Source organism: Barbus barbus (assembly GCF_936440315.1).
Source record: "Barbus barbus genome assembly, chromosome: 41".
NCBI lineage: Eukaryota > Metazoa > Chordata > Actinopteri > Cypriniformes > Cyprinidae > Barbus > Barbus barbus.
Window position 1 is genome coordinate 3,857,912 of NC_136719.1, and position 111,684 is coordinate 3,969,595.

Sequence of the window (111,684 nt, forward strand, 5' to 3'; positions counted from 1 at the left end):
GTAAACACACCACGGATGGCCCAATCCATCCCAAGCACATGGTCCAATGTGCTTCTCATCTAGAACCAGCATGGATCTCATTTCTATCCTTAAGACCTCCAAAACCCCCCTTGGTTTTGCACATATATATTATGGACCATAAACTGTGGTTGATGTCCATGGGTGTTTGTTTGCAGAGTTTGGTGTCCCTTCATCATGCACACAAGGGGTTTGAATTTAATAGTTGCATTTGGAAAATGAGCCACAATTAAATCCATTGACGACCATTTAAGCAGCGCTTGCTATTATCATGTGTGTATGGCGAGTGGTAGCACTTGTCCACACAAACAAGTGCTTGAACAAACAGCTTGTCAGGTTTCTTGTTCTCTGCATTCTCCCCTTCATTGCTTCTCGAACACCGTTGAGACTTTGGCAGAGATTGCAACCACCTGTTCCTGTTGCCCTTGTAACCTCCCTACCCATGACTCCCTGCAACTCCCCATGCCACACTTTTTGTAATTTTGGACTAAATTAATTTATATGTTACGATAATTGTCCCTAATTGTTTCTTTGAAGGAGACCGAGGCGTTCGGGACATCTGGCCGACACATGCCATGCATCCGTGAGGCGAGCCGTGCTTCCAAATGGTTATGAGAGGGCAACTTTGTACCCAGCGGGAAATTTGTTGTCCCCTGGCCTTTGGGGCAAATCAACAGAGAGCATGGTCGATCTCTTTCAGTTGGGATGGTGACACTTTGACCCTGGTTAGATGATAAACATTGCATGAAGCCGTGGCCCCCCTCAGATCTACTGCATGCTGCCGTTTCAGGAACAAAGGTTCTGGGATAACTCAACCTGCTTACCCTGATAGTGAAAGTAAGGCGCTAATACCCTCATTGGGAATCATTGATTTTCTCCACGGGGAATAGGTGTCCTGCAGTCCATTCTTTTCAAACTCAGTTAGTCCTGATCCTTCTGAACATGGCCCAATCCATTCTGTCCACATAGTCCAGGTCTGCAGTTCTGGGAAAACTCAACCTTTTGACCCTTGATGCAGAAAATAAGGAACTAATGTTGAAGTCTCACTGCATGGAATGGATGTCTGGACCTGCAAAGCAACCTTCGGGAATGTACGGAAGATCTCTGGACTTTCCCGTGTGATTATCCATTCCTCATAAGAACTGACACTGACACTGAAACAAGCATTTTATAAGATCTGGCTTAGGCATACACCAATAAAGTGAGTATTGCATCCCTATAAAGCAAAACAAGTATGGACATGCAAAACATTATCAATGTGAGTCAGGATTTTTTTCCGTTAACATATAATTATGTGTGTACACCACAAACCCACCTACACGCACATTTACGACTACACACATGATCCGGGGGGTGCTGCACAATCATTCACTGAGTCTGAATGCAAAGAAAGTAAATATGAAGAGCTAGAAAAGCACACATGCACCCAGGCTCCTTTTTTGCTCTCTGACATACACTAACATGCTAATAAAACACTCACTCACAGGTTTGTTTTCTCTGCTGCTGTGTGTGAGTGATGTCTTGCTCCTCTCTGAGTGGCTGTCAGTCACTGGGCTATTTATCCTTCACTGATTCCCGCTCACCATCTGGAAATTCCACTCTTATTTTCTTTCCTGCAACACCTGCAGTGTTCTATTCTCTTCACTTATCTCTTCCTCACTCTCTTTTTCTAGTTTCTCCCTCTCAATGATTTCAGACCTCAGTAATTATTGGAAATTATGAATGAATAGGTTGGTGGATGGATATTTAATTAGATGGATGGACAGAGAGATGGATGGTTTGATGGATAGAAGGGAAGGATGGATAGATTGATCTTTGATTAGAGGTACAGACAGATCGATGGATCGATGGATTTTTGGGTTGATGGATGGATTAAGGGATAGATGGATATATGTATATTGGATGGAAGGAAGCAATGAAGAATGAATAGCTGTTTGAATGGATGTTGGATAGGTGGATTAATTGACAGATGGAAGAATGGATGGATGAATGGATGTTGGATAATTTGATGGATCAATGAATAAATTGACGGATGGATGGATGGATCTTAGATGGATGGATGGATTGATTGACTGATAGATTGATTGATTGATTGATTGATTAATGGAAAGACAGATGGATAGATGAATGCAGAATCGGATGGATGGGTGGTGTGATGACAAATCATGAATAGATGGATCTTTTGATCTGCGTATGTATGGATAAGTGGATAAGATCTAAGGATGAGAATACATGGATGATTACTATGGTGAATGAATGATGATGAAAAGTGAATGATTGATGAATCTTTGGATAAATGGGTGAATAGACATACAGATGGATTATGATGATGAATATATAGATCATTAGATCTGCTGGGTCTCTCTGATTTGCGAATGTGGCTCATTTGAGGTCACAAACCAGGACTAAAGTCATGATGTAGACCACAATCATGCACACATCTCTCCTCTAAAGCTCAGATCAGTTCATGAATTCAGGTCCCTCTCACTCCTCAACTTGCTTCTAATGAAACTCAATCCACCACACTAAAGAGAATTAAGATACGCCTCAAACCTGACAGCATGTGTGTATGTGTGTGTGTGTGTGATCTTATGTAAGCAAAACACTTTTTATCCAAAGCACAACCCCAAACAACCCTGGTCTCTGTTCATCTCTGACTCCAAACAGGTGGGTGAATGAAAGCCAAGAGCTTTACACAAGATCTCTCAAGTTACTAGTTGTTTTTAAAAACGCTATGACATCAACATATATTACAGTTAGGAGACACAGGCCTCCCTGAGTGAGGCATCATGGGTACGTGGGGGTACCGAAGCAATGGTGGCCCTTTGAAGATGAGAAAGTATTTTAAAAATGTATTAAACGAACACTAATCCTGAACAAATGTTCTCCCCAGTGCTCAGCGCTGATGACTTACCAAGGGCTTGGGTGCACATAAAAAGAAGCAAAAGAAAAAAGCGTGAAGCAATACATTCATTGTCTGGATATAAGTTATGAATTTTCAGCAGACTGGAGAGGAAGCCTTATAACTTAATTTGAAACATTCTTTTGTTACTGTTGAAAATAATATTTGCAGTGAGAAAGGAAATAAGGGTTTCTAGGAAATGAAACATCTTCTCTCACTATTATAAATCACAGAAATGTTTCCTTCTTTCTCAAGAACGGAAATGTATGGTACCACATTAATGCTACCCATGCCAACGCAAATACAATGTAAACATAACATTAACACAATGAAAAACCTACATGATGACTGTAGCATTAGTCAGATCACTGAGGCAAAACAGCAACTGAAGCGTGTCAGATTCTGCTTCCTGTGGCTCTACATTTGAATAACTTAGATTTTGAATGATGCACACTTAAAATCATTCTTCTGTGATGGACACTCGTAGGAAACAAAACTCACAAATGACATAACTTCAGTATCTCACTTGTTATAGCAACGAGGAGTGGCAGTCTGCGTGAGAAAATGAAAAGTAAAGAATGGAACTACAGACAGAAAATTATAATTTAAGAGGACCCAGGAGTGAACTCTGTGGAACATCTTGCCTCAAACACATAAAATTGAGAGTTAATATCACCTCTTTGGATTTTATAATATATGTTTGTACAAATGAGTCTCAGTTTTCTGAGATAAGTTAATTCAACTGAATTTTTTCTTTTATATATATATATATATATATATATATATATATATATATATATATATATATATATAACTTGTTTCTTCTAGACAATAAGACAAATTAAGCAAATTTAAATGTTTGCATTAGATTTTTCTCCTGAAAGAAATGAATCATATATGAGTTCCAGAGAGACCTCAACAATATCTCGAATTGTGAGATACCAAAGTCTATATGAAACATTTTTAATATGAACTCAAACATTTCTCTTCAAAATTCTTCCAAAAGTTGCAGTACAGTATATGTATATTTTTATAGCAATTTATAACAATTGATTAATTCAGAATTTTTAAAATCTCCCCTATGGATTTTAGAAGAAACATCTGAGACGATGTAAATACGTCAAAGAAACATAAATGAGATTTCATTGAAGTCCCCTGAGCTAAGAAAAAGCAATTCTGAGCACTAATATTTCCTCTGGGTAAATGAGAAAACAGTTTCGTTGAGCTGCAGATGGATTTAGCGTGTGTTTGAGCGAGTAAATGTTTGTGTGAGTGTGTAGTGAGATCATATCACACTAAAACGCTGCATGGCTCAGTGGAGCAGTTCAGAGAGCAGATGAGCGGGTGATGAAGGAAAAGTTTGAAGAAGTTCCTGTGTTTGAAAAAGAGATATATACAGGCAACCCGCATACATATATAACACTCAGATATGCACACAAGTCATATCTCTCCTTGTTTGGAATAGAATGCTATGCCATACTATTTTTGAAAGCATGTAGTATGTAGTACAAATACAGTGGACAGTATGCATATTTTGTATGCAGTACCTTAAATGTTTGCTGAAATGTACAGTATTCAACAGGGAACAATGTATGAGATACTGTATCCCACAATGAAATGTGCTGACTTAACCTTTCATTTGCAATATGACAGTGCCTTTATAATTTATCTACTATTATTGCATTTATTAATATTTTGAACTAGCTTTTTCAGGTTTCATTTTAATTTTTAATTTAAAAGTTATATGTTTTTGTCATTTTTTAAACTATTTTCTATTCAGCTTTCATTTATTTTACAGTATTCCAGCTGTAGTCATTTAAGTACTTCAACACTTCTTATTATCATACATGTTTTTTAAGTTCTAATATTTAGATTTTATTCTATTTCAGCTTTATTGCAAATAACTTAAACAATTGTTAATTATTTTAGTTAACAGTAACAGTAACTGGTGACTTTATGAATGAATTATGATGTAATATATATTATCTAATTATACCGTACTCTGCAGTATGCAGTAAGCAGCATTTAGTTCCTGACAAAGCCTCTCTCCTCTATATGCATGCAGACTTATGTCAGGTTCCAATCTGAGCAGTGATTAACGAGAAGAGTGATAAAACGAAGATAAAAACAAGCGAGGATGAAAGAGAACAATAAAATGCTCTAAGTGTCTCTATACAGAAACAGAGATTCTTTCATTCAGTGTTAGTGATTCACATGATGGTCCATCCTGCTGATTTCCCAGCACTCACAGCGGTTACAAACCACAGAATGAACCTGAGATTTACACATTGTCATGTCTGTCCCAGTGGACAGTCTCTTTCAGCCCGATGTCCTGATGCAGCCCAGATCCAGCCTGGATTCACACTGATGTGGTCGTGTCAGATGGTGAAAGAGGTTTCTTTTTATCAGGTTGGGCTGTAAGTGTGTGAGATATGCGCTCTTCTCTGAGTCATGGTGGAGGCACTGTAATCTGTTAAACTAACCAGGGCTGGTATGGGATGGAGTGTTTCAGATTGCATACTACATACTGGAAACATTACAAAGCTTCAGAGAGCCCAAACTTTTACACTGTGGATTATATATATATATACACTCTTAAAAATAAGAGTTAAAGATGCCATTTTGAACAGTGAACAGTTCTTCAAAGAAAATTAGTTTTTCTTAAGAGTGAAGAACACTAATAAAGAACCTTTTCCCTCTATAAAGAACCTTTTGTATATATTTATATTTATACCATTAAAAAGTATTTTTGAAATAAGTCTCTTATGATCACCAAGTATTTATTCTTTCAAAAACACAGTAAAATCAGTACTGTTGAGAAATATTATTACAATTTAAAATAGCTGTTTTCTATCGAAGCCTGTTTCTGCCACTGAATTAAATATATATATAGGCCTATATAAAAAAAGGTAATTGCAACTTTTTATCTCACAATTTTGACTTTTTTCCAGCAATTGACATATTTTCTCAAAATTGTGAGAATATGAACTCGCAATTTCGAGTTATAGTCAGAATTGTGAGATATAAACTCGCAATTGCAAGAAAATCGCGTTTTTACCACAGAACTGGACTTTATAACTCACAACTGCAAGTTTATATCTGAAAATGTTGAGAAAAGAAGGAAGTCACAATTCCGAGAAAAAAACGGAGAAATACAAGATAAAAAGTCTGTTTAATATTATTATTTAATTTTTATTTCATTTCAGTGGCAGAAACAGGCTTCCGTAGTTTTCTATTTTAATACAGTTTATAGTGTAATTTATTCCTATGATCGCAACTGAATTTTCAGCAATATGAAACTTTAGTGTCATACAATCCTTCAGAAATAATTCTAATATGCTGATTTCCTGCTCAAGAAACATTTATTTTAATAAATTTAATGCGTCTTTGATGAATAAAAGTATATATAATATAATATGTACATATATCATCGTTTTTCCGTATGCTAACAACTTGGAACAACTGAAATATTTTATCCTCACATGCTCAGCAGGGAAAGAGAAGCATTGAGAGATGTTTCCGCTGGTTCAGAGTCACCTGTCCTTCCATGTGTTTGAGCAGATGCAGGTTATAAAGCAAGCTGTTTACCATGGGTAAAGAGAGAGCATCCTTGTGTCCGTTTGGCTGAGTGTGTTTTGGCTCAGCTTGATAGGTGTAGCCTTGAGATAGACACGGAGCTCTAGCCACACACCATGTGAGAAATGTGTGCGCACACAAACTCTGATGGCCGCATATGAGTTGTGGTTTCCTGTCTGAGATATATGCTGTGGTATATTAGTGCAGCACCAAGTATGCACTGACACCAAGGCCATTGATTTTGTTGAGTGTGTATGTGTGTGTCCACATGCATGTGTGTGGTCCAGCAGGTTCAGTGTGACTAATTGAGGGGTTTCAGACAAGTACTCTGTTTCCCCCTTTTAAGAAACACACATGTACACATACACTAGAGGGTATTATCTTTGAATCCATCCGTTGAGGAGAAGATGGTTACGCAGAGTTATAGCAACAAGGACTGACAGAATAGCGGCTGTCTGTTTGAGAAAATAAAAGTAAACAAATGGAAAAACAGAGAGAAAGGAGAAAAGTGAGAGAAAATGAGAATTTAAGAGGACCCAGGAGCGAACCCTGTTGAACATCTTACCTCATAACAAGCAAATTAAATGAGAATTATCAACATCTCTTCAGATTCCATATGTTTGTTCACATGTGTCTCAATTTTCTGAGCTAAGTCAATTCAATTTATAAATTAATTACTTAAATGTACTTTAAGTAATTTTTGGTTGTACTTTATTTTCTAGTGTCCTTTATCTATCTTTGGTGAAGTCAAAAAAAAAAAAATATTCTGCAGCACCAAGGGAGCTATGACTGAAAAAAAAAGGACTGTATGTTTGTACTCCATCTACTTCACTCTCACTATGATGTATGGTGGCCAGACATGACTCTTTCAGGGTGACATCTCTCCTTTATTCAGCATGCATGATGCAAAAAAACAAATATTATAAAAATTGTCTGTCAAACAATCAATCAATCAATCAATCATTCATTAATCAATTTAATTGTCTATTCTGTTAATATATAATATAATATAATGTATTATTTTTTAAGCCTACATTAAATACATGCCTTCCATTCATTCTCCAATTGGAAAATGGGATTTAGCTTTCTCCTGTTCATACCCACTGTTCTTTTCTTTCAGTGAAACGCAATTCCCATCATTCCCTGTGTGTTTTTCTGTCAGCATTCGCCTGTCGAGTGTGGACAGCCCGGTGTGTGTGTGTGTGCATGTGCAGGAGAGTGTGTGAAAGGCTATACGTTTCTGCACGTGTGTGTCAAGTGCGGACAGGTTTGTGGTGGAGTGCTAATATACTTTGCGATGTTTGTGATGTGTGTGCTGACAGACCTAAAGGTTTTTCACCACACCGCTGTGCTCATGTGTCTCTATTTCTCCTTCTTGCCTTTACCGGAGACATATTATAAATTCAGTCAACGAGTTTCTATCATTTTCCTCCATTTGGCTCTTTTTTTAAATTCCCTTTTGACACTCTCTCTCTCGCTCTGTCTCTGTCTTCCCTTATTGTGGGGAAACGTTGTGAAATGTGTTTGTAGGTTTAGGATAAACCACTCTGCATTTGCTGGAGACATACCAGGAGAGTGGAATTAAATGGCTGCTCTTTTGAGTTGGATTCCCCTCAGAACAGGAATGTTGGGCTCTCCAGCAACCACTAATAATCCTCAGAGCGGCGGGCTGGCCGTGTGTCCCGCGGCCTCTCACTGCCTCCTTCATTCTGCTTTCTGACAAAGCTATGAGGGAGAAAACTCCAATATGTTCTGTTTTGTTTTGCACAAGGATTAAAGCATGGAATTCCAGCTCTAGGATTATGTGCTTGGCCTGGCAATCCATGTCATGAGAGATAAAACATGAAAAATTCAAATAACTTTCTTAATTCTGCCTAATTCATAAAAGACAGTAATCAAACTTCCAGCTTTTTATGAGACGAAAATGGATCTGAGTGAGAAAAATTCACAAATTTCCCTGATGGTTGGCTAGACATGGAGGCACTATAAAATCACACAGCCATAGGAAAACATCAGGATAAATGTTTGCTTTGGCTAGACATAAAGCCGTGGAGAAAAAGCCTTAAGAATGGTTTGGATGAAGGACACTAGCAGTGTCTGTTCTCGACATCTCTGCTGATGTAATTGTCTTAGCAGACATGTTTGAAGAAGTGTTTGTGTTTGGAAAGATCTGAGGAGTTGATGTGAGGGTAGTAATGAGGAGACCTGAGAACTAGCTTTCATTCAGCTTTTATGTCTGAACACAATGCACAAACACACACACAGTACAACTCATTCAAGGACTTGACCTTTCGCGGTGTCTGGAGAGGTTCTACAGAGGCTTCTCTGACAAAACCCACACCCCCTGCCACTCTGTGACACAGAGCGACAACTGGAGCCCCAGCTCATACCGCGATGGAGCTACCGCCACCAAGAGAAACAGAAGAGCCTAACATCGCACAGGAGCCTGAGCCCTTTACATCTGACCAGGGATTTGAGCCGGCTACAACATCCAAGCCAGTGGGAATATTGGTGGAACTGGATACTGAGGAATTGCTGGTCGACTGGGAAATGGAGTTAGTGACCTTGGTCGGTCATCTCCCTGGTGTCGCCTAGTACATCCACACAGGCTCCTCCCTCCTTCAGTTCCGGTGTGGGTAACCTTACTCCTGTCTCATAGGTCACTCTACTCATAAGGCTCTACTCCACCATCCACTCTAGTATCAAACACCTCCTGTTCGACCGTGACCTTATCTGCCTACCAGATCTCATTCTTCTGGGTTTTCTGTCTTTTGATCATTTAGTTTTCGTTTCATGGACTTTTAGTTTGTCTTGTTTCATTTCCTGATGTCTCTGGCAATTCATTTGATCATCACACCTTTGTTCATTATCAATGACTACTTAAGTTCTTTTGTTTCCTTAGTTCACCGTTGGTTGTTGTGCACACTGTTACTTTGCCTTGGATTACCCTGTGTTTATTCTTTTATTAAATACCTTTGTGTTGTGTTTGACTCTTCATCCCATTAATTTGTAGGACTTTTAAAACTTTTACAAATGAGATTAAAACAGACCAATATTCAATAAATTGTTAATGAAAATAACAAATTAGCAATTAATCTATGCAATTGCTAAATATATATATATATATATATATATATTTTTTTTTTTATAAAATGTTTGCTAAAGATACATTTTTTAAAATAAAAATATATAGATTTATAAAACCAAAGTATATATTCTAAAAATAGCAATTTATCTAAATTATTAACCATTCTAAAATAATATTTATAAATGTTAAAGAACATGTTAAAATGGAGTAATATTCAATATAAATAAAAAAAGTAATTGTTCTCTCTTTTACACTAGCAAGTAAAAAGAAATATTGAAAAAAATGATACAAATGATAAATAAATATATGAATTATTAAGCAGCATTTAAAATAGTACTAAATATGATAAATTAGACAAATATTCAATAAATAAAACTGTTATATTAGTAGTGCTGTTTACAGCTTCACATTCATTTACATGATTGTGTGATAGAATTGATTGGCCATTTTAACACTTAGAAACATCCAATCACATTTTAGAGACAAAATAATCTGTTTTGTAATAGTAGACTAAGGGGCAGTTTCACTAAAAGCTTGCGCCAGCGCAAACCGTCTTTTGGCATTAAAATAGTACTATAAGGTTTTACTAAAGATGCGCAGTGAAAAATTAGTGCTGAAAAGGCGTGGACACCGTTATTTCTGCGCCTGACCTTATTGAATATGCATTTCTAGGAGTTTCCCTTTCAGACGCAGAATTTATGGGAGGAGAGTACTCGAATCACGCAACGAGTTTTACTAACGTTTGCGCTCGTCACATTACTGGTATTTGCGTCATTATTTAACAGCCAAAAAAAGCATGTCTTAAACTAATTTGCGCTTGAAATGGCTGCAATTTGTTGCTGAGGAGGCACAGCAGAGATGAGAGAGTGCGTGGTAGAAGGGAGAGGATTTTTTTTCCCACACGTAATTTATTTGGAATGCAAAAAGAACATGAAAATATAATTTGACAAACCATGGCAATTTTAATTTGCTTCGGGAAATAAAAGACGACTTGGAACCCTCAACTAGGAGTCACGCAATATCAGGTCTATCAAAACTTCTATTGCAACTAGGTCTATTGCAACTTCTAGCATTTTTTGGCCTCCGGTTCTTTTTCAACGTACTATGGTTTCTTTATTCTTTATTTGCAACTGCTCTAATTTATATTGTGTTGGTCGGTGTGTCAATGACATGTTGCCTCTGTGTTCTTTAATGTGCACGTTGTTGGTAATCACCCATCTGCGTTTTTTTGGAATTGTGCTCTCGCTGTATTTTGCCATGTTTAGTAAAACTGGCCCTAAGCACTGTCAGATATGGGTTGAACATTGAACACGTTCTGTCTGTTCTGTTTAAAATAGTTATGCTTTCTGGCCACTAGGGGCTTCAGCTCTCAGGTAAAAGCAGCACACAAAATTCCATCCTCTTTTCTTTCAACTACTGTCTCTTTGTGATTTACCGCCTCCTTTTCTGTTCCTCGCTGTGGTTAAGGGCCTGGGTTTCCCTTCTTGGTACCGCTCCCTGTTTTTCCATACAAACACACATTAAACACACTCCTTTCCTTAGATTCCAGAGCCACAGGATTGAATCTGGACAGCCATACTTTACATTCCGAGGGTCAGGAAGGCATTCCACACTACCTGTTACTGAGGTGACGGCGGTCCTGTCTGATTGGACGGTTTGTGTGGTGAGAGGTTAATGATACTCCTGAAGTCAGGGCGGAGACCAGTGTCACCATCCACACACACACACATCCACATCCACCGAGGGGCACAGGAAGCCAGCAGAGTCATAAAGAGAATAATTAGAAACACACATGTATACACACTGTGATACTCTGTGTGTGACGTGGTGTTCTCCATCACCGCTGATAAAATAAAAAATTCCAGGACGTTCTTGCAGTCTGCGGTCAGCGTGTGCCGTGGATTCGGCTGCCAGCATGGGTTGACATGGACCGGGATGTTCAGTCACGCCCATGGGGGTTGCCGCAGGAACTCCTTTTTCCCGAGGGAACGCAGCCAGGCTTGGGGCGTCAATGTAGGCATTTTGGGAAGGTTGAGGAGATGGGGAGAGATAAACAGAGGATGCGAGATCCCACAGTTGGAACGGATGCAGCAGATACTGATTCAGAAGCCTCACACACACCACTTCAAAACACCTTCTCACACACACACACACGCCCTCACAGCTATGCTGATGAAGCCGAGTAAATCACTCATGTGTGTGGACGAAACTCTGTGACTGAGGACAAATCTAAATGTAGAAAGGGTGTGAGAGAAACAGTCCACACTCTGAAGTGGTTTGGAAATGGTAAATTAGCTACTGAAGAAACCTGAGGTGATCATTTCCCATGTTTGAGGGTAACAGGTTCAATGTCGTTCTCAAGCACATCCACATAATGACTGTCGTTGTCCAACAGAACCAGACTTTTGTCTTCTGACTGAAAGTCTGGTCAATTTTGCAGCTTATTTTGGTCAAGAAAAGCTACTTGAACAGGAAACAAATATCTGAACAATGTCTGAAATGCCAAAGTTTTTTGGGCAATAAATTGTGAAATTGAGCAGCAACTTGTCTCCGCTAATCATTGTGCTCAAGCTACAGTACCTACAGTTGGAGTCCCAACCCAACCCAAGACTTGGACTCAAATTGAGCTGGTCTTGACTAAAACACTGAAAGATGTTACCAGAAATTTTACCATGGTCAAGAGATTTTCTGGAAGTCTTCAAATTTCTGGAAAATCATCAAAAGAAAGAAAAAAAAAAAACTGAGGAGGACAGAGGGCAGAAATAATAAATAAACCAAAAAAATTAAAGGAAGAGAAATTGAGAAACAAGAGGCATGTAGGATTGTGTGCAAAGATTATGTCATATTTCAGCCTATAGCATGATTGCTCTACACTTCAGGCCCAGTTACATACTGAAAACTAATTTCAGCCGACAGGACATGAGCAAGAGAGGAGATATGGTCAACGGCCCAACTTTGCAGCTTATTTTGGCCAAAAGAAATGCTCACATGAACAGGAAGCAATCATCTGAATGACATTTGAAAGGCCAACCACAGTTAAATTGAGTTTTTCCGGGCAGCAAATTGTGAAATTAAGTAGTAACTTGTTCAAAAGTTGTATCTATTAATCATTTTATTAAGCCTATTTATGTCTTGATCTGGCTTTGGACTCGGATTAAGCTGGTCTTGACTACAACACTGGTAGATGGTACCGGAGGTGCTACCATGCTTAAACGATTTTATAAAAGTCTTTAGTTGGTGCTTTATGATTCTTCGTACTAGAAAACTCTAGGAAGAATACAAAAAAAAAAAAAAAAAAAAATCTGCCCTTCTTCCATGAGTAAGACAGATGATAAAAAAGTAAAAATAAACAAAAAAAAAAAAGCAAAAGAACCAGAAATCGAGAGACAAGAGGGATGTACTGCAGGATTGTATGTGCACAAAATATCTCATATTTTAGCCTATAGCATGATCAGGCCCAGTTACATACTGAAAACTTATTTCAGCTAACAAAACATGAGCAAGAGAGAAAATATGGTCAAATGGTCAACTTTGTCGTTTATTTTGGCCAGTGAAATGCCCATGTGAACAGGAAACAATAATCTGAACGATGTTTGAAACGACCAACCACACTTTTTTAATGAAGTTTTTTTGGGCAGCATGTTTTGAAATGAAGTAGTAACTTGTTCAAAAAAATTGCTCAGCAGTCTCCGCTAATCATTGTAGAGACAAACCAAAGAAACCAAAGCTTCCTGCATTTGCAGATCAATCCTGCTCAATGGTCAGGAGGAATTTTGTGCCACTCCCCTGTCTCAACGCTGCAATATTCTTGGGATGTCTGGTGTGAATTGTTCTCTTGAAGTCACGCCAAACCATCTCAATCAGCTTGAGGTCAGGACTCTGGGCTGCTCCAGGAGGAGTATTTTCTTCTGTTGAGGCTATTCTGTTGTTTAATTACTCCTGTGCTTTGGGTGGTTGTCTGGTTGCATCCCTCTACGTCTGTTGAGCTGTGATTGGCAGACAAATTGTCTAACATTTTTCATCAAAATGTCTTGATGAACACAGAAATTAATTTCTCTGTCAATATTGGAAAGCTGTCCAGGCCCTAAGGCAGTAACCCAAACCATGATGGTTCCTCCACCATACTTCACACTTAGGATGAGGTTTTTGCGAGGCTTTCCTGTAGCTCAAATAGTAGAGCATGGCGCTAGCAAGGTCATGGGTTCGATTCCCAGGGAAAGCAAGAGCTGATAAAATGTAAAAACTGTAACTTGAATTCAATGTAAGTCACTTTGTATAAAAGCGTCTGCTAAATGCATAAATGTAAATGTTTTGATGATGTGCTTCGTTTTTTCCAAACCTCTCAACTTCAGTTACATCTGTCCACAGGGTTTTTTTAATACTAGTGGTATGGTGGGACATCCAGGTATTCTTTTTTTTTCTTTTCTGGACAGCATAGGCTTCTTGCAGGATTTCCTCCAATGAACACTGTTTTTGTTTAGACCATATCTTCATGGTCTTGTTATGGACTCTGAAATATTTGGACTTGGACATTTGGAATCCTGACTTGGACTTGACCCTCTTCGGGTTTTTTGCCTTGACTCAGATTCAACTCTTTTCTGGTCTCAGTTTTGGCTCGAACTTAACTACTCGGGTCTTAACCTAGACTTGGACTCAAACTGAGCTGGTCTTGACTAAAACACTGGTAGTTGTTCCTATGGTCAAGAGATTATCAAGTTGCCACTTTATTATTCTTCAAGGTAGAAAATGGTAGAAAGAATGCTAAAAACATGAAGAGAAGGAAGGAGGAAAAATGATAGAAAGTAGAATAAAAAAATGGAACAGAGGAGAAAACGAGACAAAAGAGGAATGTAGGATTGTGTGCAAAGAATATATGATATCTAAAACTTATTTCAGCCAACAAGACATGAGCCAGAGAGAATATATGATTTGAAAAGTGTCTAAGAGAAAATCCTCAGCTGCGATTCATTCTTCATTTTTTTTTCGTTTTTCAGAGACAAAGACCATTTGAACTTGACTCTTTTAATCCCACAAGAATTCTCTCCCACATGCTTATAGAGGTCACAATAACACAAAGAGACACAAAAGCGAGGAATGGCAAAAGGGAACGTCATGTGCAAGAGGAAATTCATTCTCCACCTCAAAATGAAAGAGAAGAATTAAAGTCCTGGAATAATCTAGAAATTAGAGAAGATGGTGCTTGAGCTCAGCCTGAATTAAATAGCGCAGATGGTTAATATTCAAACTAGAAGAACTTTTGTAGAGGAAAGGTCTGATTTTAAATGTCTCACCTTTACTTTGCTCATCAAATGAAATGATTTTGAAAACTTGCTTCTAAAATGTTAAGAAAATCTCAATGTAACATATTAGGGAACACTATTGACTATTAACTGGCTGTTTATTCATACTTATAAGGCATATATAAATCTTTTATTCTGCATGACCATATTTTAGATCCCTTGATCCTAACCCAAACCTAAACTTAACAACTACCTTACTAACTATTAATTAGCAGCAAATTAGAAGTTAATTGAGGGAAAACTCTTAATTATAATGAATAGTGACTACGACCAGGTCTCCATCTCATCCATACTTATTTTCATACTATTAACCCTACGTAAGGGGTAAAAGTCCAAGAGTCCAAAAGCAGAATTTGTGCAATTGGCTCTGGATCTCAGACTTAATGACTAATTATTTTTCTATCCAAACCCACACTAAGGTTTTAATTATGCTATAACCAATGGTAACCAACTTTAGAGCACAATCATCAACCGAGCACGTCTAATCAAGCATCAAAGCACATCTGATTCCTCCGACACCATCCATTTACCAAGAATCAAATGTTTATAATTAAGTAAAGGGCAGAAGCACTGTCTTTTGAATCCCACAGAGCACTGCAACAAGTCTCCCACAGAAGGACGGGGCAGGGTCGGAAAAAATTTTATTTAACCAAAAAAACAACAACAGGCTGACCAGATTAGTGATATCAGTGATTAAATTGTTCATTCATCCAAATGAAATGCAAATTTATTACCGCAAGATGTTAATCTGGTAATCAAACACAAACCTCATGTGAGCCTGAATGCTGAAAATATAAAACGATAAATATTGGATAATACAGTTAAATGCAAACCGACAAACTTTCTTCTCAAAAAGGTTGTAGAAAACTGGCTCGTCATGATCTTTGGTCACGCAACATCTCTTAACAGCGGTGTAAAAGATCTGAAAAACAACCGATACTCGCATACAAAAGGACAAAAATCAACAGAAAAAAGAAATGGATCAATTTGATGGATATACTTTGCTCTGTACAATTGCACATTTTCATGCCTTCCTCCTATTTAAATCTGAAAATGCAGCCATGATTAAATAGCATTTAATCAGTCTGATGAGTCTTGTGATAGAGTGTTAAATGCCTGAAGGAAATAAACTGGTTCTGTACATGTAGATAACGCAGATCTTTGGAACGAGTGTGACCACTTAAAGTACATCAATGCTGGTTTCTGCTCTGTGTTTATGCATTCTTTATATATGGCTTGTGTGAATATGAATATGTTTGACTGTCTATCCCTCTGTCTCTCCGTGGACGTTCTCCATGTGGACTTTGAGGTAGTCGTTGCGGGTGAACTTCTTGTGGCACAGGGAGCATTCAGCCATGGGTCTGTTGGGATTATGGGTCAGCTTGTGTCTGATCAACATCTTCTTCAAACTAAAGGACAGGTCACACACCTAGAAATCCGTAAACACACAAAAAATTAACATTCTCAACACACTGAGAAAATATTTTGTTTTTTAATGTTTAATATCTTTATCCCAGTTTAAAGTCAAAATGAAATTGACCCTTAATACATGATGTTGGTCTTTGCAGGACTCATTGGTGCACATCAATCAGTTAATTCTCAGCGCATAGAGACTCTTTCACCTAGATATCACACTTTAGAGACTGTGTCTTTTCCCCGAATTAGAAAATACAGAAATCATCCAAATTAAGAGTAACAATCTAACTGATGTTCAACAAATAAAAAATGTTTACAATACAGAGAAACAATTTACAAACCTTGGCTTACTGAATATCAGGTCCCTTTCTACAAAAGCACTTTTTGTAAATGATTTGATCAATGATAATAATCTAGATTTGCTCTGTTTGACAGAAACATGGCTAAAACCAGATGAATACATTACTTTAAATGAGTCTACCCCCCAAGATTACTGCTATAAAAATGAGCCACGTCCAAAAGGTAAAGGGGGAGGTGTTGCTACAATTTATAGCAATATTCTCAGTATTTCTCAGAGGGCAGGCTTCAAGTATAACTCGTTTGAAGTTATGGTGCTGCGTATAACATTATCTAGAGAAACACATGTTAGTGATAAATCCCCTGTGATGTTTGTACAGGCTACTGTATACAGGCCACCAGGGCACCATACAGACTTTATTAAAGAATTTGCTGATTTTCTATCTGAGTTAGTACTGGCTGCAGACAAAGTCTTAATTGTTGGCGATTTTAATATCCATGTCGATAATGAAAAAGATGCATTAGGATCAGCATTCATAGACATTCTGAACTCTATTGAGGTTAGACAACACATTTCAGGACCTACTCATTTTCGAAATCATACTCTAGATTTAATACTGTCACATGGAATTGATGTTAGTGGTGTTGAAATTCTGCAGCAAAGCGATGATATCTCAGATCATTATCTAGTCTTGTGTAAACTCCATATAGCTAAAACTGTAGATTCTACTCCTTGTTACAAGTATGGTAGAGCCATCACCTCTACCACAAAAGACTGCTTTGTAAGTAATCTTCCTGATTTATCTCAATTCCTCAGCATATCCCATAGCTCAGAACAACTTGATGATGTAACAGAAACTCTTTTTTTCTAGCACTTTAGATACAGTTGCTCCTTTACGCTTAAGGAAGATCAAAGAAAAGAGTCTGACTCTGTGGTATAATGAGCAAACTCACACCTTAAAGAGAGCAGCCCGGAAAATGGAGCGCAGCTGGAGGAAAACAAAACTAGAGGTATTTCATATAGCTTGGCAGGAAAGTACCCTATCCTACAGAAAATGATTAAAAACTGCTAGATCTGATTACTTTTCGTCATTCTGTACTATAGGAAAGGAAGAATTGTATAAACTTGTTAAATTATCTAAACCAACAACAGTCTGGCAGTCAAATGAGTGAAAATATTCCATAACACTCTTCAGAAAGATGAAGCAGGACTTGCATTATTGGCTTGGGCTATAATATAATTTTTGGGATAACAATCATTAATGATGAGAAGAGTCAGTTGCTTGTACATAATATTTTACAATTTTACTTAATATACTTTAATATGGAACAGATAATAAAACATTTAATTTTCTTTAGGGTTATTATAGTTGAAATTAATAATAAAAATACTATTGTTATTATTGATTATATTAAAATAAATATATGAAAAAATATAAATGAAAAGTAAATGAAAATTAGTAATGTCAAGTAACTGTTGAAGCACTAAATTTACTGAAAATAATCGGGAAAATGGAAATAAATAAAAACTACAACTGAATACATTTATAAATTAAGCCTAAATAAATAAATTAAACCTTAGTAATATATAAAAAATAATCATCATAATAAAAAAAATTACAAAAGCACAAAGCAAAATAATAAGAAAATTAGAGTAAAATAAAAAAAACAATAAACAAAAATATATAAATAAAAGCTAATTCAAAGTATTAATACAAACTATAATAGTATATAAAAACAATACTAAAATAACATCATCTTCTTGACTTTAAGCTTTTAAGTTAATTTTAATTATTTATTAATAATATACTTTAATAATAATATTTAAAAAACATTTTTTAAACATTTAATTTCCCACAAAAATAGAAGCATCAGAGATCAAGCAATTTTTGCAGGTGCCTCTGCAAAAGATGTCAAGTTTTGAAGCATTAAAATGACTTACAATAAACTGAAAAATGGATATACATAAAAACCACAACTAAACCTAAAACAGATTAAATGCTGAAGACCCTTAACATAGGCTTACATTGAAGAAAGGTCATATTTAGAGACTCGAATATCATTGATATAAAGTTCATTGGCGTGAGCTTTTAACTTAAACTAGTAATCATTCATCAAGCAGCCATCCAGAAACCATTTAGCGACACACTAAAATGCATTTTAGCCACTTCATAAGCAATGGCTTGGCAGATCTACATTGTGGCTGTGACTTTTGTAGACTTTTTTTTCCAGGACAGGACATAATAAATTAGTCTAGTAGCCATAAGTGGATTTGTTACATAACCCATGAAAAATATCCATGAGAGGATGGTTTTTATTTTGGCATTTCACATTTCGTGAAACAGCACTTGTTTACAGATTTCATTCTGTAATGTTGTGTGTGTTAGCATGACTTCATGCCCTGCGACCACAGAGAGGATGTGAAGGCAAAGCTCAATACATCAGAGCAGACACACAAACAACCAATAACTGAAGGAATAAAAACACAACAAAAGAACTGCAAGCCAGGGCCAAATCTTCTAAAGTTTGCCATATGCTATTGGTTGAGACCTTAACACACACACACACACACACCAGAATCATTGGACGCAACACTGCCAACAAAACAGACACTAAGAAACAGCCAGTTAGCAAAGTGAAGCCAAACCGAGCAGTAAATCGCATTGAGTTAAATCCTGCAGCGGCCTGGTGCCACTACACACACACACACACACACACACACATGCACACACACACACACTATCAAATATGCATCACTAATGGCACACAAATCCATTTCACATGATAAATCAAGTTGATCTCTCCAAGAACACTCAATATTCTTTATCACCATGAAGAGACAGTGAAAAATATTGCAGCTGTCACTTTCTTCATAAAATGAATGTAATTTTTAATTTAAACAGCATGAAAAAGCATTTAATGCCTTGATGGACGACTTATTAGTCTCAGTCTCTCACTGTGACATGAAGTGCAGAAGTTAATGGCTGTGGGCACATGTGAGGATGGAGGTATGCTGGCCATGTGGTGGCAGAAATGCTGGTATAGAGATGCTAAACCATTTATACTCTGATGTACAGGTACATTACATCAATTAGAATATCAATAGAATACAAAAATTAGAATATCATGAAAAACTGCAATTTTTGTAACTTATTTCAAAAAGTTAAACTTTCACATATTTTAAATTCATTACATGTAAACTAAGATATTTCAAAAGTTTTTTTGTTTTAATTTTGATGATTAGAGCTTATAGCTAGTGAAAGTCAAAATCCAGTATCTCAAAATATTAGAATATTTCCTAAGATCAATCAAAAAAAGGATTTGCAAAGCAGAAAAGTTCAAGTTATTTCAAGTATGTTGATTTATGCACTGAATACTTTGTTGGGGCTCCTTTAGCACAAACTCCAGCATCAGTGAGGAATGGCATGGAAGCGATCAGCCTGTGGCTCTGCTGAGGCACTCTTGAGCCTTCAGCTCGTCTGGATTGTTGGATCAACTGTTTCTCATCTTTCTCTTGAAAATATCCCATAGATTCCATATGGGGTTCAGGTCAGGCATGTTGGTTGGCCAATCAAGCACAGTAATATCATGGTCAGCAAAGCACTTGGAAGTGGTTTTGGCAGTGTGGGCAGGTGCGAACGTCCTGCTGGAAAAGCAAATCAGCATCTCCATAAAGCTTGTCAGCAGATGGAAATCTCCTGGTAGACGGCTGCATTGACTTTGGAATTGACTTTGAACACAATTGACCAACAATCTGGCCAGCAGACATCACAGCACCCCAAATCATCACTGACTGTGGAAACTTCAAACTGGACTTCAAGCATCTTGGGTTCAGTTTTCCTGGAGAGGCACTTTGCACCACTGAGCAACAGTCCAGTTCTTTTTCTCCTTAGCCCAGGTAAGATGATGCTTCTGACGTTGTTTCTGTTTCAGAAGTGGCTTAGTAGCCCTTTTCCTGAAGACGTCTGAGCGTGGTGACTCTTGATGCACTGACTCCAGCTTCAGTTCACTCCTTGTGAAGCTCTCCCAAGTGTTTGAATCAGCTTTGCTTGACAGTATTCTCAAGCTTGCGGTCATCCCTGTTGCTTGTGCACCATTTCCTACACAATTTCTTCCTTCCAGTCAACTTCCCATTTAATATGCTTTGATACAGCACTCTGTGAACAGCCACTCCTTTCAGTAATGACCCTCTGTGATTTACCCTCTTTGTGGAGGGGTGCCAATGATTGTCTTCTGGATCATTTCCAAGTCAGCAGTCTTCCCCATTATTGTGGTTTCAAAGAACAAGAGATACCCTGAATTTATACTGTAGGGATGGTTGTTTAATGAAAAGTATTCTAATATATTGAGATGCTGGATTTTGACTTCCAAGAGCTGTAAGCTCTAATCATCAAAATTAAAACAAAAACACTTTTGAAATGTCTTACTTTACATGTTATGAATGTAAAATATTTATGAAAGTTTCACTTTTTGAAATAAATTACAAAAAAAAGTTTTTCACGATATACATTTTTTTTTAGATGTACCTGTATCCATGGCCAAAAAAAAAAACACTAAGCAGAAAAAAAAAAAAAAAAATACTTTGCAAACTGAACAGCACAGCCTGTGTAGATTCCTGTTTGAAGTGTGTAGCTGCATTTATGTATATATATATATATATATATATATATACAGTGGGTACGAAAAGTATTCAGACCCCCTTAAATTTTTCACTCTTTGTTATATTGCAGCCATTTGCTAAAATAATCATAAGTTCATTTTTTTTCCTCATTAATGAACACACAGCACAGAATTGTTGACATTTTTGCAGATTTATTAAAAAACTGAAATATCACATGGTCCTAAGTATTCAGACCCTTTGCTGTGACACTCATATATTTAACTCAGGTGCTGTCCATTTCTTCTGATCATCCTTGAGATGGTTCTACACCTTCATTTGAGTCCAGCTGTGTTTGATTATACTGACTGGACTTGATTAGGAAAGCCACACACCTGTCTATATAAGACCTTACAGCTCACAGTGCATGTCAGAGCAAATGAGAATCATGAGGTCAAAGGAACTGCCTGAAGAGCTCAGAGACAGAATTGTGGCAAGGCACAGATCTGGCCAAGGTTACAAAAAAATTTCTGCTGTACTTAACCTGTTAACGTTTTACAGAGTGACGGCGCACTGAAGCGTTTTTTTCCCCACTAGTTTAATGTTTATGAATGAATTTAACGTGAAAGAATATCATTAATTTTGACAAACTATATATCATTCTGAAGGTCTAAGCCTCAAGCATCGACGACAGATTGCTGTTTTCTGATAGAAAGCTTATAAGGAATGTATTTGCTACATTTGTGTAAGCAGTACACATCAAAACAGGCAGAATAAAAAATCAGTACGTACCAGATTCATTGTAATAACGAGCCACAAACGCGTCCACTGCTGAAATCCCAGTTTAGTTAGAGAGGTAAGGGTCCACAGAACAACATCCCAGCGAGCACTTTTAGTCCAGCGAAACAATAACGTTGTAATAAGGATGAATATTCCTTTGTTTACGTTTCATTTCTTCAGAGAGTTATTGTTCGCGTCCGTTATGGAATAAATTACGCTCAAAAACAGCGTCTTGGTGGTAAAAAACAACACGGTGCTGTAGCATACAGTTTTACAAACATAATGAGACCGTCCACGGAAAAAAAAGTCTCAGAAAAGCGGAATATAGTTTATTTGAATTTGGCGCTCTCTCCAGCCAGCTCTGACGCACGCTGTGACACTCACGCTGTCATCTGAGCGGGGCATAACTTAGCGATCTGCTTTATCCATAAAAAACTGTTTTTATTTTTCTTCTACATTTTTTATATGTGTGTGTGTGTATTGTGTGGGGAATGTGGCCGTATCTGCATGATTATAATCTGTATGGAAGCACATCAGCGTGTTTATTACCGACTCTATGACGGCTATCATTGTGATTCATTGATCAGCTATTATTGATTATATGGCCCATCTGTTTGATTATCATCTGAATGGAGGCACATCAGCGTGTGTTTACTGACTCTATGACCATGTCTGGCAATATCACTTCATGCCTGGCAATCAGAATACTTCATTATACATACTATTTTTTTTTCTATTTGTTTTCCTTTTTTATTACTCAAATAATTATTTTTGTATTTTTTAGTGCTCAAATAAATCTGTCTATTATTTTATAATTGAAAAACTATGCAGGAACATGTATAATGACTAAAATAGTTTGTATAATTCTGCAATCCATTTGGTGGTTATTTTTCCTCAAACAGGGGGGTGGGGGGGACTATAAATAGTTTCAGAAAAAATATTGCAGGAATCTAATTTTTCATGGTATCTTCTTCAAATTTGAAATATGAACTCATGAGACACATGGCTTTCGATCCATTACTTGTCTGGATTGCTCCAGGACTTATTTCATGTATTTGTATATGAAATAAAAAAATATTCAGTGTGGAAAATATTTTTCAAGGCACGTCAGTGTCTATAACTTTTTATATTTTTGAACATGATCAACTCTGGATGATAGATAGTAAAGCCTAGAGTGTCTTCTTTCCAAAGATACCTAATTTGTTTGTGTAGCACTCTTTGTCAGGAACTGTTACCATTTTAATTTAGGTAGGTTATTTTCACCTGTGAGGCCCACAATGGGGGGCAAAGGTTAACAGGTTAAGGTTCCTAAGAGCACAGTGGCCACCATAATCCTTAAATGGATGACGTTTGGGACGACCAGAACCCTTCTTAGAGCTGGCCGTCCGGCCAAACTGAGCTATTGGGGAAGAAGAGCCTTGGTGAGAGAGGTAAAGAAGAACCCAAAGATCACTGTGGCTGAGCTCCAGAGATGCAGTCGGGAGATGGGAGAAAGTTGTAGAGAGTCAACCATCACTGCAGCCCTCTACCAGTCGGGGCTTTATGGCAGAGTGGCCCGACGGAAGCCTCTCCTCAGTGCAAGACACAAAAAAACACCTGAAGGACCACAAGATGGTGAGAAATAAGATTCTCTGGTCTGATGAGAGCAAGATAGAACTTTTTGGCCTTAATTCTAAGCGGTATGTGTGGAGAACACCAGGCACTGCTCATCACCTGTCCAATACAGTCCCAACAGTGAAGCATGGTGGTGGCAGCATCATGCTGTGGGGGTGTTTTTCAGCTGCAGGGACAGGACGACTGGTTGCAATCGAAGGAAAGATGAATGCAGCCAAGTACAGGGATATCCTGGATGAAAACCTTCTCCAGAGTGCTCAGGACCTCAGACTGGGCCGAAGGTTTACCTTCCAACAAGACAATGACCCTAAGCACACAGCTAAAATAACGAAGGAGTGGCTTCACAACAACTCCGTGACTGTTCTTGAATGGCCCAGCCAGAGCCCTGACTTAAACCCAATTGAGCATCTCTGGAGAGACCTAAAAATGGCTGTCCACCAACGTTTACCATCCAACCTGACAGAACTGGAGAGGATCTGCAAGGAGGAATGGCAGAGGATCCCCAAATCCAGGTGTGAAAAACTTGTTGCATCTTTCCCAAAAAGACTCATGGCTGTATTAGATCAAAAGGGTGCTTCTACTAAATACTAAGCAAAGGGTCTGAATACTTAGGACCATGTGATATTTCAGTTTTTCTTTTTTAATAAATCTGCAAAAATGTCAACAATTCTGTGTTTTTCTGTCAATATGGGGTGCTGTGTGTACATTAATGAGGAAAAAAAAATGAACTTAAGTGATTTTAGCAAATGGCTGCAATATAACAAAGAGTGAACAATTTAAGGGGGTCTGAATACTTTCCGTACCCACTGTATATATATATATATATATATATATATATATATATGTATATATATATATATATATATATATATATATATACACACACACACAAAATGTTGCTTGAAAGTTTGTGAACCCTTTAGAATTTTCTATATTTCCGCATAAATATGACCCAAAACATCATCAGATTTTCATTTAAGTCCTGAAAGTAGACAAAGAGAACCCAATCAAACAAGTGAGAGAAAAATATTTTCTTTGTCATTTATTTATTGAGAAAAATTATCCAGTGTTACATACTGTATATGTGCGTTGCAAAGGTATGTGAATCTTTGCTTTCAGTATCTGGTGTGACCCCTTTTTGCTGCAGTAACTGATGGTAAAGTTTCTTGTAAATGCTGATCAGTCCTGCACAATAACATGTAGTAGTTTTAGACATTCCTTAGTGCAGAACCACTTAAACTCTGTGATGTTGGTGGGTTTCCTCCTATGAACTGCTTACTTCGGTCCTTCCACAACATTTTAATTGGATTAAGGTCTGGACTTTGACTCAGCCGTTCCAAAACTTTAACTTTGTTCATCTTTAACCATTCTTTGGTAGAATGACTTGTGTGCTTGAGGTTGTTGTCTTGCTGCATGACCCACGTTCTCTTGAGACTGTTCTTAAACAGATGTCCTGACGTTTTCCTTTAGAATTTGCTGGTATAATTCAGAATTCATTGTTCCATCAATGATGGCAGGCTGTCCTGGCCAAGAAGCAGCAAAACAGGCCCAAGCCATGATACTACCACTACCATGTTTCACAGATGGCATAAGATTCTTAAGCTGGAATGCAGTGTGTTCTTTTTTCCGAACATAATAGCTTCTCATTTAATTCAATAAGTTCTATTTTGGTTTCATCCATCCATTAAACCTTTCTCCAATAGTCCTCTGGCTCCAATAGTCCACATGATCTATAGCAAGCAATTTTCTTTTTGGAGAACAGTGGCTTTCTTCTTGCAACTCTGCCATGCACACCATGGTTGCTCAGTGTTCTCCCGAGGGTGGGCTCATGAACATTAACATTAGCCAATGTGAGAAAGGCCTTTAGTTGCTTAAAAGTTACCCTGGGAACTTTTGCAACCTTGCAGACTATTACATGTTCTGCTTTGGAGTGATCTTTGTTGGTCGACCACTTCTCGGGAAGGTAAAAGTGGTCTTGAATTTCCTCCATTTGTACACAATCTGTCTGACTATGGATTTGTGGAGTCCAAACTCTTTGGTTTTGTAACCTTTTCTAGCCTGATGAGCAACATCAACTCTTTTTCCGAGGTCCTCAGTAATCTCCTTTATTCGTGATATGATTCACTTCCACAAACATGACCATACTTTGATAGATCCCTGTTCTTTGAATAAACAGGTCACGTACTGACATTTGATAGTCGTTGCACTGACTGAAAACACCTCTGCACAGACAGACTCTAATTTCACCTTTAAATTAACTGCTAATCCAAGAGATTCACATAATTTTGCAACACACAGATATGTAACTGGATCGTTTTTCTCAATAAATAAATTACAAAGAAAATATTTTTCTCTCACTTGTTTGATTGGGTTCTCTTTGTCTACTTTCAGGACTTATATGAAAACCTGATGATGTTTTGGGTCATATTTATGCAGAAATATAGAAAATTCTAAAGGGTTCACAAACTTTCAAGCAGCATTGTATATATATATATAAATAATAAAAAGAATAAAACATGAAAATAAGAACTGTAATTGACTGTTTTTAACTAAATTTTTTACAGCATACACAGCCATTCTGTAACACTTCTATTGCTGCATTTATTTGATCAAAAATGCAGTAAAAACAGTAATATTGTGAAATATTATTGCAATTTAAAATAACGTAATTTATTCCTGTGATCAAAGCTGAATTTCCAGCATCATTACTCCAGTCTTCAGCGTCACATGATCCTTCAGAAATCATTCTAGTATGCTGATTTGCTGCTCAAGAAACATCTTTTGAATGGTAGTGTATTTTGGGGTGAATTTTCTGTTAAAACTGACTATATAGCGGCCACTACAGGACAGCATACAAAAATAATTCAACACTAATACACTGGAATGCAGGTTGTGGAACGAGGAGTTTTAATTCTGTCTTCAGTGCATAGAACAAACAAACGGCCAAAGCATCGACAAATGCTTATATTTTAATGAGAACAAGCTTGTTTAAATACACTCAAATATAATGTGATTTATTTATAACAGGTTTGAATGGTCCTTGGTTGCTATATTGTGAATTTTGGTGCATTTTAGTAAATCTAAAACAGAATAACTAGATCTGAGCCCATTAAATTTCTTTAGACCAAAAATGTGGCAAAATTGTTTCAGAACGTTAAATCATCATTTTGACACAAAGTTCCTGTTCTTTAACTTCAACAGGAGCCGTAAAAGACAGGCACGACCACCCCACAAACCACTTCAAATGCAGTCAAATACTAAGGGAAAGCGAGTCAAAAAATAAATGAATTTGGAGTATGGATGGTTTCTGGCATGCTGCACTTCAAAAATGCTGCGCATGAAAGAAGTCCCGGGGTAATTTGCCATCATCAATGGAAGCCATTCTAACAACCGTCATCAGAACGCCAGATTTCAGACCAAATCACTCCAGGCTTAAAGGACTTGTCACGTCAAATGCGTAGAGAAAAAAACTGAGGAAACAGCCAATTTCATTCTCTTATGCTCTCTAAAACAGTCAAAACTTAGAAAGACATGCTTGCAGCTTGCCATAGAAATCAAATAAATACAGGAGGAATGTTTCTCATTTTCCTTAGTGAAGTGAGTGTGTGTGTGTGTGTGTGTGTGTGTGTTTAGATCCCTCAAGAGTCTCCTGCAGAGTATGTTCACTGCTGGCAAAGTGTTTCAGATGGAGAGGAAACTGCATTTGTGGAAGTGAGTATCTTTATATTGCACTCTCCTTCACACACTGTCTAAGAGAGGACAATAATAAAGCATTATTGTAGGCCAGATGGTGAGGAATAGTCAGCACTCCTGTCCTCAACATGTTATGTGATTTGAGTAATCATTCACATCTGTAGCACAATCAAATCATGTGTCTTTTTGAGGTGTGCTAATTTACTGTAAGTGGTCACACAATTTTCATCTGACAGATGTATAAAAATATAAAACAGGTAATGTACTTAAGATTTGAGTAAGAAGACAATTTAAGAACCTTTTTTTCCCCTATTCTAATATTTCTGTATTCCATTGTAATGGTTTAAATAAATGAAAAAAAAGTCTCAATTTAATTCATAAAACTTTAAAAATTGAATCATTTATTAATTTTTTTACGAAAAAAGAGCCCTATGAAATCTTCCTTCCTTACTGCCTCCCCGTCCTCCTTTTTTTCTGGATTTATGATTTAATAGAAAATGTATTATTTAAAAACGGTGGTAATCAAAGGCATAAATCATTAACTTTTTAATTCCTCTTTCAAAATGTAATGCAAAAGAAAATTTAACAATTCCTTTAATTTTTTGGCAAACTGTTAAAATTAAACCATGGAAGAAAAATTGTGAAACCACATACTATGCACTAATGAAAAATGCTCAGTAAGACCAGGAGTCAAATCTTTGAATTGTACTGGTTAATCCAGTTCACCAGAAGCATTTATATGATTTGCTTATGAGTGACCAGGATCTTGTGTCAAACTCACTGACAGAGGAAGATCATCAGTGAAGAACAACTTCACTTTGGTCTGTCCTTCACACAACGCTGTCACATGACTTGGAATCTGATTCATTTGAACCACTTTTATGATGCTTTTTTTATGGTGTCTCTTTGAATCTTGAAAGCTCCAGTCGTTTTTCAGTGTAATTGCAAGGAAAAAAAGGGATAGGTGCATTATTCATACAAAGAAGGACATGAAAGTGTGTATGATGTTGACTTATGTAAACTGTTCCTTTAAGAAAGAAAAAATACAATTTACGTATATTGATTCAATGAAGTGTTTAATCACTAATGTATGCGCTGACTGGCTGGACTGTGTGTGCGTGTGTGTCCAAAGAAACCGATGGACACAAATGTCTTTTCAGGGACAGTGAGAAAATAGAGAGGAGTTCACAACTGCTGTGGGTGTCTTATGGGTCAGAGATGGGTCAGTTTGCTCAGTGCGGTTTCGTCCTTGTGTCCGCCTGGCAGGACGTCCTTCCACTGCGGCTTTGACACCACAGTAACATCCTCACACACACACACACACACACACACACAGACAGACAGACAGACTGTGTGAGTGTGTGCTGATTAATGTGCTGCAAGGGCATTCTGCTTCGTGGTCTGATGCGCGTCACGGTGCTGATTATGTAGACGCAGCGTGGGCCGCAGGGTTAAACTCAAGACCGGCTTTAGCTCTTAGACTAAACCCTGCTGAACGTCACACACTACCCACAAGCCACCTCTCTCTCTGCTCTTCCACTGGGATGTGGCTGTGGTGTGTCAAGAGCGGTTGTGTGATAGTCAGCCAGAATCAGACATAAAAAGAGCCCGTGTTTGTGTGTTAGAATGCAGCATTATGCAATGTGGTCTGCGTGTGTAACTCACGTCGCACTGGAAGGGCTTCTCTCCAGTGTGTGTGCGCATGTGCTCATCCAGGCCACGCTTCTGACTGAAGGCCTTGTTGCACTCACTGCATTTATACGGCTTTTCCTGTAAAAGAGAGAGACTTTGAACACACAATACTATAAAAGGCAGTATCCTCTCAGCTATGTTCCTTCTTAGAGATAAATGGTATCTGTGAGGATTTCCAGTCAGGATTTAGACCGTATCATAGTACTGAGACTGCTCTCATAAGATTAACAAATGACCAACTCTTATCACCCAATTGTGGTTGTATCCCTCTATTAGTGCTGCGTTTGACACTATTGACAGCAACATTCTCTTGAGTAGACTACAAAATTATGTTGGCATTTGTGCATTGGCATGGTTCAAATCTGACTGTCATTAATTTCTAACAGTGAATGACAAGGTATCATATTGAACAGTACAGCATGGATCAAGTACATTGACATATTTACATATATACATTGATCAAGTACAGTATGGAGTATCTCAAGGCTCAGTACTAGGACCATTACTTTTCACGCTTTACATTACATACCCTTGGGAGATATCATCAGGAAACATAGCAGTAGCTTTCACTATTATGCTGATGATTCTCAGCTCTATATTTTTTTGCGGCCAGATGAAACATACCAATTCGCATACTGCTAAATTCGGGAAAAACAGAGGTTTTAATTATTGGACCAAAAACCTCCGCATGTAATAACCTGAAATGACTTTAACTGAAAAAAAAATCTCCGTTATTGTCCTTTTGCATTATTCACAAACTATTTTCCTGTTTGACAATGTAAAGCTGCTTTGACACAATCTGTATTGTATAAAGCGGTATAAAATTAAACAAACTTGACTTGAAACAAAAATAGGGGAAGATTTGGGGAAGATGGCCACCTTAAAGGGATAGTGCACCCAAAAAAATAAAAATTCTGTAATCATTTATTTACCCTCAAGTTGTTCAGGTTTGCAATAACTTGAGGGTTGGTAAATGACAGCATTTTCTTTTTTGGGTGAACTATCCCTTTAGAAGCAATCAGCAATGTAAGTTTACTTTTAAATTGTAACATTTTTAGATATAAGTTTAGCATGTGCAAGATGATTATGAATCAGCCAATGTGGTATTAAGAAAAATAAATGGAAACATTTCCTAATTTTGTTTTTATAGTACAAAACGAAAAAATAAGGACGCCATCTTATCCCTTATTTTGAAGTAAAAAAAAAAACAAAAAAAACTTTAATGTACCACTTAGGGACGCGAGGAAAAGTACCGGTATATATTATATTTCAAACAGTACGATATCATAATTTTGCTCAATCCAGTATTTCGTACGCTACAGTTGCGAAGTGCACGTGTAGGTGGCAGTGCTTCCCAAATTGCTGTGCAACCGGTAAATGTGACAACAGAACAACGCGATGGATCAAACAGATGAAACTCTATCAACGCACCCGAAATGAATAAATAAAGAGAACAATAGAAGTGAAACGTGGTATTACTTTGTACCACGATTTCCCAAGTCAATCTCCAGATTTAAATCCGATTGAACATGAATTTCACCAGCTGAGTCAGTTCACCAGTCAAAACTACAGAATGTCACATTTTATTATTAGCCATTTCAACATATATATGTTTTACAAGAACAGCACTTTTAGATTTCATCCCACTCATTGATGTGAGCATAAGTATTGGGACAGTTGAACATAAGGCAGATATAAAAGATTAAAAGCTATTATTTAGTTGCAGATCCCTTGCACACAATCACAGCAGTGAGTCTGTGACCCATAGACATCACCAGACTCTTGCTCTCATCCTTTGAAATACTTTTCCCAGCCTTTAATGCAGACAATTCCAGTTGTTGCTTGTTTTGGGGAGTTTCTGCATTTACTCTCATCTCCAACTGACGAAATTCATGTTCAATCGGATTTAAATCTGGAGATTGACTTGGGCAATCTAAGACTTTCCATTTCTTTTCCCTTATACATTCCTTGACTGAACTGGCAGGGTGTTTTGGGTCATTGTCCTCATGCAATATGAAGCACTTCCCAATGAATCTGGAGGTATTTTCTTGAATATTGGTAGGCAAGATGGTTTTGTACCCTTCCAAATTCATTCTGCTACTGTCATCATACATTAAGTCATCAGTAAAGTTGAGAGGGCCTGTTCCAGAGGCAGCCATGCATGCCCATGCCATGACACCACCTCCACCATGCTTTACAGATGAGGCTATATGCTTGGGATCATTGCAATTCCCTTTTATTCTCCAGATTTTTGCTTTCCCATCACTTAGATAAAGGTTCATCTTTGTCTCATCGGTCCATAAACACAGTTCCATAACTCTTCTGGCTCACCTTTGTGCTTTCTTGCAAACTTTAATCTTGCCTTTCTATTTTTGGTGCTGGTCAGAGGTTTGCATCTTGCTGTGTAGCATCTGTAATTCTGTGTCAAAGTCTCCTGAGGACAGTAAATTGTCAGAGCATCACCCCAGCTTTCTGGAAATTGTTGGTGATTTTACAGACACGTCTTTTAGGATTCATTTTCACAGCTTTTATGATTTGTCTGTCATCAACTAATGCTGTTTTCTCAGCTGATCAGGTAGTTGTTGGTTGCTGGTGTCGCTGGTGGTTTCCAAACTCTTGATTTCTCCATGCCCTTTGTTTTTGCTAGTGCTCTAACTGACTTCCTCTTTTCTTTTAGCATCCAAATTGCTTGCTTTTCTCTCAAAGTCAGCTCCCTCGTCTTCATCCTGGTGTGTCATCATCAAATGCAAGATTCAGAATGCAGAAGTAATGGATATAACTGATACGACACATTTCCTGCTTTTAATATCTGAAGAATTAATGCAACAGGACACAGCTGATCACTTAGAAAGACCTGAGAGGCAACTGCTCCAATACTTCTGCTCACATCAGATAGAGGGATGAAACTCTAAAAGTTCTGAACTTCTTAGCTGGTAAAACATCTATGTGTTAAATCACCCAATAATAAAATGTGACATTCTGTAGTTTTGTCTCGTATTCATCTTTTAATCATATTTGTAAATATCTTGACTCCACAGCCAACAGAGCAATTTTGTCTTTACTGTTCCAATACTTTTGGAGGGCACTGCATATATAGTACAAATGATAATAAATAATAAAAGTATAATATAAATAAAATAAAACCACTGGGTTTATACATACACATATAAACAAAAATATATAAATAATGTATAATATATAAACCCGGTCATAATTTTTTATTATGTTGTTTAAAAAAATGGCTGCATTTATTTGACTGAAAATACTGTACATTTGCTAATATTTATATATTTTACATTACAAAATATAAATTTTTATACATATACATTATTATTATTATTATTATTTTTATGAACAAAGTTCAAAAGAACAGTATTAGAAATAGATTTTTGTAACATTATAAATGTCTTCACTTTGACTTTCAATCAATTTAATGCATCCTTGCACAGTAAAAACACACAAGAAGTGTGTGACAGCAGATGTGTGTATTAGAGATAATATGTGTGTACGCTGAGCAGGGTGGTGAACATGCATACACTGAGAGTCTGCTCACTCTTCCAACACCCAGCTGTCACGGGAATGGGTGGACACAGGAAGAGAGGATCCTGGGAAATGGAGCAGGCCAAGGTGTGGTCACACCACAAAGGATATGCAAGGTGCTGCAGATCAAGTGTGTGTGTGTGTTTGTCAGAGACAGACGTAATCAATATGGGCCTGGGCCAACATAGACACGTGTGTTTGACAAAGAGATACACAAAGATTTAGTGTAAGATGAGAGTTCTGGCGTTTGTTGAGCATAATACATCCAGCGTGTAGCTGTGAGACTCCATCGCTGAATCAGATCAGCAGTAAAACCGTCAGCTGGGAGAATCAGCAACACGACCCCCACAAAAATATGTAAAGGTCAAGAGTCACGCTCTACGACATACATTAGCACAGATGGACGAGAGTGGATGGCCCATAATGCCTTGCAGCTTTGTCATTTTACCATTGTCACCTTCATACGGTCGTTTTTTTTAATGCACGTACCCTTCGCTGCCTCTGAACAATCCAACAAAGCTGTTTTTGCATGCAGCCAGATAAGACAATGCTATATTTTTTTGGTAACACTTTATTTTTATGTGTCCTTATTATGTGAAGGTGAAGTGACGTGTGGCCACTCATGGTGAACCATACTCGGAATTTGTGCACACACATAGTAGTGAACACACACACACCGTGAACACACACCCGGAGCAGTGGGCAGCCAATGATGCGGCACCCGGGGAGCAGTTGGGTGTTCGGTGCCTTGCTCAAGGGTCTCACCTCAGTCGTGAATTGAAGGTGGAGAGAGCGCTGGTTATTCACTCCCCCCACTGACAATTCCTTCTGGACCTGAGACTCGAACCCTGAAGATCTGAAGAAGATCTGATCGGAATTTGGTGAGTTTGAAAAAGTAGATTTTCAACATAAATCAAAATGGTGGACAAGAAGTTTGGCCGATTATGGCAAAATTGTTATCAGTGCTCCTGGCATGATCCAAGGAATCTATCAAGACCAGTCACATGGCAATAGGCAAAACTATTCAATAGCTATTTGCATTTATTTTTTTTTTATTATGATTTTTTAACAAGATGGCACTTTCCCGAAAGTTTTTGAGTACCTTCAGGGCATGTTGGTCTGATGTCACATACCGAGTTTTGTAACGATACGGCAATATGTTCAGAATAGCATTTTACATCAAATTTCAAAATGGCTGACATGGGACAACTCTGTATTGTGCGACTCAGTATTGTCTTGTTATATCAAAAATAGCCATTTTTCATACATCTCCTGACCACTAGGTGGCACTGTGTCAAAACCATGCAGGTAGCCTCAGGTCATGGTTGTCATAACACCCACCAAGATTGGTTTGAATACCTTAAAGCACTTCAGAGATATAGTGTCACATCCACTTTGTCGTGCTATTCATCAAATTCATTCACGCGTTATTCAAGAACGATTTGACTAATCAACCTGAATTCCATAACTTGCCAGCATAGTCTGAAGATGATCTGGTTTGATTTTTGTGAAGGAAGAAGTAGAATAACAACTAAGAATTACAAGCGGTGTCTACCTTTGGTGCTTGTCCCTAATTTAATATGTGGCTCTGTCAATTCAGTATTAGTGCCACGCTGCTGTTGAAAAGCAGTGCAGGAAATAGTAGCATCAGGCCAATAGATGGCAACAGTCAGTTCCAGAAGTAAAAATCCCTTTTGTTTTGAATGGGAACAGATTTTTACTGATAATTTGTAAACCTTTAAAGACAGACCTACTGTGAGCTATGAGGTTGTTAATGCTATATATGCTATTGTTAAAGTTGTCGGTCCACATTATTTTAGGTGAAAAACTACAATACCTATGATTCTGCAATCAGAGAACCGAAACAAGCAAACTGCACAAAAATAACATTTTAGCACCCCCCCCCCCCATTTAATAGTCAGTCTCCCTATGTTCTCAAACTACTTAAATATTTGGATATTTATGCATATTTTGCCAACGAGATCTTTACGATCTCAATCAAAGAAACGTTTTCTTGTTCCTCTGTCTAATACCCCTTTTCAACCAAAGCAGTTCCAGGTGCTAGTTCAGAGCCAGTGCTATTGCCGGTTCTTAGTTGGTTCGACTGGTGAGCCCTTTAAGAACCGGTTGCTTTTCCACTGGCTAGAGAGCCAATACAGAGCCAGGGCTTACGTCACTGAATACGTTTCATGTTTCGGTTCACTAGCGCGGCACAACAGGCTTGTTCGAGGTGCATCAGCGCCACGCAGATCGATCGATCGGCACAGAACACACTAAAGCACCGCGAGAGCGACTCAAAAGCATAAAGAGCCGTCTGCTTTCCAGTCGCTCCCACAGCACCCCGATATGCCTCGCACCGAACGGTCCGCGCAGCGCCGATCTATCCCGGACAAGCCTAAACAAACTATCAGCAATGGCGGACGTTGCATTGCTATTGATGTTCATGGCTTTGCGAACCTACATCGGCATCCAAACACGGAGAATCAAACGTGTTAGCGTTTAGCTGCTATTTCAAATGTGACGGTCCAAGTTTCTGTTCGTCTTGTTGGTCACGGTAACCCCGCCCCCAGCTCCTGACGCAAGCGGTTCTTCCTTCTAGCCCAGCAATGTTTTGGTGCTACTTACGAACCGCTTTTCCTGGTTTGGAGCTGGTGCTTTGGGTGTCGAAAAACAAAGAACCGGTTTGAAACTAGGCTCTGGCTCCGAACCAGCACTGGAACTGCTTAGGTGGAAAAGGGGTATAAGATGAAATCTAGAGTGAATCACGCAGTCGTAGCCCCTAAATTTTGGCCTGCTGCTATACATTAGAGACATACCGATGCTCGGTGAGTTTAAAAGCCATCTGAATTGTTTTTTTTTATGATAGCATTTGATCAAAGATAAGTGCGAAGGTTGCTAGTGCCATATGTGTCTCTTTTGTCTTTATTTAAAATATATTTTGACTGTTTTTTAAGGTTTCTCTTTTTATGTTTGTTAAATTAGATATACAGTGGGGAAATTTTTTTTGATCCCCTGCTGATTTTGTACGTTTGCCCACTGACAAAGAAATGATCAGTCTATAATTTTAATGGTAGGTTTATTTGAACAGTGAGAGACAGAATAACAACAAAAAATACAGAAACATGCATTTAAAAAAAGTTATAAATTGATTTGCATTTTAATGATTCAAATAAGTATTTGACCCTTTCGCAAAAGATGACTTAGAACTTGGTGGCAAAACCCTTGATGGCAATCACAGAGGTTAGACGTTTCTTGTAGTTGGCCACCTGGCTTGCACACATCTCAGGAGGGATTTTGTCCCACTCGTCTTTGCAAATCCTCTCCAAGTCATTAAAAGGGCCATCGGATGCACATTTTGCACAAGTTGATATGATTCTTTAGGGTCTTAATTAAAAGTCTTTAACATACTTTGGTTAAAATTTCTCAATGGCAGTGTAAAAAGCAAATTTTTTCCCGTCAAAATCAGCTGTTTTCAGCATGCCATTTTTTGGTCCATATTGCTTTAAATGCTAATGAGCTCTGCTTACTCTGCCCCTCTCTTCCGTGGGGTGACGAGCAGACTGTAGCACATTATTAGGAAAGGTGATTTGCAAAGATTCATAAAAAAAACCTTGTACTCACTTCTTCTGTAGGTGAGGCTGGATCATGAATGATTTGCATGAACATAGACGCATTTAGGTAGATTGGGGATTGGCGCATTCCCTTCAAAGCAAAAGTAACATTAATCCTCTGCGTCTTCAGCGGCTCAGATGTCGGGAGTTAATGACGACTAGGGATGTAACGATTACCGGTTTGACGATTAATCACGATAAAATTCCCCACGGTTATTATTACCGTTTCATATTTTAATTATCATTAAAACCGTATTCGATTACCACGATTTGAACAACTCACGATAAATAAATGCTGTCCAGCATAAAAAACAGTTTTAAGTTTAACAGTCTCATGTGCGCACAGCGTGCAGAGTAGTTTCGTTTTGAGTGAAAATAGGGCGGAAAAGCTGGGAATGAATTATGAATGAATGAATTAATTATATGAATGTACCTCTGAAGGTTCTGACCGTCTTCAGAAACGATTCGATGGCATTTTGTTTTCATCTTCGCTCCATCTTCGTAATACCTAAAGGAAATGTTTTTAATCGCAATACTGCTTTGTCCGCGGAGGTTAAGGGAAACAGCTGTAATTCAGCTTTTCCATATAAAGCGCCACCTGCTGTCAGTGAGTGAATTTACAGAGACTTATATTTACACTCAGCCTGTGTGCAGCAGTTTCTGTCTGGCAAGAAATGGAACGAATTTGCATACCCTGCTGTAAATTTTGACCGGTTGATGAAAAACAAGCTTATGTGGATTGTACACATTTAAACAATTCACAGATTTTCTACGGTATTAAGGGCTGGAGACTGGCTAGGCCACTCCAGGACCTTAATGTGCTTCTTCTTGAGCCACTCCATTGTCATGCTGGAATACCCATCCCTGACCCATTTTCAATGCCCTGGCCCTGACGGTACATGGCCCCGTCCATCGTCACACTGATGCGGTGCAGTTGTCCTGTCCCCTTAGCAGAAAAACACCTTAAATGTTTGAGGGTGGGGATGGTGTTCTTGGGTTCATAGGCAGCATTCCTCCTCCTCCAAACACGGCGAGTTGAGTTGATGTCAAAGAGCTCGATTTTGGTCTCATCTGACCACAACACTTTCACCCAGTTCTCCTCTGAATCACTGGCAAACTTCAGACGGGCCTGTACATGTGCTTTCTTGAGCAGGGGGACCTTGAGGGCGCTGCAGGATTTCAGTCCTTCACGGCGTAGTGGATTACCAAATGTTTTCTTGGTGACTATGGTCCCACCTGCCTTGAGATCATTGACGAGATCCTCCCATGTAGTTCTGGGCTGATTCCTCACGTTCTCATGATCATTGAAACTCCACGAGGTGAGATCTTGCACTGAGCCCCAGTCCGAGGGAGATTGACAGTTATTTTGTGTTTCTTCCATTTGCGAATAATTGCACCAACTGTTGTCACCTTCTCACCAAGCTGCTTGGCAATGGTCTTGTAGCCCATTCCAGCCTTGTGTAGGTCTACAATCTTGTCCCTGGCATCCTTGGACAGCTCTTTGATCTTGGCTATGGTGGAGAGTTTAGAATCTGATTGATTGATTGCTTCTGTGGACACGTGTCTTTTATACAAGTAACTCCCTTTAAGAGAGTGCTCCTAATCTCAGCTCCTTACCTGTATAAAAGACACCAGGTAGCCAGAAATCTTGCTGATTGAAAAGGGATCAAATACATATTTGACCCATTAAAATGCAAATCAATTTATTACTTTTTTGAAATGTGTTTTTCTGGATTTTTTTGTTGTTATTCCATCTCTCACTGTTCAAATAAACCTACCATTAAAATGATAGACTGATAATTTCTTTGTCAGTGGGCAACCGTACAAAATCAGCAGGGGATCAAATAATGTTTTTCCCACTCTATGGTTATGATTTTTCAAATGATTCCCTCTGCTAATGGCTCTATTGTTTGTACAGCACTATGGTCAACATTGTTGTTTTATTCAGTGCTTTAGAAATACATTTGAACTTTGAACATATTTTGCAATAAACATAAAATATGGTGTTTCTATTTATATAGTTTTACATTTCTCCATTGTTTTTATTTTGATTATGTCATTCACAGTGCTTCATGTCATTGTAGGTTTTTTTTCCCACTTGTTTGTTTCAAATCAACATTTGTAATGTTATGATTTACCTCGTAGCTAACTGGTTTTTGGTTCATGGTTTATAACTCTTTTAACACATACGTTTTTGAGATCCCTATAGGAGAAAAAAAAAATGAATGGAAAAATACTTTTGTAACAAGGCTGCTGGAAAAAATGGGAATCTGATGCATTATACACTCTATAAAATAATGTTGTTTTTTTATTAGCATGTATGGTTCCACAAGGAGCCTTTAACATCCATGGAACCTTGCCAATGTTCTGAATCTACAGATTATGTGGCGGAAAGGATTTCCATTGGATATAGAGAAAACTCACTCGTGTATTTAGACCCTAGTATATAGCTTTTTTAGTTAGGCTACATTCACACTATTATTTTTAATGAACATTGCAAATTAATGTGTGCATGTATGTATGCAGTCTTACCCGAGTGTGTGTGCGTATGTGCATTTTAAGGCCGTCGTTCTTGCTGAAGGCCTTGTCACAGTATGGGCACTGATATGGCCGCTCACCTGAAGACAAACACAACAAACATCAGACTGTCACACAACTTTCTGATACACATCCATCATTTTGTTTTTCTCAAATGCTTTAAAAAAGCAAATGTTTCATGTTTTGTATCATATTTGATACATCAGGCTTATATAATATGATATAGTGAGAATATGGAGCTCAATCTCAAGGAGGAAAAAAACTCCTCAATTTTATCCAGAGGCCCAAAGTAAATATGCAATTTGAGCTGATATCTATATGGTGAAAAAAAAGATAAAATTGATATTATGTAATGTAAATCAATGAGTTCTTTAAAACAATATATCAGACTACTTACATAAAATGCATATAAATATCTGAATCAGAATCAGAATCAGAATGAGCTTTATTGGCCAAGTATGTTTACACATACAAGGAATTTGTTATAGTGACAGAAGCTCCACAGTGCAACAGAAAGACAGTAACAGGACAGGACACAGGTAATGAAACAAAATAACAGGAAATAGCCAATAACCAATGTACAAAGCAGCAAAAAAAAAAAATAAATAAATAAAATAAAAAATACATAATATATAATATAGGCGACTATGTATGTACAGGTCAAGTATGTGCAAATTAGAAATGAGAAAATAAAAATAAAATAAGTGAGTGTGGTGAATGGATAATGTATTAGTTGTGTGTTCTACGTTTATTTATTGAGTGTTCATGAGATGCATTGACTGAGGGAAGAAACTGTTCCTGTGTCTGGTCGTTCTGGTGCACAGAGCTCTGTAGCGTCGACCAGATGGTAACAGTTCAAAGAGGTTGTGTGCTGGATGTGAGGGGTCCAGAGTGATTTTACCAGCCTTTTTGCTCACTCTGGATAAGTACAGTTCTTGGAGAGTGGGGAGGGTTGTACCAATGATTCGCTCAGCAGTCCGGACTACCCTCCGTAGTCTTCTGAGGTCAGATTTGGTAGCTGAGCTGAACCAGACAGTTATTGAGGTGCAGAGGATGGATTCAATGATGGCAGAGTAGAACTGTTTCAGTAAGTCCTGTGGCAGGTTGAACTTCCTCAGATGGCAAAGAAAGTACAACCTCTGCTGGGCCTTCCTGACAATGGAGTCAATGTGAATATCCCACTTCAGGTCCTGAGAGATGGTGGTGCCCAGGAATCTGAATGACTCCACTGCAGTCACAGTGCTGTTCATGATGGTGAGTGGGGGGAGAGCAGGGGGGTTTCTCCTGAAGTCCACGATCATCTCCACAGTTTTGAGCGTGTTAAGCTCCAGGTTGTTGAGACTGCACCAGACAGCCAGCTCCTTAACCTCCTGTCTGTAAGCAGACTCGTCACCGTCCTGGATGAGGCCGATCAGTGTGGTGTCGTCTGCGAACTTCAGGAGCTTGACAGAGGGGTCTTTAGATGTGCAGTCGTTGGTGTAGAGGGAGAAGAGCAGTGGGGAGAGTACGCAGCCCTGAGGAGCTCCAGTGCTGATGGTTCGAGTGCTGGATGTGAATTTGCCAAGCTTTACTAACTGCTGTCTGTCTGTCAGGAAGCTGTTGATCCACTGGCAGACGGAGGTGGGGACGGAGAGCTGAGTTAGTTTATTTTGAAGGGTTTCCGGGATAATGGTGTTAAAAGCAGAGCTGAAGTCCACAAACAGGATCCTCACATAAGTCCCTGGTCTGTCCAGATGCTGCAGGATGAAGTGCAGTCCCATGTTGACTGCATCAGCCACAGACCTGTTTGCTCTGTAGGCAAACTGCAGGGGGTCCAGTAAGGGTCCAGTGATGTCCTTCAGATGAGCCAGAACCAGTCTTTCGAATGATTTCATGGCTACAGACGTTAGGGCCACAGGTCTGTAGTCATTAAGTCCAGTAATTTTGTGTTTCTTTGGGACGGGGATGATGGTGGAGCGTTTGAAGCATGAGGGGACTTCACACAGCTCCAGTGATCTATTGAAGATCTGTGTGAAGATGGGGGCCAGCTGCTCAGCACAGATTTTTAGGCAGGCTGGTGACACACCATCTGGACCAGGTGCTTTCCTTCTTTTGTTCTTCCTGAAGACCTGGCACACATCATCTTCGCTGATTTGAATTGTAGGTGTGGGGGAGAGAGGGGTTGCTGGAGGTGTGAATGGTTGTGTGGAGGGGTGTTCTGGGCGGGTGTGGGGTGATCGTTCAAAACGACAAAAGAACTCGTTTAAGTCGTCTGCCAGGTGTTGATTCTCCAGAGTGCTGGGGGGTGGTGTTTTGTAACTGGTCATGTCCTTCAATCCTAACCACACTGAAGCCGGATCACTGGAAGAGAATTTGTTCCTGAGCTTGTCAGAATAATTCCTCTTTGCCACTCTGATCTCCTTTTCCAGTGTGTATTTGGCCTGTTTGTACAATACATTATCCCCCTTTCTGTGAGCATCTTCTTTGGCCTGACGGAGCTGTCTGAGTTTGGCAGTGAACCATGGTTTGTCATTGTTGTAGAATAGATGAGCCCTGGTAGGAATGCACATGTCCTCACAGAAACTGATATAAGATGTTACAGTCTCTGTGAGCTCGTCCAGGTCATTTGCCGCAGCTTCAAAAACAGTCCAATCAGTCAGGTCGAAACAGGCTTGTAAATCCCGCTCTGTTTCGTTAGTCCATCTTTTAACAGATCTTAATACAGGCTTTGCAGACTTAAGTTTCTGCCTGTAGGATGGAATAAGATGAACCAAACAGTGATCAGAGAGTCCTAAAGCTGCTCGTGGAACCGAGTGATATGCGTCCTTTATTGTTGTGTAACAGTGATCCAATATATTACTGTCTCTGGTGGGGCATGTGATGTGCTGTCTGTATTTTGGCAGTTCACGGGAGAGATTTGCTTTATTAAAGTCCCCGAGAATGATTAAAACAGAGTCCGGGTGTTGTTGTTCACTCTCTGTGATCAGATCAGCGAGTTTCTGTAGAGCTGTGCTCACGTGCGCTTGCGGTGGAATGTAAACACTCACGAGAATGAACGAGCAGAACTCCCGCGGCGAATAGAACGGCTTGCAGTTAACGAAGAGCGCTTCTAGATCTGAACAGCACATCTTCTTTAACACAGTTACATCTGTACACCACCTCTCATTGATGTAAAAGCATGTCCCGCCGCCGCGCGATTTCCCCGTTGATTCTGTGTCCCGATCTGCTCTGATCAGCTGGTAATTGGGCAGATGAATCGCGCTGTCCGGTATGTCGCCATTCAACCAGGTTTCCGTGAAACACAGAGCAGCAGAGTTAGAAAAGTCCTTGTTTGTCCGGGAGAGCAAAAGGAGTTCGTCCGTTTTGTTGGGTAGAGAGCGGAGATTCGCCAGATGGATGCTAGGTAACGCCGTTCTAAATCCGCGCTGACGAAGTTTCACGAGCGCGCCGGCTCTCTTTCCCCGTCTGCGCCTCCTGTAGCGTTTGACCAGAGCTACGGCTCCGCCAACTACAATGTCCAGCAAAACGTCCGAAAAATCAAAAACCGGTAGAAGATTTTGTGGTGTGTTCTGCCGAATGTTCAGCAGATCATCCCTGGTAAAACTGATCTTATTTGAAAAACAAAAAACAGGAAAAACAAACAAAAACAATACAAACACTGAGGAGCAACGCACATTAGCTGCCATCAGCGGCGCCATCTGTTGTCACTCTACATCTCAGTAAGATGATATTTGCATATTCAGCTATATGACCACCACTCTGAAAAAAAAACATAATACAATGCAATGCAAAGATAATTAAGAGATGAACAAATAAATATTCCTTAAAAGCCTGATGATCATATTTGATACTCATTTTTCAACATGAAAATAAAAAGATGTACGGATAATCAAGTAAAATTGCTTTGGTCTAGTAAGTGATAATCTTCAAATATTACTAACAAGATAAAAAGCCATTCTTATTTACTTCATAAAAAAAATAAAATGAAATAAAAAAAATCACACCATAAAGACACGTGAACCACAAGCTGAGGGAGGACAATTTTTTTTTTTTTTTTTACATTTGTTATACTAAAATGCCTTTCACTTGCTAAAAAGTATGAACTATCAAACAGAATACAGAAGACATATAGTAGATTGTGTGCAACAGATTTTTCAGCAATGTGTTGGTCATGGTTTTAATTAGAGTCCTTAAAATGACGTTATAGAATTAATAATCAATGGCCGGAGAAGAAGAGAAACGTTTTACACCTCATGACACATACAGTGCTGGACCACAGCAATATGCTGTGAGAGCATCAAACAGAGGTCAGTTTTCCAAAAGGCAGTGGCCACGACTTTGAATTTCAGGTAATTAGACTCTTAAAGCCCTTTGGTGCTCTCACGGAGCTGATGACAAAACACCACTGACAGCAATAAAAGGAACGAGGTGGCACTGATATGAAGAGAGATGGTTGTTCCATCATAATATACACACATACATAAGATCTGACCATGACAGCAAAGCCAATGATGGCACTTAATTCAGTTATTTGGTTCCATACTCAAAACTAGGAGCTAGACTGGTAAACATACTGTGATGTGGCATGTTTATTTGCTTTTTTCGTAACATAGTCCGTTGCGTCATTTCTCAAGTCAGTTGGTTTTGAAAGAACGCCACTGATCCCCATCCGAGCAGCAGTGCCAGGACAGTTTCATTGGAAAATGAACGCTCTAATTGGTGATCAAGGCACATTATGGCTTCATCGTCACTCCTAAGGTTCTGCACCACTGGAATCAAAGCTTGGAAAAACTGGAATCTTCTGCCTCTTTGGATCAAGAATGTTTTGATGCCAGGCATAATTCGGCTTTGGAACGGTGAACCTGGCACAGGACACAGGAATCTGCATAATATTAAAGGATCCAATATGTTGCGGGATTGAATGCAGAAAGTAACTGTGTCATGCACAGAACCAGCAAAATGAGACGGATTAGATGACTTACTTTGAGGGTTTCAACACTGCACCTTCAGGCTGGATATCTTTTGTAAAAATGTGTTCCGCGTTTTTGATCACAAATCCCTTTTTTAGCCCAAGATCAAGTACAGCTTGACTGGATACATGGATACAGCTGCATATTGATATTTCATTCAGATATGTATTTATGCAAACAGAGCAGTCTTTAATCTTTATGAATGGGAATACATATATTTACGATTTGGCCCATAGAGGGTCTAGATATATGCTTTTTGATCTTTGACTACATGAAGTCTGGAATAACGTGTCCACAAGGAATCTAAAATATAAAACAGGATTTCCAAATCAATACTTCGTGTATCTTTAGATTGCCAGTCTTCCTCTCCAGAAACGTAAAACCAAACACACAGGGTTTTTGTGTCTCTATCTCCACCATCTTGAACCGCAGTGACCTGCAGTGGGTGGAGCCGGTTAAGCCCCGCCCCTCCGCGGATCAAAGCGTCGCTGGGCTGAATGGGAGAGATGCTATCTGAGCACGCTCATTATCAGCACAAAGGAGGAGTGACAAGCTGTCAATCAGAGAGTGGACAAACACGTGGGTCTGCTTTAGATAAAGCTGATCCTGGTTGCAGATAGCAGAGCGGTTATGATTGCAGCGCTACAATCCAGCAGTGTGAGGTAACAAACACCGATGCACTGGAGGCCCAATTCAGTACTTCTGATTTTGTTTAGTCGGAAAAATGCTACTAATTAACATAATATGAAAATTGCATTGCAAGGTCAATATATTATACATTAAGATAATTTAGCACAATAATGTCTTAGTGTTGTCATAGTTAACTAAAATTAAAGTTATTAAAAATCAACTGAAAAAAAAGCTGAAACAAAATAGAGAAATATTTGATTAAAACCTTTATGAAATATTAAAATAAAACAAAAAAAAATACAAAATTACTCAAACCTAAAATAAAATGAGCATGAAAACGGAAAAATATCAAAATAAAAGCTAATTCAAAATATTAATAAATACCATATAACAGCAAAAAAATAATACTCAAAAATGAAATGGTCCTCAAGTCTTTTTTCTTCAGGATATAAAATGCACACTGGATATCACTATAGCGATATGAAAACTGTTTATCATGCAAAATAAATGTACAAAAAAATGTCCATATTATTTTGATCATAAATCATCCAAATTTCTTAATATAACCATGAACTGCAAACACCTATAGCAATATGCCAAGATAATAACATTATTGACAGGTTTCAGTAGAGAATGTAGCTGTATATTTTCTTTAGTCTTAAAAAAATGCCTTATTCCAATAACAATGTTGTACTCTCTGCACAGTTTAGCACATTTAAAGCCATTCCAAAGAATTACATTGATTTCTCATTTTATTTATTAATCCCCCAACCCCCCCTCACCCCCCAAAGGAAAAAAAAATACCAAAAAAGATGCACTGATTTTGTGTAATTTCTTGAGTGTAATTACATCACGGACACTACAATATAAAGTGTGATCAGACAGTGTCATACTTTAAATAATCTTGTTGAATTTGCAATAAATGAAAATGGGACATCTCTCCATAGATTATGGCCTGTTTCACATGGGTGTCTGCAGCACATGTAAATGACGCCTTATTAATTTCAGTGCCAATATTCAAAGAACAACATACAGTAATAAAGTTACATTTTGCAACAAAATATTTTTCCTATAGGATCTAGCGCTTTACATTAGTATACTGTATGCAAATATAGCTGTATATAATATATGTAACTATATATATGTGTGTGATCATACAGATTTTACAGATACTTTACTTTATGTCACCTATAGTAACCCTTTCAACCAAGCAGAGAATAAGTACACTGTGCATTATATATTATGAATTGTGGTCTGACTGATTTATTTCTAAAATCAAGACTACGTAGCGTACAAATCAAGTTCTGCATGATGTCAGCACAATAATTTCCAGCATAAAAATCTCCATATAACTGGAACAGCGAGAGATAAAAGTCAACTCACTGGCACAGCTTCTGTTGCTTTGGCATGTCGTATAGAAATTATTTCGGAAAAGACGTAAAATATCAGGCTCACAGAACCGTGAGATCCAGCCGTCACCAGCAGGAAGCAGAGAGAAACCCAGGCACGCGAAACAAAGCTCTATTCTCATTATGGGCCTTTCTGGGCTAATGAAATAAGGGTTTTCTGGATGGAGAATGACTCCCTTCGGAATAAGTAATGCGCCTGGCAATTGGGGCAGCCCCACAGAGAAACGTGAAATGGCAAAACATAACTTAATAAGACACTGTCTTCAGAGAGATGCCAATTTCTGTGTTCCTGTGTGTCCTGATTGTGCAACAATCCAGTTTCTAATTCGCCTTCTTGTTAATGCAGCCTCTTGAGGGAATAACTGTTGGATTCAAAAAGTCGTACGTAGATTAATTAGATAAACGAAGAGATTGGTGAGGAAAACTTTTTGCTGCCCTTTGAATAATAAGGTTAATTAGCTCAGCTTCAGGGGGAATGCACATGTAAGATGTTCATTAAACATGAGAGCGCTCTCCAAACGAGTCTGCCGAGACGTTGCAAAGGAGACGTTGTGGTGCTGATTTGATGGTGACAAGCTTCCCTAGTACTTCCAAAATCTGGATGCAATGCACAGTGCAAAACCCATGTAGTCCAACAAGCTCTTCGTAATGGAAAAATGGCGCCTTCCACATCCTCCAAAGCATTTTTATAAATGATTTTAGGACAAATCTTGAAACTGGTCTTCACAGCTGCATCTCAAAACCACGTATCACATCCCCATCAGTCTCTCAAGATCAAGTGGTTTTCTCCTTTGGTTTTGGTCTGTATTTGGGTGTGTATTTTTGCCATCAGGAAGCATCCTCACCCTGTAAAGCTATTTATCACCACTACATCCGTTGCAGTCAAGTTGATGTGTCTTGCATGGCTTGATGCCAATTTGAAACTTTCATGAAGAACGTTGGTGTCGGTTTACAGGTCAGCATGTTGACAAACAAGCAATGTACTTCACAGATGTTCCCGGGTGCATCAGGAGGAGATCCGTAATTTATGTAACAAGTAGGGTATTGGGTTAGAGCTTGTCTTAGGTCCCTGTAGAAGACATTAGAAGAGGGATCCAGCGAGATAGTGTTGAGTCTGGACCCTGGATGGAGCTATTTGAGCATCTGTCAGGTCTGTAAAACAGGGATTAGCTCAAGACAAAAAGAGCCTGTGCTCTCACGAGCAGATGGTATTGAGGAGGACCGTTCCTGGCTGAAGTTCTGCATCCTCTTCCATGGTCTGATGCAATATTGTCTTATAAAAGGAGTCTCCAATACGTGGCGACTCCTTCCCTTAGGATGCTGGTCTACACTGAGCGCTGGGTTGAACTCTGATGTGAGAGCAGCATCCACTAAATAGTGTGCAGGGGTGTTCATAGTTTTTAAAAGAGCCTTCATTCTGTTCAGTTTGCGTTAAAGTTATTTTCGAATGCAAAAATGTCTTGTGTGAATGTCCCTAAGAGTGTGAGTTGTCCCTAGTGAAAAAGTAATTTAAAATACATTTATTTTGTGCTAATTATACTACAAATACATCTGTATTATGTAAGTAGTTGTTACTTAACTGGTAACAACTAAATTGGAACAACTAATGTTGTGCTTAATTGACATTAATTGTGCAGAAATATGCTGAAGTCCAAGTAAAGATATACTGAAGCATATTTGATTGTGCTAAAGTGGAACTATTGCAAGTATACTTCAGGTATACTTAAAATATCTTGCATTTAAAGACAGAGGTCACACAATCCTCATCAATAGTGACATTAAAACACATTTTAGGCTTAATATTAATTAATTGTGCATTGTGCATCAAAGAAATACTCTAAATAAAATTTGATATCAGTAAGTCTTAAGTGATATGTTAGTAAATATGTTCACGGATTTAAAGTATACTTAAATGTATTTTAGATAAATTACAGCATTGTATGTGTGTATGTATTTATTAATTAATTATATAATTATTATTATTTTAATGGGGACAATTGTTATTTGATTTAATTTAATTAAGTGCTGCACTGATATTAAAATTCTAGTCAGTAATGATAATCTGTTAAGCCCTTTCATGTTTTAGATGAAGAGAGATACATGGAAGATATACAATCTAATGTTGGTTGATAACAAACTTAGTACACCAATGCATTTAATAAATATAAATGCATATTATACTGTATACATATCTTTAATTTAAAAATGAAAAAAATTTCCCTAGGGGCCTCACTAGGGGCCCGTGATGCAAATTAGCATATGCTATACTCTTTATGTACAATGCATATTTTTCTTTATTTTTTTTCTGGCTGGTATAATGCTTTTTGTACTGTCCTTATCCAAAAAAAAGCACAAGCAGCACCTGAGCCATATGTAGTGAACATCACAATATGCATCAGGGTGGTCTCTTCTGACATGGGCTTGTAAGCATCCATATAATATCATGCTAAAAAATACCGCAAAAGACTTTAGTGCTGTGGCGGTGAGTTCATGTATCTTCTTCCAAAACTGTGAAAATCTACTTGCTATTTTGATTTATCGAAAGGATCACTATTCGAGTTCCTGGTGTGTGTGCATGAGCGGAAAAGCTGCTAACTGATTTAGCATGTGCTGTAATGCGACACTGTCTTTGTGTGACCTGAGTGTCTCTGCTTTCTTTCCAGATCCCCGGCGGTCCCCTGTGGCCCCAGACACCCCCGTCTGCTAATCGATCCGTTTGGCACCCCCCTCGTGTGAGTGTGTGTGTGTGTCTGGTGAACAGATGGTTGTCCCTGTCACATGCCGAGCATTGTACTGGTGTTACGGGGAGATCTTTGTAGCTCAGGGCCTTCAGTATGAAAGACATTAGGCCTGTCCATCACACAGTCCATTCTGGCTTCCTCTTTCTCATTCCAACATTTATAGCAGGTTAACACATTCATACACACACGGACTGGAAATGTAGGCCTGAATGCCGCCGGGTATGGACCAGCAGACTGGAACGGTGCGGTAATACAATATTGATCGGTTTTGACCGATAAGTGATTGACTTTGATCAGTCACAGACGCACCCAATCACTTCACACTTGACCTGGTGATTACTGACAGACCTCCACAACTAATGCTGCGGCCGCCACACAGGCTTAAACTTTACCATGTATGCGCTGTGTTCAGTACATGTACACGCATGCAGTCGAACACACACTGAGATGTGTCAGGATGGTCATTATTTTTGGCTGAAGGTGATTTAAATTATATGAATTAAGTGTCTTGCTTAGTTGGCCAGCTTTTTTTTTTTTTTTTGCAGGGCAAAAACATTAAATAAAATCTGTCACACTGATGGAAAATTAAATATTTGTGCCCGTCTGAATAGATGATTTAACAGCTGTTCATTCAAATGAAAAAGTTTATTGCACCGAATTTTTGTGCCAAAACATTCATTTTGTGAACAAGCCTCAATAGGTACAATTGCAATTATTACCTACACATCTTGAAACTCTTTCAAAGAAGTTGCATTGTTAAATTAATCACTTTAAAGCTCCATTATTATGGTAATTAAACCATTTAATATTAAAAAAATGTAATTAATTCATTGGCCGTAGCATTGAATTTCGCCACTATTCAGCATCTCACTAATGTTTACAGGAGTTTCGTTCCATTCTGTTACGTCCAGCTGTGTGAACGGCTCCCAAAACACTTCTGATGTGTCTACTTTGGACATTATCCTCAAGCAGCATAATTATATGTTAAACAGTTTGATGAATCCTGACCTACTTCTACTGATTCAACATATGATTCATGTACTGAACTGCAATTTCTACATCAGTGCATCATTACAGTACTTCAAAGTCATACGCCTGCTTATACTTGCTGTGCCACTAACAAGGCAAAAAAAAAATAATGGTAACACTTTACTTAAAGGGGTCATCCGATGCAAAATTCATTTTACAAGTTGAACATAAATGTGTGTTGGAAGTGTGTGTACACGTCCATCCTATAATGATAACGGGGGGGTGAAAACTTTTGAACAGGATGATGTCCAAATTGTTCTTATTTTGTAGAAATATAATTTATTTTTCATTTAGTACTGCCCTTCGGAAGCAACAGATGATACTAGCATGTTTCCCGGAAAACAAATTAAGTACAATTTACCTTGATCTTCAAATTCAAAAAGTTTTCACCCCCCTTTAATGCATCGTATTTCCTTCTGGAGCATCAGTGAACGTTTGAACCTTTTTTAATAGTTGTATTTGAGTCGCTCAATCATCCTCAGTGTGAAAAGATGGATCTCAAAATCATACAGTTACTGCTGGAAAGGGTTCAAATATGCAAAAGATGCTGGAACACTGAACAATTTGCAGGACCTGGAGGATTTTTCTGAAGAACAGTGCTCAGTTTAACTGCTCAGAACAAACAAGGGACTCATGAACAACCATCACAAAACAAAAAACAGTTGTAGATCATCCAGGTAACCACACACTTAAGAACCAAGGGTTCATAAACTTTTGAATGGGGTTATATTACTATACCAGATTGGGGACTAAATGTAATCATCTTTTATGTAAAATATATTATTCAGGACAGTACTAAATAAAAAATAACATGCATTTTGTATGATCTCTCTCGTTTTGTTAAAATTACTCACATTTTCTGCAAGGGGTTCACAAACTTTCAAGCAGGACTGTATATATGGCTCACAATAAGTCTTATAGCAATGCAATGCAATTGAAAAGTAGGCCTACCCAGTGACAAGGACATATTAATTTTTTTTAAATAAAAGGAAATTATAAATATGATTAAATTAAAGAAAAATGAAAAATTTGAAAGAGAATGTGTGTGTGTGTTCTCTTTCTTCTAATAATTCACTTTACATTTTTGGTGGGTTGAGATTGACCATTATTTTTCCTAGCATGAAAAACTCTGGAAGCCCCTAATTCAAACAACTCTCCAAAAAAAAAGCATAGTTTTGCATAGTCCTACTTACAGCGCTGTCGTCAAATCAATCAACAGTGGCAGACACAGTAACTGAGGAAAAATATTTCCCAAACACATCTTGAATCTGAATTTCATTCAAGTGGAAAAAGCTGCTCTTCTTCTGTTGTTTGGTTCCAGCGGTAGGCAGCTCAGTAGAGATGTTTATATCACACACATACATAGTCTTACTGGACTGGATGGGTTTCACTTTCCAGATGTGGGCGGACAGTGTGTGTGTGTGTGTGTGTGTGATTGTCTAAGTATGCGCTGTTAGACTACTGTGAGGACACAGGCTCCTGCAGCGAGAACATCCCAAAGAATTACCCATCACTACAAACACATACGCGTGTGCCTTGGCTTCCATTAGCATTACTAGATACATGTGCAGAACTTCCTACAGCTGTGCTGTAACATTTCATACGACTATCCTTCCACATCTGAGCACCATAAACATGTCACTCCAGCCCTGAGATAGTACCACTTTGTCTCCTCAAGATATAATTGTTGCGTGAAACCATTTATCAGATGGAAATCAAGTGAAACCCTGTCCTAAATCAAGTGAAAAACTTTTAGCGTTTCATCGACAATGTCTGGTTCACTGTGGAGCTTGTTCTGGGCAAGAATGGCCCATTTTGACAGGAAGAGATCGTCTGACTGACCAGGAGTGCAGTTTCCATAACTATCGTTCTCCAACAATGGTTGCCAATTCTGTTGTCAGCAACAATGATTTCCTGTATTTCCCAAAAACATAGCACCAACAATTCAAATAGCAAAAGTTTATTGCAGCAAATGTTTGCACCCGTTAACATTTTGAAACCATTTCAAAGTTGCATCACTATATTAATCAGCTGCATGACTATGGCAATTAAACCGTTTAATATTAAACATTCAATCAATTCATTGGCAGTAACGTTACAATTGTTGTCAGTGTCTCTTGAGTTTTGAAGTCGTGACTAGCCAGATTTAAACAAATGGATGCTATTAAGTAGCAAGTTGTTGTACAGGAAACACATCACAACTTGTTTTGTTTCAAGTGTTATTTAGGGCTTAGTTTATTTATAAATCAGTCGTTTATAGCAATCTCTGCGTATGGCTTTCCACACAACATTGCATAAATGATCGGAAATTGTGTTTAAACTTTGTGTCCAGAAGTAGTAAGCTCTGACTACTTTACGAACATTTGTCTGACAATGTGGAATATGTTGTATGACTAAACTAAGAAATACCTTTCAGAGATTTCACGCCATGAACCTCGCAATCTGTGACAAATCCTGGGATCAGTTTTTCCTGAGAAATGCTTATTCTAAGACCAGTATCCTGTAAACACGACTTTGTTTTCAAGTGGACTGATTACAACCTGTGCCCGGTGCATCCTGACCAGCGGAAATTATGTAAGGCCAGCCTATTAGAATGGAATCAGACTGGATTTTAATAAAGCTATTGTGATTATTGTGTGCGGCATCCATCAAGTGGTCAGTGAGCGGCCCATGGGCGGAGTGTGGAAACTCACAATCCTGCTGTTTTAAATGGATTGCAATCCAACTATATTGGTGTAGTACCTCCCTGACCCAGTTCTCTAAAGCTTCTTTCACACAGCTATTCCGGGAAATACACGGATAATGTGAGCCGTGATTTGTCCCGTAATCGTTTCATTCACACTGCTAGTGATTTTCCAGAATCTAAAGACACGTGACATTAGGATGTGATGTGTAATGCAACGCGTACCATTCCACTAACTGGCGAATGATCTCTGCTTCATTACAGTTTGCACATATTTTTTTCGTCGGGAACATTGATCTGCCTTCAAAACACCTGGTAAATGAGTTGCATGATAATGCGCGTCATCAGTCTTGGTTCTGGCTTTTGTTCACTAAGAGCTTGTTCCGGGACTGAACCTGGCAATGTTACTAGGTCCCCAACCCGGGATCGATCCCAAAATTAATGCCGGGGCGTGTTTGCGTTCACACAGAAGGCACTCTGGCAATTTTCCGACAATTTTACTGGACCAACGTGCAGTGTGAAAGGGGTTAATAGAGAAGTGCATGATACAGAGTTCTGGTAGAAAAGAAATGTGGATAAGGAAAACATGAAGCCTTTCATCTGGAAAGGCTTTCACCAGATTATTATTTAGAGACTAGACAAGTAGAGACCACAGTGATATATTTGTCAAATAATAATAATTATTTTTAAATCTAAGACATAGGTCTTCAGTCTTGCTCCTGGAGGGCCACTGTCCTGCAGAGTTCAGCTACAGCACTAATCAAACACACCTGAACCAGCTCATCAATGTCTTCAGGATGGCTTGAAAAATCACAGTGCAGGTGTGCTGAAATAAAATCTGCAGGACAATGGGTCCCCATGAACAGTGCTGAAGACCTAGAGCAGGGGTGTCCAATCCTGACCCTGAAGGGCCAACATCCTGCAGAGTTTAGCTCCAACTTGACCCAACATACCTACCTAGAAGATTCTACTATTCCTGAAGACATTGATTCATTTGATGAGTGAGTTTGATTGGTGAGTTTAATGGGGGTTGGAGACTGGCCCTACAGGAGCAGGATTGGACAGCCCTGACCTAGGGTCTAAGAGCTTTTCAAACTGGGGTCTGAGGGTGCTAAATAGTCCTTGAAAAATGTAAGAAAAAATAACAAAATAGTTTTTTTTTTTTTAGGACTGTCAAAGATCATGTATAAACTTTACAATTTAAAGCTGAATTACTATTATTTGGCCCTCTAATGGTTGAGGCGTAAAACTTCAAGTTACAATGTTCTTGTTCTTGTTCTTACTTGAGTTGGGTTTCAGCTCAGTGAGGAAGAATATGAAGGTTTGAGGCATACTGCTGCACCTATGGTTACACATGATAATTTTATTAGAACAAATATCAATAATGACATCAAAACTAATTCCTTCCTAAAACATCTGTAAGTAACGTAAAAGAGACAGATAGAGATATAGAGAAAGATATCTGCTAATAATTTAATTTGGCCTGGTAACTTCCACTTTTGTTCTAAAATAAATAATATAATAAATGGGTAACACTTTATTTTAGGGTCTCTTATCTAGTTGCTTATTAGCATGCATATTACTAGAATATTAGCCAACTGAATGTTAGCAACAAATGTTATGTAGCGCTGACATACGACATAACGTTCGAGGAAGAAAAAGGCCATCTCTGGGCTGGTTTAAATATATGGATCTGAGTTTCTCTTAACATCCAGTCCTATGTTGACACTTCGTTTACAATGATACCTCAGATGGTTACCTTTTTGAATGATCTATTGTGTCAGTAATGTTACTTATTGGTTCACACTAGGGATGCACCGAATCCAGGATTCGGATTCGGCCGAATCCTGGGCTTTTTGACGGGGTTCGGTTTCGGCCGAACCTTAGATTTATTTTCCACCGAAACCGAACCCTAGACTTGCGCTACGACGTCACACGGCCGTTGATTACGTGAAGGTGTTTACATAGGACCCGTTCGAATGTAGTAGGCTGTAAGAATCTGAAAATGGAACTCGTAAGCAAAAAAAGTTTTGTTTGGCAGTATACTTTCAACCAAAAGAAGGCGATTCAAGTCGAGCTTTATGTTCAATTTGCAATGCCAATTTGTCTCGTGGTGGCAAGTAGAGCCCTGCGCGGGACTGTTTTCTTCATCCCGCGCCCGCCGAATTTCTGACCATTACCGCCCGCTCCCGCAACGTGTGTGTTACACTCCCGCCCGCTCCCGCAATATGTATGTCCACTCCCGCCCGCACCCGCAAAACTCTGAGAATTTATTCCCGCACGATAATAGAGATGCATTGATTTTGTGTCTTCTCCCGTCCCGCAGGAAAAAAAAAACGTATTCTATTGCTATTATTAAAGAGATTCATGTTTGTTCCTTTCCATGACCTGCATGTATTCTGACGCACTGGTAGGTAAGATGAATATAGCCTGGGCTATCGGGGACATCTAAAACGCTTAGGCTACCGCGCGTTTCTTTAGACTTCAAGTACTTTGATTTTGTTGACAATGACATCATGTCGCTAGGTTAGCCGCCCATTCCCGCCCGCAGCAAAGTTCAAACCGCCCGCTCCCGCGAGATTTGCGTTGGGTCCCGCGGGACCCGGCGGGTCCCAATCCCAATGCAGCCCTCTTGGCAAGGACCCTAAGCAGTACACAACATCGCCGATGTTAAAACTAAGGATGCGAGTAGGATTCGGTATTCGGTTTCGGATTCGGCCGAATCTTAAACAGTGGATTCGGTATTCGGCCGAACCCCAAAAATCTGGATTCGGTGCATCCCTAGTTTACACTGATTATTTATGTACACTTAATAATTGATTCTTCTCTAAAATTCAAATTAAAACAAACATTTTTGTTAATTGAAATAAAACTGAAATAAAAAATAAATATTAGATGAAAAACTTTCCTTTGGCACAAAAAAACAACAAAAAACCCTCAAATATGTTTAAGCACTAAAATTACTTAAAATTGAAATTGGAAATGGAATAAAAATTTAATCTAGATAGTAATTCAAAATATTATAAAAAAATGTAAAAGTGTATAATACTAATAAAATAACACTATTCTGTATTGCATCTTCTCTACTGCAGCTTTAAATCGGCTTAACAACAATTTTATATATAGCAAATTTGAATATTACTTCAGTAGTGAATCTGAATTAAATAATTCTTTCCAAAGACAGTTTTAGAAAATCTACATCCAAATGGCATGCTACATTCAGTACAATAACATAAGAAACAGAGGTAGCCAGAAATTAGGTGGAAACAAAACCAGACAGGACGTAGTTTTGTGAAAACGTTTCTAGTTAATGTTAGAGAGGGTGTTCAGATCATGGCTAATGTTTTGTGTCACTTTCACCTACAACCATCAATAGCATGTGCACTGACCTCACGGCTGAACTACTTCACTGATGAGGGCACTAGACTAATGCGGCTTGATCTGTCCTGAGGGCAAATGCATAGGCTTTTCCACACACACACACACACACCTTACACATACACATCGTGACCGTACAATGGCTCTTTTCAGTTTTGCGTAAATGAGATGTAAAACCAGGGCAACTTTAGCTTCTTCCAGGCCTTGACGCCTCACATGATGTCATTCAGTCCTTCACATACCATAAGTGTTTCTTTTAGGTCCTCATGCATTCCTCCTGCCAATGGCACCACACTAACCCAGCAGAGCGTGCAAACCAAGACTAATACATACATGCAAACAGAACATCCATTCACGCCGGAGTCCTTGGATCTGTTTGGACAGTGTTTTTAGTTCAACCTTTAAAGAGAAACACCCATTCCGTCTTAAAACAGCCCATTCTCAATGCGCTTTGATGTCCTGTACTGTACTTGGCAATCTTAAGGCCATGACACATCAAGCTGAGGTCGCCTAATGTTGGGTCGGCATTGAGCATCTGTCGGCCTAGTTTTTGGTGTGTGTTTTGCACCAATGGCACAAGTCAGACCCTGTTGGCGGCTTTTTGAGACAGATCACTCTGATTGGCTGTTCAGCTTACCAAACCAGTGCAAAAGAAAAAAGGGAAGCTCAAAATCAACTAGTCGAGTCAAGATGGCACACATGAAGGATCTTCTGATTTTTCATATCGACAGTCCTAGTTCTGGTTTCTATTTTTGAATGATGAATACAGACTACTGCCATCTGCTGGTATGGAGAGTTATTTCGTTTTTACAGTGTTTTCAAGGACACATTTTTGACCCTGATGCCACCACAGTTAGCTTTTGTTGCTGCTCTTTGATGTCAGTTTGATGTGTCTAGGCTACCTGTTAACTCTCAGCTTTTTTCCTTATTACATATTTTAGTAATTATCCTAAATTAGATACCACTCCAAAGCTTAAACACTAAAATTCATCATGTGAAAACTTTTTAAATCAGAAATTACGTTACCATTGAAATTATACTTTAAATCCTTTTAAATTTGGTGACAATTTACTTTATATAAGATGGCGCCCGATGTGTGTGGCGGTAACTAACAAGACTTTCATTTTAAGTGACTTGTTCTCCTCCCGGAACTTGGATTTTTTTATTTCTCACTGAAACCTGGCTCTGTCCAGGTGATTTGAGCCCTTTCTCTGAACTTTTGCCATCTAAATGTTTGTTTGTTAATTCCCCACGCACAACTGGTCAGGGTGGCGGACTTGTCTCTATTTATAAAGATAATTTTATCTGTCGCTCAATGGCGAGTAACAACTACAGCAGCTTTGAACTTCAACTGTTTGTTTTGGAACTTGGCGATCCGCTTTTGATAGCGGTAATTTATCGACCGCCAAAATTTAATACAATGGAGTTTGCTGAGTTCCTGGGTGATGTGACTCCGAAATATGACAAGCTTCTTGTACTCTGTGATTTTAATGTTCATAATTGTTGCATCAATGATCACTTAGCTAAGGAGTTTACCCATTTACTGAACGCTTTTGATTTTTCTATCGGGGTTAATGCTCCCACTCAGAAGAGTGGCCACATACTTGACTTAGTGCTTTTGCATGGACTTAGTATCACTGATTTAGAAGTCTGTGAAAATGGGTTCTCCGACCACAAGACTGTTATGTTTACGGTCTCATGTTCTGCTGCTGCACCTACAGTCTCATTTTGTGGCTGCCTTTCTCAGCGTATTACTCACACTACCAAAGACCGATTTTCATAAATTTTTCATGAAGTGATGCCATCTATTGGCGATTTTTCCTGTGCTAGTGTCGAGGAACTCCTCTCCAGGTTTAATTCCACCTGTTCTAACGTTTTAAATGCTGTGGCTCCTTTTAGGACTCTTCAGTCTAAAACTCATTCTGAACCCTGGATTGATGATTCCATTCGTTCTCTTAGATGATGTTGTAGAAGAGCGGACGGAAGTGGAAAAAGGACAGGCTTCATGTTTCTTTTGAGATTCTAAAGGACACTCTTTTTAAAATATCAGAAAGTAGTGAAAAAAGCAAAATACCTACATTTGTCAGATATTATTAATAAGAACTGCTCTAGTCCAAAGAATCTCTTCAATATTATTAATGCAACTCTCAACCCGTCGGCCTGTCTTGTTCCTAGGGTTTCTTCTCCATCATGTGAAGAATTCTTTTTATTTTTAATAGGAAAATTAGGGATCTCCGGCTGGGGATAACTCCCTCGTTTTTTTTATCCGTCAAACCCCTCTATCTCTACTACCTTTTTTAGTCCGTTTAAACTAGTCTCACTTTCAGATTTGCTGGAAATAGTTGAGCAGCTTAAACCTTCGGGCTCGTCTTTGGATATTATTCCTCCTCTTTTATTTAAGCAAATCTTTATTGACGTCGCCCCTATCTTTTGATCATAATTAATCTCAGTTTAGAATCTGGCATTATGCCTGACTGTTTAAAGCATGCAGTAGTTTACCCATTGCTCAAAAAACAGACTCATCAGTTTTAACAAATTTTAGGCCCATTTCTAACTTGACTTTTATCTCCAAGATTCTGGAAAAAATTGTGTTTTTTAGCTGATAACTCAATGTTTGAAACATTTCAGTCAGGTTTTTGTAAATGCCATTCCACCGAGACTGCGCTTTTGAAGGTTCTTAATGATATATTAATATCATGTGATTCAGGGGATTTTGCAGTCCTTGTGCTCTTAGATTTGATGGCCGCTTTCGATACAGTCAACCATGCTATTCTCATTGATCGATTAGAACATTGCATTAGTTTAAGAGGTGTAGCTCTAGATTGGTTTAAATCATTTTTTTTGCAAATAGGAGTTTTTCAGTCAAGATGGGTGAACATTACTCGAGTAATGCTTTTTTGCCCAGTGGGGTTCCCCAGGATTCTGTTTTGGCTCCTTTGCTTTTTTCTCTCTATATGCTCCCTCTTGGCTCAATTTTTAGAAAACATGGACTGCCATTTCACTGTTATGCAGATGACACTCAGGTTTATCTGCCTGTTAAACTAAATTCTGTGGGTTTTGAGTCTCTTATGGCATGTTTGGCAGATGTGAAGGCTTGGCTTTCATTACATTTTTAAATTTTAATTTTCTCTGTGTATTCGGCATGAGAAAATGCTATAGAAGCAGCATCATGGATGATCGTATTCGCTTTTACTTTGATCAGGGACTCACTCAAACTGAAATAGCTCCGCGTCTGTCAGTGATTGACGACTTACACATAAGTGTTCGACACTTGAGAAGCAGACTGTCGGGTCTGCAACTTTATCGTCGAAGACAATATACCCTGATTTTCTCACGATAGCTACAATTACGTCGTGAGAAAACGGTTTTTACGTTGAGATCAACAACTTTCGTTATGTCGAGATAACGACAAAACAACTTTCGTTATGTCGAGATCACGAGAAAATGAAGTCGTGATAACGACAAAACAACTCGTTATGTCGAGATCACGAGAAAACAAGACAGAAAAATTATAATAATGCATGGCCGCTTAGAACTTCCGTAGAAATTATTGTTTTTAGCCTGTCTGAATTTTTTAATTCCCCAAAATTGGATTTGGGTGAGATGTCTCTGTGTCTGAAATCATGGGTAAAACACCTTAAATTTTTGATGATGGCTTAAAGTTTGACCGTGAAATAAATTCAGTAGTCAAAGCTTGCTTTTTTCAGCTGTGTTTGCTTTATAAAGCAAAGCCTTTTCTTTCTTTTAAAGATTTTGAAAAAGTAATTCACACTTTTATTTGGCTGGACTACTGCAACTCACTTTATTTTGGGATTAGCCAGACAGCTTTATCCCATTTGCAGCTTGTTCAAAACGCTGCGGCTCGACTCTTGAGTGGGGTTGAAAAGAAGGAGCATATCACTCCTATTTTACACTCACTACATTGGTTGCCTGTTTGTTTTAGAGTGCATTTTAAAATTTTACTCCTTGTTTATAAATCTCGAAATGGTTTGGCCCCTACCTATCTACTGAGTTACTGACTGAGTATGAACCCATTAGATCCCTTCGGTTTTCCAACCAGGATCTATTGTCTACCCCAAGGTCGAGGCTTAAGTGCAGGGGACATTGCTGCCCCCAGGCTTTGGAACGCCTTGACATTCTCCATTAGAGCTTCTTCTGTTAATATTTTTAAGTCCAAGCTAAAGACATTTTTATTTTCTAAAGCGGCTGATGGGATAGTTGTATGATTTTATAACTTTATTGTTTGTTTGTTGTGTGTTTTTCTGTTTTTAATGACTTACTGGAAAGCACATTGGTCGACAGAAGTTTAAATTAATTGTGCTATATAAATAAATTGTCAAATTGTCATGAAAAGGCCGCTCTGTCATCACAAAAATTAAAAAGAGTTGAATGAACGTTTTGTGTTTAGTTGAGCTTAAGTGCGGATCTGAGAAACAGATGGTTGGGTTTATGATTAGGTTTAGATGTTTTAATTAGGTATGATTTCATTTATAGGAAGTACTGGGTTGAGTTTAACTTTGGCAGAAGACTCTGAATCAAGCTTCTAATCAAGCAGGTAAACCAAACAAACAATCTTGAGATTAACCCTTTGAACCAGCGGAGAGGCTGTCAGCAAAGGGTTTTAACCCCATCGAGCAGAGGTGAGCTGGGGGAAGGACAGAGGAAGACACAACTGCAACAGGAATCTGTTTTGCTGCTAGATCTATAGCGGATTTCTTCAGTGGTTCTGGTTTTTCAACACTCGTCTTAAACTGCACAAACATTTTTATTTTATTACTACATTACAAGTGAAAGTTGTAAAGACAGGTTTTTACTTAAGTACTTTAACGGGACTCGAACACGGGACACTCGAAGCGCAACAGCGCTACATGTTGACGCGCTGCCCACAAGGCTATCGGTGCCGACAGCAACACTGCTTTAACAACACAAAAATGTAACTAAATTTATTCGACATCAAAACAAACATTCAAAAATGCTGTCTAATCACTCTTGCAGCACTTTGATATCATAAACAGAACACCGAATCTGTGCAGTGCTGCTTCAACACCTGCTGTGTTTTGTTAGGAGATGCACAACAGTTGTTCTGGGATTTTATAGGTAATATTTTCGTTTACACAATTTTGCAAAATCAATACAATATTGTGTCTAATATATACCACAACATTAATCTTCTTATTATTCAATTGTTGTAAATACATATCACATTTGCAACTGGTCAGTGTTCGAAAAATGCTGGGAAATGATTTCACGTAACCCTAGAAGAGTGATTACTGATAGGGTGTAAAAAAAAATAAAAAATCACATTTTAGAGAAACAAAATTAAAAATTAAAAATCACACACTGACTTTCAAAGCTACTACATAACGACTTTCTACTTTGAGGAAGTAAACAAACAAACAGCGTTCACTGAAATATAATAGATTATGAAAGGAAAAAAACAGGGAAGAAATAGAAAAAAAAATATTTCATGCTGATGTAATGTAAAAACAATTAATCCTGCCTACTTTATTAATCAAAATCTTGCTCTTCGTTGCTGTATATTGAATTATTCAAGTTTTTTTTATTGCCGATCAAGACCAGGTAGACAAAGATACTTAACACTGATGTTTTTCAGCATGTGTCTCTTTAAAAAAAGAAAAGGAAATAATACTAGTGCAGTTAAAAGAACGGGCCATCAGATTTACAGGCAGCAGAGGTCAGGGGTCACAATGCTGGATGCCTACAAAGAGTGTTTCTTTCTTTAAGGAGCATCACTCACTCTCACCATGTCTACTGCACACACATACAGTGTTTTTACTCCACTGGGCATGTGTTGGCCTTGTTGAACTGTGTGTATGGATGTGTGGGGTAGGGGTTAGAAAACAAGTCCTTAAATATGCGCGTGTGTGTGTGTGGAAAAAGTCTGTTGTTATGGCAGCACACTGGAATGTTGAGCTCTCCACTATAAAGGCTCTTTAATGAACATGCTCTCTGTCACCATGTCCACGCTGAGATGCTCAAAAACAGAAAGACAGAGACAGAGAGACATGCCAAATGCAATGTGGGTGGCATACTATATATTTTCCGAATGCATTTTTGTTTTTTTCTTGAACTCACCGTCTGTTGTCATGCCATGGAAATAAGCATCTGAAGTATTGTTTAGTTCCCTGAGTTTTAGCCAACCTCTGAAGTTAGATAAGCTCATATTAAAAGATGAAAGTTGAGCAAACAGTGTACGTTTGGATGAGGAGGTACTGACCCGTGTGGCTACGGATGTGCACTCTCAGTGTGCCGTTACTGGCAAACTTCTGGCCGCAGTACGGACAGATCTTCTCCTTCTCTCCTGTATGGGTCTAAAAGAGAGAAACACAGTGCAACATAGTGTTAACATTTGAGAATGATCCTCTAACTTGTGTATGATTCATCGCTGATGAGAAATCAGCATCTGGGCTGCTCACACTGGAAGTTTTATTTGTCGTCACAAATAAAAAAACAGTATGAATACTCTAGATGTCATTACTCCTGCTAATTTTACACATGTCTTTCTGTTATATAGAGTAAAAGCTGTGCAAACTGAAGTGAACAGATCTTAACTGATCCGATATGAACTTATTTGAACTGAACTGATTAGAAATAAACTGATGAACTGATCTAAATTTAAGGGTGCATTCACACCAGGAAAGTCTGCTAGTTCACTTGCTTTGGTCCGGATCAAATACAATGTTGATTTGTTTTGGTTTGTTTGGTACGGTTCGCTTTCACACTGCCCTTTTTACAAGTGAACCAGAAATTGTAAACAAAACCACATGTGTGTTAAGGTCATCCATTCATTGGACAGAAATTCTCAAGCAGGGAAAACAGGAAGTGCAAAAACATGCAATATGAAGAAACGTATGAGCATCATATGAGACAATGTCATACCGATGTTGTAATTACGACTTGCCGAAAAGAAAATCTATAGCTATAAAATACTTAAAGCTTATCACTAATGTTAGTTTAAACATTTAACCTAAATAAATGTGAGCTATTAGGCGCATATCCAGTCGTTTGTGTGGAGAGTGGAAGCTGAAGCGCGCTTCAGGACATCAGTGGAAGCTAATTAAATATGCCGTTATTTTTGCTCATAAAGATAAGAATAATGCATCGTTTGGAACTGTAAAGGGTCTATTTTTATTTGTGTGCACTCACTATATCAACAAAACATTGTGCTTTTGTTAAATAAAGAAAACAGACAGGATGTGCTTGCCATCTCGGTCTTAGATAAACTGGATTTGAATTATATTGCTTTGTAGTCATTTAAAGCTTTCTATCGATATATTCATCATGTATGTAAGGAAAATATTTTAAGGAATAAACACAAATTTATTATGCACAGTATAATCAGATGACTGACTTTGAAACCGAGTAGTTTTCTGTAAAGATAACAGGCTTGTACTAATAGTGAAATGTTTAATTGCAAAGGCTAGCACTGCTAATGCAGAGCTTCAAGAGCTCTTGAAGCTCCGCCCTCATCTCCGGGAGCACCAGCTCATTTGCATTTAAAGCAACATACTCAAATTCAGCACGTTTTGGCTCATACCCTAAAAGTGGCAATTTAACAAGCTATAAAAATTTATCTGTGGGGTATATTGAGCTAAAACTTCACATATACACTCTAGGGACATCAGAGACTTATTTTACATCTTGTAAAAAGGGGCATAATAGGTCCCCTTAAAATGATCTAAACTGTAGTGACCAGAAATTAAATGATCCAAACTGAGTTCATCTGAACTAACCTGAATTGATCAGTTCTGAACTGATGTTATTTGAAATGAAGTGAACCAAGCTGACAAGATCTGAACTGAGTTGATTTGAATTAATATGAACTAAGGTGATTTATAAGGTGATCTGAACTGATTTGATTTATACTGAGGTGATCTGAATTAAAGGGACCTGCAGTGATCCAAACTGAGGTGATTTGAAATGGGCTGATCTGAAGTGATTTGAACAACTTAAAAGTTGACTTAACTGATATAAGTTAACTACAGCGATAGTTGTATGTGAATCAGTCCAAACAATTCAGTCTGTTTTCTAAACTGAATTAACTGGTTGACTGAAAATAACTGGTTCTTGAGTTCAAATCATTCGACTCGATCGGTCGCAGCAATTATTTAACAGTTTACTTAGGGGGAATATAATCTATAACATACTTACATTTTGGATTTTTTTCTCATGCAAAGCTGCCATATGGCTTTAGAGGACCGAAATAAATGAGTATTTATGGTGGTTTTCATTTTGGGGGCTTAACATCCACAGCTACAATAAACGTTGTGTGTAGATCGTGCGAAAACCTGTGAGCATGTGATTTTATTAAAGAAAGTCAAACTAGTTTAAAATGACAATAAATGTTATTCTAAACCGGTATGACTTATGTAACATGATGAGAACATTTCATATTTGGGTACACTATTCCTTCCATGACGTATGTAAACCGCTGAGAATGTATATTCTCACGCAGATCTTTATTCATAGCAATGACATGGGCGCTATTGTTAAAGTTTAAAGGAAAACATATGAATCATATCATTCTCGGGCGATATTCCCATGAAGCTGCTGTAAACAGGGCTTATCTCTGAGCGCTAGAGGGAACAACTGCACAAACTCCTCCACCTCCTGCTATTTTCTCCATCTCTTTATCTTTTTCCTCTTTTCCTCCCTTTTCCCTCTCACTTCCTTTCCCGACTCTTATCTCTGCCCTCCCATCTCCACTTCCTCGCCTCCATCACTTCCTCTATCTTGACCCCCCTCTACAGTACATCGCTCACTCATAAAGTGCAGAAAGACAGTTTAAAACACATTACTCTTTCTGTCGAATCCTTTAAAATGCTCCTGTGATGTGTAAAAACCTGTACACACTCACTGACGCTCACACATGTCCACCAGATGCATCTGTGCACCATTAGGTTGGGGTTTGTTTGCGTCACGGAGCTGGACACGGCACTTAACAATATGTAAAACAATGCAACAGTCCTTTTTATGACTATGTACTATGACTGAAATATCTTATAGCTTCCGAAAGAAAAAAGAAAAACAGATAATTAAAGGAATAGTTCCCCCAAAGACTAAAATTGTGAAATTGAGCATGATATTGTCCACTCCAGCGCAGTCAGGACCTTCTATAATTACTTTTGTGTTCTTTCAAAAAGGTTTTGAACTGACATGACAGTCAATAAATGGTGGAATTGTAATTTTTGGTTCACTATTCTTTTAAAAAATATTGTGCTGTCATATAAATGAAATGTGTTTAGCTATGCTAAATTTGTTTAGACATTTTTCCTACCCATGTGGTCTTAGTTATGCTAGCACAAAAGACCTTACAGATGGCAAGAAAGTTGTCACATTTGCTTGACATGTTATGAAAACTGACATTTTGTATTTAGAACAATGTGCACTGATGAATTGTGCACACAGAAGTCACCTTCAAATCAAGCAGCTTTCTATCCTGAATCTTTTGCATAATCTGCAAGTCTTTTGTGCTTACACAAAGTTGATTGTGTGAATTCCTACTGAAATGGCTGTATTTCGTCCGTGAGAATTTGCCAAACTACAGTGAAGGTGATCACACCTTTACACGCCAAGGTGATGGACTTCTTCACTAAAGAGAGCAATATTTCAGATAGATGACTCTATTTAGCCAGAAGCAACAGTTTTAATTAACAGCAACCTTTTAATGATGGATTTGTTTCTTACGAACTGCAGCTTTTCTTTTCACAAGACATTAACTGATGGACTGGAGTGGTGTGGATTACTTGTGGATTATTGTGATGTTTTTATCAGCTGTTTGGACTCTCATTCTGACGGCACCCATTCACTGCAGAGGATTAGCCTATTGCTTTAATAAACAAACACAAAAAAGCGAATGAAGAACTTTATGAAAAAACACTTTCTGCAGAGTTGAAACCTGACATTTTGAATAACGTTCACTGATGAATTGTGCACAATAAGGGACATTTACTACACAATAAGGGTCGATTTTGATTTCATGATCACAATAACTACTGTTTAAGAGGATCATATCAGTAATCTGACATGCAGCTGGGTCTCTATTCTCCTCATGCTGTCAGAAAGTAATTGAATATGATGAAGCTTCTTTACTCTTGTGCCAGCAGCAGGTCACATTTCAGTTCTGTCTGAAATTGGATGACACAATGTCAAATCCAGCCCATGATATCTCAACTGTAATCACATACATGGCTTTAAAACTATATAGAGTTTGGTGTCACTGTGCTGCTGTTCATGTTAAGTGCTTTAACTGAAGTATAAATCTGAGATGAAATTGAATATGAAGTTGAAGGTATGCGAGTACAATCATCCTCAGTGTGGATGGGGCAATAAATCATGATCGAGCCATGCTCCGTTATGATTGGAGGGACTGCTGGTTATACAATGTGCAGGATATAAAATGATTATGGAATTCAGTTTCACTGCATTGTAAGGAAACAGATTGGAAGCATTAACATGCTGGATTATATGTGAGCAAAATTCAGCTGAAAAATAAATAAAAGTTTTTCAACAGAGAAATAAAAGTGCTTATATTATATTATAAAAGAGCTGAACTGCTTTTTATATTGAAACTGTGATTGTTCCATAAAACATACAGAGGGTAAATCTCAAAAAATGTCATATTTCACCACAAAATGTAAGTGGAGGCGTATTGATTGCTCTGCTCTTTGTGACATTGACTGACTGATTGTACATTATGCTGCTTATTACATAGCTAAAATAAATAAATAAATGAACAAACTTTTGGAGTTATTGTATTATGTGAAAAATCAGCGAAGAGTGATTAAAAGAGATATAAAACTAGCATAGCTATGTTATAAATAGATGGTTTTTCAACACAGGATGTCTGTCACGTTTCTCGGGAGCAAGGAGGCAAGGAACTCTTCAAATAACAACATTTATTTATCCAATCGCTAGAACACAGGAGTCGCAGGAGACACAGAACACAAGGAATGACGAATAACAGCTGACACCAGACACAAAGAACACAGTGCTTATAAACAGTGGAGTAAACTAGATAATACATCAAACGCACCTGGAACTAATGAACTAATAAGCAAAACGAGGACAAGAACAGGAACTAACCAAATATGGGCACGGGAGGAGGGGAAACACAAGACACAGGAAGACAGGACTGACATTTACTCCCCCCTCCCGGAAAGCACATCCCGTGCCTTGCAACATCCAATGGGGGAGGGGGGGGTGGGCACTCTGGAGGCCTCTAGGGACTAGGAGACATGACTACCGACGGCCTCCAGGGCGGCGCCAGTTCCGGCATCCATGGTCAGGGGACTCAGGAGGCCATGACGGGTCAAGGAGCCTGGGTGGCCATGGCGGGTCAAGGAGCCTGGGTGGCCATGGCGGATCCGGGGACTCGGGAGGCCATGGGGGGTCAAGGAGGTTGGGCAGCCATGGCAGATCAGGGAGCCTAGGTGGCCATGGTGGATCCAGGGACTCGGGAGGCCATGGTGGAGCAGGGAGCTTGGGCGGCCATGGCGGGTCTGCCTCCGAGACCGCGGCCCCAGCCCCCGTCTCTGCCTCTACGGCAGGAGCCCTACTACCCTGCCAAAAAAAAAAATTTTGGGGAAGTAGGGGCTTGATCGGGCTGGCATTCTGAAGAAGCGGGCACTTGGGGGCACTCGGGAGGAGCGGACTCTTGGGGGCACTCTGGAAGCGCGGACTCCTGGGGGGTGCTCTGGAGGCGCAGGCGTTGCAAAGCGCATACGAGGGGCCGACACAGGAGGGCGCTCTGGGTGCGCAGGCACGGCATAGCGCTTTCGAGGGACTGGCACTGGGCTTGGGTGAGCAGCGACCGGCAGGCTTGCCATACTCTCTGCCGGCGGGCTTGCCATACTCTCTGCCGACGGGCTTGCATGGGCCGCGAACGGCGGCGGGCTTGCGTGGGCCGAGAATGGCGGCGGGTGAGGGAGAGCTGCGGACAGCAGGCTTGCATTGGCCATGGACGACGGCGGGCTTGGGAGAGCCGCGAACGGTGACGGGCTTGCGTTGGCCACGGGCAGCTGTCTTGCGTTGGCCGTGGACGGCGGCGGGCTAGTTCTGGCTCGGGGCAGGACAGTCTCCAGACACCGGAGGATCCCTTTCCTCCATTTTAGTCCAGTGGTGTCTGAGAGGTCCACGGGATGATGGGAATTTGCCCCGTGCCAGAACAGCAAGAGGACGGTGTCGCCATCGAGGGCCGTTGGGGAAAAACAGGAACAACAAAAAACTTTTCAATAAACGGGGAAAAAACAAACGGGGGTACACGGCGCAGAGGTAACTGTCACTGGTCAGCTGTTCTGTCACGTTTCTCGGGAGCAAGGGAACGAGGAGGCAAGGAACTCTTCAAATAACAACATTTATTTATCCAATCGCTAGAACACAGGAGTCACAGGAGACACAGAATACAAGGAATGACGAATAACAGCTGACAGCAGACACAGGGAACACAGGGCTTATAAACAGTGGAGTAAACTAGATAATACATCAAACGCACCTGGAACTAATGAACTAATAAGCAAAACGAAGACAGGAACCAGAACTAACCAAATATGGGCACGGGAGGAGGGGAAACACAAGACACAGGAAGACAGGACTGACAATGTCATGATTAACTAATCAGACTTGTTCAAGATTAAATGAAATGAAATGAAATTAAATTAAATAAAAGATTTGACAAATCAGATTTTATTTTTATTACATTTAATTTCTGGACCACCATACAGTGAAAATCAAGTCAAAAGTGTAAGCACGCAAACTCGTGACCAGACCAGTATGGAATGTGCAGAATGATTTGAGGGGAATATCTGGAATTATGTGGAATTGATTTAAATATTTTAAAAGAACACAGAGCTGATAATATTTAGGGGCAATTTTGTTTAAATTCTGTAGGTAAAAAGAACCATTGTCTATTGTCAATAATGTAGCGATGTATGAATCAAAGCTCGCACAAAGCTCATCTTGAACCCGTTGCCAAAACTATTAAACTGCACATTTATACCCTTATTGGTAGCTGACAGCATTGTTGAATTAGCCAAAAAATATTGAATAAACAAACACAATGAGTCAGAGCATATGTAGAACTATGACTAAATAGAGTTTCAAATTGTCAAGGCTTTCTGTAGAGATCTGCGTCTACAGATTTTGTGTGGGTCAGCTGATGAGATCTTGGATTATTCTGTATTTTAGTGCCAAGCGTCCGATTCTGAACTCACCTTCTTGTGGCTCTTGAGCACAGATGGTGTGACGAAGGCCTTCTCACACAGGTCACACTTGTATTTCTTGTGTCCGTCGTGTACGACCTGGATGTGCACGTTGAGTGTGTCCTTGCGCTTGAAGGTGGCGTCACACTGGTCACACTTAAACGTTCTCTCACCTGGACGGAGAATCAAAGGCACATGATTGCAGTCACAGCGCAACAGTGATTCAAGCATCCCATTCTAACGTCACACAACCGGACACCCTGAGATGCCAAACTTTAGAAAAATGTTCACGGCCCTTTAAAAAGCGCAGCTTAACAGGGACTTGTTTTGTGTCTGAACCCACTTTGCTGCTCAAAATTGTCCCATTATTCTTTTATGTGCCACGTTTTGCTTTAGAAGCAAAGGATATCAACCCTCAGTTTCCTGTTGTTTTGAAAGACGGAGAGATTTAAAGAGGAATGATAAAAGATCAGGTAGGAAAAGAGGTGACATGTTTATCTCTCACAGTTCTTTTCAGAAGAAGGCAGTCTGTTGCTCTTCTAAAGCTTTCTTCAAATCATACACATGTGCTGTGAAAAGCTCTTCTGCTCAAACAATGCAAATATGCAGAGTCAGTGCCAAAACTCTAGTTCTGGTCTATAAATGGTTGAATCGAGTCCAACACGTCACCGCATCTAATCAACAGCAGAACGGACTGAATGCTGGGTTATAAGAACCTGGACTATGAACAACATCTTTAAATGAATGGGCACATAGAGCGGCTATGCCAGCCTTGTCATCACTTGAGATGTTAATCTTCATTCTTTTCCGTACCAGTGAATCTCTTTATTCTTGATGTAGTTGTGTTGGTATTTGGACACATATCAGAGCTCATAAGGTTGTGTGATGCCTTCTTATAAAAAACTGGTAATGACGTTGTGTAGCTCCGTCATGTAGGTCCTGTCAGGTCAGAAACTGATTGTAGTCCACAATCCACAAAGGTTTGTTGGTGTGTCCGTAATTTCAGTCAGTATTAAAACTCCACTTGTCAGACTGGATTTTAAATCTTTGCTGATCTTTGAATTCTGGGAAAGGTGATGGAGGTATTTGCTCTCCTGATATTGAGAGACTAGCTTGTATTCTTTGCCTAAGCATTAACAGCATTCTGCATTAAAACATTTTTGGTAGCTGGTCCAAAATCCTACATCAAATATATTCCCACTGGCTGTGACTGTGTCACTTTGTACAGCATTTTGCTTCAGTGAAAAAAATCATTCAATAATCAAATCAACCTGAAATGACATTCATAATCCATTTTATTTCTGTGTGAAACAATATCCAATAAGAACAGTATGTAAGATGAGACTTGATTTTTATCTTTCCATTGATTGGATTGTGTAATGTGGGCAGAATGGAGTCAGATCTAAATGTGAGTTTGCAGTACATTGTGTTTTTGTATTCACCGTCATTACTGTGCCCTGCTGACAGTCATAGGTGAACAGAAAATCTGAAACAGATGAATATAATGTAGATTTACACTAAACCATTCAGTTGTTTAGGTTGGTAAGATTTTAATTTTTTTTTGGTAACACTTTACAGTAAGGTCATGTTAGTTCATGTTAGCTCAGGTCAGTTAAATAACTTTTGATTTTCATAGTTTGTAAATGTTGAAAAATAAATGAATAAACTAATAATAAATGCTTTAGAAGTATTGTTTCATTATTAATTCATGTTAACTAATGTAGTTAACTAATGCTAATACAGTAGAATACAGTATTATTGTGAAATATTTGTTTAAAATAACTGTTGTAATAAAATGCAATACAAAGCTGAATTTTCAGCATCATTACTCAAGTCTTCAGTAGTTGCAAATTATTAACTTATGCGTAAAATTGGAACATCGCATAAAACATTTGCAAATAAGCAACGAGTTAGAGAGAACAAAATCTTCATCACTTCCTGATAAACTGGCACTAAATATCAAAAGTAGGAGAAGCCATAAAAAAAGTATTATTTCTTTCCAAAAATAAAATAAACTCTTACTGACCCCAAACCAGTGCATAAGATAAACAATTTAATTACAGCAGTTGCAATGTGCACATTTAAGATATAACATTTTTACATATATACTCAAAACATATATATTTTGGAATTTTTATTTTGAAAGTGGGAGAGATAACACTTCTTTTAATCGGTCAAGCACAATGCCAATAATAACAAAAGACTAGTGGATTTGTCAATAGCTTCTGCAATGTAAATATTGATCTTTGATTTAGTGTAAATGATACTATGCCAAAAGGCAGTGAAGATGATCTAAACTACAAACACACACACGCACAGGGAGGAGGTGTTAGTGAAATATTTGTGGAGGACTTACCCTACTGAGCCACTTGGGCCTTTTAAAAACAATAATGTGTGTTTAATAGATGGTCACAAAAGCAGCTTTATTCAATTTCAAAACCAAATATATTTCAAAACCAAATATTGACACAGATGGATCAGATTATGTCACAGTGGGTCATAAGTGATCACACACACACACACACACACACACACACAAATACTGTAAATACAGCACACATCGCAGTAACCATGCACAAATCCAAACCCACTGTGCAACCCCTGCCCTCCAGATACATAAAAGAATGTTAGCCCAGTATTTCTATATGTATGTGTGTGTGTGTGTGAGAGAGAGTCTCTGGGGAGAACAGCAGGAAATTCCTCCAGCTCAATAATCTCAGTGTGATCAGTCTAGACTGGGCAGAGCAGCGCGGAGGCCCATCCTGCCTGGACCAGTCGGCTCCAGGAGCCCCTGCACCCGCAGACACAGAGCCCAGGGTTCGGGGGGCGCTGGAGAGGCTCGTGTCAGTCTGGACGGGGTCTGATTTGAGCTGCTTACATTTAGTCACAAGTATATGCACAAATACAGACACTTACTGGTATGAATGAGGAGGTGGCGCTGTAAGGAGAATGGGGTGCGGAAGAGGGCCTTACACTCCTCACACTGGAAAGGCCTTTCCTCTGAATGAGTCTGCAGACAGAAAACCGGTCAGAGAAGTGATTAAGAAGCTGAAGGTTTCATTAATGAATGAAACAACAACATGAAACACCATTCATGATGCATTAATCTTCCATTATGCAACATATTTTGGTGCCTCGTTAAGTAAAGGTTGGTGTTACTTTTTCAGATTTATGATCGTCACTGGTGGACGATATTGACTTGGCTTGTACGAGCCACCTATTAACCATTCACAACACCCTAGAAACCACAGAGCAACACACGAACAAAGACCTAGAACAGTGGTTTTCAACCCAGTGGACCATAAGCATGGGTGTAAGGGTTAGTGAAAAAATAAATAAATAAAAACTTCTAACAAAAATGTATTTTTAGGGCTATCAACGTTATTGTGCGTTTAAGGTAAAAAATGAAAATTCTGTCATCATTTACTCACTTTCCTGTAGTTCCAAACCTGTAAGACTTTCATTCATCTTCAAATTAAGATATTTAATGAAATCTGACAGATTTCTGTCCCTCAAGACATCTTAAATTCAATCCATATGAATCAGTTTAATAAAAGTCTTCTTTCAACTTTATATGATGAGCAGATTATTTTAGGCAGTGTGATCAACACAGAGCACATCAAATATGGTAAACAGAAGCTCAAACGTACTGTAGCTATCTAATCTATAAGAACAAGTGAGGTTTGTCTCTTTTAGATATAAACTAAATGTACGTAACATAATCATAATCAGGGTTCAACAATAAGGACTGCCCAATGTGCCGGGGCCAGTGTGAATGCTCCGAGTCGGGACGATTGACAGAATTGCTGTAGTGTCAAAGGTGGATTTAAAAATGGTAAAATTTCACTGGCCTCAACAATATAGGTGTCATAACCTTATTTATTACAAAACAAGATTATATGAGTCAAAAAACAATGAAAACAATTGAAAAAATATGAAAAACAATATTGTTCCTGAATAAGCCACAATTTGTTTTGTTTTTTAAAAATGACTAATGTTGGGATACATTTCAAGTGGTCGGGCAAAGAGATCCATAATTTTGCCCCTTTTATTGAAAAGGCAGTTTGGGCAAATGATGTTCTACGGAAAGGGATACTACAATTGCCTTTTATCGCTGATCGGGTGATGGATCTGGTACCACTTTGCTGTCTTGTTATTATTTTGCAAAGGGGTATGGGAGCAGCGTTATTTAGGCATTTGAAGACCAATTTAACAAAATGCAGGGAGATAAAATTTGCAAAACTTAAAATCTTATATTTACTTAAAATTCGGCAGTGATGGTACCTTATTCTCTCCTTGTCCAGGACTTTCCAGGCTCGGTTATAAAGACACTCTATGGTCTTAACTGTTGACTGGTGAGCTTGGCACCATGTGGTTGAGCCATACGATATGTGTGAAAGAATCACAGAATTTATAAAAATAACAGCACAGTCAAGAATCAAGCAGTTTCTTATCATCATAAAACAGCCCAAATTGGCCTTAATGATTTTACAGATTTTCTTGATATGACTTTTAAAATTCAACTGATAGTCTATAATTATTCCCAGATACTTCACTTCAGGTACTTGTTCAATAAGCTCCCCATTAATTTGTACATTCAGAAGTTGTGTTAAAGGCAGTTTTTTTTACTGAAAAAGCAGACAGAGTTTGTTTTTTTAGTGTTTAAAGTTAAACAAGATGAAGACAGCCAAGATGGTAATTTGGCATTTAGTTTGTCAGCCACAAAAGTAAAGGTATTACCAGATGCATACACCACTGTGTCATCTGCATACATCTGTAAACCTATATCTGGACAAACGTCTGGCAAATCATTAATGTAGAGGCTGAAGAGTATGGGTCCCAAGACAGTGCCCTGAGGGATCCCTGTTTCAATTTTGAGAAAGGTGGATCTCACATTATTAATTATAACACACTGTTCATGGCCTTTTAAATATGATTCAAACCAGGACAATGACAGTTTAGATAAATTGAACTTAGCTAATATTGAAATTAAGGTGTTGGGATTTACTGTATCAAATGCCTTTTTTAGATCTAGAAATACTGCACCAACTACATTTCCCTTGTCAAGTAATTGTTTGATATTTTCGGTTAATAAACAAGTAGCGGATTCTGTAGAATGGTTGTGCCTGAATCCAAATTGCAGAGGACTCAGATAATTATTTGTCTCAAGATGTGTGTGCATCAAGTGCATCAATTGTTCTGTTTATATATAGTCATAAATAGTATTATAATGAGTTCTACTGTATACATGTAAATATAAAGCTGTCATAATATTTTGGAAGGGGTCCCATCCTAAGTGATCATCATATCTGAGGGACATTGGAATCAAAAACTTTGAAAACTCCTGACCTTGCACACAATAGCATCAGCAAAATTGTACAAGAAAAGTACCACTCAACTTTAGTTCGAAACTTAAAAAATGAAGTCAGGGCTCACAAAATTTCAAAATCCCTGGTAGCCTTTCGGGCAGGTACTCTTCAGATTTTGGTAGCCCGAAAATTAACTTAACTAGCCTCCAAAAAAAAAAAAAAAAAAACTTTTTTTTTAAATATAGAAAATCAGATAGGAGTCTAATCGTCCATCAAAAATATTTTCAAAACAAATAAGTTTTTTTTAATAATTTTTTATTCACAAATAACAACAAATATGAAGGAAGGAATTTGACATTTTTTATACCATTTAACGTATTTAAAACTTTTTATGGCCTTAAGTTTGATACAACTAAATTGAAGAGTTTTCAAGGACCTGCGGGTGCCCTGTATTTAAGGTAGCCCGTCGGGCAGGGCAGTGATACATTTTGGTAGCCCGACTGGAAAACACAATAGCCCCGGGACGTCGGGCTAGCCATTTTGCGAGCCCTAGAAGTGAATATTATGTTTCCTTGGTCAAATCAATAAGAAGCAAAAAAAAAAGCAAAGGCAGAGAATGTTATTATATTTAGAAAAAAACTTTCTTTTGTTGTTGATTAGAGTCATTTATTAGGAAAGTAAATGTTGTCTTATAAGTTTTGAATGTTGCTTTCTGTGTTCTTTTCTCTATTTCACACTCTCTCTGTGTTCAGAGCTGTGTGGGGTTTTGGGGTTAATGTTATCTGCAGGGTGTAAAGGTCAGGGGTCGTGCGGGGTCACTACAGGTCAGGGTTAGGCTGAAAGTTTTGATTAGGCTCCACAGTGGCTGATTGGGCTCCAGATCTCCATTAAGATAAGATGACAGCAGTTTATTTGGCCAAAAATCTGTCGGATCGATCTGTCCGTCCAACCATATGTCTTTCCTGTTTAATTCTGCCACTCTGCCTGACTTTGACCTGGAACAAACGAAGGCCTCTCACGACATCAAGAACAAACACACACACTGACTGGTACCTTTTTGTGGTTCTTGTAGACGTTGCGGTGGGCGAACTCCTTCCAGCAGAGCTTACACTTGTACGGCTTATCCTCACTGTGGATGATCTTATGAGCCGTGGCCTGATCCAGACGCTTGAAACTTCGGCTGCAGATGTCACAGGTGTACGGACGCTTTTCTACAAACACAACATCTTAGTAAACTAGTTTTGCTGGTGTAATTACATTATATGTATGTAGTGTATGTTGTTTACCAGAGTGTGTGATCATGTGTCGCTTCAACTGATTCGTGGAGATGAACTTTTTATCACAGTCAGTACAGTCAAATATCTCATGAACCTGAAAATACACCAAAAAATGTATTTTGTAAGTACAAAAAATGCAAAACAATACTGTGAAAGTGAAAGAAAAAAAAAGATCATAATTTACTCATCCTCATGTCGCTTCAAACATTTATGACTTTCCTTCTTTTGCGAAACACAAAAGAAGATATTTTGAACCAAACCATTTTGGTTAACATTCAATTCCATTGTATGGAACTAAAACACGTTTCTCACAAATCCTTTGTTTGAAATGACATGAGGGCCCTTTGAGGGCTCAAAACAGTAACTTTCAAACTGTGAACTTTCAGTGTCAACAATTGTGTTTAGTAACCACAAAGTACAACACACTGACAGACCAGACCAGAATCGAGCACTCGGTGTATGAACGTAATGACCAGAACACATCTGAGGTCTTTTAATGGACCGCTGAGGGTGATTGTTGAAACTCTTGGGTGGGATTTAGTTGCCTGTTCTTGGTGTGTGACCTTGAAAATATCCTTAACCCAACTCACAGAGGACGACACACACACACACACACATACACGGACAGATGGAAATGTAATTAAACTTCTGAGCGGTTTTGAATAACTCCGCTGCTAAACACAATTCTGCTCTTCAGCTGAAAAATGTTCACATTTCAGTCTGTCTGAACATTTCAGTCCGATTTCTCACAGGGAATCAGGAGGTACAAATTACTGTGAACTCCAGCCAGTCAGTTTCCGTTGAAAATTATAAACGGTCAATAATAAAACTGTCACATTTTCTCTGCTACTTCATCCAGTATGATGAAAACAAGGCGCCACGTGTGTCACAATACATGATGTAAAACCAGTTTTGAGGTATTTTGAAACACTACCTTTCCAAGCTACAAGCATGTAATCATTTAGTTTAACTACTTGAAATTATTAGAAATTTATAGCTACTAACTCTTTTGAAGTGTAGTTGGCTATACTACAAACTACTAACATAAAGCCACCTACATTGAAGCCATTGCAGCAGCAACCTTAAAATCAAGCAAGAACAGTAGTTGTACTAAATTAAATATAGATACAAATTTGTTACAAGCTGTAATGAACGCTATTAAGGGATAACAATCATTTTAGAACGTTAAGGGTGGGTTGCACCAACAAGGATTAAATTAAGCAAAGTTTAGAGCTAATCAAGGATTTGTTGATCTGGGTTTTATTTTAAGAGTTGTGTTGCACCACTTAATTTTAAATTTAGATTAATAAATCAGGGAATAGAATTCTAACCTCCATCTACGATTAATTTTCTCCGCCATGATGGATTCGTCATGTAATTAATCAGCAACAATGTTAATATAATTTATCCTCTGTCTCTGGCATAATTTGCATAATTTGAGAGAATTAACGTCCCCCTCCTCCACCTCCCACCACTTCGATAACAGCTGACGACTTTGACAACGCAGCTGACGATTGTTTAAACTATGTAGTGGTTTTACACAAAGTAATTGTCCAATTAAACACTCACTGAAGTTTTATACAACTGTGAATAATCTGTCGCTGTCAAAAAAATGCACCCAACTATAAATCTGAGGGATTTTTCCAGTGGTATTTTATTGCTCTTTTGCAGCGATGGCTCCTTAAAATTGTGTTTTTTTAAAAGTTAAGATGCCAAATAAATATTATGTTTAAACATCATCTGTGTGAGAACCTATAAAGACTTATAAAGGGCAGGGTGGGGTAAGATGTGCCAGTGGGTAAGCTGTATCACAAAATGCAACAAAACTTTGACGATTCAAAAAGTTCATAAAGACATCGTAAAAGTAATCCATATGAATTGAGCAGATTCAAATAAACATTGATGACGTTTACAGTAAACGTTGATCAGCATGCATTGAGCACATAAAATATGGTAAATGGAAGATCAGTAGTACTTGTTTGCTCCTTATGTACTTTTTAAAGCATTACAATTTTGATGGAATGGACTTCAATTGAGGGAATATTTTCTTTTGTGTTTTGAACAAACAGAAATGTTATGGGTTTGGAACAACATGAGGAAGAATAAATAAATCACATAATTTTCATTTTTGAATAAGCTATTCTTTAACGTAAAACTGATCCATCTTACCCGACGCTACTGTGAACATATCTGATTTTGAATAGTCATTTAATTTGAAACGTCGCTCTATTAAAGTACTGAAACTCAGTACTAAGATCTTCTCTTTGTGTCTTTAAATACTGAGAGCAGTGCCTCAAGTTCCGCAGCACAGCTCTGATGGCTTAGTTTTCTGTGAAATGCTTGGCACTTGTAATCTTCTCATGTCAGTTTATGAATGTATAGAGAAACTGTCTGCATGTGGAAGAGACTCTACAGAGTCTTTTAAGTCTCCACTCTAACAGAGCAAATCATATTCGCAGGCTTTCCAATGAACGACCTGCAGCCGGATGGACACGGTCTGGTGCATAAAGGAAGACTTGACATCTATTACACAGACAAAGATGGAGAGGGATGGAAAGCCAGTAAAAAGGTCTGCGACCAAACTGTGTGTTTGTATAACAGGCAGCCCAGGAAATTAAGTAAGGCCACAGAGATTTAAACTTAATTCTACTTAAATGAAACTAAACCAGGATATAATTAAACCTACTGCAACATCGATATTACGTACATGCGCATACTCCCTGCACATTTCACCGCAGTTTCAAAGTGAAATGTCCAATGAAACAGTTATTTATTACTTGACTGTGGTCACTTTTTTATTACTCTGCTTCAGGCACATATTTTGGCAGCTCAAAATTCAAATGTCTGGGGCGGGAAGTGTTGGTAAAAGGCTAATGGTGTGTGCACACCAAAAGCAAAGTGATTATTTGCATCACGTTATCGCTCTAAACCAGTGGTTCTCATACTTTTTACACCAAGTACCACCTCAGAAAAATATTTGGCTTTCCAAGTACCACCATTGTGACCTACATTAAAATAAAGTATAGCATAGTATATGCACAGTTAAAAAAAAACAAGTAAATTTTATTCCTAATAAGAATATGTATTATTGTCAGCCAATTAAAACATTGTGAATACACAGTTTGAACATTAACACTGCTTACTGTGCTTACTTCCAAGTAAATAAAACCTTAATTATTAAAATTAAAATATATTATATAAAATAAAAACTGTACTGTACTTCAATGTAAAAAAAAAACTGTACTTAAAGATTAAATGAAAATGTATCGTACTTAACATTTAAGTACAGTAACTTACAGTTTTTATTTAACTTTTAAGTAGCTACAATACATTTTCATTTAATCAATATTTAAGTACAGTACAGTTTTTATTTAACTTTTAAATAAAAAAGTACTTGATAAAAAAAAATAATAATAACAGGCTGTATGTGTAGCTGCAAGTAACTAGAATCATGCCACGTGTCCACCAAAGCCAGCTGAAAACGCCCAGCTGTGAGCGCTTGAGAGGGCAGCGTATTTTTGTTTTTTTCAGTTGAGACGCTGTGTTTGCTGCTATGATATGGGATATCCGCTGAAGTAATATGGCAGACGCATCACGAATTAAATGTTTCTCCAAGCATTATTTTTCAAAACAATATTATGGTACTCCGGCAATTCCATCTGGTAAAAACATAAATACTCGGAGACAAGCAATATTAACTTCTCCATTGTTGTTCAGTCGTAGTACAAGCAGGGTGTGACGGTATTAGTCCTGCCCCTCCTCCACTGTGATTGGTTAGCTGACTAAAAACTGACGGTGATGAGCGCTAAGTTTTACCCAAAGATGAGCATTCTTCAACTCTTCAACCGAGAAAAGAAACACCTGAGTGCTCAGCATAAAAAAGACGCTCCCATTTAAAGCAATTGAAAAAATTTGCTAGCCTTTGGTGGACACGCGGCCTAATTTATATTTAATTCCGAGATTCCTCTGCGTACCACTAGAGGAAGCTCACGTACCACACTTTGAGAACCACTGCTCTAGAGTACTAATTTTTCGAGTCACTTGCGCAAATAAAATCATTGCGTAATGCTGTCCTTCATTGTCTGATTCGACCGGACATGTCACACTGGACGTGTCATTAAGCTCTTCGTTGATTGGCTTGTGCAACAACGCGTCATGCAGGTTTTCTGCTTGAGTTGAAATTTTGGTGGAAATTTTGGCGATTGAGGTGTTTATCGTGCATTTGTGGCAATCGCGTCACCAAATTCATGTCATTCACTTCGCCTGGCGCGAATTCGCGTCTATTCGCATCTTGCATTGACTTTGTATGTAATCTACTTGTGCGAATAATTACATTTGGTTTTGGTGTGCACACACAATAATGCTCTATCGTGTTGGAAAATAGCATACCGCCTCAGGGCCGGCTCGTGGCATAGGCGACATAGGCAGTTGCCTAGGGCGCAAAATGACTGGGGGGCGCCGCACAAAAGTTTTTTTGTTTTTTTCTCGGATTAAAATAATGTTAAATAATATAAAATTGACAAACGAAAAATCACAAGATTTGACAGCGTGTCATGTTGGACTAATTTAAACACTAATTTAAACACATGACGTAATTATAATCATAACGCATTAATTATGCATGGCGCACGCAGTTAAAATAGTTTTGTCATTTATGTGCTCTGAAAGTATCATTTCCAAAAAATGAGTGAAAAAAGAAAATTATCAGGAGCACAAGGCAGGAAGTGATGCAGAGGAGCAGAAAAAAATATAGTAATATAGAGGAAAGAATCACAAGTTAATCCCTGTGTATCAGCCCATGATGTTTATGCAGTATTTTGAAACAGCCTTTTTAGAACATCTTAACTAGCAACACTGACACAGTGGAACGTTTTAGCTTGAGTTACCTGCTTATTTAATTTTACTTTATTTTCTTTAAAATAAATGTAAGCTTCTGTAATGTTGTTTTAATTTCAGTTACATTACTGCTTGCTTTTAATTCACCAAAAAGTGCGCTAAATGTCTTCCGAAACTTTTAAGCTGTAGAAAGGAGCTTTTCAAAGCTCAAGCTGATTAAAACCTACTTGAGGTCTACCATGGCCCAAGAGCGTCTCAGTGGACTTGCTGTCATCAGCATCAATAATGATGTTTCTCAGAATTTGTCATTTGATGCAGTCATTGATGACTTTGCTGCAAAGAAATCCAGGCGTTTTTTTTTTTTTAATTCACTTTTTTGTTGATTTGCACTTCTAATTTAATTTTTGTGTGATTCCTCAGGTGACTAAGTCAAATTAGTTTATTTATTATCACAATTTATTTACTACTTACGTTAATATTTATCAGCATGTTAAGTTATGGTAAAGTTTTGAAAAATCTGCATTTTCAGAATTTTTTAGTGGTCTAAGAGGACATTTTAAATCTCGCCTAGGGCACCAACAGAGCCTGGGCTGGCCCTGTACCGCCTACTCCAAACCCAATCCTAAACCTACCCAATAGTGTCAAAGAATGCTATAAAACGCATTCGCTGATGCAACTGACAGTGGTATTTTAACTTCCTTATATGTGGGTTTAAGCGGTTTTGTCGACCCGTAGTTTCAAGGGATTCATATCGGAGCATAGGTATCGGGTATCACGTGAGCTACCTGCGTTAGAAAATCCATACACATGAAGCTATGTTACGCTAACGTTCAAAAGTGTCAACTCTCACAGCATTTAAAATTTTTTTGAAGTCATAAAATAATATTGTGCAAGGAACTGTGCGAAAATTAGGCTTTGTTAATCGGAACTCTGGCCCTGTAAATCATAATTTGTGAAAAAATCAAAAAAAGTTATCAGAGTTTTATTGCCTCTAGTGTTCATTTCAAATAGAAACTGCACTGATTCTTACGTATAGGTGTGTTTTTTGAGTTGTGCAGAAATTTAGGAAGAGGCATGTATTTTTCCAATGAACCTGGGCAGAAATATAAAACCCTTCTAATTTAACATAATATTAAATCATTTGAATGCATCTTTGTTTTAGAGCAAGAAAGTGTCCAATAAAACAAAATGACATAGAAGAGCCAAACAGGTTTGGATTTAACATTACTCGCGGGAATAATTTTACAGAAACATTAGCATTTCCTCTCAAGAGAGACTGACCGCTGCCGAACAATCAGAAATGCACACCAGAGCATCATAATGCTCTTGCAGGTTGAAGCCAAATCCGGACAGCTGCGACTGGAAAGGCTCGCTCTCAGAACGGCTGTGCTGATAACTGATGATGAGTGAACGCTGACAGGAGGAAGTGCCTGTTTTGCGTCAAGTTTAGGCAAAGGGAGTGACGATAGCATTCTCCAGGCCAAAACAGAGCGGGATGTTGGTTTGGTGGAGCAGTGGAAGCTTGGGATGCATTCCAGTCGTAAGAACATTAAACCTGAATTGTGGTTCTTCACCTACCTCCTTCAGTCAGAAAATCAAATTACCTTCATTTGTCGCTCTCAACTCACTCTGCCAAAGTTTAGCGTTGCGGTTTCAGTGAAAAGCATCTAAAAAGTGGTACATATTTTGAAAAGGTCGCCCACACAGCCTATCCATGAATCTTCCCAAGAGAAAATGGACCAGGAACCATTTCAGAGCTCTGACTTCTGTGGTGATTTGGAGATGGTGATGAAGCTATTTGTCTAATACTTTTTTGCAGAGGAACCTTGACGCCAGCAGGAAGGTCGGGCAGTCTGGACTCCCCAACTCTTAAATTTCACGAGGGCCACGGGGATGAGCTAGTGAAACAAAAGACGACCTTTCTGTACACACTCACACCAATGGAAAACCTTACAACATCAACATGGAGCCCACCTCCAACTGAGAGACAGAGAGAGATGGACGGCATACAAGAGCAAACCAGAGTCTAAAACGGCTACACGTTTCTTATTTTTTCCAGCTTTTCAAAAACAACGAAACAGATGAGGACAGAATTACATATATGGATCAGACAGCAGCCAAAGAAAGAGAAAAAGAGGAAGTCGAGAACTCAAGTGAGATCCAAGAGATGAGGCCTCATCCTAAGTGGTGTACTTTCTCACAATTCTGAGAAAACAAGTCTGGATTGCGAGTTTACTGTATATCCTGCAATTCTGACTTTATATCTTGCAATTCTGAGAAACATAATCAGAATGGTGAGATGTAAACTTGCAACTGTGAGAAAAAAAAAAATCGAAATTGCAAATTTATATAACTTGCAATTGCAACTTTATATCTTGCTATTCTTACTTTATTACACACAATTGCAACTTCGTAACATGCAATTGCCACTTTATATTAGGGGTGACCCCGAATAGTCGATGATTCGATTCTTTGATAGGAGAAGCCTGATTAGACTACCAATCTCACAGTCGAATATTCGCGGGGTGTTATGATCATGCCATTTTGGCTATATGGGGTGCTCAAATGTCTGATTTCACATAGAACTACCGGTTTTCTCCCAATAAATTAATACGCAGCCTATTATGATAATTCTGTAAATATCAATCTAAAAAATAAGAGCTTCAAATAAATATTTTAAGTTGCGTGAATAAATCCAAACACCCCTATAGATTTAAGATTCACTTTCCATGATCCGTGACCGATCATCTTGGCGGCATGGATTTAAAAATTTAGCAAGACTCAAACTGACACAGGCAGAGTGAAAGACTGGAGTTTTAGATAAGGTAGGGTACAAGTGATTTCATAACATTTTAGCCGGTTTATATATACTGTGTATATTATTTTTCTCGTATAAGATACATTTGGTTGAGTTGCGCTGCAGTAAAGCGCTTCATTGTAGTACTATGGTGATTATCTCATCAGCGCGCAGCGCGAGCAGGGCAAACAACATTGCAGAATATTAATAACTATGACTGGGACTACATAACATTATGATGAGAACACTATTATAATAAACGCTGTGAATTTTTTTCTGCATGTTGTTGCGTGAAGAACGCAACCACAAAAGGAATTCATTCAGAGCCGCGCAGAAATTTTCATGTGCATTTAGGACATTTTGTGCAAATAGCCAGTAAGTTGTAATATTAACGTTATGTTGTATAAATAACAAAGTTTAATCTATATGAGATAAATGAGTTAAATCCCATTGATTAAAAACTTACTAAACGCTTCATTCTACTGGTCATCTTCAGCGTGAGCAGCTCTAAACAGAAATGCAGAACATTATTAATAACTATGTCAAATACATAAGGTTATAATGAGAGCACTATTGTAAAAAATGTTGCAAATTCTTAGGTTTCGCTGACGTTTAATGTTAACTATCTTTTAATCCAAACATAAAACATTACCCCGTTTGTATCTGCAAAGCGTCACACATTTTCCTGTGTGTTAACGTTAGAATTTATGACTGTCGAATGTCTGTCTTCTTGACTCTTGGTAATGTAGGTATTTTGCCCCCCGCCCCCAAACATATGATTCAACTATCAGTCGGCAAGATTCAAAAATTCCGATTCGACTATGTAAATCCTTAGTCGGGGACACCCCTACTTTATATCATGCAATTCTGACTTTATAACACGCAACTGCAACTTTATATCAAGCAATTCTGACTTTATAACACGCAACTGCTACTTTATATCAAGCAATTCTGACTTTATAACACGCAACTGCAACTTTATATCAAGCAATTCTGACTTTATAACACGCAACTGCAACTTTATATCAAGCAATTCTGACTTTATAACATGCAACTGCAACTTTATATCAAGCAATTCTGACTTTATAACACGCAACTGCAACTTTATATCAAGCAATTCTGACTTTATAACACGCAACTGCAACTTTATATCAAGCAATTCTGACTTTATAACACGCAACTGCTACTTTATATCAAGCAATTCTGACTTTATAACATGCAACTGCAACTTTATATCAAGCAATTCTGACTTTATAACACGCAACTGCAACTTTATATCAAGCAATTCTGACTTTATAACACGCAACTGCTACTTTATATCAAGCAATTCTGACTTTATAACACGCAACTGCAACTTTATATCAAGCAATTCTAACTTTATAACATGCAACTGCAACTTTATATCAAGCAATTCTGACTTTATAACACGCAACTGCTACTTTATGTCAAGCAATTCTGACTTTATAACACGCAACTGCTACTTTATGTCAAGCAATTCTGACTTTATAACACGCAACTGCTACTTTATATCAAGCAATTCTGACTTTATAACACGCAACTGCTACTTTATGTCAAGCAATTCTGACTTTATAACACGCAACTGCGACTTTATATCAAGCAATTCTAACTTTATAACATGCAACTGCAACTTTATATCAAGCAATTCTGACTTTATAACACGCAACTGCTACTTTATATCAAGCAATTCTGACTTTATAACACGCAACTGCTACTTTATATCAAGCAATTCTGACTTTATAACACGCAACTGCGACTTTATATCAAGCAATTCTAACTTTATAACATGCAACTGCAACTTTATATCAAGCAATTCTGACTTTATAACACGCAACTGCAACTTTATATCAAGCAATTCTGACTTTATAACACGCAACTGCTACTTTATATCAAGCAATTCTGACTTTATAACACGCAACTGCTACTTTATGTCAAGCAATTCTGACTTTATAACACGCAACTGCGACTTTATATCAAGCAATTCTAACTTTATAACATGCAACTGCAACTTTATATCAAGCAATTCTGACTTTATAACACGCAACTGCAACTTTATATCAAGCAATTCTGACTTTATAACACGCAACTGCGACTTTATATCAAGCAATTCTGACTTTATAACACGCAACTGCTACTTTATGTCAAGCAATTCTGACTTTATAACACGCAACTGCGACTTTATATCAAGCAATTCTGACTTTATAACACGCAACTGCGACTTTATATCAAGCAATTCTGACTTTATAACACGCAACTGCTACTTTATGTCAAGCAATTCTGACTTTATAACACACAACTGCGACTTTATATCAAGCAATTCTGACTTTATAACACGCAACTGCTACTTTATGTCAAGCAATTCTGACTTTATAACACGCAACTGCGACTTTATATCAAGCAATTCTGACTTTATAACACGCAACTGCGACTTTATATCAAGCAATTCTGACTTTATAACACGCAACTGCGACTTTATATCATGCAATTGTGACTTTATAACACGCAACTGCAACTTTATATCATGCAATTCTGACTTTATAACACGCAACTGCAACTTTATATCAAGCAATTCTGACTTTATAACATGCAACTGCAACTTTATATCAAGCAATTCTGACTTTATAACACGCAACTGTGACTTTATATCAAGCAATTCTGACTTTATAACACGCAACTGCTACTTTATATCAAGCAATTCTGACTTTATAACACGCAACTGCTACTTTATATCAAGCAATTCTGACTTTATAACACACAACTGCTACTTTATATCATGCAATTCTGACTTTATAACACGCAACTGCTACTTTATATCAAGCAATTCTGACTTTATAACACGCAACTGCTACTTTATATCATGCAATTCTGACTTTATAACACGCAACTGCTACTTTATATCAAGCAATTCTGACTTTATAACGCAACTGCGACTTTATATCATGCAATTCTGACTTTATAACACGCAACTGTGACTTTATATCAAGCAATTCTGACTTTATAACACGCAACTGCGACTTTATATCAAGCAATTCTGACTTTATAAAACGCAACTGCGACTTTATATCAAGCAATTCTGACTTTATAACACGCAACTGCTACTTTATATCAAGCAATTCTGACTTTATAACACGCAACTGCAACTTTATATCATGCAATTCTGACTTTATAACACGCAACTGTGACTTTATATCAAGCAATTCTGACTTTATAACACGCAACTGTGACTTTATATCAAGCAATTCTGACTTTATAACACGCAACTGCGACTTTATATCAAGCAATTCTGACTTTATAACACGCAACTGCGACTTTATATCATGCAATTCTGACTTTATAACACGCAACTGCGACTTTATATCAAGCAATTCTGACTTTATAACACGCAACTGCGACTTTATATCATGCAATTCTGACTTTATAACACGCAACTGTGACTTTATATCAAGCAATTCTGACTTTATAACACGCAACTGCGACTTTATATCAAGCAATTCTGACTTTATAACACGCAACTGCGACTTTATATCAAGCAATTCTGACTTTATAACACGCAACTGCTACTTTATATCAAGCAATTCTGACTTTATAACACGCAACTGCAACTTTATATCATGCAATTCTGACTTTATAACACGCAACTGCGACTTTATATCATGCAATTCTGACTTTATAACACGCAACTGTGACTTTATATCAAGCAATTCTGACTTTATAACACGCAACTGCGACTTTATATCAAGCAATTCTGACTTTATAACACGCAACTGCGACTTTATATCAAGCAATTCTGACTTTATAACACGCAACTGCTACTTTATATCAAGCAATTCTGACTTTATAACGCAACTGCGACTTTATATCAAGCAATTCTGACTTTATAACACGCAACTGCGACTTTATATCAAGCAATTCTGACTTTATAACACGCAACTGCGACTTTATATCAAGCAATTCTGACTTTATAACACGCAACTGATACTTTATATCAAGCAATTCTGACTTTATATCATGCAACTCCGACTTTATTACACGCATTTGTGAGTTTATAGCTTGCAATTCTGAGAAAAAAAAATTGGAAATGCAGTTTATATCAGGCCATTCAGATTTTTTCAGAGTCAGAATTGTGAGAAACATACACAATTACTTTTTTTATATATAAGAAACAAAACAAAACAAAATTTTTATTAGACTCATATATTACTCATATGAGTCGTGGCCTAATGGTTAGAGAGTCGGACTCGTAATCCAAAGGTTGCGGGTTCGAGTCTCGGGCCGGCAGGGATTGTAGCTGGGGGGAGTGAATGTTCAGCGCTCTCTCCACCCTCAATACCACGACTGAGGTGCCCTTGAGCAAGGCACCGAACCCCCAACTGCTCCCCGGGTGCCACAACATAAATGGCTGCCCACTGCTCCGGGTGTGTGTTCACGGTGTGTGTGTGTTCACTGCTGTGTGTGTGTGTTCATGGTGTGTGTGTGTTCACGGTGTGTGTGTGCACGTTGGATGGGTTAAATGCAGAGCACGAATTCTGAGTATGGGTCACCATACTTGGCCGTATGTCACTTCACTTCACTTCTGTTTTTTAATTCTTTTTTTTTTTTCTTGGAGAAGTTTATAAAAGTAAGTTTAATCTAATGATTAAATGAAGTCATTGTCATACTTTTAGTTGCAAATTTGGCTCCTTTTTACATAAATAAATTTACACAGAATCATAGATTTATAATTGTGTTTAAATGTGCTCTATGGCTCTCTATGGTCCCAGCAAAGTATGTCAGATCTTAATCATCTGCTACATCCTTCACAACAAAGCACTCAAATCAAGCCTGCAAGATTGCGAATTACGTGGTGCAAATTGTGTTCAGCACTAGAGTTTTGAGCATGTTCATTCCATTACCTGATTTGCATAATTTCTTTAGTGCTAAAGTGTGGCCTCAAAGTATGGATCCTTGCAAGTGCTGAGGGTGCCATTTGAGACAGGGCCAGAGAAAAAACAGACGGATAGATGGCCTGACAGAGGAGAAAGATTAAAGCCAAAATAGACGAGCGAAAGGTAAGAAATATGAAGAGATGGACTGGAAGAACGATAGGAGGAGATTTATGGAGGGATGATCTGACCTTGCGGTGCTCCTGCAGGTTGAGTGAGGATGAGCACTTCTTATTACAGATGGTGCATACCAACTTCCTGCGAGCACTCCCTACACACACACACACACACAGATCATACATCACATGAGCAGCAGGACACATCCTGATGGCATGAGGAGCTGCTAATGGAGACGCTACATCAGTTCCAAATAAACATCAGGAAGTCCTTACATAAATCAGTTCCTGGTTCAACATGAAGTACAACACCAAGACGAAAACAACTATATTTAACAGGGGTGAAAGGTCAGCTAATACGCATTTCCCATAGAAAAGGAAGTGGACACCTCAAAACAGTTCTTAAAGAACTGGTATTTTAAAAGGTTTAAAATGTCGTATTCTACACTTTCTATTCATATTCTAGCATTTTATTCGGTAATAAATACACTTTAATATTAGTCAATGTTTCTTGTGGCAAAAACGTCAAAATTTAGTGTTTAATTGTTTCCCATCTTCTCACTGACAGTTAAGGTCTCTGCACACAGAGTCCAAAATTTTCGTCTGAAATTTTTGCACGTTAAAAAATAAATACGACCTCATGTTTTGTCAATAACGTTTGCACACTACCTCCGAAACTGTAGTCCGTCAAAAAAAAATCGGATCAGGTTCGATTGTTTTGCTTTTTCGCATCCGTAGCATGCATTTTGATAGGAAAGGATGGGGAATGCGAAAAAACTGAGAAACTTCGGACTCAGTGTGCAATGACCTTTATTATTAATAATTGATTTATTTTTATTTTTTTATTTTTTATTTTGTATTGCTTCTTTAAATTTCTTGTGATTGGTTTTAAATTTCTTGAGATGCTGGCATGCTGTTAAATCTTAAAGGGATATTTCACCAAGAAATGAAAAGTCAAGTGTTAGTGTTTCTTCCATGCAGGTTTGGAACAACTTGAGTAAATGTGTTATGAAACAGTGTTTACATTTTGGGTCTCTTCAATAAGTATATATTGATCACCAAAGCAAATTTGTGTGTTCAAAGTTGAACAAAACTTAAATCCAGTGCAAAGTCTGCACAGGGACATTCCAGACTCCAAGATTTCTATTGAAATGACTGAATTTCATCGTACAATGACAAATGTGACATTAGTTGTGATTGTGAGAATATTTTAACGTCCAGAGTGCTTCTTGGGTTGGCTTTAATGTCACGGTTAGAAGTTCTTTGAATTGTTTGCATTTGTTGCAAACAATTCACACTAATAATAAAATAACTTTATTGCAAACAAACAGGTAAAACAGAAGTTGTCAAATCGTAGGCATTCAAAGTGTATAAAGATGTATTAATTATAATATGAGATACCTACTTTTATACCAGTTAGCTTAATTTGACATTTTCTGTCTGAAAACTTGACAAACATGATATTTATGAACAGAACAGAACAATGTAATGTTTACATCAAGCCTTACATCAAGTGTCCTGTTTTCCATGTCCACTTTAAAAACTCTCATAACAGCAAAACACACAGTCATTAATGTAGCTGTAAGCACTTCCACAAGTGCTGAGGCTTAATCGCTTAATAGCTTACTGTTTGGATTCATTTGCAAATGACTGATTCACTTGCATGTGGCTAAACTGTCCAATTATAATTACTGACAATAACACTGAAAATATTCTGATACGCGCTTTCATCAGCCGATTAGGGGTCTTTGACTAATTTGCTCAGATGTCTGCGCTTCTGGCAGAGAGACAGAGTCTGGTGAAAAGATGAGTGTAGAGAGGGAGGGAGCGCTTAGCGTTTATCTGACAGACAGAGGGGATGAAGAGCGGATGAGAAATGAAGAGATTAATGAAGATGTTAAACAGCCGCTGATTAGACTCTCATTACAGACGGGTAATTTCGCACTCGCCTCGGTCTCACTTTCACGTGTGTGTGTGTAAGACAAACCTGTGTGGACGTTGCTTTTGTGTTTCTTCAGGGCGTCTTTACTCCTGAACCTTTTCCCACAGCTCTCAACCTTACAGATGAACCGACCGTCTCCTTTACACACCTCTTTGTGCTGCTCAAAACTGCACGTAAAAACACTCAATTTTAGTTGCTCTCTTATGAAATGTGCCATATTGCCATGTCATGAAAATGGGGACTGCATATTAGAATGTAAACGACTAAATATTGATGTACCTGGACTCTGAACAAAAGGTGTTGTGACACAGGACACACTGATGAGCTTTTGAAGGGTCTCCTGATGAAGCGGAGCTCTCTGTACAGTGAAGAACACTGCAAATCAACAGCATTAACACATGAGACACTGATAAGATGTATATTGTGAAAGTGTGTGTGTGTGTGTGTGGTACTGACTGGCGCTGCAGGGCCTGTTTGACAGGAAACTCTTTTCCGCAGGTGCGACATTTGAACTCTTTGTCCTCTGTACTTCCTCTCTGATGAAGACTCTGAAGATGTTCAGCTAACACTTCTTCACTGGGGAAGCTGCTCTCACACAGCAGACATGGGTAATCTTCCTTCTTAATCACCAGCTCTACACACAATTAAATGTACTTTATGAACCAGTGTTTGGCTGATACGAGTTTTGCATTGGTTGATATAATGCTGCCATATTTTTCACAAAACATAATACAATGACATAATAAGTTGTGTGAATCAGGAGAGAAATATGCACAGATCAAGCACCGTTTACAAACAAAAACAGTCCAAAACAGTTCTGAACAAATATGTTGGTGGGTTTTGATAAGAGAGGACAACAGGAGATGGACATTTTTTATGTTATTATGGATTATAGACTCATATTTTGGCCAGAAATGACGATTTTAAGTTAAATGATGGATTCTTGGATCATGGTTTTGCTTACAAACATGCAGCTTTTGCATCACAAGACATTAACTGATGGACTGGAGTGGAGTGGATTATTGTGGTGTTTTTATCAGCTGTTTGGACTCTCATTCTGACGGCACCCATTCACTGCAGAGCATCCATTGGTGAGCAAGAGATGCAATGCTACATTTCTACAAATCTGATGAAGAAACAAACTCATCTAAATCTCGGATGTCCCGAGGGTGAGGAAATTTTCAGGAAACGTTCATTTTTTGGTGAACTACACCTAAGTGCATAATGGATATGCAGAACTGATTTTTAATTATTGTTTTACTGCTTCTTTTCGACACAAAAATGACTACATGACCATAAGACTACAATAAAATGAAATTTGTATTTATTCACAACAGTTGTTATTATTATTCATGTCATTATATTTATGCCAAATTGTTGTGATCTAGATGTCTATCTGTAGACCCACCCAATCACTCATTTCTGTGTAAATTGTTCATAAAACCATTCATTCATTATCCATTTTAGAAAGACACTAAACACACATACCTGTTTCTGCACTGAGGTGTTTGCTCTCTATACTGTTCCCATCTTCATCTTTGATGTCCTGGTCTTCCTCAAGGTCCTCCTCTTCCTCCTCCATATCGCTGTCCAGGTAGCCAATCAGAAGCTCTGTATCTGTCTCGATGTCATCAACAGCCAGATAGAAGATATTCTCTCCGTCCTGTTTAAAGAAACAGTGTCAGCTGCTTCATTCACATTCAACTGATCAAGTGACAGCAAAGACTTTGTTAGAAAAATATATGCTTTACCAAAGAAAATAAATGCAAAAATAAATATTAGAGTTTGCATGTTGTTATTAACTTGAGTTAAAGCAGTAAGCTGGTTCATTTTCAACATATTCTCAGTTCCCATGCTGATACTGGTCAAATATTGCAATAATACTTTTAGCCAAAAGAACCAGATGTAACTGTTGTGTCTGTGTGTGTGTCTTATTACAAAAGACATAAACTGAATTAGACGTAGAAAAGCAAAGATCCAGGTGTCGTCTGACACTAAACAGACAACACAACAGAGATCTGCTGGGAGACGCAATTAAACATTCACACGAGGGGAAGCGCAAGATCAGCAGCGCTTCCTGATTAAGGTCAAAGGCCAAACACTTGAACCTCTGTTTAATGGCTTTATCAGACCTTCATTTCCTAAAAGGTCATGCAGAAATAAGCACAGTTGCTGTACATTATGTTAAAAACACAGCCCCAGATTTCTCCACAGGGAGATGGTGAGAGAAGTGTCATGTGTGAGGAAACACAGACTCTCTTCTCTTGATTCTGCTGTAATGGCCATCAGATCGCCAACATCCCAAACTCACCAGAGACCCGTTCACAGACACACTGCAACGACTGAGCAAACCAGTCTGCTTCCATCCATGTGAAAGAATTCATAATAAAAAAATCAATTTTAAAAATGTATCATTTATAGTTAGCATAGTATAGTATTAATTTTGTTTATTGAAAAACAAAACAATATTATGGGAACACATAGGACTTCACTTAATTGTATTTTAACCACAAAAATCACAATTTCTGCTTCTCTAGATGAATTAAGCATAATCAAACAGTATTTTGGAGTTTAGCCATCTTTACGGAGATATTATTTTCAAATGAAAGTGACTGTAAAAAATAAAAGACTAAAAATCTACTGAAAAAACCTGTTAATTGGTTAACATTAAGTTTCCTTACTATATACAGGGAAACGATGTAACAGATATCACTGGACACTTCATTTTGTGATTTTAAAGAAAGATACTGTAAAATCACGGTTTTTGGAAGTGAAAAACAATAAGTCATATTTGAATTTATAATAAATAATGTAAACTGATATTCACAGAATTCTGTATGTTGTTAAATTATTATTTATTGTATTATTTTAGTGTCATGTTTATCACAATGGCATTTGTGTTAATGACACCAGCTATATATACTGTACATTTAATTTCAATCTGTGATTAGGGCACTGGAGGTTGCCAGATCAATGCACCATCGGTTGCTATACTCATCTAGCTCACGTGACCTCAAATGTGTACGCCCACGTGTGTGTGTGTGTGTGTGTGTGTGTGTGTGTGTGTGTTATTGATCTAAGGCTCATTACACTCCTCTTATCTACACACTCTTTGGTGTTTTCAGATCTCTGGCAGTATGAAATTACATCAGCACTGCCAGACATAACAAACAACTCATTCCGTCTCATTCCCTCCGCTGTCTGCTTCTGTTTCTGAGCCTTATGCAAAGCTGATGTCACACTCGGTGGATCTTTACTCAAACCTAATGAGTGGCCTACGTAAGCAGCACTTTAAGGAATCATAGGTGTACCCTATATGCAAAGGCTGTTGCAAAACCAGACCGGCAATTATGCGCAGAACACACATGTTCTGAAGGCAAACCCTCAAAGCACTGCAACAATCTCAGTGGACAAATCCATCAAAAATATCAGAAGTGAGAAAAATTACAAATTAAAGGAATAGTTTTCCCAAATATGAAAATTTGCTGTAAATTTACTCAACCTCAGTCCATCCAAGATGTAGATGAGTTTGTTTCTTCATCAGATTTGTAGAAATGTAGCATTACATCCCTTGTTCAGCAATGGATCCTCTGCAGTGAATGGGTGCCGTCAGAATGAGAGTCCAAACAGCTGAGAAAAACACCACAATAATCCACACCACTCCAGTCCAGACGTTTTTAACTTTAAACCATAATTTCTGGCCAAAATACAGATCCATAATCCAAAAACACTTCCTCCAGTGAAAAAGTCCATCTCCTGTTGTCTCTCACATCAAAATCCACTCAAATACTTGTTTAGAGCTGTTTAAAGTTAAACCATCTTACTAATGACTCTCTAGCTTTTCACTTCTCAAGACATTAACTGAATGACTGGAGTGGTGTTGATCACTTGTGGATTATTATATAGCTGTTTGGACTCTCATTCTGACGGCACCCATTCACTGAAGAGGATCCATTGCTGAACCAGTGATGCAATGCAACATTTCTCCAAACCTGATGAAGAAACAAACTCATCTACATCTTGGATGGCCTGAGGGTGAATATATTTTTACCAAATTTAAATTTTAAACTAATGCTAAAAAAATAAAAATTTAAAACATTCAAACTAAGCAGCTTTCTGTTGATCAGTTCGGCAAATTTATAGCAAAATCTGTGTGTGGAAAGCTCTCACATGTACATGTGACATGTGTCAGCTTAGCAACATGCTAACCCTAAATTGTGAGAGTGTGAAGAGATCTCTGTGGTTATCAGGCTGTGGCATCTTCTCATACCTGAATGGCGGCCAGGTTCTTCTGCTCCTGTGAAGGGGCCTGATGAACGAAGCGAAGCCAGTTAGCATGGCGAGGGTTACTAGCGTCCAGGATATAAAGCACATCACCTTTATTCCCTCGAACCTGCAGAAGCACACAGATTCAAAGGTCACAATCCAGCCCAACAGAATGAAAGTGGCGATGCTGCTCCTCAACAACCTCTAAACAGTCACTGAAAGCACAATGTCCAACTAACAATCCAAAGCTTTATCCACTCAAGATGCTTTCATGAATTGCATAGCATCCAAGTGGGACCCAAAATTACGCACAAAGCTTCTTCTCCAGTGAACATACAGTATATTAAGTTCAATGAAACCGGTATCCACCATAATCTCCCAGTGAAACTCGACTTCAGTGAGGCTTTTTAGTTACAAGAAAATATCTGAGTTACGTTTTGCAAATCAGCAACACCAGTTACTTTGTTTTCTCATGTATTGACTGCCAGCTCTCCTGTCCTCATGTTGAGAGAAATCAGGAGTAAGTTCAGAGGCGTTGTGTTCGCTGAGTGAACATGATGTTTACTGTAGGTCTAGACTAAATGCGAGCATGCATTTATTCATCTCACTTGCACAAAAACAGATTCAGTATTCCTCAAAATTAATAAAAGCAGAGAAATTCAAACTCAGAATATGACACAAACCTGCAATAATTAAATGTCAAATAACACAAACATCCTTTACGTATTTACTCCCATTTTATTAACCAATATGTTTGCTGCTGAACTTCGTTGATCCAGTTGAACCATACTAATAAGCAACAATGACTTTATATTAATAATTGACAATACAGTGGTGGCCAAAATTGTTAGAATACCAGACAGATCTGAAAATATTGACCTTTTTTGCCTCCAAATTACGATTTCATTTTATAATGTTCATGAAACATGCAGATTGTTTCTCTGAGCACAATAAATATGAGGTGAAGTGAGTCGTAGTGTTTTTATCCACTTTTAACTTCAATGTTTGGTGTGTCTGTCCACCTTCTGCAGCAAATACAGCAGCACACTCTCTGACACATTGTCAATATTTTTCCTGAGAACTTCAACACTAATGTTATCCCATGCCTTCTGCAACTCAAGCCAAAGGCTTTCCTTTGAATGTACAACATCGTTGCATGTACCTCAAGTAATAACTTTGCAAACCATGGGCCAGTTTTACTAAACAGGGCAAATTAAACAAATTCAATTCCAATTCCAAAACAGCTCCGATGGGCGTGGAAATTTCTGCGGGTGATTTACTAACAACTGCGCAAATTAAAGAACACATTCCATTTACATATCGACCAACGCAATTTACCAACCATAGTCGCAAATAAAGAATAAAGAAATAAAGATGTCACAGTACGTTGAAATGAACCGGAGGACAAAAAATGAAGGTTTGCATGAAGTTTTGATAGAGCTGGTATTGCGTAACTAGTTGAGGATTCAAAGTCGTCTTTTATTTCCTGAAGCAAATTAAAAATAACACGGCTTGGCAAACTAAATGTTCAGATAATGTGTTCTTCTGGCATTCAAAATAAAATTTGGCTAATATGTGTGGAAAAAAACCCTCTCCCTTCTGCCACGCGCTCTCTGTTCACTGCGGTGCCTCCTCTAGCAACAATAATTGCATCCATTTCAAGCGCAAAATAGTTTAAGACGTGCTTTTTTGGGCATTAAATAATGGAGCACATAGGCCTACCAGTAATTTGACAAGTGCAAATTTTAGTAAAACGCGTTGCGTGATTCATTTGAATTCTCTCCTCCCATAAATTTTGCGTCTGAAAGGGAAAATCCTACAAATGCATATTCAATAAGGTCAGGCGCAGAAATAACTGTGTCCACGCCTTTTCAGCACTAATTATTCACTGCGCATCTTTAGTATTTTATTTTGAATTTATTTTTGACAGAAACTTCATATATTTGAATCTACCAAAACATGACATGATCAGAATTTTAATAATGGATCCCTACTTATTATGCATGCATAATGATATTATTCATTGATAAAACAAGACTGACAATATCCAATGACAACGCATTTCCATAAACCTACACAGCAGTTATCAAGCTCTATTTTACTAATAAATTTGCTTACACAACAGTATTACATTGAGAGCACCAGTTACAAGTACAACCTACAGATGTCCTTCGTAAAAAATATATATATACACATATATATATATATATTAGGGCCGGGACTTTAACGCGTTAATTTAGATTAATTAATTACACAAAAATAACGCGTTAATTTTTTTTAACGCATTTTAATCGCACTTATTTTTGCACCGCGGAACGTTTCTCACTGGATGAGTTTCGGCGGACCGATTATACTGGAGCACCAACTAGCGTCAGAACGGACTTGCGTTCGTGGAGACCGGTCTTGGCTAGGGCTGGGTATCGAGTTCGATACTTTTTAGGCACCGACCGAATTGCCTCGATACCACCGAGTATCGAAAAACGTCTTGTCGTTCGGTACCAAATTTCGATACCTAAGGGGTTAATCTCATCACATCAGTGAGCCAATAAGCCTGCATCACTAGCTGTGTTTGACTAGAAACGGCGACGTGCAGATTGATCAGTGTTTGACCTCCGCGAGAGCGTTTCGAAAGCGCACGGAGCAGTCAGCTCTTTAAATCGCGCGGTTTGTTCATTATACACAGACTGAAGCTCGAGTGACGTTCGCGGTCATTTCAGCGTCTGCCGCCTCACTAAATGAGGACATGAACAACATCTCCAGACCTGCTCTGAAAGTCACTTCATGAGCATTTTACCGTTTGATTCGAGTAAAACTAACTCATCTCATATACACACAGAACTGTAAAGGTATTCCAGGCAACCCGTCAAAATAAAAGTTCGGTTTTAATATTAACGGTATTAATATTGTTCAGCAGACAGCACTGCTAATACTAGGCTACTATTAAAATTATTAAAACTTTTTTTTTTTTTTAGTAATGATCACTCAACAGTTATTCCATGTTTTAATTTTAATAGTAACCTCCCTTTGTTTGCCAAAATAAATAAACTTTGATTTTCAATAATTTAAAGAGAAATTAAATTAATGTTTTATGTCTTGATTTGAAAACCAGATACAGAACACAGAATTTCTGAGGAAAAATAAAACATTTCATTAGGCTATTTTAAGAATAAATTTAAATAAACTAAGTTGTTTTTATGCATTCAAATAATTAGACATACTACACCAGAATTTAATAACAATAAAACATATGGTGAAAGAAAATAAAACACCCACTTATGAAAGTGGATGAAGGTTTTACATTTCTTGAAGTCTTTAACATCCTAGAAATGATGATTCTGTCTGAGCTATGTGTTTTAAAATGAACATGCACAAATGTAAACGTAGCCTAACAGATGTGTAAACTGAAAACAATTTGAACTTTATTAAAATTATTTATTTATTTATTGTGTTGGATATATTTTGTTCCTTTGTGCAGTGGCTCAGGAGATGAGGCTTTGAGTCTGTATAAATATCAACAAGCTAAAAAAAATAGTTTTTTCAGATAATGTAATCTTATTAAAACTGATTTTATAAAACTGGTATCGAAAAAAGTACCGTTCAGGAACCGGTATCGAACTCAAGGTATCGGTATCAATATCGAAATTTTTTGAACGATACCCAGCCCTAGTATTGGCAAGCTTCCTTGGAAGAACGAACTCGGAAGGACGCGAGAACACAGAACGCACACTTATGAGAACTGAGATGTACTGCATTCCTGCTTAACTGACCGCATAGTCTCAGCATAAGAAACGGCCAATGAACAATAAATATTACAAAATGTCATATCATAACTTATTAAAACATTTCATACTATTATAGATATTACTTTCATATAATTGTATTGTTTTATTTTACAGCGTTATATGTTTTACTGTTAAGATTCATTTTAATATGCCAATAAAAATGCAGACTTTCTCCAGGTCTTATAACTTTATTAAAATTAACCAAAACAAAACGATAAATGTTTACTTTCAACTTGAAGAGCCGTTAAGTATTTGTGAGAGCGACTTTAAAGCTTACAGGCTTCCGTACACCGGCCACCCACAGCGTTTTCTGGGATTTCTAACGGCTCGATTCTCTCAAGTCTGCACTCGATGCATCCTCAGTTTCAAGAACATATCCGGGCACTTTCATGCATCCTCTATACTTACGTTCTTGAGAATTGGAACTGAACTTCGACGGTTAATGATGACGTAGAACGAGAACACAAGGACGCTAGATCGCTGAAGAACGCATATTGAGAAACAGCCAAAAACAAACCACAGTGAACATGGACAAAGAAGCTGATGAGACCGCTTTGGTTGGCCCTGTGGATGGGAAATTTAAAAATCCATATAAAAAAAACTTACTTCTCACTGTTCTCAGGTCAAATATTTATATGCGATTAAAATGCGATTAATTTCGATTAATTAATTACAAAGCTTCTAATTAATTAGATTAATTTTTTTAATCGAGTCCCGGCCCTAATATATATATATATATATATATATATACTGCTCCACTGATCATGTACTGGTTACTCCACTGCACACCTCAGATCACTTCCTCCTTACTCTTAACCTCAACATGATTCCTGACACATCACATACTCCTCCACATGTCACTTTTCGTCGTAACTTGCGCTCACTCTCACCCTCCCGGCTATCTGCTATGGTTTCATCTTCGCTTCCCCCCCCTAAACAGTTATCATCTCTTGATGCTAACAGTGCTACTGATACTTTCTGTTCCACTCTGACGTCTTGTTTAGATACTTTCTGCCCCTTATCTTCCAGGCCAGCCCGTACCACCCCTTCTGCCCCTTGGCTATCTGATGTTCTCCGCGAACATCGTTCTAAACTCAGGGCTGCAGAAAGGGTATGGCGCAAATCACAAAATCCTACTGACCTTAATTTATACCGATCACTCCTCTGCTAATGTTTCCACTGCTAAAAGGACATACTATCATGACAAAATTAACAATTTGCCTAACTCTCGCATGCTCTTTAAAACATTTTCCTCCGTCCTTTGTCCTCTCCTCCCCCTCCTTCATCATCTCTAACAGCTGACGACTTTGCCACATTCTTCATTAATAAAATTACAAACCTCACTGCACAATTTTCCACACCACAATCTATCAAGCATATCTTACCAGCACACATACACTCGTTCACATCCTTCTCTCCACTCTCTGATGCAGAAGTCTCTAAACTCATCCTTTCCAGTCATCCTACTACCTGTCCGCTTGATCCTATTCCATCTTATCCCCTTCAAGCCATTTCTCCTGCAGTTGTACCTGCACTCACTCACATCATTAACACATCCCTTCACACTGGAATTTTTGTCTCAGCATTTAAACAGGCTCGTATAACTCCACTTCTTAAAAATCCCACTCTTAATCCAACTCTTTTAGGGAACTATAGATCGGTTTCCCTTCTTCCTTTCATTGCAAAAACACTTGAACGAGTTGTGTTCAACCAAGTCTCTGTCTTTCTCACACAGAACAACCTCCTGGACAGTAACCAATCTGGCTTCAGAAGTGGACATTTGACCGAAACTGCCTTGCTTTCTGTTGTTGAAGCCCTAAGACTTGCAAGAGCGGCTTCCAAATCTTCATTACTTATCTGGCTGGATCTGTCTGCTGCTTTTGATACGGTCAACCATCAGATCCTCTTGTCAACCCTATTGAGAAAGGGCATCTCAGGAACCGCACTCCAGTGGTTTGAGTCTTACCTCTCTGATAGGTCCTTCAAAGTATCTTGGAGAGGTGAGGTATCCAAGTCGCAACATCTAGCTATTGGGGTGCCTCAGGGCTCAGTTCTTGGACCAATTCTCTTTTCTGTCTACATGGCATCACTAAGTTCTGTCATTCAGAAACATGGCTTTTCATATCACTGCTATGCTGATGACACTCAACTCCACCTCTCATTCCATCCTGATGATCCGACGATAGCTGCTCACATCTCAACAGACATTTCTTCCTGGATGATGGACCATCACCTTCAACTCAACCTAGCTAAGACAGAACTGCTTGTAGTTTCAGCTAACCCATCGCTTCATCACAATCTCACCTTCCAGTTAGGCTCATCAACCATAACTCCTTCAAAAACAGCCAGAAACCTTGGAGTTGTGATTGATGATAAGATGACTTTCTCAGACCACACTGCTAAAATTGCCTGGTCCTGCAGATTTGCATTATACAATATTAAGAAGATCAGGCCCTTTCTCTCAGAACATGCAACACAACTCCTTGTTCAGGCTCTTGTTCTGTCCAGACTTGACTATTGCAATGCTCTCTTGGCAGGTCTTCCAGCCATTTCTATTAAACCTCTACAATTAATCCAAGATTAATCTTTAATGAGCCGAAAAGAACGCACCTCTCTGTTCATCAATTTGCACTGGCTACCAATAGCTGCTCGCATTAAATTCAAGGCATTAATGTTTGCCTACAGAACCACCACTGGCTCTCCACCCCTTTACCTAAATTCATTACTTCAGAATGTGCCCTCTAGAAGCTTGCGTTCTTCAAGTGAACGACACATTATTGTACCATCCCAAAGACACACAAAAACACTGTCACGGACTTTTTCATTAACTGTTCCCATCTGGTGGAATGACCTGCCCAACTCGATCAGAGTAGCCGAATCCTTACCCATCTTCAAGAAACGGCTAAAAACTCATCTGTTCCATCTTTACTTGACCCTCTAACTCTAGCACTCTCTATTCTAATTTTATTTTCTCTATATGTATTTTTATTTAAAAACAAATAAATAAATAATAATAATAATAATTATTATCTGTACTGCGTTAGGCTAACCAAGACTTGTAATAGCACTTGCATGTTGTTGCTCTTTTGTTGGTTTTGATTGCTTCTTATGTCCTCATTTGTAAGTCGCTTTGGATAAAAGCGTCTGCTAAATGACTAAATATATATACTAACTAAAATGTATTTTAAATAGTGATTGAATATACCACAAATACATTTATGTACTTATTAAAAATACCCTACAATTCTACTTTAATATAATAAAACTGGCACAACTACTTTTTGTATTTAATGCACTTTAATTGTGCTGAAGTCAAGCTAACGATATACTGAAGGATATTTGATTTTGCTAAAGTGGAACCATTGAAAGTATACTTCAGGTACAATCACATATCTTGCATTTAAAGACTGATAGTATTCAAAGACCATACAATCCTTGTCCATATTGATATTTAGGCTTAATATTAAGAAATGTGCATTGTGCATAAGTATAGCACTCCAAATAAAGTTGCATTACAATTTTTATATCAGTAAGTCTGGAGCAATATGTCAATAAATGTGTTACATATTTGAACTATACTTAGTATGAAATAAACACATTTAAAAAAAAATTACTAGAGATGTGATCAGACATATTCTCAAACAGGACATCTTTTTCATCATTGTAAGCGCACAGATGGTAGATGCTGGATGTCTTGAATCAGGAACATTGCTCACTTCCCACAGGAATGCTCTTTTCCCAAATCTGACGAGTATCTTGGTCCCACTGTTTTTGGATACAAATTATTATTTTGAGACATCTCTTGTTCTTAACTTACTGAAACGCCGACTAATAGCGACTTATTCTGACTAATCTTGAAAGGTAAATTCCCTTAAATTGCCTGCATCACAACACACAAGCAGAATGAAAGAGCGGCACAGTCAAAGATTGCATACTAAGATGAGCTATCATAATAATTATATGCACAAGTGTGTAATTTGGGAGAATTTAAGATCACTATACTTAGTGCAGAATAGTGTCATCAGGGCAGGCAGATCAATAAATCACAACTCTAATGTGGCTGAACCCAATCTGGTCTGCGTTATAATTAAAACTTTAATGCTGCCGAAAATAAACCCATATCTTTAGTTTCGAGAGCAGATATTTGATGGGATATTAGATACGGCATGCACTGGGAGACGTGTCTGGCATGGGAGAGTCAGCGTGAGTTGAGTTCATGCTGGCACGTCTCGTCCAATTAATGGTTGCCTGGAGATGAGCAGTGATGCGTCTGTCTCAACAAGAGGGGCAACAAAATCTCCAAGACGGTTAAAATTCAGTCAGACCTCAAAGATCACAGTTCAGAGAGATACAAACACAAACAAAACTGAAAACGGTATTAGTGGTCTTTGCAAAGACAAACATCGCTATAAATGTTAGTATTATCTGAACAAACCTCTAACCCAAAGTATTAAACATTGGTGTAACTCATTCCGCACTGTTTGTGCTACAGACATGAATGAAACCACAAGTCATGTGACTTGTTGAGAGAGGTTTTTGTCTGGTGAAAAATAAAACAGTCCAACAGACTTACAAGGAATGAGAGAAAAGTTAAGCCATGTCACTCTTCACCAGAATTTAATTAAGTGCAAAATGAATGTAATATTTCAGACACATATTAAATGCAAAATACTGAAGAAGTATTATAGTTTAAAGTTATATTAAATGCAATTAGTTGAACTTTAAAGTGTTTTCTGGTAATATGGTGTAAAGTACTGTCAAATGTACTGACAAGTATTTATGGTAAACTGAATTATAATTGTAATGTTGTTCCTATTAAAACTTAAATATATTTGTAACTACATATTTGTGGTGAAGTTGTAATTTAGTCCATTTAAAATGTGTTAACTGAATAACTCACTACAGTTTTAATTATTTAACGTGCTTAGTATGTTAGTGTCACGTGACGTGCCTTTCAGTTCAGTTTTGCCCTTATTTGGTAGTTCCTGTCCTGTTTAGTTAATTATTCATCCTATTCACCTGTCTTGCATTAATCATCACGTTTGTTCCTTTGTTTCGGTTCCTTTATAAGTCCTTAGTTTTTGTCTCAGTTTAATGTTGATTAAAGGTTTAAAGTGTGTTGATGCTACTTCGTTCTCCTGAGCCTTTATTTTGTGTTATGTTCTCTACAACCACAAGATCCGTAACAGTTAGTTAAGTGTACTTCTTTAAAACATGACAAAAATCATAAAAAAAAATTTAATTAAATTTTAAAATTAAATTTTATTTAAAATGCACTTTAAATATTTTATTTTTATTTGACATTATTACAAAGTTCAACAACGTCGTTTGCACCGCACTCCTCCGTTACTTCATCTTTTTATTTTGGTGCGTCAATTTGTTAAATTACTTTATATAAGAAATTATTACAAAGTACATTTAAAAGTGTATGTATGTGTTAATAAATGTAGTCATGAACTCTCTTTAAGTCACTTAAGGGGCCTTTTATTTCTTTAATATTATATTAACTGAAAGTCTTTTAAAATATATATACTTTTAGAGGGATAGTTCACCCAAAAATGGAAATTCTGTCATCATTTGCTCACCCTCATGTTGTTCCAAACCTGTAAGGGTTGGACAATTTCTAGTAAATATCTCAGAATTTTCCTGAATTTCTGGGAACTTTCCAGAATTTGGGGAAAATTTCATAAAATTCTAGAATTTTTTTTATAAACCTTTTGAAAGTTTGCAGAAATGTACTGGACGTTTTCTGCTTGTTTGCAACCCTAAAACTGTAAGGCTTTTGTACATTCTTGGAACACAAATGAAGATATTTTTAATGAAATCTGAGAGATTTCAGTCCCTGCATTGACAGTCTATGCAATTACCACTTTGACGCTTCAAAAAGTTCACAAAGAGACAAAATCAATGCACATAAATGTAGCAGTTTAGTCCACATTTTCTGAAGAGACTCGATCACTTTATATGATGAACAGATTGAATTTAGGCTTTTACCCACATATTTATATTGATCAGCGAACAACCTCAACAGTACTTGCTTGACATGTGAGAACAAGCTCAAAAGTGCTTTTTAACTCATGAGACTGAACCTCATTGGTTCTCACGTCAAGCAAGCATGCTTAGTTTGCCATAATTGACTTAAAATGAAATCTGTTCATCATATTAAGCAATCGAGTCTCTTCAGAAAATTTGGACTAATATTACCACTGATCATATGCATTAGTTTTACACGCTCTTTTTGAAGCATCAAAGTGGTAGTTGCATAGACTGTCAATGGAGGGACAGAAATCTCTTCTTCTGTTTGACAAGGGTAAAAGAACAAAAAACGAGACTATAGCTAATACCTAGCAAACTATATATCAACACATTATAAATCACTCAGGACACCTGAATATGAACAATCCCAACAGTCTAGTGTGGTCACAGTGAGTTTGTATGGACAACCACTCACGATCTCTTCAGAAAAACATAAATGTTGTGCAGTCATAAAATAGGCCAGATATAAACTAGCATCTAGCATTTCCGAAAGGGTTGATAAGATATGAGTTGCCTTTGAAATGCTCCCAAGAAACACAAAAACAAAAACCGTATAGCAATGCATTGTGGGTAAAGTGATGGAAAGATTGTTGAGTCTAGTCACTCACCTCCCACATCAGTCGTGGATCCATGCTTTCATCCAAGTCACTCAGCATCCGCTTTTCACCTGCGAACGGACCAAACTTCTCACCCTGTGAAGAAAGAGCGAGTGTTTGTGACTGGGCTTTGATGTCACATCCAGCAGTTCCTGTGTGCTATCTGAACATGATCAAGGAACGGCTCTGTGGGATCTCTAAGAGTCTATGGGTTGGTTCTCCACTCATAGAGCTTATTCTGAGATATACACATTTAGAGAGATGTCAAGTCGTCTCAGACATGTTCAGAATACAGTTTCAAAACATGTGACATATGTTAATAATGGTCTAAAATCTTCAGACGATATTTCCTAAGGCTTGTGTACACTTCAGATGACTAGACCCAATTAAGATGCGACCAATTGAAAACTCAAGACTAGCAACGAAAGTGAAACAGGAGATACCAGGTTGAATCGTATTAAGAGATAAAGTGATATACACTGTATAAACAAATATATATATATATATATTCTTGATTGGAGTATTTCAGTCTTTCTACTTAAAAATTTAAGGCAGATTTAATTTATTTCTTTGCAACTAATTGTGAAATTTACTAACAAGTTTTTTTTGTTTATTTCATACATTCCCATACATTATTCAATGTGCAATTTAGTGTATTACAAATCTTAAAAGTATTTAAATAAAAACATGTACTTGTACTAATTGTACTCGTAAATTACACGAACAAAATACTGATTAAATTAAATGCCACTTAAGTTTACTTAAAGGAAGTACACTTTCATGACCACATTTCTGAACACACTTAAGTACACTTTTAAAGGCGTAATCCTAGTCCCAGACTAAAATGCAAATCTGAGCTGTTTCAACTGAAGGATACTTGCACTGATTGATCTTGAAATATATCAGTGCGTGTGTTTTCTCTCAAAATGCACACCAGGAAAGTTTTTTTCTAAGGCATGTTTATAAAAATTACTTAAATGTCCTAAATTGAACTATGGCCTAATCCTGGCTTAAACCCTGTCTGTGAAACCAGGCCTATGTTTTAATAATCTTTTGTCATGGTTTAAGGAAGTACACTTATTTTGATGTGTTGACTAACATACCAAAGCACATGTGAAGTACTTTAGAATTTGAACTGCAATGTGTGACTTGATTGTGTTTGTTGCATTTAATATAAATTTAAACTTTTACACAATTTATATATTCAAAGTTATGCAAAAAAGTGCTGCTGACGTGTAAAAAGTCATCGGTGCTCTTTGGATGCGGGATTCCGAGTATGTTGTTTTAAAATTCTAAAGCCATGTGAATAAAGGCTTTTTAATTTTTTCACACTACTCGAGTGCCTTGGATTAATGAGTTTTTTGATTTTACACATTTTAGTTTAATTGTAAATAACATGCAATTAAGTGTCTGAAATCATTACATTTAGATTGCTCTTAAGTATATTATTTACATAATTACTTTTTTAAAGATATGCTAGTGTACTTATTTTTACAAGGGTATATATTAGCAAATACAGTGCCTGCCTTGCGAATGTATTCATACCCCTTCATTTTTGTACATTTTGTTATGTTGCTGCCTTATGTTAAACTTCTTTAAATTACTTTTTTCCATCACATCAAACTACACTCCATACACCTGAATTGTCACAACTTCGTAAATTTATTAAAAATAAAAAAACTGAAATAAGTACATTGCATAAGTATTCACACCCTTAGCTAGATATTTAGCTGAAGCACCTTTACAGCCTCAAGTCTTTTTTGTTTGATACGACAAGCTTTGCTCATCATCATTTGGCAATTATCTGCCATTTGTCTCCTCACCTCTTCACCGCTCAAGCTCTGTCAGGTTGGATGGGGGCAGACGCACATTTTCAGGTTTCTCCAGAAATATTGTATTGGGTTCAAGTCCAGGCTGTGGCTGGGCCACTCAAGGACATTCACAGCGTTGTGTATAGCCACTCTTGCTGTGTGTTTAGGGTCATTGTCCTGTTGGAAGGTAAACCTTCTGCCGAGTCTGAGGTTCTGAATGCTCTGGACTTAAGTCTATCTCAGTATTTTGGTGCATTGAGCTTTTCTTCTATTCTGATGAATCCCTCAGTCCCTTCTGCTGAAAAACAGCCCCACAGCATGAGGCTGCTACCAGCACACTACTCTGCAGGTGATGAGCAGAGCCGGTTCCCTTCAAACATGATGCTTGGAATTGAGGTTCATCAGACCAGATAATGTTATTTCTCAGAGTCTGAGGGTCCATTAGGTGCTTTTTTTATAAATTCCAAGTGTGTTTTCGTTTGTTTTCACTGAGGAGATGATTGAGTTTGGCCACACCTCCATAAAGCCCAGATCGGTGGAGTGTTGCAGTGATGTTTGTCCTTCTGTAGATGTCTCCTATATCTCCACATATGATCATGGAGATCAACTAGAGTGACCATCAGGTTCTTCATCACCAGACTAACCAAAGCCCTTCTCCATCAGTTGCTCAGCTCTAAGAAGAATCCTGGTTGTTTCAAATTTCTTCCATTAATGCTTCTGTGACCCTTCAATGAAGCAGAATTGTTTTCTGAACTCTTCCCCAGATGTGTGGCTTGATGCAAACCTGTTTCTGAGCTCTACAGACTGCTCTTTTGACCCCATGGCTTGGTTTTTGCTCTGATATGCATTATCAGCTGTTATTAAGCTTTTATTAAGACGTGTGTGTCTTTCCAAATCATACCCATTCAATTGAATTTGCCACAGGTTACCTTCACTCAAAGTCTAGTAACACCTATAAGCAAATGAGCTAAATTTCAACTGTCCCAGATATGAGTATGAGTACGTATGCAATGGAATCATTTAAGTTTTTTATTTTTAATAAATTTGCACGTTAAAAACCTTTTTTTTTTTTTATGAGACAGTAGAATACAATAGGAAACTAAAAGCACGCTCCCACAGTTGTACTGTAATATCTCCAGTAGCTGTGTATTATGGCGGAAATGGTGGTTGGCATGGTGAATTTTTGGCGGAAGCGATGGTTGCCATGGTGATTGTTTGTGAGGGACGTGGCAGCACACGTAAGCAGATACACAGAGGAATGCAACTACAACCAGGAGTATATACTTAATGCTTTATGTGCAAAGTAAAAACAGAAGATGCGTCCTGCTCTACGCATACTTCATCTTTCATGCTGAGAGTTTGTTTTATAAGCACGAACCTTTTTGACTGCTCTGGCAGTGTACAGCCCCATCCCGTCTTGAACTTTAGAGGACTTCAGCACGAATCTGTCCGGCACATACATGCCCAACATCCTCATTACTTCAGAAAAAAAACCTTTCTTCAAAACAAAACAGACGAAACGCGCTCGGAAACACAGGTTAGGAGCTGCTTTGATTCTCTGTGCTCGCTGTGTTTGTAAATCTCAGTCCGGTCTGGTCTTCCATGATACTGTCTGTACAGGAGACTGGCTCTGCCTTCCGATTGGCTGTTGGCCGTACGGGGAACGCGTTTCTGCGCTCTGATTGGTGGAAAGTTTCTAAAGCTCCACGTTAGAGGCAGTAACGGAGTTAGTTTCTGCAATCTGATTGGTGGAAAGTTTGTTGCCGTCAGCTACATATTTTACTTTGCCGGGAAAGTTCACCATGTAATTCTAGAAAAACGAAATAAAACTAAATAATAAAAACAAAAATAATAATCGTGTGGCTAGTAATAATAATAACAATAATGATGTATATTGTTATGTTTTACAATGTTTTACGTCGTTTTTTATTTATTTATTTTTAGATTTGTGGGGGACAAGCAGTTTCTGTGACAAATGGGGACCACTAAGGGCCTCTGTTATATTGCCAGCTCATTGGCGGTAGTGAAGGACATCCCATAATAAAACTGCCTAAGACCCTATAAATGTAAGCCGTGATGGTCCAGATTTAAACAAATAACAGCATTAAATTAAATTAACATTACCATTTTACTGACATGTTTTATTTAAATCTGACTTCCAAACAGAGCTAATGCACCTCAGTATGAACATTCGCCTCTGGTCTGTCTGTGTGGTCTCTGTTTCGTGTGCACATTGTATTTTCTTTAATTGATTTTTAAAGCTATTTGATTTAATGTTTTATAAACAACCTGGCCGTACAATCTGCCGCAGTAAATGGAGGATGGATGTGAATATAATTTGCCGTTAACAATCACAGCAGTGTTTGTATGCCACACGTGTTTAGATGCAATATAATGGCCCTTCAACCAACTTGGATGTATTAAAAACAGGTTTCTGCTGAGAACGACTGAGGACAATGGACATAGCCTACAGATGCACAGGGCTTTTGAGGCCAAGGGCCATTAGACTGAAACCAATGTCTGTGGGTATTGTTCGATCTCTTAATGCATTTTATATGGTTTGTATTGTGAATTGTGCAGGTATACAAGACAGTTAAATCCAGATCCACCTCAGTACATTAGTAGCCTACAGTAAGTATTTCAACCTTCTGCATGATCTGTTATGAAGACCAATGGTTTTTGGTGTTATTAACGTTGAACCTGCTTAGACATCTCTTTGTGGCTGATGGACTCTCCTCCAGCTGGACCGAATCATAGACTGCATCCAAAATCAGAGAAATGCTGCCTCTGCAGGCAGCACACATATGTAGGAAGATAACAAGACACGTCCGAATCAAATGATCATGTCACATCCTGTCTACTGAAGTATTGATGATTTCCCTCAGTCATCTGCGTTCGATTCCATAATTGAGCTAAAAAGTAAAGATGGCATCTGAAAGTCGCGGTCAGTTTTTACTTACTTTTTCCATTTTTATTGTCATTTCTAGTGGAAAATTAGTAATGCAGGAATAAAATATTTGCTTAGTGACTCTGTTTAGTTGTAGATCATTAAACTAGTACGCTGCCTCAGAAAGCCAATCCGAAATCGGTTTTGGGAGGTCCATCCTGTGCATCTAATAGACTATACAAAGCCTTCAGACTATAACTAATGAAGCTAATATGTCTGTGTCCATCATACATTTTCTGTCAACTCTGATTAACTAAAATCTGAAGACTGGCTCTGACTAGCGCTGACTCCACCAGACCGCAAATCATGGGGAAAAGTCAATGTAGTAAATAGAGTTTATTATGTAGTTATTTCAGTTTTTAAGTTTCCATTGAAAACATAGATCTTTTTTTTTTAGAAGAAAATCCCTGATACAGACAATAGAAAACTTCCCAAGAAATAATTTTAGTGACATTTAATCCCTGTCAAGTACGTTTGAGACCATCAGTATGATAAATTAACTTAATTTGTTTAATTTTTAACTTAATTAATAGCAAATGCACATATTTGTGTTGTTCTCTTTTGGGAAAACAGAACAAAAACAATATGAAAAATCTTGATTGAAGAAATTCACAAGGTCCAAAAAAAGCTAAATAAAAATGTTTCCCCCACATTTGCATGCATGTGAATGGAAAGTCTAATATGAAGGTCCATCAAGCTCATCAATATGTCCCACCTTGACTTCCTATTTCAATAGGAAATACATCAACAAAGGGGAAAAACTGCTTGTCAGACCACTTCATTGGGTCTTTTTGTGAGGATGAATGCATTGAAGAGATGAAGAGTATTTGGAGTGACAGAAGTTGTGAGAGTGATCTCTGTGTGGCCCATCTTCTTCCATCCCCTGACCTCCGGTGACCCCCGGGCCCCCTCTGACCCCTGTTGTCGCTACGCCTGCAGTGAGGAGTCTGTGGATGGAGAGTTGTGTCGATTAGGAGTCGGTGACCTTTGACCTGACCCTACACACACACTTGAGCATCAACTTTTACTCTCTCAGCTAGAGTCACTGATCACAGACTAATGCTGACCACACACACAAAACACACCCAAACACACATGCATCTGAACTAAACAACTGAGCTAAAACTGCATACGTGTTCTTTCTGGTGTTGGTGTATTTCTTATTGAAAAAGAAAGTGGAGGCAGAATATCATGAATTATTTTTATTGATGTTGCTGTTGTTTGCGCGCGCGTGTGTGTGTGTGTGCGTGTGTGTGTGTGTGTGTGTGTGTGCGTGTGTGTGTGTGACTAGCCAATAGAGTGGGGGAACTATGACGTCACTCTGTAGGCGGATCGGCTGTTAGCATGAAACTGGTTCCTCGACAAAAAGCCAATAGGATTTTTCCATAGGCTTTTGTATTATCGCAAAAAAAATAAGCTCTGTGTTCAATCATAGTTCATGAAACTTACACGTTTTGTCCATCAAGATAATCTTCACAAAATAATATAACTTTGATGAAGTTTGAAGCCTATATAAAAGCTCCAGAACTAAAAAGCTAAACTTAGGCTATAAACGAACTACAGCACCAACACCTTCAACGTTGCTTCCGACAACTTTCTCAAACTTATTTTTAACATGTTCAGTGAAATGGATTCACTCTGTATATGAATTTTAATCCACCCTACATAAACCTTTACATTTAAACTGCAATAAATACAAAACTAGAGCCAAACTAAAACTGACATGAGACATTAGTAATAAATAGTGAATAAATGAAATAATCTTAACTAATGAACATTTAAAGCACGTATTTCTGTATATTTCTAAATAAGTCAGTAAATCCTTGATTAATATTAATTAAAAATGTATTGCCGCGTTTTTAATCTTTTAAATAACAGCAGAGTGAGTGAGTTTTTGGATATGGTAAGATTAAACTTATTTTTTTAGACATGCTAAAACAAGCTATGCTAAAATAAGAATTTGGTAACAATAAAACATAAGGTGAGAAAAAAATATAACATTTCATACCGCCCTAAACGTCATTTTTGTTACACTTTTAATAAATTAATGTTAAATTGTATAAGTTTCATGATTTTAATTAATTAGACATTCATCTTCATCTATGGGTGGTGATGGCGCAGTGGATAAGACACATGCCTTTGGTGTGAGAGACCCGGGTTCGAATCCACTGTGAGACACCAATGTGTCCCTGAGCAAGACACTTAACCCCTAGTTGCTCCAGAGGCGTGCGACCTCTGACATGTATAGCAATTGTAAGTCGCTTTGGATAAAAGCGTGAGCTAAATGAATGAATGTAAATCTCTTTCATACAGAACCGAATGCACTTT

General features: G+C 38.1%; 1 protein-coding gene across 3 annotated transcripts; it reads right to left on the minus strand.

The window, feature by feature from the left end:
* Positions 1-14,592: 14,592 nt before the first annotated feature.
* LOC306860989 (PR domain zinc finger protein 5-like) lies at positions 14,593-108,065 on the minus strand. Of its 3 annotated transcripts, XR_013783437.1 has the most exons (17): positions 107,788-108,041; positions 104,611-104,694; positions 94,189-94,311; positions 91,407-91,581; positions 90,375-90,552; positions 90,198-90,293; positions 89,964-90,085; positions 88,052-88,131; positions 75,297-75,381; positions 75,064-75,221; positions 71,618-71,711; positions 70,144-70,187; positions 68,714-68,874; positions 61,720-61,813; positions 38,657-38,742; positions 28,947-29,051; positions 15,465-16,313 (listed from the first exon to the last, which is right to left on the minus strand). XR_013783437.1 is itself a non-coding variant. In XM_079403033.1 (16 exons), the coding sequence occupies exons 1-16, from the start codon at positions 107,884-107,886 to the stop codon at positions 16,149-16,151; spliced, it is 1,905 nt and encodes a 634-aa protein (XP_079259159.1). In that variant the 5' UTR covers positions 107,887-108,065; the 3' UTR covers positions 14,593-16,148. The 3 variants fall into 3 exon arrangements, 2 of the variants coding, with proteins under 2 accessions (XP_079259159.1, XP_079259160.1); XM_079403033.1 differs by lacking the exon at positions 70,144-70,187 and having other exon boundaries at positions 14,593-16,313; positions 107,788-108,065; XM_079403034.1 differs by lacking the exons at positions 15,465-16,313; positions 28,947-29,051; positions 38,657-38,742; positions 70,144-70,187 and adding an exon at positions 60,235-61,645 and having other exon boundaries at positions 107,788-108,035.
* Between the last annotated feature and the right edge of the window lie 3,619 nt (positions 108,066-111,684).

Bases quoted from the DNA above. Each gene is read 5' to 3' on its own strand.
- LOC306860989 (XM_079403033.1), bottom strand. From the start codon at position 107,886: ATGAGGATGTTGGGCATGTATGTGCCGGACAGATTCGTGCTGAAGTCC. The intron at 94,312-104,610 runs GTGAGTGACTAG...GTGCTTCTGCAG, and splicing joins ATCCACGACTGATGTGGGAG to GTTCGAGGGAATAAAGGTGA. The intron at 90,553-91,406 runs GTATGTGTGTTT...AATTGTGTGTAG, and splicing joins ACACCTCAGTGCAGAAACAG to AGCTGGTGATTAAGAAGGAA.